This window comes from Macaca fascicularis, chromosome 11 (genome assembly GCF_037993035.2).
Source record: "Macaca fascicularis isolate 582-1 chromosome 11, T2T-MFA8v1.1".
Classification (NCBI taxonomy): Eukaryota; Metazoa; Chordata; class Mammalia; order Primates; family Cercopithecidae; genus Macaca; species Macaca fascicularis.
In genome coordinates this window covers 140111593-140252970 of record NC_088385.1, presented here as the reverse complement: position 1 = coordinate 140252970, position 141378 = coordinate 140111593, and the positions used below count along the sequence as shown (strand labels likewise).

Sequence of the window (141378 nt, the reverse complement as noted above, 5' to 3'; positions counted from 1 at the left end):
ATTGTGAGGGGAAATTAGCTTGTGCTTGAAATGCAAAATTCAAGATGATGTTAAAATTGACTATCTAACATTTTAAAATTGCTCTCTTTAAATTTTAAAAATTTCTTTTTATCTCATTATGGATATATATATATAATAAAAACTTCCATTTTAATCGTCGCTAAGCATACAATTCAATGGCATTAGTTAGATTCACAATGTTGTGTAACCATCACCACTAATTCCAAAACTCTTCCATCACTCCAAACAGAAACTCTGGTACTCATTTAGCAATAACTCCCCATTCCCCTTATTTGCCTGGAAACCTCTGATCTACTTTCTGTCTCCATGAATTTGCCTATTCTACCTAGGTCATATAAGTGGAATCACACAATCTTTGGCCTTTTGTGTCTGGCTCATCTCACTGGCATAATGTTTTTCAGGTTCACCTATGTTGTAGCATGTACCAGAGCTTTGGTTCTGTTTTATGACTAATGTCCTGTTGTATACTCCATTTTGTTAACCCATTTATCTGTTGATGGACGTTTGGATTGATCCACCTTTGGGCTATTATGAATACTTCTGCAAGGAATATTGGCATAAAAGTATCTGTTTGACTCCCTATTTTCAATGCATTGGGGTATATACACAGTAGCGGTATTATTGGGTCATAGGCAATTATGTCCTTTCCAAGAAGCCACCAAAACATTTCTCACAGTGGCTGAACCATTTTACATTCCCACCAGCAATGTACAAGGGCTCCAAGCTCCAATTTCTCCACATCCTTACCGAACATTTGAAGGAAAACAGTCTGTTGCCTGTCAAGAGTAACCCATCTTGAAATGAAACTGACATAATGACTAATGTTTGAATCATGCATACCAAGACATTGCTACGGCAAGGTCAAAAAACGATTCCCGTACCATAGACAATCCCTCATAAAGATGCTTATCTAAATTCCCATTGGTCATGAGTTTTGCAAGAGAGTCTGAAACATGGCTAGCTGAACACGTCTTAACAAAAAAGCTTGTGATATAAAGAATTCTTTCTGAAGGGTGAGTGCAGTAATCCACTGTCTCATAGTTGCCCAAGACATTGCTTCTGTTTATAAGACCCTATTAAATGTTTCTGAGAAACTGTATTTGTTAGCTTCTTTCTTTGGCTTCTCGGTTCCCTTGGCCTATAGGGGTAGGTTTGAATATACCCATTCACTGGGGAATAAGACTTAATACTTTCTGCTTTAAAAAAAATTTACACCTATCCTACAAGGTGTGGAGTGGTATCTCATTGTGGTTTTGGTTAGCGTTTCCCAAATGACTAATAACTTTGGCCATCTTTTAACATGTTTAGTGGCCATTAGCACATCCTCTTTGGAGAAACGTCTATTCATGTCTCTACTCATTTTTCAGTGGGGTTGTTTTTTGAGTTGTAGGAGTTCTTTAAATGTTCCTGATATTAAACTCTTATATGATTTGCAAATATTTTCTCTATTTCTGTAGGTTATTGTTTCACTTTCATGATAATGTCCTTTGATGCACAAAATTTCAAAATTTTGACAAAGTCCAATTTATCTATTCTTGTTATTGCTTGTGCTTTTGGTGTCATAATTGAGAATCTATTGCCAAATCTAAGGTTGTGAATATTTTTTCTTTTTTTTTTTTTAATAGAGATGGGATCTTGCTAGGTTGCCCAGGTGGGTCTCCAACTCTTGAGCTCAAGTGAACCTCCTGCCTCAGCCTCCCAAAGTTCTGGCATTACAGGTATGAGTCACCATGACCGGCCCCATGGTCATGAGGATTTCCCTTTATTTATTATTCTAAGAGTTTTACAGTTTTAAGTCATTGGTCTAGTTTGAATTAATTTTTGTATGTAGTGTGAGATGGAGGCCTACTTCATTCTTCTGCATGTGGAAATCCAGTCATTCAGTGACATTTGTTAAAGAGATTACTTTTCCTTACTTAATATACTTGGCACCCTTGTAAAAATCAATTGGACATAGATGTATAGATTTATTTTTGGACTCTAAATTCTATTCCATTGATCTAAATGTTTATAGTTATGCAAGTACCACATTGTTTTGATGATTGTAGCTTTGTGGTAAGTTTTGGAAGCAGAAATTGTGAGTCCTCCAACTTTATTCTTATTTTTCAAGATTGTTTTGGCTGTTCACAGCCCCCAGAATTCCAAATAAATTTGAGGCCAATAGTCTGAATTGATACAAAATTAACTTCAATAGTACGCAAAAACTCTGCTCTTATATAGCTCCGTTCCCTGGTTCCCTTTATGTTATTGTCAAAAGTTACATCATTATATATTGTGTGTCTGATAACATAAATTTATAGTTATTTTTATGTATTTTCTTTTACACTGACACTAGCTTCTATATGCGCCCATGTAGTCTTTTCTTATTGAAAATCTTTCTTACTCTCTATATACCATCAAGTTACTGTCTAGTATCCTTTCATTTCAAACTGAAGGATTCTCTTTAGAATTTCATGTAGTACAGTAACAAATTCCAACTCCTTTTGTTTGTCTCATTTACTGTTCTGAAAATCCTAGAGCCCTTAAGATTTATGCTAAACCTATTTTGCTGTACTCTATAAATGAAATAACAAAGCCTGGGTGACAGCACATTTGTTTATAACATAGTTTACTGAATATTTTAAGCCCACTGTTGAGACCTACTACTCAGTAAGAAAAGATTTCTTTCTAAATAGTACTGCATATTGGCAATGCACCTAGTCACCCAAGAGCTCTGGTGGAAATAAATGCTATTTAACCACCTGCTAACACAATATCCATTCTGTAGCCCATGGATGAAGGAGTAATTTTAACTTTCAAGTCTTATTTCAAAAATATATTTTGTAAGGCTACAACTGCCATAGCTAGTGATTACTCTGATGGATCTGGGCGATGTAAATGGAAAAACCTCTAGAAAGGATTCACCATTTTAGGTGCCATTAAGGACATTTGTGATTCATAGGAGGGAGTCAAAATATCAGCAATAGGACTTTAAAATAAGTTAATCCCAATGCTCATGATTTTGAGGAACTCAAAACTTCCATGGAGGAAGTAAATCCAGATGTGGTGGAAATAGCAAGGAAACTTGAAGTGGAGCCTGAAGATTTTAGTCCTTTCTCTTCCATATTTTTGTGTTTGCTCTACCAGTGGTAGGGTTTATATTTTCATATGTTTTCATGATGGTAGATATTGTTCTTTTGCTTCCAGGTGTAGGACTCCCGTACAAATTTCTTGTATAGCCAGCCAGTCTACTGGTTTTTATTTGCCTGGGAAAGGCTTTCTTTCTTCTTCAAGACTTCATTTAACTTTTCTGGGTACAGCAACCTTGTTTGCTGCAGAGTTACTGTGTTCCTTTGGAGGTGTCATTTTTTCCTCAGTTTTTTTTTCTTTTTTCATGTTTCTTGTGTTCTCAACATTGATATATACACATCTGGTGAAAAAGTCACTTTTGGCCGGGCGCGGTGGCTCAAGCCTGTAATCCCAGCACTTTGGGAGGCTGAGACGGGCGGATCATGAGGTCAGGAGATCGAGACCATCCTGGCTAACACGGTGAAACCCCGTCTCTACTAAAATACAAAAAAAATTAGCCGGGCGAGGTGGCGGGCGCCTGTACTCCCAGCTACTTGGGAGGCTGAGGCAGGAGAATGGCGTGAACCCAGGAAGCAGAGCTTGCAGTGAGCAGAGATTGCCCCACTGCACTCCAGCCTGAGCAACAGAGCGAGACTCCATCTCAAAAATAATTTAAAAAAAGATTAATTTCGGGAGGACTGCCATCTTAACAATACTGAGTTTTCCCATCCTTGACCAAGGTATATTTCTCCATTTCTTTTGTGTTATTTATTGTTATAATATGTTCCTTAACTTCTTCCAGCAATGTTTTATACTTTTCACTGTGCGGGTCTTTCATGTTTCATTAAATTTGCCTAAGTATTTCACATTTTTTCCATCATTGTAAATGGAATTCTATTTCTAATTTCATTTCCTAATTGGTCACTGTTAGTCAAAGCTGCATCATTTTATAAATCCCCAATCATTTCACAGACCCTGGTCAAGGCGAAACATTCTACAGGGTCTTGGGCCATGAGAAACATTCTATCTAACCACCTGACTACACAAACACCTTTATCAAATCCTGCCAGGCAGCAAGCCATACCACCCAGATCCCTTCCACCCAGACCTATAATTACCCTAGCCTGAAAGCAGCAGTGGGCTCCGACACTAAGCTGGTCCCCTCTCTGCAGGTTTTTGCTGGCAATAAACCTGTGTTTCTGTTGAGCCACTAACTCTCTCTCTCTTTAACCCTCACCTTTCCTTCAAAACCTAACTTTTTTCTATCATTATAAATGGAACTGTATTTCCAATTTCATTTCCTAATTGGTCACTGCTAGTATATAGAAATAAAATTGATTTTTGTAACCTCATATCCTATGACCTTGCTAAATTCCTTTATTAAGGTTCTAGTTGTTTTTTTTGTTTTTTTAAACGGAAAAAGAAGTCTCACTCTGTTACCCAGGCTGGAGTGCAGTGGTGTGATCTCAGCTCACTGCAATCTCCGCCTCCCTGGTTCAAGCGATTCTCCTGCCTGAGCCTCCCAAGTAGCTGGGATTACAGACGTGCATCACCATGCCCAGCTAATTTTTGTATTTTTAGCAGAGATGGGGTTTCACCATGTTGGCCAGGCTGGTCTCGAACACCCAACCTCAGGTGATCCACCCGCCTCAGCCTCCCAAAGTGCTGGGATTATGGGCATGAGCCACCGTGCCCAGCCTCTAGTTACACGTATGAGCCCTCACACCCCTTTTTTGGAGACAGGGTCTCACCCTGTTGCCCAGGCTGGAGTGCAGTGCTGTGATCATAACTCACTGCAACCTCAAACTCTGGTCTCAAGTGATCCTCCTGCCTCAGAGCCTTTTAAGTAGCTAGGACTATAGGTATGCACCACCACACCTAATTTTTAAACTTTCTGTAGAGACAGGGTCTCGCTATGTTGCCCAGGCTGGTCTTGAACTCAATAAATCCTCCTCCCTCAGCCTCCCAAGTTGTTGGGATTATAAGCATGAGCCAATACACCAGACCTTGGTATGAGCTTTTGAAGAAAAAAGAAATTCCATCACTGAGGAGATTATTTTCCTAATTTTAAAAGTAAGATACATTATTTCAGGAGGCTTTGGAAAGAACTGAAAAGTGTAAAAATAGAAAAGGAAACACCAATTTTCCCAATATATAGGCTACTATTAATATTTTGACAAATTTCCTTAGTTTCGGGCAACATTCATTTTTTACAATACATTTATTTTGACATATTTGAGCTTATTCCATATTAACAAGTATTTATCATGCTTTTGTTGTAACACACAATAGCATTTTTCCTGTTACCAAACTTTCTGTGTACATATTTTAATGCCTGCATAATATTCTATTACACAGTTATGCCACAGATATTATGCTAGTGTACATTTTTTCATTTTGCGAATTATGCAGTCATAAATATTTCAGTGATCCTCATACATATTTCTGTCTCCATTACAAGTTAGATCCTTAAGGTGTTAACAATAGTAATATTATTAATAGCACCTAAGTGCCAGGCACTCTTTTATGTGATTCACACATATCATCTCAATCCACATGACAACACTTTGAGGTAGATACTAGTAGTATCCTCATTATACAGTTGAGGAAATTGAGCCACAGGTTATTAGAAATGTTGAAAGTCCCAGTTAAGTGACTATTCTCCCTTAATGAAAACCATTTCTGATAGGCATGTTATATGTTGGCACGGTATGTACACAGTGAGAAGAGCAGCAGGAAACATGGAACCCAGGACCTAGTTCTGAGTCTGACTTCATTGAAAATGTGAGACCTGGGCCAACTCACTTGATCTCAATGACAAGTATGAGCTAGAGGCTGTCATGTTCCTTGTAGTTCTCAAGTCTCCTGATTCTAACCATCATTTCTAGGTTTTTCCTCAGAGAGAGATCAAGATCTCGGGTTGGCTTCAGCAATACTTCATCTATCATTCAATAATCAATCATTAAGCATCTAATATTTCTGCTAGGAAATGCAGAATCATGCATGGTCAGTCCCTATACACAACAGATTGATTTATAGAATGAAACAGAAAATTAAAAGAGATCGTCTTCCTGAATCTTTTGTGGGTTACTAACCTACCAGAGAATCTGAAGACTGTGATCCTCTCCCTAGAATGGAAAACCTTTGTGCAAACAGAATAAATGTGTATACAACATTACAAGTTGTTTATTGATCCTCAGGAATGAAACCTACATCAACTATTTGTCAGTGATTTTCCCAGGTTGTGGAGTTCTGATTCAGGCAAAAGGGAAAAACCATGTATGACTGTAAGGGAAGTGAGAACTCAGTAAATTTTTATAAGCACACAAGCAGATTTCAATTAAACAACAGACATTAGGGTGGGGCAATAATATTAATAATCACAGCCAGTAACTACAGAGAACATAATATATGTCAGGCACTATTCTAAGCTGTTTCTGTTTACTCATTTAATACTCACCATAATCCTACCAGGTAAGTACTATTATTATCACTAATTTACAGAGGAGGATATCAGTAAGTTTGGCACAGAGAAGCTAAGCAGCGTGTTCAAGATCACCCAGCTAGTGGGGTTTCAACCTGGGTAGTCTAGCTCAAGTCTATGCTCTTAATCTTTCTTTATAAAGATAAAAGACTACCTTGAAATGGAGGGCATCTTTAGGCCGTGCTCTGTTTATCACACGAGGACACTTGCTCTAAATATTGTTTAAATACTTGTTCCCAATAAAATTGGGACCCCTCCCTGATATGTCCAAATGCCCAGTGTTCCCCTAAGTCCTAACATCCAGAGAATTACTATGTTTTTAAATTATCAGGAGCTTTTGCAATGCTAAAAAGAGTGGAAAAAGTGGAACTCTGTGACCCAAAACAATTTAGAATAGGAAAGCTCATTAACAGGTGGTACTCAAAAGCTTCTTTGATGGTAGAATACAGAAACTAGATATCCTCTTACAATATTTAAAAGTTTCTTTAATTATTACAGCAACATTAAACAGACTATAAAACTCAAAGTCCCATTATCTAACAAATCAATTCTGTTCAATTATCTATATACTTTCAATTCTTGCCCACATGCAAATATACTTAAAAATGGGTTAGTACTGGTAGTGGAGATGTGTTGTTTTTAATTGTACTACATTATAAGCATTTTCCTTGCTGTTAACCAAAATACGGTTTCTACCAGACACAGAAAACATACCAAACACTACTAAATGTCCCAGAAGAGAGACAAAGTCAAGTAAACAATGACATATTGACTGAAATATTATTTTCCATCTTTTGTTGCATTAACTGTATCATTTCTTAATTCTCAGCAACAACTCTCCCTACAGTAGCATACTCATTTCTTTTCAAATGAAGGGGTTCTTGCTCAACAACTCACCTATTTAATAATTCCTTCTCAGATTCTAGCATTTAAAACTTGGTCAAGAATGCTCCCAGGCCAATTACTTCTGTAGGAATTCATGAAAAGAAGAAAATCTGATGGATTTGTGTACTGAAATAAAATCTGTGGTTTCTTTCCCTTCCAGGACCAATTCTGTAATGTGCAAAATGATAGTAACAAGACTGAAAGCATTTCCACATAGATTCAATTTGTACAGCATATATCCAGGAGTTCTCCAATGCAAAATAAAGTTATTGCTCTTTGTGAAAAATTCCCGTATTTATTAGTAAGCATTTTCCCTCATATGATTTGCCTGGTATCCAATAAGGTTAGAGGTATTAACAAGCACTGTCCCACACTGATTGCATGTTAAGAACTGCTCTCCAGTGTGAGCTATTTGATGAACTATAAATGGAGAGTTCTGGCTGAAGATAATGCCACACTGATTACATTTATAGGTCTCTTCTCCAATATGAATTCTCTGATGCTTAATGAGGTCATTCTTCCGGATGAAGGCCTTCCCACACTGACAGCATTCATATGGTTTCTCTCCAGTGTGTATCCTCTGATGCACAATAAGGGCAGAACTCTGGCTGAAAGATTTTCCACAATCATGACACTCATATGGTTTCTCTCCAGTGTGGGTTCTTTGATGTGAATAAAGGTGAGAGCTTCGACTAAAACATTTTCCACAATCCTTACACTCAAAAGGTTTTAGTCCAGTGTGAATTCTATGATGCACAACAAGGTGAGATCTCTGGCTATAAGACTTTCCACATTCATTGCATTCATAGGGTCTCACTCTAACATGGGTTCTCTGATGCAGAATGAGATGTGTGCTCTGTCTGAAAGATTTCCCACATTCAGGACATTCATAGGGTTTCTCTCCAGTATGTGTCCTCTGATGTCTAATAAGCCTAGAGCTATGAACAAAAGATTTCCCACACTGATTACACGTGTACAGTTTGTCTCCTGTATGAGTTCTCTGATGGGTAACAAGGTGAGAGAACCAGCTGAAAGATTTACCACATTCTTTACATTCATAGGGTTCCTCACCAGTATGGGTCTTTTGATGTCCAATGAGGTGAGAACTCCGGCTGAAAGATTTTCCACATTCTTTACACTCATAGGGTTTTTCTCCAGTATGAATAAGCTGATGCCTAGTAAGATTAGAGCGCCAGCTGAAGAATTTTCCACATTCCTTACATTCATAGGGTTTCTCTCTATGTATGCCCTTTGATATACCAAGAGATGAATCATGAGTAAGAGAGTTATCATTATCAGGGCATTTGTAGGATTTATCACCTGTGTGAGTTCTTGCAAACTGAATAAGGTGAATGTTTTGACAGAAGGTCTGACCACATTCATTACTGTTACTTGCACAGCTTTCCTGATGACCATTAAGAACTAAATCATGTTTTAAACTTTTAGTATGTGAGTCACGTTTATGGAAATACTCTCTCAGTACCAGCTGAGCAGGAAGAAGACAGTTTCCCCCATATTTACCACTTTCAGAGACTCTCTTCTGAGTAAGTACTTTCTTTTGGGTGAATGCCACTTGCCTCAAATGTCTCTCTGGGTTTTCCTGATACTTGTCTAACTGGTCTTTACATTTCCAGACTTCTTCTAATGACAAATACCAGAGATCATTCCTTGCCATTCCTTCCATTTTAATGTCACAGGATTGCTTATCTTTAAAAATGCTCCTGCTGGAAACTGATGATTTGAGTTCAAATGCAGTCTCTGAATCTGAAAGAAATGAAAATCTTCATGTAACTAAAGACAGTATTAAAGTGAGAATGGTAGGAAGTATATGGAGACAAAGTATGCAAGATGTACACAGTTGCTTTCAAATATGGCTTTGTAACTTTGATAGAGAATGAGAAAAGGAAGAATGGAGCAGTAAACAGTAAATGCATTGGGGTATACAGTACTCAAAAGGGGCAAAAGGAGTAAGGAGAAGCCACAGGACTCAGGATATCAATGGTGAGGGTAGAAATAAGGGAAATTACATAAAAAGGACTGCACTTCCATTTCCTAATCCAGATGTTAACAATGCAAGTTCCTCACCTGTCTACTTGTTGTCAGGACTTTCCCCTGACACACATTCTTCACATTACTATCAATTTAGTATTCTTTTTTTTTTTTTTTTTTTTTTTGAGACACAGTTTCGCTCTTTTTGTCCAGGCTGGAGTGCAATGGCGCGATCTCGGCTCAATGCAACCTCCGCCTCCCAGGTTCAAATGATTCTCCTGCCTCAGCCTCCCAAAAGTAGCTGGGATTACAGGTGCCTGCCACCATGCCTGGCTAATTTTTTATCTTTTTAGTAGAGACAGGGTTTCACCATGTTGGCCAGGCTAGTCTTGAACTCCTGACTTCAGGTGATCCACCCACCTTGGCTTCCCAAAGTGCTGGGATTAAAGGCGTGAGCCACTGCATCTGGCCCCATTTAGTATTCTTAAACCATGCATACAGACATACATCAGGCAATGCTTTTTATCCAAATCACAGAAGCACTACAGAATAACACCCAGATGACGGACACAACAGACCTGTCAGAGCGGCTGCATGACAAGGTGGAAGAGTAACTGCACAAAAGTTACCAAGATACAAGTTCTAATCTAAGTTTTATACTATTACTAGTGGTGAATTTAGACAAGTTGCTAAACTTTCAAGAATTCATTTTGCTTATCTGTAATTTAAGGATGACAGTATCTGCTATTTCAGATGATCATATTATATAAAGCATGAGCCTATTACAGTATCTGGCACATTTATGGTCAAAGCAGTAAGATTTACAATAATCATTATCATTCTTCTCATTTTCTGTTTTGATTTCTTTGTTCTGAAACATAAGGACTTAACAACCGATAGGACTACTACCACAAGATGTGAACTTAGAATCTGAGGCCTGACCCATACTCTCTTAGAATTTCTGCCATCTGCTACCTGTGTATATTACAGCAAATTATTTCCCTTGAATAAGAGCTTTATCTGTTTCTCAGTGTCTTTCAGGTAAAATGTATAATCCCAAACCTAAAAAATATACTGATAATACCACTTCATCTTACATGAATGGGGTGACATTGATAATACCACTTCATCTTACATGATAGGGTGACATTCCACTCTTACCTAGTATTATGGGTTAAACTGTATCCCCCCCAAAAAGGTATGTTGAAGTTTTAATCCTCAGATTCTCAGAATACGACCATATTTGGAAATACAGTCTTTCCAGATGTAATAAGCTACGAGGTAGTACCAGAAATAGGATGGGCCCCTAATCCAATATGATGGTGGTCCTCATTAAAAGAGACACAGAGGCACAGGGGAAGAGACCATGTGAATATGGAGACCAAGACTGGAATGATATATCCGCAAGCCGAGGAATACCTGGGGCTAGCAGAACCTGGAAGAGATAAGGAAAGACACTCTCCTAGAAGCGTAACAGAGCCCCACTGACATCTTCATTTTAGACTTACAGCCTCCAGCTGTGACATGATACATTTTGGTTGTTCTGAGCCACCTAACTTCTGGTTCTTTGCTACCGCAGCCCCAGGAAACTAATACACCTGGTAAATGATCCCTCTGCCAGGCCTGGTCCCTAAATGACTTCCTTATACAATCCCACCCCCACCAGTCCTCACTGTCACTTGGCACTTTGTTAGTTCCTAGTTTCTTTCCCATCCTGATGATTTTTAATAGGAAATACACCACCCTTTCCCCCTCTTTCCCCAATCCAGAACATCATAAAATCTTATGGAGAAGTTTTTCAAACTACAAATGCCAACTGGAAGATTTTATGAAGAATATGTATAAGCGGGGTGCTGAGCACTAATGGAGGACAATTCTGAGTGGAGAGTTTGATCATAAGAATGAGGTGCTTTATTAATATCCTAAAATCTTCCACATATTATGTAACATAGCCATGCCAGTAAGTTATTGTTGAAGTTTATTGGACCCATTAATCAACTAATCATCTGATTTTTTAAAATTATCACACATTATATTTTTTGTTTTGATAATGAATTTCACAGCCTTGTAGATTCTGTAAAACTCCATGCATTTAAGCCCATGAAGAAGTCTGAGTATTTCTTTTTTTTTTTTTTCTTTTTGAGGCGGAGTCTCTCTCTGTCGCCCAGGCTGGAGTGCAGTGGCGCGATCTCAGTTCACTGCAAGCTCCGCCTCCTGGGTTCACGCCATTCTCCTGCCTCTGCCTCCCGAGTAGCTGGCACTACAGGTGCCTGTCACTACGCCCAGCTAATTTTTTTTGTACATTTAGCAGAGACGGGGTTCACAGTGTTAGCCAGGATGGTCTCGATCTCCTGACCTCGTAATCTGCCTGCCTTCTCTCAATAAAAATATAAACTGCTGGATCCAGTTAATAATTGTTATTTTTGGATACTTGTCAATAGACATTCAGGAAAGCTTACTAGATGAACAAAAGAAAAGAAAGAAAGAAGGTAAGTAATAAAGAATATATAACAATATTTCCTTCCATGGTCCCAAGGCAGTTGAAAGACTTGCTTTGAGACAGCATTTTGATACAATCAGCTACAAGGCAAATACTAAAAAGTAAAAAAGAGCTTATGATAATATTTTAAAGTAGAGATTTAAACTAAGTGGAAGTTCAGAAGAGGAAGAGGCCAGTACTTAACGAGGAATCATAAAAGGCTTCATGGGAAAGAACTTGAGGCTAAATTACAGGACAAGTAAGACTTAGATTTAATTTACATCACACTCAAAGTCTGAGATGCAGGGAAATGCCTAGAAATAGATTTTTAAAACATTAAATACAGAACTAGATAGAGGCTGGGCATGGTAGCTCACGCCTGTAATCCCAGCACCTTGGAAAGCCGAGGTGGGCGGATCACTTGAGGTCAGGAGTTCGAGACCAGCCTGGCCAACACGGTGAAACCCTATCTCTACTAAAAACATAAAAACTAGCTGGGCATGGTGGTGCATGCCTGTAATCCCAGCTACTTGGGAGGCTGAGGCGGGAGAATCACTTGAACCTGGGAGGCGGAGGTTGCAGTAAGCTGAGATCACGCCACTGCACTCTAGTCTGGGAGACTGAGAGAAACTCCACCTCAAAAAAAAATAAAAGATCTAAAGTACAGTAAGAAAAACCGGTGTTTCTGTGAGCAGCCATTTTGGAAAGGAAGGAGAGTTGAGGCAACAGGAATTATGAGCTTTCTGCAGCAGTTTTCTACCTGACAGAAAACAAACTCTCAGAAAAGGTGGTAAGAGTCCTACTCCAGAGCTTGCACAGATAACTGAGTTGTGGGAAGGGGTCACGTGAAAGAAAGAGAGGCAAAAATGCAAGAAGTGATTCTATGACAAACAAGAGCACAAGAAGATAGGTTAGTGGTAATAACGGTAATAATCAGGAGAGCGACATGTGCAGCGCTGAAACCAAGCACGTCAACAGATGGAGAAACCTTTGCCTCTCAATGCAAATGGAATATAAAGATTGGCAGTGGGGAAATAGGGGCCAGATAAACTCAATCTTCCCATGAAGAAGGACCTGTGAGGAGGGCCAGTTACCACTATCTCTAGAAGTGCTAGCATCTCACAGCTCAACTGGGCTACTGCCTATGACAACTCTTGTCTGGTCCTCACCAGGATGGGCCTCTTGGTGAATCCCTCTCTCCACCAGCCAGGGCTCTTCTCCCTTCTCCAACCGTAGGATCACATCTGGCTTAGTAAGCTGATAACCTGTTCACAGTGAAAGACAACGGGGTAAGAGTCAGGGGAGCTCTGGGGCAGGCACAAAGAAACATCTCAGATTCAACCTGACCCCCCAACCCTCTGCAGGACTGGCAGGGACTCTAAAGTTGACAGAGGCAGGAAAACCTTTTTTATTTTATTTATTTATTTATTTTGAGATGGAGTCTCACTCTGTTGCCAGGCTGGAGTGCAGTGGTACAATCTTGGCTCACTGCAATCTCCGCTTCCCAGGTTCAAGTGATTCTCCTGCCTCAGCCTGCCAAGTAGCTGGGACTACAGGCGCGCGCGACCACGCCCAGCTAATTTTTGTATTTTTAGTAGAGACGGGGTTTCACCATGTTGGTCAGGATGGTCTCAATCTCTTGACCTTGTGATCCACTCACCTCGGCCTCTCAAAGTGCTGGGATTACAGGCGTGAGCCACCACGCCCAACCGGAAAACTTTTAAAAGAGGCATTTTTTAAAGAGGCATTTTTAAAACTTCAATACATTAAAACAAGTTTTCCACAAAAGCTGGAGTAAAAAAACCCTGTTCTATGCCTCAAAGAAATGAGGTCTCTGAATGCCAAGCCTGTACTCCAAAGATATATACTTCAGGGTCTCGTACCTTTTGATCAAAGGAGAACCACAATCTTCAAAAACAGAGCTAGTCTTACCCAAGGAAACCAAGTTCTTATAGTTCTCCAGCATCACATTTCTGTACACGATCTGCTGAGCAGTGTCCAGCAGCTTCCACTCCTCCCTGGTGAAGTCCACAGATACATCCTTGAAGGTCACCAGTGTCTACAACATCAAACACATTTGCATTGCACCAGATATGTATCTTTACTATCCCCCTTTCCTGACTGCTAACAGGAAAAGAAATTAAGCTGACAGCACTGGGGCAGGTAAAGTGGATGGACCCCAATTTATTCAAGGAGTGAGTACTATTTATTCTGGTCAGGTCGTAAAAGGAATGGCTATTAGGTACCTACTGTCTGAAAACAAGTTTTATATGATGCTTTAGGTTAAAAAAACTGTCATAAGAATTTTTATTTAAATTAAATTTTAAACAGCTATGGCAGGGTGAATCATCTATTCTCCCAAAAAGTTAACCCACTTTTACACTATGTAAGATAAAAAACCTAATTCGAGTACACCTTAATGCTTAAGAGATTTACCACCCTAGGCATATTTTATAACCTAAAATAATTATCCAAAACATTTTTCATGACCATTGGTAGGTACTAAAAAACAATGGAAGAGTTGGAAGATTATATTTTAGCAGTAGCAAAACAATTAGACAAAGAAACAGGAGATAGATGCAAGGCCCTTATCAGCCACATCAAAAATAAGTGTTGACTATATCTAGAGAAAAATCTATTTGAGTGACTGAGGGTCTCCCATCAAAGACTATAAAGGTCAGAAGACAGTGGAATAATGTTTGTTTGTTTTTAAATGCTGAAAGAACAGACAAACCAGAATTTCTACATCCAGTGAAAATATCTTTCAAAACTGATGCAAAATAAAGATATTCTCAAACGAACTAAAACTAACAGAATTTGTTGGCAGAAGATCTGCTCTAGAAAATGTGCTGAAGGAAGTTCTTCAGGCAGAAGGGAAATGATACCAGAGAGAAACCTGAAATCTCAGAAATGGAAGATAAATAATAAAAACAGTAGATATCTGGGTAAATATAATAGATTTGTTTTCTTCTCTTAAATGTTTCAAAAATATATAGAACAGCTGAAAGACCTGTAATATTTTCTGGTGCAGTTTCTCAATACACACACAACTTTAACATAAAGGGAGGGACATAAAGGGACCTATACATTGTAAGGCTTCTAGATTTTGCTTGAAGTGGTAAAAATTAACTCTAAGTGGACTGTAAAAGATTAGGTATGTATATTCTCATTCCTACAGCAGCCATTAAAAAGTACAAAAATATAAAGCTAAAAAACCAAGACATTAAGTGAAATACTAAAATATATTCAAATAATCCAAATAAAGGCAGTAAATTAAGAAGTGGGAAAAGATATACAGAGAACATATAATAAAATAACACACTGAAATTCAACTGTATCAATAATAACATTAAACAAAAATGGTCTAAACATAACAATTAAAAAACAGGTCGCCAAAATGTATTAAGAAAAAAAAAAAGCAACCGGGTGCAGTGGCTCACACTTGTAATCCCAGCACTCTGGAAGGCTGAGGCAGGTGGATCACTTGAGTTCAGGAGCTCAAGACAAGCCTAGCAATATGACAAAACCCTGTCTGTACAAAAAATACAAAAATTAGCCAGGCATGGTGGCATGTGCCTGTAGTTTCAGCTACTCGAGAGGCTAAGGTGAGAGGATCACTTGAACCCAGGAGGCAGAGGTTGCAGTGGGCTGTGATCACACCACTGTACTCTAGCTTGTGCAACAGAGTGAGAACCTGTCTCAAAAAAAAAAAAAAAAAAAAAAGGCAACAGCAAAAACTACAAGCCTTGAGCCCAGGAGTTTCAGACCAGCCTGGACAACACAGGGAGATCCTATGTCTACAAAAAATTTAAAAAGTAGCCAGATGTGGTGGCTCAAGCCTATAGTCCCAGGTACTAGGGAGACAGGTGGGAGGATCACTTGAGTCCAGGAGTTTGAGCCAGACTGCAGTGAGCTGTGATAACACCACTGCACTCCAGCCTGGGCAACAATGAGACCCTGCCTCAAAACAAACAAACAAAAAAACCACAAGCCTCGACTATCTGCTACCTAAAAAAAAAACATTGGGCCAGGCGCTGTGGCTCACACCTGTAATCCCAGAACTTTGGGAGGCCAAGGCGGGCGGATCACCTAAGGTCATGGGTTCGAGACCAGCCTGACCAATGTGGAGAAACCCTGTCTCTACTAAAAATACAAAATTAGCTGGGTGTGGTGGCACATGCCTGTAATCCCAGCTACTCGGGAGGCTGAGGCAGGAGAATTGCTTGAACACAGGAGGTGGAGGTTGCAGTGAGCTGAGATACCGCCACTGCACTCCAGCCTGGGGAACGAGAGTGAAACTCTGTCTCAAAAAACAAAAACAAAAACAAAAACAAAATATTGAATACAACCTAGAGAGGTTACAAGTAAAAGGACAGAAACAGATATATTATGGAAAACACTAATCATACGAAAGTTAGAGTGGCTGTATTAATATCAGACAACATAGAATTAACAACAAAGAATATTAGCAGAGATAAAGAGGGATATTACATACTGATAAATGTGTCAATCTGCAAAAAAATTTCAAATCCTAAATAGATCAAAATGTAACACATAAATTTATAAAATTTCTATAAGAAAACATAGGAAAAAAACATTTGTCATTTTGAGTTCTTCAGAGGGTTCTTAGCAGTAATACCAACAGCATGATCCATAAAAGAACAAATTGATAGGCCAGGCATGGTGGCTCACGCCTGTAATCCCAGCACTCTGGGAGGCCGAGGCAGGAGGATCACCTAAGGTCGGGAGTTCAAGACTAGCCTGGCTAACATGGTGAAACACCATCTCTACTAAATATACAAAAATTAGCTGGGCATGGTGGTGCATGCAAGTAATCCCAGTTACTTGGGAGGCTGAGGCATGAGAATCGCTTGAACCCTGAAGGCAGAGGTTGCAGTGAGCTGAGATTGCGCCACTGCACTCCAGCCTAGGCAAGAGAATGAGACTCTGTCTCCAAAAAAAAAAAAAAAAAAAAAAAAGAACAAATTGAAAATTGACAAAGTGAGCGCTTCACCAAAACTAAAAATGTTTTTTCTCTTCAAAAGACATTGCTAAGAGAAGGAAAAGACAAGCCAGAGACCAGGAAATAATATTTGCAAATCACATTATCTGACAAAGAACTTGTACGCGTAAGGTACATAGAACCCTCAAAACTCAATTAAGAGGCTGGGCACAGTGGTTCATGTCTGTAATCCCAGCACTTTGGGAGTCCGAGACAGGCCTCGGGATGGCCCGAGTTCAGGAGTTCGAGACCAGCCTGGGCAACACAGTGAAACCCCGTCTCTACTAAAATACAAAAAAAAAAGAAAAAAATTAGCCAGGTGTGGTGGCGAGCGCCTGCAGTCCCAGCTACTCGGCAGGCTGAGGCAGAAGAATTGCTCGAACCCGAGAGGCAGAGGTTGCAGTGAGCTGAGATCGTGCCACTGTACTCTACTCCGGCCTGGGCTACAGAGCAAGACTCCATCTCAAAAAAAAAAAAAAAACAACTCAGTAAGAAAACAGACTAGTTTGAAAACTGAGCAAAAGACTAAAATAAACATTTCACCAAAGAAGAATATAGGTAGTTGGTAATAAATAAGCACATGAGCCGGGCGCGGTGGCTCAAGCCTGTAATCCCAGCACTTTGGGAGGCCGAGGCGGGCGGATCACAAGGTCAGGAGATCGAGACCATCCTGGCTAACACAGTGAAACCCCGTCTCTACTAAAAAATACAAAAAAAACTAGCCGGGCGAGGTGGCGGGCGCCTGTAGTCCCAGCTACTCGGGAGGGTGAGGCAGGAGAATGGCATAAACCCAGGAGGCGGAGTTTGCAGTGAGCTGAGATCTGGCCACTGCACTCCAGCCTGGGTGACAGAGCAAGACTCCGTCTCAAAAAAAAAAAAAAAAAAAAAGCACATGATGCTTAGTGTCATTACTTATTAGGGAAATGAAAGTTAAAACGACAGTGAGATACCGTAAAGACACTTATTAGAAAGGGTAAACTTTTAAAGTGTGTGATACCAAGTGCTGGTGAGGATGCAGAATAACTGCCACTCTCACACATCACTGTGAGAATGCGAAAATGCTACAACCACTTTGGAAAATTTGCATATTTTTCATAAAGTTAAATGTATACTCTTGGCACACACCTATCATTCTCTTGGCTAAATACCTGAGTGTGAAAATTTATGTCCACACAAAAACCTGTATGCAAATGCATAAACCTGAGAAAGGGCTTTATCTAAAATTGGCAAAAACTGGAAGAAACTCAAATGTCCCTTAACACGAAATGCATAAACAAAGCGTCGTACAGCCACACAATGCAAATCTACTCAGCAATAAAAAGGAATATCCTACTGACTCATGCAACAACAGATGAACCTCTGACACATTATGCTTTATGAAAGGAGCTAGAGGCTACGTGCTATGTGATCCCATTTATACGACATTCTGGAAAAGGTAAAAATCAATAGATCAGTGGTCAAGGGGCTGGAGGGGGAGTAAGCATGGACTATATACAAAGGGGTTGCACATAGGGAATTCTAGGATCATGGGTTTGCCCTGTAACTTGGTGGGTTTTTTTGTTGTTTGTTTTGTTTTTTTTGAGATGGAGTTTCACTCTTTCACCCAGGCTGGAGTGCAATGGTGTAATCTTGGCTCATTGCAACCTCCATTCCCCAGGTTCAAGCAATTCTGCTGCCTCAGCCTCCCAGGTAGCTGGGTTTATAGGTGCCGGCCACCACGCCCAGCTAATTTTTGTATTTTTAGTAGAGACGGGGTTCCACCATGTTGGCCAGGCTGGTCTCGAACTCCTGACCTCAGGTGATCCACCCTCCGCCTCAGCCTCCTGAAGTGTTGGGATTACAGGCATGAGCCACTGTGCCCGGCCTGCTCTGTATCTTGAATGAAGTGGTAGCTACACAACTATATACGTTTGTCAAAAATCACAGAACTGTAAATCCAAAGGGGAAAACGTTACTGTATGTAAACTGAAACATAAATAAAAATATTTAAAATGGAATGTTCTATGAGATCTGTATGCTGGATATCTTCTCTCCTTCCCTCCAGGTTTCCTCTCCACCCTACTCTGTTCCCAGGGAGGGCGAGCTGTGTGGATTATACCAAAGATTTCTCTTGCCCTCTGCCTTTCTATTTCACCAATGGAGATCACCAGTTGGATATGGCAAGCTGCCCCAGTGCAGTGGTGGTGACGTGATGGAGGTACATTCCCTTGACAGATGGGGGAACAGCCTCTGTGAACCACAAGTCTGGTTTCCAGAACCTGTCCCTGTTCTCATCCCTTCAGGCCTAATGGTGATGACACTCTGCTCCCACCTCATTCTCATATTACTGAAGTTAAGTGTGCCTGCTACTTTCCGCTAGTCCTTGACTCATTCATTGCTGTTCATGGTTTCAAAGAAGCCTGCCCAGTTTTAACTTAAGTGGCTATCTGATTTCTGGTCTGGTGGTTTTAGCATTCCCATAAGAAATACACTGCACTTTTACTGTAAACACAGAGACAAAGCATGTCATGGTGACACTACTAAAAGGAAAGGTGCATGAGATGTTAGTTAATAACTGGATTTGAAATCAGGCGAATCCGTGGTCAAATCTGTACATCTTAAATTTTTTTTTTTTTGGCGGGGAGCAGCGCAGGGGACAGAGTTTTGCTCTAACGTCTGGGCTGGAGTGCAGTGGCATGATTTCGGCTCACTGCAACCTCCGCCTCCCGGGTTCAAGCAATTCTCCTGCCTCAGCCTCCTGAGTAGCTGGGACTACGCCACCACACGCCTGGCTTATTTTTGTATTTTTTAGTAAAGACAGGGTTTTACCATGTTGGCTGTGCTGGTCTCAAACTCCTGACTTCGGGTGATCTGCGCACCTCGGCCTCCCAAAGTGCTGGAATTACAGGTATGAGCCACCTCACCTGGTCTGCACACTTTAAATTTTGGATTGGATGATGTTTGTTTATTTAACCTCACCACGAGTCAGTTCTCTTAGCTGTAAAATACCATCTGTCTCATAGTATTATACACACTAACACACAGTGCAATACAGTGTTAAAGAAGACAGAGATGAGAAGTGCCATCCGCTGCAGTCCAGCATATGCAGACATGCCAAGAAGGTATATAGACTAAGCATGCTTTCATTCCTCCTAATACTTTTTAAATCTCATGTGCTTCTTGTTCTTTGCTAGAAGTAAGCATTATCCTGAATTGTGTTGTTTATTGTTTTTTAAATGCCTTTATTTCAATTGTAAATGAATAACTGTTTGGCCAGGTGGGGTAGCTCACACCTTTAATCCCAGAGCTTTGGGAGGCCAAGACAGGCGGATCACCTGAGTTCAGGAGATTGAGATTGGCTAACACAGTGAAACCCTGTCTACTAAAAATACAAAAAATTAGCCAGGCATGGTGTACATGCCTGCAGTCCCAGCTACTTGGGAGGCTGAGGCAGGAGAATCACTTGAACCTGGGAGGTGGAGGTTGCAGTGAGCTGAGATCGCACCACTGGACTCCAGCCTGGGTGACAGAGCAAGACTCTGTCTCAAAAAAAAAAAAAAAAGAATAACTGTTTGCAAATACCTGTTTTTGAATTTTTGATCAGCACAAATTGCTGATCTTTTTCTTGTATTAGCCTTAGCCTCCAGTCCATTTTAAATATAACACTCATCTCATTCCATTCTGTCATATTTTCTACTACTATTCTACTATTTTTATTTTGTATATATTTGAAAATTTCTATAATAACAGAAGAGAGGGAAAGACCAAAGCCCACAGTGATGTCTTCTTCCTAACTCACCTTTTAGTCAATAGAGCAGCATGTTACAGTTGAGTCATGTTCTCATTCCTGCAAAACCATCTTTCCCTATACTGTACACATTGGTTTTCATTTTAACTCGCAGAAGACTCTGGCTCAGCCTCCTTCACAAGCTCATCAGCTCAACCAGCCTCATCAGTTATCTCTTGGGTATTTGTTTCAGTTCTTGTTGGCCTTGTTATCACTGTGTATCCTTCTGTGAGGAGTCTCATTAGCCCCATGCAAACATATCTGTGTTGCAGTCAGTGCCAAACAGGCCTGGAAGGCCCACACTGCCCATATTCCCCTCTTGGTTCTGTGTTTGGGCTGCACTAAACTGCTTTTACCTCTTCAAACAGGCCATGCTCTCTCAAAAGTCTGGGCCTTCACAAACGCAGCTCTCTCATATTTCTTTGGGCAATCACAAGTCATCCTTAATGTGTTGGCATACATGTCATTTCAGCAAGTTTTCTTCTGAACCTTTAAACTATTTAAATATCCTCATGTTAAATGCATATGCCAAACACCTGCCCAGAGCACTCCAATGTGGGGCTGAGCCCTCCAGACAGGCCAGGGAACCTCGGCTCCAGTCTCACCTTCCTTCCCCAGATTACCTGTCAAGGTCTGCATGAAGGACCCTCCAGAGGAAGAAGCTGAACAGGCACCAGAACCAGTCTCTCAGCCTGGATGTCGCCAGGCCACACTGCTCACTGAGGTTCTGTTCTCCTCAGAGTTCTTTGCACCTTGTTTGCAGTTATCCTTTGATAACTATGTAACTTGTCCCTGAGTTCCTCCAAATGGGTTCCCCACGGAGGAATTAACACAGTAAGCACCACACCCAGGACAGTCAGGCCTGAGAGAAACCACAGAGAGACATCAACATTCCCAGTTCTCTCTTCTTTTTGGGAAGAAGTCTGATGTCACCTCACTTGATTCCCACCAATGTTACTGTTAAACTTGCGTTGTGTTTCTTTTGTATTAAAAGGAAATAAAACTACAACTACAAATAAAGTAAACAAAAGCCTAATCCTAGTCTGCTGGAGAAGATATAATTTCTGAAGTTCTCTGGCAAAGGGACTAAAACAAAAAGGAATTCCCAGTTGGAAACTGGGGAGAAAGCACAGCTTACCTGGGACCAGGCAGTTAGTGACTTAGCATGCATGTCCTCCTTGTTCTTGATGATACTTCCTTGAGTGATACCAGAGTGCTAAGAAGACAAAGCTAGGAAAAAGAAAGAAACATAAGTCAAGTTTGCTATGACTGGGAGGCTCCCTAAATTGACAGCCTAAACTTCCTCATACCAGCTGGGTATGACACAAACACCCACTATACAGAGGAACATCAGAGACATTCTATAAGCAAATCTACAGTGCCCGAAGCTCCCTAAGATTAGGAAGAGAAGAGCTACATAAATTGCATTTTTACCCCCTTTTTTTTTTTTTTTTTTTTGAGACGGAGTCTCGCTCTGCCGTCCAGGCTGGAGTGCAGTGGCCGGATCTCAGCTCACTGTAAGCTCCGCCTCCCGGGTTCACGCCATTCTCCTGCCTCAGCCTCCCGAGTAGCTGGGACTACAGGCGCCCGCCACCTCGCCGGGCTAGTTTTCTGTATTTTTAGTAGAGACGGGGTTTCACTGTGTCAGCCAGGATGGTCTCAATCTCCTGACCTCGTGACCCACCCGTCTCGGCCTCCCAAAGTGCTGGGATTACAGGCTTGAGCCACCGCGCCGGGCCATTTTTACCCCTTAATCGCTGGAGTTCCACACCACATTTGAAGATTTAAAACGGAATGATCCTACTTACCATTACAAATTTTTTTTTGAGGGGGAAAAAACCAAACCTGACCTAATCTAACAGTCTCACTTTACAGATTAAAAAAACAAGGTTGTCTCCAGCTGGTCACAGAACGGAAGTCAGAGATTGAAGCCCAAGAAAAATGTGATGGACCATTACTGGCTTGAAGATGGAAGGTGCAGTGTGAGGAACATGGTAGTCTCCAGCAGCAAAGAGCAGCACCAGCTGAAAGCCAGCTAGAGAGCAGGGACCTCAGTCCTGCAGCCACAAGGAACTGAATTCCGCCAAGAAGAGTGAGCTTGAAAGTGAATTTTTCCCCACAGCCTCCAGATGAGAACTCAAGTCTAGGTGACAGACCCTGATTTCAGCCTTTGGACACCCTGAGCAGAGAACCCAGCCATGCTGTGCTTGCACCGCTTCTGACCAACAGAGCTGATAATAAGGAAGTGCTGTTTGAAGCTGCCAAGTTTGTGGTAATATGCTACACAGCAACAGAAAACGAATATAGCCAATTACATTTTAAAAACAATTTAAACATTAAGGAAAAATATTGTATATTTACCTATGTAGTTACCATTTGCCAGTGCTGTTTACTCGTGTGTGTAGATCCAGATTTCCATTTGGTTTCATTTCCTTTCTCTCTGAAGCACATTCTTTAACGTTTCTTTTTTTTTTTTTTTTTTTTTTTTTGAGACGGAGTCTCGCTCTGTAGCCCAGGCTGGAGTGCAGTGGCCGGATCTCAGCTCACTGCAAGCTCCGCCTCCCGGGTTCACGCCATTCTCCGGCCTCAGCCTCCCGAGTAGCTGGGACTACAGGCGCCCGCCACCTCGCCCGGCTAGTTTTTTGTATTTCTTAGTAGAGACGGGGTTTCACCGTGTTAGCCAGGATGGTCTCGATCTCCTGACCTCGTGATCCACCCGTCTCGGCCTCCCAAAGTGCTGGGATTACAGGCTTGAGCCACTGCGCCCGGCCAACGTTTCTTGTAACAAGGGTCTCCTGGTGATAAATTCTTTCAGCTTTTTTATAGCTAACAATGTCTTTTTTGTGCCCTTTTTTTTTTTTTTTTTTAACAGCCATATGGTACAATTCAACCATTTAAACTGTGTATTCAGTGGGTTTTGGTATATTATATAATTCTTAAAATTGTAGTAACATATATATATGTATTTTTTTTTTTTTGCCATTTTAACTGTTTTTAAGTATCCAATTCAGTGTCATTAATTACATTCACAGTGTGGTGCAACCATCACCACTATGTAATTCCAAAACTTTTCCATCACTCCAGAAACTCTGGTATTCACTGATAACTCCATATTCTCCCCTATTCCTCTGGAAGCCCCTAAACTACGTTCTGTCTCTACGAATTTGCCTACTCTACTTAGGTCACATAAGTGGAATTATACAATATTTGCCCTTTTGAGTCTGGCTTATTTCACTGAGTATACATTTTTCAAGGTTCATCTATGTTTTAACATGTAATCAGAACCTCAGTCTTTTTTAACAACCAAATATTCCATTGGTTAGAGACTACATTTTGTTACCCACTCATCTGTTGATGAACACTTGCGTTGTTTCCATCTTTTGGTTATTATGAATAATACTGCCATGAACACTGGCATACAAGTATCTGTTTGAGTTCCTACATTCAATTCCTTTGGGTATACACCTAGGACTGAAACAGCTGGGTCATATGGTTTTATGTTTAACTTTTTGAGGAATCACCAAACTGTTTTCTATAGTGGCTGCATCATTTTTACATTCACACCAGGAATATATATGCATATTCTAATTTCTCTACATCCTTGCCAAATACTTGTTATTCTATTTTTTTAAATTACAAGCCATCGTAGTTGGGATGAAGTGACATCTCACTGTAGCTTTTACATTTCCCTAATGACTAATGATGTTGAGCATATTTTCATGTGCTTACTAGCCATTTGTATATCTTCTTTACAGAAATGTCAAGTCCTTTGCCCACGTTTACAATTGGGTTGTGTGTATTGTTGAGTTGTAGGCGTTCTTTGTATATTCTAGATATTAAACCCTTATCAGAGACATGATTTGCAAGTAGTGTCTCCCACCGTTTTTGAGATGGAGTCTCACTCTTTCACCCAGGCTGGAGTACAGTGGCACGCCTTTGGTTCACTGCAACCTCCACCTCCCGGGTTCAAGTAATTCTTGTGCCTCAGCCTGTAGCTGGGATTACAGGCATGCAAAGCTAATTTTTTGTATTTTTTAGTAGAGACGGGGGTTCACCATGTTGGCCAAGCTGGTCTTGAACTCCTGACTTTAGGTGATTCGCCTGCCTCGGCCTCCCAAAGTGCTGGGATTACAGGCGTGAGCCACCGCACCTGGCCTGTTTCTCCCACTCTATAGGTTGAGTTACTTTTGTTGTTGAAAGACGTTTTTTCCTGAACGTGTAATTCTATTTAATAGGTAGACAGTTGTTTTTTTCTTTCAGTACTTTATACAGTTCCACTCTTCTTAGACGTCTTATTTCTGGTAAGAAATCCAACGTAATCCCTTATTCCTCTGTATATAGCATGTATTTTCCTTCTGGCTACTTTTGAGATTTTCTCTTTTATTGATTTGAGTAATCTGATTATTATTTTCCTTGGCATACTTTTCATGTTTGTGGTGTTTAGGGTTTCTTGAGCTTCTTGAATTTGCGGGTTTATAGTTTCATTAAGTTTTGACATTTCCAGTCATTATTTCTTTTTTTTTTTTTTTTTGAGACGGAGTCTCGCTCTGTCGCCCAGGCTGGAGTGCAGTGGCGCAATCTCGGCTCGCTGCAAGCTCCGCCTCCCGGGTTCACGCCATTCTCCTGCCTCAGCCTCCCGAGTAGCTGGGACTACAGGCGCCCGCCCCTGCGCCCGGCTAATTTTTTCTATTTTTAGTAGAGACGGGGTTTCACCATGGTCTCGATCTCCTGACCTTGTGATCCGCCCACCTCGGCCTCCCAAAGTGCTGGGATTACAGGCGTGAGCCACCACACCCGGCCTCCAGTCATTATTTCTTCATATATTTCTCCATCTCTCCTTTACTCTCTTCTTCAGGGACTCCAATTACTCATACAGTAGGCTACCTGATGCTATCTACAGCTTACTCAAGTTCTTTTCATTTTTTTTCTGGTTTCTTTTTTCTCTCTGCATGTCATTTTGGATAGTTTTACATTACTATGCCTTTAAGTTCACCCAACTTTTCTTCTAGAAATGTAATCTGCTGTTAACCTGGTGTATTTTCATTTCAGACAATATGAGTTTTCTCCCTAGAATCTCAATTTTTTTTAATACTTTCTATTGCTGTATTTACCTTTTTAGCAATATGAAATACATTTATAACTATGTTTTACTGTCCTCCTCTGCTAATAGTAAGATCTATGTTAAGTCTGGATGAGTTTCAAATCATTATTATCGTCCTCACTATGGGCCATGTTTTCATCTCTTTGCATGCTTGGTGAATTTGATTGGATGCCAGATACTGTGAATGTTATCGTACTGGATGCTGGGTATTTTTGTATTACTATAAATTTCCTTAAGCTTTCTTTTAGGATGCAGTTAGGTTACCTGGAAACAGTTTGATCCTTTTGGGTCTTTCTTTTACAATTTGCTAGATAGATTTAGCAGTGCCTAGTATAGGGCTAATTATCCCCCACGCTGAAGCAAGACCTTCTTGATAGATACTGATCGGGTAGACACGACATATCCAATGCTCCAGGAATTGGAAGAGTTTTCCAGTCTGGCTGGTGGGAATAGACGCTCTTCTCAGCCCTATGTGAACAACAGATACTGTTCCCAATAATCCTTTAGAGGACTCTTTCCCTGGCTCAAGTAGTTTCCTCACATGTATGTACTGATCTGTATTCTGCTGAATACTTCAGGGAGAACTTTTGCAGATCTCCAGAATTCTCCTGCTGTAAGATGCTCTCTTACAGAAGCCATATTGCTTTTACTTTTTTTTTTTTTTTTTTGAGACGGAGTCTCGCTCTGTGGCCCAGGCTGGAGTGCAGTGGCCGGATCTCAGCTCACTGCAAGCTCCGCCTCCCGGGTCCACGCCATTCTCCTGCCTTAAGCCTCCTGAGTAGCTGGGACTACAGGCACCCACCACCTCGCCCGGCTAGTTTGTTTTGTATTTTTTAGTAGAGATGGGGTTTCACCATGTTAGCCAGGATGGTCTTGATCTCCTGACCTCGTGATCCACCCGTTTCGGCCTCCCAAAGTGCTGGGATTACAGGCTTGAGCCGCCGCGCCCGGCCCATATTGCTTTTTACTTATGTGACAGTGCATAAAACTGAAAAAGAAACCCTTAAATCTTCAAAAGACAGAGCAAACAATATACAGGAACAAAGTACAAAAGAAATGCAAATGTAAACATATAGGAAATAGTCAAATTTAGTAGTCAAAAAAATGGAAATCTAAAAAATCTAAATTTAAAATAAATTTAAAATGCAATTTTTTTTTTTTTTTTGAGACGGAGTCTCGCTCTGTCGCCCAGGCTGGAGCACAGTGACCGGATCTCAGCTCACTGCAAGCTCCGCCTCCCGGGTTCACGTCATTCTCCTGCCTCAGCCTCCCGAGTAGCTGGGACTACAGGCGCCCGCCACCTTGCCCGGCTAGTTTTTTTGTATTTTTTAGTAGAGACGGGGTTTCACTGTGTTAGCCAGGATGGTCTCGATCTCCTGACCTCGTGATCCGCCCGTCTCGGCCTCCCAAAGTGCTGGGATTACAGGCTTGAGCCACCGCGCCCGGCCTAAAATGCAATGTTTTATAAACTTCTGCTTCCAGCCGAGATGGAACACGAGAGAACAGAATTAACCTCTTGACCACAGCAAAACAGACAAAATACATTAAACAGTGGTTTTCAAGACCAAGAGGGATAAAATAGTATTGACTTCATAGGGTTACTGTGGGAATTAAATGTTAGTATTTGTAAAACATAGAATGGTGCCTGACACGGGGTAAGATTAAAAAAAAAAAAAAGACGTCTAGTGACCCAGCAACACAAGTGTCTTTCTTTTCTTTTTTTCAAAGTCGAGGCCTCATTCTTGTCACCCAGGCCGGAGTGTGGTGGCATGATCATAGTTTACCACAGCCTCAAACTCTTGGGCTCAAGTGATCCTCCCTCCTCAGCCTCCCAAGTATACAGAACTACAGGTGTGAGCCACTGCACCTGGCTTTTTTTTTTTTTTTTGAGACAGGGTCCTTACTCTGTCATCCAAGCTGGAATACAGTGGCACAAACACAGCTCACTGCAGTCTTGACCTCCTGGGCTCAAGTGATCCTCCTGCCTCAGCCTCCTGAGTATCTGGGAACACAGGCACATGCCATCACGCCCAGCTAATCTTTAAAATTTGTAGAGACAGGATCTCACTATGTTGCCCAGGCTGCTTTCAAAGTCTTGGGCTCAAGCAATCCTCCTGCCTTGGCCTCCCAAAGTGCTGGGATTACAGGTGTGAGTCACCATGCCCAGCCTGGCTAATTAAAAAAATTTCTTTTGCAGAGATAGGGGTCTCATTATGTTGCCCAGGCTAGTCTAGAACTCCTAGCCTCAACTAGTCCTCGTGCCTTGGCCTCCTAAACTGCTGGGCCTCTCAAAGTGCTCAAAGTACAGATGTAAGCCACTGTGCCCAACCAGCAAGTGTCTTTCTAGAGTTTCTTTTTAACATCCAATCAGTCACCACAATCTGTAAATTCCCCCTCTTAAGTGTCTTCCATCCATCTCTTCCAACTCCTACTGCCATGGCCCTGTTTCAGGCCCTCATAATTCTTGACCTAGAAACCTCCTACTTGACTTGTTTGCCTTTGGTCTCTCACACTCCAGTGAGTGTCTGCAGCAACATCACCTCTGTAAAACACAGAAGTTTCACTCCCTGTTTAAAATTCCCTTTTGGTCTCCCAGTACATATAGAAAAATGCACTAAGTCCTTGGCATGGCTTTAGGATCCTCTGTGATTGTGGCTTTTCTACCTCCCTAAGCCCTAAATGTTTCATCAAACTACCATACATTTCCCTATAACCATGCTGAACCACTTGAGTTGCCTGAACATCTTTATCTATGCTATTCCTATGCCAGATCCGTTCTTCCTTTTCTTGTCTCTTGGTAAAACCTTATCTATGTTGCAAGATCAAACATTATCCCTTCTTATGTCATTACCTAATTTCTCCAAGGAGTTTTAGTGTTTCTTACTCTTTGCTCCTACAGCCACCAAAAGCAGCAGCAACAATGACTGAATTACAGTACAGCAAGAGAGATCCACAATTAGCTGACCGAAGGGTCATGTCCTTATGAAGAGAGGTCTCTGACATCAGCTACAGGTCTCTGTCCTTACCCTGTTTTTAATCCTTTCACCAGCAATGTAAGTAAAGATCAGTTACAAATTTTTTTTTTTTTTGAGATGGAGTCTCGCTGTGTTACCCAGGCTGGAGTGCAGTGGCGTGATCTTGACTCACTGCAAGCTCCGCCTCCCGGGTTCACGCCATTCTCCGGCCTCAGCCTCCCGAGTAGCTGGGACTACAGGCGCCCGCCACCTCGCCCGGCTAGTTTTTTGTATTTCTTAATAGAGACGGGGTTTCACCGTGTTAGCCAGGATGGTTTCGATCTCCTGACCTCGTGATCCGCCCGTCTCGGCCTCCCAAAGTGCTGGGATTACAGGCTTGAGCCACCGCGCCCGGCCACAAATTTTTTTTTTTTTTTTGAGATGGAGTCTCGCTGTGTTACCCAGGCTGGAGTGCAGTGGCGTGATCTTGACTCACTGCAAGCTCCGCCTCCCGGGTTCACGCCATTCTCCTGCCTCAGCCTCCGAGTAGCTGGGACTATAGGCGCACACCACCACGCGCGGCTAATTTTTTTGTATTTTTAGTAGAGACGGGGTTTCACCGTGTTAGCCAGGATGGTCTCGATCTCCTGACCTCGTGATCCGCCCGCCTCGGCCTCCCAAAGTGCTGGGTTTACAGGCTTGAGCCACTGCGCCCGGCCTACAAATTTTAGCTGACAATGAAGGCAATGACATACTATTTAAGGAAATTAAGCTATACAAGTGGATGCTATATATACTTTGTATGGATGTTATCACAGGAGTACAAGGTTCCTTTTAAGAAGTCAGATAAAGAGGTGAATGAACCCAGATGGTTCCTTTATTCATCCCTTTTTACACCAGACATTAACTGAGTACTTACAATATGCCAAGTACTATTCTAGGGGCTAAGAATAGAGTAGTAGCCATTCAGACATGGGTCCTTCCCTCATACAGCTTGCTTTTCAAGATAAGCAAAGGCTGAAGTAACTGGAAATATTCAGCCTGAAAAAAATTACTTAAAGGAAGCAAGAAAATAATTTTCACACATTTGTACATCCTCTCCTCGGAGTAATATTTATTCTGAGTTGTTGCACAGGGCAGGATTAGGACATATGTGTGGAATCACAAAGAAGTCAATCACAAGTCAATATATGAGATACTGTTAATCAAATGACATATCTGGAAATAGTACTGGCATCCTAGGGAGATTACTGTGGTCTCAAACTCCTGGGCTCAAGTGATTCTCCCAAGGTGCAAGAACTACAGGTATGAGCCACTGCACCTGGCTAATTTTTTTTTTTTAGACAGGGTCTCAACATTTCTGGTCACTAATAAATTTTCAATAGGATCTCATTTTAAAAAAAACAAAACTATAGTAAGGTTGCTGGTTTAGACAGGCATATAAGCTCCACTCTGATAACTACCATAATTATGAATAACTTAGGTTAGGTCTCACTCAATTCTAATTTCCCTTAGCAACTACTTCTAGATAACTCACTCAAACCTTTATCTAACCCAGTGGTTTTAAACTCTGGTTGCACACTGGAATTGTTAAGTATGTTTGGCATTTATTGATACCTGAGTCCCACACCAAGAGATTCTGATTTAATTATCTGAGAAGGGGTTAAGGATTTTTTTTTTTAAGAGCTCCACCTGGTACAAATGAATGTCTAGCCAAGGTTGAGAAACACAGGTGTGAACCATTATTTATTTAACTCTAGGTTTCTACCATTCTCGAAGTAATCAGATCCATCACAAAGGATCCTTTTATGTGACTGGCCAAAACTGACTTCTCTAAAGTATCACAGTCATTCTCAGAGCAGGGATACTGGCAGAAGTTTTGTTTATTTTTGAGGAAACACTTGGTAAGTTAATAACTATCTTAGTGGTATAGATCTGGAACTTCTGCCATTTTAATAAATCATTACCGAACACTTATGTTTCTAGCTCTGTATCAGGCCCTGAGGATAGAAATGTGAACAAGGCATTTATCCCTTACCTCAAGCAGCTCAGGCTAGTTGAAGAAACTGAAAACACACTTTACAGTAGAGTTTGATTACTGCTATAATAATGGCAATGGACAAGGGCTCATGGGAGCATAGAAGGTGGTTTCTAACACAGCCTAATGGTTTCAGGGAGGAATGGGCTGAGTGTCAGAGCTGGTTTGGTAGGTAAGGGAGGATGGGGAACATCGTGAGCAAAGGCAGTGCCTGAGAAGATTATGTGTAAGGGGAAGAAGTTCAATACTTCTAGTGCATATAGTTTAGGCCAGGGAACAAAAAGAAACAGGGCCAGAGGTGTGCAAGGCCAGATCTAGGTCACAGCCAGCCAAGAATGCCATTCGCAAAAATGTGGACTCTTTCCTAAATGTTGTAAGCCAGGAAACAATATTAGTGTCTTCCAAGTGCTCTTCTAGGGGTACCTGTGTAATGGACTAGAGGAAGATATAATAGCAGCAAAAAAAAAAAAAAAAAAAAACAGGTAGGAGGCTAATACTTTAATCTAAAAGATTTAGGAACACAAATTAAGGCCATGATGGTAGAAATGGAGAGCAGGTAGATTTGGGAATGATCAGTATGTCCTGGAATTTGACTGAATGTGGGTGTGAGAAAGGGCTAGCGGCTTCACATGACTCTCAGGTTTCTGTGTGACTAAATGGAGAACAGTATCAGAAGGGTTAGGTATCAGAGAAATGATGTGATTGGTTTTGAACATAGTGAGTAGGCCACATGAACACAGTGAGTAAGCCACAGAGAAGTGGCATCTACAAGGCTGTATTTACATGTGAGGGTTATCCAGATGTACGTCATCTGCCTTCCACATCTGCATTCTATCTGAATCCTTTCAGGCTGCCTGGCTATATATTCAAACAGGACAAGCTTTTCGGGAGGAGGATGGTCTTTCGTCACATATTTAAGAGTAACTATATTCTCCTGCTATAAGATATAGGTTAAGTAAACACATGAATAAAGGAGTCTAAGGGGGACCATATGTTACTATCAACAACCCTGTGACATATTTCATACAAAGCTTACTAAGAAACAGTAATATTCAATAGTCCCACGTAATGGTGTTACCAGATGAAACCATGGCATAAAACCAACCAAAGAGAACTTGAAGAGTAAAATAAATGGTAGGACCAGCATTATAGAGAAAAATCAACATTTAGGAAGCAAATGAAAGAGAAGCCCAAAAAGGAGGCAGAGAACCACCAAATAGAGAGATCTAAGATATGTAAAATTTCAAGGACGGGTAGATCAAAATAGCGTTAGATAAATTAAGGATTGAAAGGTATTGGATTGGTTAGATAAGCCTTCACAATAATTTAAGGAGATCAGTTTCAATACACTGGTGGAAACAGCAGACAAATTCCACAATAGGAATGAAAAGTCTGGAAGTGGAGAAGGAAGAGAAAGGGCAGGTGGAAGAGGTGGTGGGGCCAGAGTGGAGACTAAAAACAGAGGAAGCAATTAAGACAAGGGAGTTGGAACTAGAGGAGCGAGAAGGGGGAAAGGATGGGGTCAAATCTCTGATGAAGGCATCAGGTTTGTAAAGGAAGAAGGATGCTTCATTCTCTCCTACCTCCTGGAAGTCAGGATAGGTGGGATGCTGACAATTAGCAGGCAGTTCAATAAAAATGTGAGTCAAAAAAGAAAGCAAGGCTACATGCTAACAATGAGAGGAACAACAGGAGGCCATGATCATTGAGGACAGTGATAAAGGTTTGGGCCATGCAGTGACAAACTAGCAAAAGCTGCTGACAAAAGATAAGCTGAGGTTATGGAGAGTATGTCTGTCACACTTGTCTGCCTAGCTGTGATTTCCTCAAGCAGCACTCGCTGCCTGGACAGAAGAAAAGGCACACTGTGCAGTGGTTCTGGGCTGGGATTTCTATGTGTGCAGGTAACGCAGAGCAAGGGAAGGAAGAATGCCTTATGTGAGAAATGTGTGCAATCAACAACAGGATCTAGTTTTGGTATAGACATGAGTCAAGGAAGGAGCTGACAAATTTGAGGAGAACCTCCAAGAACAGTAGTGAGAATAAGGACATAAAAGAGCCAGGAGAACAAAGGGTAAGAGTCACAAAGAGGGATACTGAAGTTTGCAGAGGCTGTGCTGTTTGGGTCATGAGTGGAAGTCTGAGACACACAGGAGTGATGACATGAGCAGTGAAGTGAAGAGCCTCCAGAGATGAGAAGGCAAGGTAGGCTCAGTTCATATAATGAAATCCTGGAACACTGCAACGCCACAGAGGAAAGCTGTTTCAAATCCTCTGCTTGATGATGTCCAGCATTATTTATTTCCTGTTTTGGCTGCAGCAGCATAATGGATCTTGGTATTCAGGGAGCAGTGAGTGCCCTTTCCCAGCTCACAGTGCAGAGTTTGGAGCCCAACTTACTACTCGGTCACTGCTGTGTAAGAACAAAAGATGAGAGGTAGTCTGGAGGCTCTGAGATCCAATAATCTTCCCAGTAAGACAAGGCAGACCCATGAAAGGCAAAAGACAATTCAATACGCACACACTAAGATCAAAAGGCATTCAAGTAGCTATCAAGAGTGACTGACTGTCCCCTACCCGAGAAGCTCTTTTTAAGATGTTATGAACGCCAACTATGAGAATAATTTCCCTCCCTCAAGCAGACTGTAACCATGGAAAGATGTTAAAAGTCTAGTACCATGGACATGAAGAGAATGGATAAAAGAATGTGGTTGCAGAAATCTGCAAAACTTCCTGGGGAAGGAGAAACTGGAACAACGATGAGAAAAGGTCCAATGTTAAGAGTCAGAAAGTACAACAGCAGCCATTCCACAATGTGAGCTTTACATTTGCAAAGAGGGGACTTTTCTTCTCACCTCCAAATGGTAAAATCTCCTAGGAGACAAAGACTATAATTCAGTTTGTGAACATGAATGTTACAATGAAGTCTGTATTTTCTACCAGATGTGGTCACAAAAAATATTTATAATCACACCATTTTTCTTCTGAGGCAAAGTCAAAATATAATGCCAAAGAAGAGTAAGGAAGACCATTTTTGCTTTGGTAAACTCTTAAGGACAGAGGGCTGTATTAGTTTTCCACCACTGCCAATTATCAAAACTTCGTGGTTTTCAACAACATACATTTATTATATAACAGTTCTGGAGGTCAGAAGTCTGATACAGGTCTCGGAGGGCTAAAATTAAGGTGTTGGCAGAGCTGTGTTCCTTCTGGAAGCTCTAGAGAAGAATCTATTTCCTTGCCCCGTCCAGTGTCTGGGCCATCTACACTCCTTGGCTCCTGACCCTTCCTCCACCTGCAAAGCCAGCAATGATACATTTCTCTGTGCCTTTCTTTCACGGTTATATTTCCCTGAATGCTCACCTTCTTCTCCCCCTCTTTTACTTTTTTTTTTTTTTTTTGAGATGGAGTCTTGCTCTGTTGCCCAGGCTGGAGTGCAATGGCATGATCTCGGCTTATTGCAATCTCTGCCTTCCAGGTTCAAGTGATTCTCCTGCCTCAGCCTCCCATGTAGCTGGGATTACAGGCGCCCACCACCACGCCCGGCTAATTTTTTTTTTTTTTTTTTGTATTTTTAGTAGTGACGAGGTTTTACCATGTAGGCCAGGCTGGTCTCAAACTCCTGACCTCAGGTGATCTCCATCCGTCTTGGCCTCCCAAAGTGCTGGGATTACAGGCGTGAGCCACCGCGCCCAGCCACCCACCTCTTTTACTTTTAAGGACCCCTGTTATTACACTAAGCCCATCGAAATAATCCAGGGTAATCTCTCCCCATCTTGAAGTCCTTCACTGAATCACATCTGCAAATTCTATTTTGCAATATAAGGTAAAATATTCCCAGGTGCCGGTGATATCTCTGGGGAGCCATTATTTTGCCTGCCACAAGAGCAGAGATGGGCTGAAAAGAAGCTTCAAGTATCAGCAAGAAGGCTATGAAAGTTACTATTTGAGGCACAAGCAGTTCCAAAGCACAGCTCCAATCAAACATTTAGCGTACAAGTTTCACAACTATTGACCCTTTTCAACTTAACTCCCACTACATTTACCCCATATTCTCTAAGGATCACTTTAATGCCATCTTTGCTGTGAGGCCTTCCCACTGTCTCAGAGAGAATCAGTGGTTCTATCCTCAGTAAACACGAAGGACTCTGCCCATGCCCTGTTCTAGCACTTCAACACTGCCTTACAGTACCAAAATTTGTCTGTCTCCCTTAGGAGATAGTGAACCACTTGAGAATTAGGACAATCTCATTCAAAATCCTGGGAAGAGGCTAGTAAAGTGCTTAGCACTTCACATTCATTCACTCTGACATCTGTCTATACTTAACCAGCACTCACAATGACAGGCACAACCTCGTCAGGCACAGCATTTCACTTGGGGACATAGAGTTCATTAATAAAGACAACAGAGTCTCTTCAAGTTCTGAAAAGGTTTACCAGTATTTGCTTCAGCAAAGGGCAAGGTATGATCAGCAAAAAGGACCCAGCAGCCACAAAGTTAAAACTCAGTAGCCAATAGACATGCCAAAGATGTATTTAAAGATACAAAAGGCAAAGACACTGCATCTGTCAAAACTCAGCAAATGTACACTTAAGATTTGCACTTTTCATGTTTTGTACATTTCACATCTAAAGAAAAACCTAAACAAATATAGAATTCTAGTTAATACACAGGCATTCTGAAATTTTTAGGGAATGTGTACCCATGTCAATTTACTTTGAAAAAAATAAAAAAATACAATGAACTGATGGATAAAAATAGGGACAGACAGGTATTTGTTAAAATTAGGTATAGTGAAATATTAATGGTAGAGTCTAGATGGGAAGGTTTATAAGTATTCACTGTAAACTTCTTATAATTTAGCCGTATGTTCAAAATTTTTCACAATAAAATATTTAACAGGAAATGTTAGGATCAGGCAGCAAGGAGACATTGTGTGGAAAGAGAAAAAAGTAATGTTCTTGGATGTTCAAAGACAAAGAGGCACATATACAGACAAAGGTGGCCTATATCATAGTCCCAACCTTGCTTCATAGCCAGAAGAATTGAAAGTCCTGGCTGACATGAGACATGCCAGAAAGAGTACTGCTGATGAAAGAGTCTCTTGTAGGCACAACAGAGATATTAACAATAAGAAATTTCTGTTTCCTTAAAATAATGTTTTGTTTTGTTTTTTTTTTTGAGACAGAGTTTCGCTCTTGTTGCTCGTTAACTTATGATGTGTATCTCAAATCTCTGCCCTTGTGACTGGCATATGCTAAGAGCTAAAATTAGCTGGGCGTTGTGGCAGGAGCCTGTAATCCCAGCTACGAGGGAGGCTGAGGCAGGAGAATTGCTTGAACCCTGGAGGCGGAGGTTGTAGTGAGCCAAGATCGCGCCATTGCACTCCAGCCTGGGCAACAAGAGCAAAACTCCATCTCAAAACAAAAACAAAACAAAATTCTCTGATTTTCTTGACAATTGAATATAATCTATAAACAAATCTGTTTTTATTCTTACTCATCCTTTATTCTTCTACATTGCGTAGTAAGGTTTTGAAGTTTTTCTCATATAGTTCACATATATTTCTAGCTAAAATTATTTTATTCCTATTGTGTAGACTTTTTAAAAATAAAAGTATGTGCTAACTTGTTGAGGACAGCAAGTCAATCTATTAGCTTATTATTTCCTTTTCAGTCACTTTACTACAAATTATTGATAGTAATTGAATCTCTTCTCATTTTGGGGACTTAGTTAATTAATAAGGATAATTCTGTAATCTCTTTTCCAGAAGGTAAGCCTCATATCTACTTAAATATTGTCCTAAGTAGAATTTCCAGACGGTGCTTACATAAAATACTGATAAGCACATATTCTCATTTAATTTACGATGTGTATCTCAAATCTCTGCCCTTGTGACTGGCATATGCTAAGAACTAAAGAAATGCATGGTGAGAGAAGTAATGAAAAAACAAATGTAATTTTCAAAAAGAGGCAGGAGTGTGTGCAACTTACCATCCAGGAGGCTTTGGAAGATGGGGAACAATTTTAATAAAACAGAAGAGATTAGTTGTGTCACAAGAGAAAAGTTAATGTGGAGGTGATTTTCAAAGTGGTAGGGAGGAGGTGAGCTATCCAGTTCTCGGAGAGCTAACTGCAGTCATCTCTAACCTAATAATATTTGTTGGCTGGCATTCTGGGTGACATCCTGCCTTCCCTTTTACTTTTTTTTTTTTTTAAATTAAGTCTCTTTCTGCAATTAATGTATAGCTAGAATTGAAATTGTTCAACTTCTGCATACACTTTGGGTGGGATCTACGTACCAAATCTTGATGTTAACCTTATCTTTGACACTCATATTATGTGTTAGATGGCCTATATACAATTTTAATTAACAAATCTAGCGTCAAGGGAAAATAAAAATATAGTAAACTTATCTGTCTCTGAAAACAAAAAAAGTAGATTAAACAAACACACCTCTAGTTAATCTATTTGATTAAAAAACAAAACAAAATTGAAGATGAGGAAGCTAGGAGCTAGAGACGCAGGATTTGTTTTCAAAAGACCACACACAAATTGGCGTCACTATTTCAATAAATGCTAGAAAGGCCATTGGTAAAATTTTAAACATCTATCCCAGCTGGGGGAAAAATGGAAGTTAGACTAGAAGAAACCTTATTTTGTATTACTCAAAATACCTGGCTCAAACTTACTACCACCGCCGCCCACTCTGCGTCAATCTCCAGGCGCAGCCGTTATTCTCCACAGAACAAGAACGTCCGCCGTGAACGCCTGGGCCGCGCGAGGGAGAGTGACTCAGGCAAGGGGTGACTATCACCGTTAGAATTTTTCATTGACAAAATTACCGTCTACCTAGAAATACGAAGCTAATACACTGCTACATTACTAAAGGGTTCAACACGCGTCTCATTACGATGCAAACACAAAATTCAGCACTTTCGTGTATACCTGCAATAAGCAACTAGAAGGTTCGATGGGAGAAAGCGATCTCGTCACAAAGGCAGCAGCAACGGCAAAACAGAGAACGCGACTCCATTCCCAGCGCAGCGCCAGCAGCGGCGTCAGAGCGGTGTCTGAGGCCGGCCCGGCACTACGGCGCCACCTCCCCGTGGCCTGACGTCACGCACGCGCACGCGCCCCGCCCCGCCCCATTAGTCCTGCGCCCGCCCCTGCCGCGCACGCACGCACACGCACCCCTCACACACACCGTGACGCACGCGCCCCAGCCTGGCGTTCAGGCCGCACCCCGCCCCCAGCCCGTCAGCCGCGCGCCCCGGGATCCTAGAATCGGCGTTTCCCCGCCGGCGCCCCAGCCGCCACTCCGTGACGGACACTTCCGTGACGGGCCTTCCGCCGAGAGCGCGCTCGTGACGCACGGACCACGCTCCTTCCGCGGGGCGGCGCACAAGCTCCTGGGAAACGTAGTTCGGCCTTACGTCCCCCTTAGGCTGGACCGCTGGCGCCTGGAGGCGGGCGCCGAGGATGGGTGAGCTTGCAGGGCGGTGGCTTGTTCAACCGGCATGCGTCCCTAGTGGGCTCAGCCTCGCCCGCTGAGTTCTCCTGCGTGCAGGCGTCGCCTCACGGAAGTTTGGGCCTCGGGGAGCCCGCCTGGGAGGCGGCGGTGGGAGAGGCCCTTGAGGGAGTAGGGGCCCCTTACCGGGTGCGAGTGGCGCGCGGGGACCAGGGGCGCGAGGGGCGGAGGGGTCCCGGGCTGGCTGTGTGTGCCACGCAGGGTGCGCCGGGGGACCGGGGGCGCGCGTTTGCCTCCTTTTCTAAGCAACACGGGAGGGCTGAGGGTGCACGCCTCCCTGTCCAGCAGCCTCTTGAATCTCCAAATCTAATAATGGGTTGAATCACAGCCATAGTTTTTTTCACCTATTGCATTATACTCTGGTGTATTCAATTGGCTGTCTCCCTTTGACTTCACTTATGCTCACAAGATTGCATTTTAATCTTTTCGTGTACTCTCCTTGCCCGTTATACTAACAAGATTTTATAAACTTCATAATAATTTGGACAGCACAGTCTCTTCTATTCTGTAAAACAGGTCACCACCCCCCACCGCCCCCCGCCCCGCCTCCAAAAGTTTGGTACAATTTGCATGCAGAACCTTTGGTCTTATTTAGTACGCGTTTAACTTCTGACTCAATTTTTGTTTGTTTTGAGACGGAGTTTCGCTCTTTGTTGCCCAGGCTAAAGTGCAATGGCGCGATCTCGGCTCACGCAAGCTCCGCCTCCCGGATTCAAGTGAATCTCCTGCCTCAGCCTCCGGAGTCGCTGCGATTACAAGCATGAGCCACCACGCCGTGGCTAATTCTGTATTTTTAGTGGAGACGGGGGTTTCTCCGTGTTGGTCAGGCTGGTCTCGAACTCCCGATCTCAGGGGATCTACCAGCCTCCCAAAGCGCTGGGATTACAAGAGTGAGCCACCGCGCCCGGTCCTGACTCAGTTTTTTAAAAGTCTCATTGATTAGGTATTTTAGTTTGTATTCTGTTTTAGATACCTTTTCCTAGATAATTGTTTTTAATGTAATTTTTCAAATTTATTGGCATAAAATTGCCCATGCTATTTTATCACTGTAAGTAATTTCTGTGGTGATTTTTAAAATCACTACTTTTTAATATTTTAAAATAACTGCTGTAATTGTTATTTTTTTCTTTTTTGAACCTAATTATCTAGGTGTTCTTTTTTTCTTGATTACTCCTATAAGGTATCAGTGTACATTAGTCTTTTCAAAAATGTAGATTTGGTTTTGTTTTTTTTTGTTGTTGTTTTGGTCTTTTTGGGGGGGGGGGTCCTGTTACAGTAAGTTTTGCTCTTAGGCCGGGCGCGGTGGCTCAAGCCTGTAATCCCAGCACTTTGGGAGGCCGAGACGGGCGGATCACGAGGTCAGGAGATCGAGACCATCCTGGCTAACACGGTGAAACCCCGTCTCTACTAAAAAATACAAAAAACTAGCCGGGCGAGGTGGCGGGCGCCTGTAGTCCCAGCTACTCGGGAGGCTGAGGCAGGAGAATGGTCTAAACCCGGGAGGCGGAGCTTGCAGTGAGCTGAGATCCGGCCACTGCACCCCAGCCTGGGCGACAGAGCAAGACTCTGTCTCAAAAAAAAAAAAAAAGTTTTGCTCTTAATTTTAAAATTTTCTTTTACTTTGTTGCTGTTTTCCTACCTTTTTTTTTTTTCCGAGACAGAGTTTCACTCTGTCTGCAGGCTGGAGGGCAGTGGCATGATCTCGGCTCACTGTAACCTCCGCCACCTGGATTCAAGCAATTCTCCTGCCTCACGCCCCATCAAGCCCGGCTGATCCAGCCAATTTTTGTGTTTGTTTTTGAGACAGAGTCTCTCTCTGTCGCCCAGGCTGGAATGCAATGGCAGGATCTCGGCTCACTGCAACTTCCGCATCCCAGGTTCAAGCCATTCTCCTGCCTCAGCCTCCGCAATAGCTGGGATCACAGGCGCACGCTGCCATGCCCGGTTAATTTTTTGTATTTTTCAGTACAGACGGGGTTTCACCGTGTTGCCCAGGCTGGTCTCGAACTCTTGAGCTCAGGCAGTCCGCCCGCTTTGGCCTCCCAAAGTGCTAGGATTACAGGCATGAGCCACCACACCTGGCCATCTGCTTCTTGATTTGGCTGGGTAATTAATTTATTTCTATTTGTGCTCCAAGAAATGTGTGTGTACATTTTTTTTTTTTTTTTTTTGAGACGGAGTCTAGCTCTGTTGCCCAGGCTGGAGTGCAATGGCCGGATCTCAGCTCACTGCAAGCCCCGCCTCCCGGGTTCACGCCATTCTCCTGCCTCAGCCTCCTGAGTAGCTGGGACTACAGGCGCCCGCCACCTCGCCCGGCTAATTTTTTTTGTATTTTAGTAGAGACGGGGTTTCACCGTGTTAGCCAGGATGGTCTCGATCTCCTGACCTCGTGATCCGCCTGTCTCGGCCTCCCAAAGTGCTGGGATTACAGGCTTGAGCCACCGCGCCCGGCCGTGTGTACATTTTTAAGAGCTGAATATGTTGAAAGACTCATAATAAAAAAAAAACACCTTAACCCCATCTCTTCCCAGTGGCAACCACTTGAAAATATTTAAGCAATTCTGGCTTCGAACTCCTCTCAGTATTTTTTTATTCACTGATTTCAGACATTATTTTTAAATAAAAACTTTGGCTGCCTTCTTTCCACATCCTTAAATCACAATGTAATTATTTTACAAATATTTCTCCCACAAATTTTGGATAAATATGTTCAGTGTTTTCATTTGATGACTAGTCTGTAGTACTGAACCATAATATGTTTCTTTCTTGTACAAGGTTTACCTTTCTTGTTTATAATGACTGCCTTTTTTATTCATTTACTTAGGTTTTCTTAAATCTATGTAAAATGTCTTTTGGTTCCATTTTCCTCAAGGGCTAATCTGTCATACAGTCTTACCACTTTTCTCCTTTTCTGGACATCCCCCTACAATGTAGATTGATCAGTTACTCTGTAGGCATGCAGCACACTGGCATACCACTGGGCTTCCCTTTTACCCTCATCAGTTTCCTCATCTCACCTCTGTGTTAGATCTCCTGTTTCCTATAAAGCACTTCTATTCCTGTTTGCTGGATTGTAATCTTACTGCCTTGAAAAAGGGTCCATATGATCTACATATATTAAAGTTGTAGAAATGAATAGAAATTACTTTGTCCTCACATTTGTGTGGTGTTTTCACCTAGTATACAAATCTCAGTGGGAAGTTACTTTCCATTAGAATTTTGAAAGCCAGTGAAGCTGGATAGGAAATGGGGCAGTGTTACCATTACTGTTGAGAAGTCCTATTTCATACCTGCTAATATTGCTTTCTGTGTAATCTGTTTATCATCTCTTGGAGCTCTTTGGTATTCAAAGATTTCATGATGATGTGTGTTCTAATATTTAAAGAAATGACTTGCTTTGATGGATAAATTCTTAGATACTGTGTTTTTTAAAGGAATAAGAAGTTTCTGGCTGGGCACTATGGCTCACGCCTGTAATCCCAGCACTTTGGGAGGCCGAAGTGGGTGGATCATGAAGTCAGGAGTTCAAGACTAGGCTGGCCGAGATGGTGAAACCTCGTCTCTACTACTAAAAATACAAAAATTAGCCAGGCGTGGTGGCCGGCACCTGTAATCCCAGCTACTTGGGAGGTTGAGGCAGAGAATTGCTTAAACCTGGGAGGCGGAGGTTTCAGTGAGCTGAGATTGCGCCTCTGCACTCCAGCTTGAGTGACTCTGTCTCAAAAAAAAAAAAGTTTTCCCATATTTGTTTCTTCCTCCCTTTTTTTCTTTCTGGAACTCTGAGTAATCTGGGGTTGGACCTTAAAATTGCTCATATAGTTGTCTTTTTTTTCACTTACTCTTGTTCTTTTAGATCAGCTTTATTCATTTATTTATTGAGACAGAGTCTCACTGTGTTGTGCAGGCTGGAGTGCAGTGGCACATCTTGGCTCACTGCAGCCTCTACCTCTTGGGTTCAAGCAGTTCTCCTGCTTCAGCCTCCCGAGTAGCTGGGATTACAGGTGTGCACCAACACATCCAGCTTTTTTTGTTGCTGTATTTTTAGCTGGGACAGAGTTTCACTATGTTGGCCAGGCTGGTCTTAGACTTCTGACCTCAAGTGATTCGCACACCTCGGCTCCCAAAGTGCTGGGATTACAGGAGTGAGCCACTGTGTTCAGCCAAGATCAGCTTTCTAGAAAAGTTCCTTAAGTTTATTTTTTTTCTTTTTTTTTTGTTTGAGACGGAGTCTCGCTTTGTTGCCCAGGCTGGAGTGCAGTGGCGCAATCTCGGCTCACTGCAAGCTCCACCTCCTGGGTTCATGCCATTCTGCCTCACACTCCCGCTTAGCTGAGACTACAGGCGCCTGCCACCACGCCTGGCTAATTTTTTATATTTTTAGTAGAGAAGGGCTTTCACAGTAGCCAGTATGGTCTCAATCTCCTGACCTCGTGATCCGCCTGCCTCGGCCTCCCAAAGTACTGTGATTACAGGCATGAGCCACTACGCCCAGCCCTAAGTTTATCTTTTAACCCTTGTACCTTTTGGGGGAGTTTTTACATTATAATTTTTAATTTCCTGGGAAATTACAAAAAAATCCATAGAGTTCTATTCTTATTTCATAGAGGAAATATCTCTGATTATTTTTCAAATTACGAAATTTTCAAACACATATACAAGTATAATAGTATAGTGTACCAATCATCCTATTTTGTTGTTTCCTGATGAGAAGACATACATATTTAGCATTAGCCAGCTGGACTCAGTTTAGATTATTCAATTTTGTTGGCAACATCCAGAGCATGGTAACCAGGAGCCAGTCAAACATACGCCTTCTTCTTTCCATCAGGCTTGATCAAGGTGTTGGCCTTGGCCACATCAGTGTCATAGAGCTTCTTCACAAGCCTGTGAGGAAGGCTTGTTGTTGGCTTTAAGATCCACAATGAGCACAAGTGTGTTACATTCTATCTTCTTCATGGCAGACACTCAGTAGGAATTTGATGATAGCACGGTGGTCAATCTTGTTTCTCCTGAGGGTGCTCTTCTGAAGATACGTGGGCTGCCTCCAGAGTCTCAGTTCTTGGGCTGCTAGAAGGTGAGTGACATGTGGATCTTCTTTTTTTGTTGTTGCTGTGGATGCCTTTCACCACTGCCTTTTTGGCCTTCAAAGCCTTTGCTTTGGTTTTAGCCTTAGGAGAGGCAGGAGTTTCCTTCTTCGCCATCAGCACCATCTTGTGAAGAAGGCCCCACTGTTCTATTTTGAAGCAAATCTTGGACATTATATATTATTTGTAAATAGCTCAAAATGTATCTCTGAATGATAAGTACTCCTTCTTAAGTAGGATATTCTCACACCTGCAAAATTTGTAATTCCTTTATATCAAATTTATAGGCAAAAGCCAGGGAGTGGGGTGGGGAGGGTATGCCTGTAGTCCCAGCCATTCCGGAGGCTAAGAGGCTAAGGTGGAGGATCACTTAAGCCAGGATTTCAAGGTCAGCCTGGCCAATATAGTGAGACTCTGCCTCTAAAAAATAAGTAAATAATAAATATATAGGCGGTGTTCAGATTTTTCTGTTTTCTCATGAATTTTTAAAATTTATTTCTTTGACTCATGGTCCAGATAACGTTTATACAATTTGAAGTCTTTATGGTTTTTCCATAGAAAAATTATGTCTCCATGTTGTTTTAATTCCAGTTTCTCTTGCTGTCTGCTCTTTTGAATATGCTGTTGTTGCTTTGAAGTTTGTTGTTTTCTGTTTCTTACATTGTTTCCTCTGAATTCCTCTTTTGCTTTTGTTTTATTCCTCCACCCCACTGCTTTCTTTTGAGTTCAGCTTACATCCTTTTAGTAGTTCCTTCAGGAACTATCTTGAGTGGTAAACACACACACCCACATAGATACCTTTTATATTGCTCTCAGTCTTTAGCATACAGTTGAATTCTAGGTTGTTGTTGTTTTCCTTTAGTACTTTGAAGATACTATTGTATTGCCTTCTTGGCCTCTATCTTTGCAACTGAGAATTCTGTAGTCAGTATAATGGATATTCCCTTGTATATAATTAGCCTTTTTTCTTCAGTAACTTTAAAGTTTTACACATTATTCTTGATATTGTAGTTTACCTTCAGTGTAGCTGGTAGCTGGTATATTTTTAAAATGTATTCTACATGGCACATGGTATACAGGCTTTCAGATCAAGGACTTATGTATCCTTCTTTCAGCTTGGAGTAAAAACAATCATTATATCTCACATTGCTTCTTTTCTATTTCCTTTTTTTTCCCTCTTCTGGAATTCCTGTTCAACACATATGCACATCTTTAATCCATCTGGAATTTGTGAATGTGAAGGGTGTGTTTTTTTCCAAACAGAAAGCCATTTGTCTTGATATCGTTTATTAAATAGTTCATCCTGGCCAGGCGCGGTGGCTCACGCCTGTAATCCCAGCACTTTGGGAGGCCGAGGCGGGCGGATCACGAGGTCAGGAGATCGAGACCATCCTGGCTAACACGGTGAAACCCCGTCTCTACTAAAAATGCAAAAAATTAGCCGGGCGAGGCGGCGGGCGCCTGTAGTCCCAGCTACTCGGGAGGCTGAGGCAGGAGAATGGCGTGAACCCGGGAGGCGGAGCTTGCAGTGAGCCGAGATCGCGCCACTGCACTCCAGCCTGGGCGACTAAGCGAGACTGTGTCTCAAAAAAATAAATAAATAAATAGTTCATCCTTCCCCCCACCGATTTAAAGTGACATCTTTGTTATGTACTAAATGTCTAGCTACACATGAATCTGTTTCTGAAGATACTGTTTTGTTTTCTATTATTGCCCTAATATCATTGTTTTACTTACTAGAGATTTATTATGTATTTTGAAATGTAATAGGGTAAGGCATTTTAAAGTATTTGCCTTTTTTATATATCTTTAATTTTCTATAGAACTTTAAAAACTACATTTCAGGAAATCCCTGTTAAATACATACATTAATCAAAATCCTACGGTGATTCACCTAGTGAATCTCAACATTTATTCAAATTTTTTTTCCTGTTGTTTAGTAAAGTTGTTTAGTGTTTGTAATTAGTCCTATAACTAGAAAAGAAATAAAACTATGAGGAATGAAGGGTTAAACCTGCAATACAATTCTTAACATCTTTTACTACAGGGCAAACATATTTTCTTTCTTGAAGAGGAAGCCTAACTTTCTTTGTTGTTATTGTTGTTGTTGTTTGTGTGTGTTTTTGTTTTTGTTTTTGTTTTCAAGCAGAGGATTTCACCCTGTTGCCCAGGCTGGAGTGTGGTAGCATGAACATGGTTTACTGCAGTCTCGACCTCCTGGACTCAAGTGATCCTCCCACCTCAGCCTCCTGAGTAGCTGCGGCTTCAGGCACATGCCACCATGGTTGGCTAATACTTAAATTTTTTGTAGAGACCTAGAGTCCCACCATGTTACCCAGTCTGGTCTCAAATCCCAGGACTCAAGCAATCATCTGTGGTGGCCTCCCAAAGTGCTGGGATTACAGGCATTAGCCCCTGTACCCAACCCAGAAGCCTGACGATTTCCTTTTCCTTCTTGAAAGAAGGGTGTGGGTATGGAAGAAATACCCCCATGTACAAAACCTTAATTATCATAGGTTCATTTGGTTTACTCAAATTGTTGAGTTCTGCCATGGACTGAGGACTCTTCTAGGTACTAGGAATACAGTAAACAAATCAGATAAAATCTATTTCTAAATGAGTTTCCCTAAAGTGACAGACCTATATACACTTCTGGTTTAGGGACAAAGAATCTACCTGTCAAAGATCTTTGTCTAAATAAAAATGTCAATTCTATAATTTTGTCCATTAAAACTGAGTTCTATTGATGTACAGTATTGACAGAGAAGACTTGCATTTGATGGTTAACTACCTAGTCTTCAAAAAGTGAGAACTTTAAAAATATTAGTGTAATAAATTGTTTCGTGCTTTGTCGTGATTCTTGAAGTCCCCAAGCATGTATCTTTTGTATTTACACTATATGTTATTTTGTTATTTATATTAAATTCATTATAAAAATTATCCAGGAGAGTACAGTATCTAATATTAATAGTTAGTGCCTCACTCCAAACTTGGGAATGCAGTTCATGGTTCTTCCTTTGTCACTTGACCCCATTCAAGTGTTAGATAGAATAAACTATCATAGATGACAATATGGACTTTAGGGAGGGAGGTTAAACTGGAAGTAATCAAATGAACATCTGTCTCTTTTAAGTTCCAGGGTACATGCACAGGATGTGCAGGTTTGTTACACAGGTAACATATGCTGTACCTATCAACCCATCACCTAAGTATTAAGCCCGGCATGCATTAGCTCTTTTTCCTAATGCTCTCCTTGCTGCCCTCCCCCGACAGGTCCCAGTGTGTGTTCCCCACTCTGTGTCCATATGTTCTCATTGAAATGAACATGTGTTTCAAAGTCACATATACACCTTTAACTTCAATAAAATTCCTTGGTAGGGTAGCAGCCAAATTGTCAGTCCTGTAAGGTTATTCTTGTAAACAAGTTACAGAAGAAATTTATATATAACAGGTGTGTTTCACAGGGAAATGATTTTTCTGTCCCAAAAAGTTAACTTAAAAAAGTAGCAAGTGGCCAGGCGCGGTGGCTCACGCCTGTAATCCCAGCACTTTGGGAGGCCGAGACGGGCGGATCACGAGGTCAGGAGATCGAGACCATCCTGACTAACACGGTGAAACCCCGTCTCTACTAAAAAATACAAAAAACTAGCCGGGCGAGGTGGCGGCGCCTGTAGTCCCAGCTACTCGGGAGGCTGAGGCAGGAGAATGGCGGGAACCCAGGAGGCGGAGCTTGCAGTGAGCTGAGATCGCACCACTGCACTCCAGCCTGGGGGACAGAGCGAGACTCTGTCTCAAAAAAAAAAAAAAAAAAAAAAGTAGCAAGTAGTACATTAAATTTAATTTGACAGCCATGTGTTTTTACTGGTTGGTTCTCTTCAGTTTTAATTTTTTAAAATAACTCATGCCCCATCCACCCAGAGCTCAAAGTGGTCTGAAGGAGAAGCCAGTACAAAGAATCAGGATGGTATTTCTTGAAGTGGGTAAGGATCATTATATTGCATGTCGGTACAAATCCCAGTAAAGATCTTAAGCTCATTAGACCTTGCTGGGATGTAATGGGGAGGGTCTACAATTTTGTATTCACCTTTCCCCAAATGGGTCCCTGTTTCCAGCTCTCTTACCTGAACCTGCTTCTTTGGCTACAGGGAGGACTTTGGGTGAAATGCATCCCTCCTGTGACTGGACTGGAGAAACAAGAACAGAAGCATCCTGATCTCTCCACTCTACTATGCAGGCTTATGTACTCATAAAAATGGCAGTTATGGACCTATCTTCCACATGGGCTTTCACTAAACAGGACTGCCCATTTCCATCTGAGAAATGCTGAAGAGGAAAGGATGATTACTATATTTCTGACAACCTGGTTACAGGAACCAATGACTTTCAAAGATGTAGCTGTGGAGTTCACTCAGGACGAGTGGATGATGCTGGATTCTGCTCAAAGAAGTCTGTACAGAGATGTGATGTTGGAAAACTATAGAAATCTCACCTCCGTGGAATATCAATTGTGCAAGCTTACTGTGATCTCCCCATTGGATCAAGAAGACATAAGGAATATGGAAAAGAGAATTCCCCAAGGCATCTGTCCAGACCAGAAGATTCTACCTAAAACCACAGAATCAACTGTGCAGAAAATTTTATGGGAGGAGCCATCCAGTGCAGTGAAAATGATAAAATTCACAATGCATAATTGGTCCTCCACATTAAAAGAAGACTGGGAATTCCATAAGATCAGAAAACAGTGTAAGATTCCAGGGGAACATTGGAGGCAAGTGACATATGCCCCAAAGAAAACAGTATCTCAGGAGCTATTCTGTGACGATCATGAATTAGAGGAAACCTCTAAACTTAGATCAAAACTTATTTTTTCACAGAGCATTTTCGCCAGTAAACATTGCCAAAAATGTTACTCAGAGATTGGATGTTTGAAACACAATTCAATCATAAACAATTATGTGAAAAACTCTGTAAGTGAGAAGCTCTATGAAAGTCATGAATGTGATACAACTCTGTGGCATCTTCAGAGAAATCAAACAGTACAAAAAGAGTACACATATTCTAAACATGGAATGCACTTCACACATAATATGTTTCACATACCTAACAATTTGCATATGGCACAGAATTCCTGTGAATGTAATAAAAATGAAACCCTGTGTCATCAATCATCCCTTAAGAAACAAGGACAAACTCATACTGAAAAGAAACATGAATGTAATCAATGTGGAAAAGCCTTCAAAAGGATTTCTAATCTTGCTTTACACAAGAAAAGTCACATGGGTGAGAAACAATATGAATGTAAAGAATGTGGTAAAGTGTTCAATGATTCCTCAACCTTAAGGAGACATATAAGAACTCACACTGGAGAGAAACCCTATGAATGTAATCAGTGTGGAAAAGCTTTCAGTCAAAAAACATCCCTTAAGGCTCACATGAGAACTCACACTGGAGAGAAACCTTATGAATGTAATCAGTGTGGAAAATCTTTTGGCACAAGCTCTTACCTTATAGTGCACAAGAGAATACACACTGGAGAAAAACTCTATGAATGCGGTGAGTGTGGAAAAGCCTTCAACACGAGCTCTCACCTTAAAGTTCATAAGAAAATTCACACCGGAGAGAATCTTTATGAATGCAGTGACTGTGGGAAAGTTTTCAGTGGGCTCTCATCCCTTAGAATGCATGTAAGAACTCACACTGGAGAGAAACCCTATGAATGTAAGGAATGTAGGAAAGCCTTCAGTGTTTCCTCTTCCCTTAGGAGGCATGTGAGAATTCACACTGGAGAGAAACCCTATGAATGCATTCAATGTGGAAAAGCCTTCAGTCAGAGCTCTTCACTTATTATACACAAGAGAATTCATACTGAGAGAGAAACTGTGTAAGTGTTAACGAATGTAGAATTGCTGTTTTCATTGTCTTAAGGTGGATTGCAAGCTCCTTGTCTCAGTCTTTGTTCTCTAAAATAACCATTTAAGGTTATAAATGGCTCTTTCGTAATACAACATTTTGTTCTATAAATACTAATTACAACTGTTTTTGATCCATGGCTGTTTGGAATTAGGTATTTTTAATATGTGAGGTATGTATATTTTCAGTTATCTTTTTATTGTTGGTTCCTGGGTTAATTCCATTGTGTTCAAAGAATCCGGACTATATTTTACTGCTTTGTTGGTGTTTTTATGAAAGTTGTTTTCTGGCCCAGTGAGGCTGCTATTGCTAGCAGCCAACCAAACATTGAGCTCATCTTTCCTTACTAATGAATTCCATCTGGCCAAGAACAATAAGGTATGTGGTTATAGAACTCTTTGACTTCTTGTAGCTAAGGGTAGCCATATCATTCATTCCTGCTGATTAAAAAATAGACATATCACTGAGAACAAAACTATCTGTCTTGTCCTCTACTTTTTGCACTTCATCTTTGTCCCTGTGACTTGGCCGTTCCTGGAGCTGCTGAAAGAGCTATCTTGTGACCATGAAAATGACAACTGTGGCCAAGGGATGAAATAGAAGAGAGAGATCCCTGTTCCTCAAAGAAATCTTTAAATAGTTGTAGCAGCCCTGCACTGCTTGTATTTGGACATGTTTCTCTGTGAGAAAAATAAAGTTTTTTGTTTGTTCGTTTGTTTGTTTGAGATGGAGTCTCACTCTGTTGCCCAGGCTGGAGTGCAGTGGCACAATCTCAGCTCACTGCAGCCCCCACCTCCCAGATTCAAGTGATTCTCCTGCCTCAGCCTCCTGAGTACCTGGGATTACAGGTGCCCACCACCACGCCTGGCTAATTTTAGCATTTTTAATAGAGACGGGGTTTAACCATGTTGGCCAGGATGGTCTCAAACTGCTGACCTCAGGTGTTCCACCCACCTCAGCCTCCCACAGTGTTAGCATTACAGGCATGAGCCACCTTGCCAGGCTGAGAAAAATATGTTAGTTGATTTTTTTTTTTTTAAGTTTTTCAGACAGAGTCTCTGTCTCTCAGGCTAGAGTGCAGTGGTGTGGTCATGGCTCATTGCAGCCTCGACCTCCTGGGCTCAGGTGATCCACCACAGTCTCCTCAGTAGTTGGGATCACAAATGCATGCGACCATGCCTGGCTAATTTTAAAAATATATATTTTGTAGAGACAGGCTCTTCCTACATTGCTCAGGCTGTTCTTAAACTCTTGGGCTGAAGCAGTCCTCCTGCCTTTGCCTCCCAAAGTACTAGGATTACAGGCATGAGTCACCATGCCTGGCTTTTACTGATATATTTTTAAAGCACTACATAAATACAGTCAACGCAGTCACGATATTGTAGAAAAACAGGTATATAGAGTTAAATGTTTTATGTTGGATGTACACATTTGAAGAGGAACATATAAAAAAAATATGGAAAAGGAATGTTGACAGAACTTTTATGCTTAAGCAGCAGATGAAGATAGAGCCAAGATCACTGAAAGCAAGTGTTTAGAGCAGCAAAAAGAGTATCCCAACATTTCAGTGTTGGAACTACAGAAAGTTTTCAGATCGAGGGGAAGTTACAAATTTTAAATGCTAAATCATGAGATTTTGTTGCTTGGTCTTGCAGATACCAGATTAGTTCTAACAAAATACAGGAGCGGCATATGGTGGAAGAAAGAAGGCAGTGGCTGCTGTTGTAGCTATTCATGTTAGCTTCAGGATGGTGAGACATCCAGATGAAGAGGTTGGTATGCAATTCTAGAACTGAGGAGGTGTCTAGATAGAGATACAAATTTTAGTGACATCAGTAAAGAGACTATAACAAGTTTTGTGAAGGTGAATAAGAATGAAAAGAGAATGTCTGCCACCTACCCTGAAGATGTACATTTAAAGGAACCATAGTAGAGAGAGAAGAAAACAAGAAGAGTGGAGTTTCACTGAACCAAGACAAACGAGTTTCAAAAAGGAAAGTGAAGTTGGCCAGGCGTGATGGTTCACACATGTAATCTTGGCACTTTGAGAGGCTGAGGCGGGCAGATCACAAGATCAGGAGATCAAGACCATCCTGGCCAACATGGTGAAACCCTGTTTCTACTAAAATACAAAAATTGGCTGGGTGTGGTGGCGTACATCTGTAGTCCCAGCTACTCAGGAGGCTGAGAGGCAGGAGAATCACTTGAACCCGGGAGGCTGAGATTGCAGTGAGATGAGATCTCACCACTGCATTCCAGCATGGTGACAGAGCAGGACTTCGTCTCAAAAAAAAAAAAAAAAAAAAAAAAGGTGAAGGTAACTTTTTAGTGTTAGGGATCAAATTAAATGAAGTCTAAAAAGGTAAACACATACAGCCATGTGAAGATCATTCGTGATTGCAGTTCAAAATAACTGGTACATTGAAGATGGTTGCTAGATTGGGCTGACTTTAGGAATCAATGAAGGGCAAAGAAGTAAAGACTGGATGTAGACAAGTTTGAATAATAGGAGAAAGGGTAGTAGCTGGAGAGAGATTTGGAGTAAAGATAATATGTTTAAAATATGAAAAACTAGAACATGTTTGAATTCTAATGTGATGAATGTAGTATGGTGAGGTTTAATATGCAGCTTAGTAAAGTTTAATATAAGCTTCTGAGAATGGGGTGTCGCTGTTTAGAGCACAAACAAAAGGATTGGTGTTTGCCATGAGGCAGAGGGGTACTTCCACCATTCTCTCAGGACTAGAAAAATGGGTGGGTTGGTTTAAATTACCTGTTTGTTTCCTTACACCTAAGTTCACTGAGCAGTGGTCAGAATATGTGAACTATATAATGCTATTTTGTGTTTTCTAAGAACTACTGTGTGGCAGCCACTGCTAAGTACTAACTAAATATATATATTTTTTATTCTTTATGAATAGATCCTCAGTTTTGCTAACAGTAGTATTGTGTTTAGCTACAAAACTACTTATCCCAACCCCTTTGTAGCCAAGAGATGCCATTTCTACTGTTCCTGGCCAATAAAATATAGATAGATGATTATAGGTTTCATAAGCAAGTAGCAAAGTCTTACATGAATGAGGAGAGGTCATTTAAATAAAAGATAGGACCAGGCGCGGTGGCTCACGCCTGTAATCCTACCACTTTGGGAGGCCGAGGCGGGTGGATCATGAGGTCAGGAGATCGAGACCATCCTGGCTAACACGGTGAAACCCCATCTCTACTAAAAATACAAAAAATTAGCCAGGTGTGGTGGCGGGCACTGGTAATCCCAGCTACTCAGGAGGCTGAGGCAGGAGAATGGCATGAACCCAGGAGGTGGAGCTTGCAGTTAGCCAAGATTGCGCCACTGCACTCCAGCCTGGGCGACAGAGCGAGACTATCTCAAATAAATAAATAAATAAAAATAAAAGATAGCCAGGAAGAGAGGTAGAATGTGGTATAATTAGATGGTATGAGCCTGAAAGGAAGGACTGGTTTTTACCAGGCTGCAATGGTTAGAAGCAGTGTTAGGGAGCAAGGAAGATACTGGTCCCACTTCCAGCCTGTGGATATGTGGAATACATGGGAATAAGCCCCCTTGTGATGTGATTGTTGTCAGGGGTTTTTTGCTCCCCAGGGAACAGCCAAGTTTAATGAAAGGAAATGTTCAGGGAAATAGTTGAGGATATTAAGGGAGTTTATTAGGTGATTCTCAGAGGGCACCATGAAAGAATCTCCAGAAGGGCAGGGGTTTAGGGTTTCTGGCTTTGGCCTGAGAAATACAGAAGATTGTTATGACAGTATTGATAGGAAAAAAGATCAGACCAGGGCCATGACCAGTGAAAACAAAATTCAGAGGGAGTATAGGTTAGATCCCAGCAGTCTATAAGAAGATGATGGGTACTTAGCTTGCGGTGAGCCGAGATCGCGCCACTGCACTCCAGCCTGGGCGATAGAGCAAGACTCTGTCTCGAGAAAATGGTCCCAACTGCATGCGGTTCTTGGGTAATATCATCTTGAGGAATACTCAGCAAGGGATTGTACTTTGTTTGGTTGGGACTGGAATTTCACTCTAATTTTGGCCCAGTGATCTTGGAACAGATTGAGCATCTAAATCTGAACATCTGAAATTCAGCATGCTCCAAAACTTGAAACTATTTGTGCGCTGATGTGACTTTCAAAAGAAATGCCCGTTGGAGCATTTAAAATTTTGGATTTTCAGATTTGCGATGCTCAACTGGTAGGTATAATGCAAATATTTCAAAATTCAGAACACTTCTGGTCCCAGCATTTTGGATAAGGAATACTCATCCTGGACACCAGCAGGTAGACTCAGGCATGGTCTCGCCCGGCATCTCACCTGGATTTTATTGCAATAGCCTCCTAACTGGTTTCTCTGACTTGAATCGTACTTTGCTTTAGTATGTTTTTTATGCAGGTGCCATGGTATCCTATTAAAAAAAAAAAAAAACTTTGTGTTTTTAATTATAAAACTAATACATGCATAGAAGAAAACAGTGTAAATAACTTCTGCCCTACACAGAAGGGAAACCCCAGATTCTGGTGCCTTAAAAATTAATATTGTAGGTGAATGTGCATTCCGTCAGACTGTGTACATACAAACTTTTTCATTTTATAAAAATTGAGTTATACCTTTTATCCCACATCCTTTTTTTTTTTTTTTTTTTTTGAGAAGGAGTTTCACTCTTGTTTCCCTGCTGGAGTGCAATGGCACGGTCTCTCGGCTCACGGCAACCTCTGCCTCCCGGGTTCAAGCGATTCTTCTGCCTCAGCTTCCCAAGTAGCTGGGATTACAGGTATGTGCCATCACTCCTGGCTAATTTTGTATTTGTAGTAGAGACGGGGTTTCTCGATGTTGGTCAAGCTGGTCTCAAACTCCCGACCTCAGGTGATCCGCCCATCTCACGCTTGCAAGTTGCTGGGATTACAAACATGAGGCCATCATCCCCAGCCTATCTGACATCTTTTTAAACATCTTTCTGTGTCAGTGCATGTAGTTCTATTTCATTTGTAATAACTGCTTAGCATTTGATTATATGCTTGTACCATAATATAATCCATTTGCCTCCAGAGTTTTTATAACAATACTGCAATCAATAATATTGTTTATATCAGCTGTTCTCGACACTTCCCAGGGTGATCCATCTAACGTACTAACCTGATCATACAACATTTCACTTTTAATCATCATCTGGCATTTTTCTCCAATTAAGATAAATCTTTTTACAAGACCTTCCTCAAACTCTTACTTGCCTTTTCAGGCCTCATCTCTTATTATTCCCTTTATCTTCACCATCTCCCTAACTTAACGTGTCCTGTTTATCCTTTAGGTATTGTATCCTTCATCTGCTTTAACAATACTTCTCACACTTTCACACTGTATTGCCTGTTTGTGTATTGTGCCCTCTACACTGTAAGTTTTTGTAAGGTGGGAACTTTGTCCAAATTTTTCATTGTTTTACTCTTACTACATGGCCCAGTGTAGGTGTTCAGTTAAACATTTACGGTTTTTCAACAAATTTTGTGCCTTTTCTTTTACTTAGCATTCTAGTGGAAGTTTAACTTAAAAGCTATTTAAGTGATTGTGAGGTAAAAGTTGCAAGGAGCTGGGTGCAGTGGGTTGTGCCTGTAGTCCTATCTACTCTGGAGGCTGAGGTGGGAGGATTGTTTGAGCCCAGGAGTTTGAGACCAGCCTGAGTAACATGAGACTCCATTACAGTAAAAATGCATGGAATTAATTTTTCTTCTAGGTATAGGAAAATGTTCCACCATAACAGGTGTGCAGAAACTAAGACTTAGGACAACAGCAGTTTAATGTTATTTATATTATGTCCCTCTCCTAGTCCCTCTCCTCTCTTCCCTCATCCCACTCACCACCACCCCATTCACTACACAAGCTTAGTTTATTTTTTGTAGAGCTAGTGTTCATATTTTGTTCCATTATATATTATAATATGAAAAGGGATGAGTTGACCAAGTATTGGTGAGTGTGTGGTATACTTGCTTTAGACTACCAATGGAAGCATAAATTAGTACAAACTTACTGGGTGGATATGCTGGCTCACATCTGTAATCCAAGCACTTTAGGAGGCTGAGATGAGTAGATTGCTTGAGCCCAGGAGTTTGAAACCAGCCTAGGCAACATGGCAAAACCCCATCTCTACCAAAAAAAAAAATTGCCCATGGTAGCATGAATCTGTCCCAGCCACTAGAGATGCTGGGGTAGGAGGATCACTTGAGCTGCAGTGGGGTTGAGGCTGCAGTGAGCCGTGATTGCAACACTGCACTCCAGCCTGGGTGACAGAGTAAGACCCTGTCTAAAAACAAAAACCAAAAAAAAAACTTGGGAAAGTTAAGCAATAAATGTCCAAAGCTGGAATATTTATAACCTTTAAATATTTAAAACCTAACAATTTTAAACTGAGATATTATAAAAGGATTTTTCATATAAGCATGCATAAGTAACAATATTCACCTCAGTTTCATGCCCTAGTGAAAAACTGGAAAATTCCTAAATTCCCAGTAACAGTATAATAAAATGGAATATAATTCAGTCATTAAAATGTAATTCTGTGTGGATTGACATGTGGTGATATATTTGATACATTATGAATTTTAAATAGTCACAAAATATTATGGTATGACTTTTTAATGCATGTTATAAATATGTGTGTGTGCATTTAAAATATGGAGACATAACACCAAAGTTTTATCAATGGTTACTTATAATTTTTTTATTTTGTCTTTTTTTAAGATGCCTAGTTTAGTGAACAGAGCTGTGGTCTATTTTTTAAAAATAATTCTATCATTCTTAATACTTTTTAAAGCATGATTTTAATATCTTCAAAGTTGTAATTTGCTTAGGATATTTTTGGACAAATAAATTCTTTTCATTTTTTTAAATACCAGATTTTAAAAATTGAAATATATATATATATATATATGTATTTTTCTTTTTGAGATGGAGTCTCGCTCTGTCACCCAGGCTGGAGTGCAGTGGCGCTATCTCGGCTCACTGCAAGCTCCGCCTCCCAGGTTCCCACCATTCTCCTACCTCAGCCTCCCAGGTAGCTGGGACTACAGGCACTCGCCACCACGCCCGGCTAATTTTTTGTATTTTTAGTAGAGACGGGGTTTTACCGTGTTAGCCAGGGTGGTCTCGATCTCCTGACCTCATGATCCGCCCACCTCGGCCTCCCCAAGTGCTGGGGAAAATATATTTTTTAACTTACCATTTCTATTTACTACCTTTTAAAGGCAAACTTTTTGAAAGTGTTGATAAAGGGTGTGGATACTTTTTAGACTTCCTCTTACTCTAGGCAGAATTCAAAATATGAAGGATACAAATAAGATTCTCTGATTAGAACAGGGAATTGTGTTAGAAAAAGCAGTCAGGGCTAGGCACGGTGACTCACGCCTGTAATCCCAACATTTTGGGAGGCCAAGGTGGGTGGATTGCCTGAGCTCAGGAGTTCGAGACCAGGCTAGGCAACATGGTGAGACCCCCAGCTCTACTAAAAATACAAAAACTAGCTGGGCGTGATGGCGCGCGCCTGTAGTCCCAGCTACTGGGAGGCTGAGGCAGGAGAATCACTTGAACCCAAGAGGCAGAGGTTGCAGTGAGCCGAGATAGTGCCACTGCACTCCAGCCTGGGTAACAGAGCAAGACTCTGTCTCCAAAAATAAAAAAATGAGAAAGAGCAGACAGGAAAGGTCTACGTGAGAAAGTTAACATTTAACTTGAAATACGAAGGTAAAGGAGGAGTAGGGAGCTCCTTAGTCCGGCTCCGTGGGCAGGAGGCGGAGGGACAGAGGAAGAGCTTTCTAAATAGAACAGCAAGAGCAAAAGGACTCATCAGGATTTGACATATTTGTGGAAAAGAAAGTAAATCCAGTAATTGGAAAACGGTTAGGCAAAAGGGTAAGGAGAAGAGTATATGAAACCAGATTGAAAGGAGGCAGGGGCCAGATAATAAAAGACCTTGCCAGCTATGACATGAGTTTATACTTTATTTGAAGAGTTATGAGGAACTATTTACATTTTTCAAAGATTGAAATTATGTGTTTTAAAAAGATCACACTTTTGTATAAAAAAATCTTGAGCGACTAGGAAGCTTTTTATTTGCAATAGTTCATGTATGAAATTTGCCAAAAACTAATTTCCTTAGTATTCACTTTTTAATTTTTTTAATTTTTTTATTGTTAAATTTTCTATAGTTATTGGGTTTCCTTTTTAATCTTTTCATAAGTTGCATTCACTTTTTAAAAGACAATGAGATTTGTTTTAGCATAAACAGGAAATTCATGGCTAATACATGTCACGACTTAAATTCACCTCTAACTTAAAAAATGCATGTCAAACACATAAAATTATATTTTCCACCTATGAGCACAGTTTCATGGGAGTTTTGATTTTTCTAAAATATTTTTTGATGCAATATCCATTTTTTCTGTGTAATTTTGTCCTTTGTGATATTGTGGGTATTCATGATGCAGAATTTATTTTAAAAACTTATTTCTGTAATATTTATTTCTCCCTTTTTTTGAGACAGTGTCTCACTCTTGCCCAGACTGGAGTGTAGTGGCACAGTCTCAACTCACTGCCACCTCAACCTTCTGGGCTCATGTGATCCTCCTACCTCAGCCTCCTCAGTTGCTGGGACCACAGGCATGTGTTATCATACCTGGATAATTTTTTTATTTATATTTTTTGTAGAGATGGGGTCTCACTCTATTGCCTAGGCTGGTATCAAACTCCTGGGCTCAAGCAATCTTTCTGCCTTTTTTTTTCTTAAAAGAATTGTTAACATACCAGATAATTTTTTTACAGTTTTTGCCACTTTTTCTGTGTCCTGCCTTTTAAAGGCAGACTTTTTAAACTATTGCTAAGGACTTGGACTCTTTCTTCCAAATCACTGGTACCCAATATGCAGGTTTTGGTACCTCTTTTTGCTCTGAAATTTCTTGGATCTCTTCAGAGGGATTTAACAAATTTCCTGTCCTTTTTCTTTTTCTGGTTTTGTTTTGTTGAGATGGAATATTGCTTTGTCGCCCAGGCTGGAGTACAGTGGTGCAATCTCAGCTCACTACAACCTCCACCTCCTGGGTTCAAGCAATTCTCCATGCCTCAGCCTCCACAAGTAGCTTGGATTACAGGCATGCACGGCCACACCCAGCAAATTTTTTGTATTTTTAGTAGCGATAGGGTTTCACCATGTTGGCCAGGCTGATCTCAAACTCCTGACCTCAAGTGATCTGCTTGCCTCAGCCTCCCAAAGTACTGGGATTACAGGCATGAATCACTTAGCCCCCCGTCCTTAGAAACATTGAGGTATCATAGAAAATTCTTTTGGGCACATCACAGCAACAAAAGTTAACCCAGCTTTACCTATTTGTGAGTATCTTAAGTCTCCCAAAGCATTTGATTGTTGCTTTCCAAAAAAAGTACAGAATTGTGGTCATTCTCCCACGACTGTTCTTTACTAATATTGATTGCATCTGCTGCTCTATCCCCTTTCTGCATTCATAGTAACTTCTTTTTCCAATACTGAAGATTAATCTTCTGGGAGAGTTCTTTTAAAAAAACTTTTTTTTTCTGAAGCATAATACATAATAATACATAAAGGCATGCAGCTTTACGAATTTCCCCAAATAGAACACACTTAACCAGCCCCCAGATTATGAGAGCCAAATTAATACTTTTACTACTTTCACAATGTTCCCAGACTCATCTTTTAACCATCTTCCTCCTTTCTTGTGCTATTGTTGTGCTATTTAGTCTGATGTGTATTTTATAATCCACCAGATACTCTTACGTAAAGTCAGTATTTCTATCAGAGTTGACAAACTTTGAAGGTCCAGAGAGTAAATATTCTAGGTTTTGCAGGCCATATATGGTCACTGTTGCATATTCTTATTTTTCTAAGCAGCTTTTTAAAGATGTTAAAATCATTCTTAGCTTAAAGGCCTTGATTTGGTCCATAGACCAGAATTTCCTAACACCTGACTTGTATTTATAAACATATTTACCCCTCCAGTGTTACTTCTTTATTTCTGCATTTCCAAGTTTCTCAGATTTCATACTACATGAAAAACTAGTATTTCTTTCAGCATAAGCATGCTGCCATGTTTCCTCCATTGTTTTTATTCCGAAACACTTTTATTTCTGAAGGATATTTTAGCTCAGTATGAAAATAGAAGTTAGCAGTTTTTCACAGTGTAGATATGAGCCCCCTGCCCCCCACTGCAATAGTCTTTCTTTTTTTTTTTTTTTTTTTTTTTTGAGACGGAGTCTTGCTCTGTCGCCCAGGCTGGAGTGCAGTGGCCGGATCTCAGTTCACTGCAAGCTCCACCTCCCGGGTTCACGCCATTCTCCTGGCTCAGCCTCCCGAGTAGCTGGGACTACAGACGCCCGCCACCTCGCCCGGCTAGTTTTTTGTATTTTTAGTAGAGACGGGGTTTCACCGTGTTAGCCAGGATGGTCTCGATCTCCTGACCTCGTGATCCGCCCGTCTCGGCCTCCCAAAGTGCTGGGATTACAGGCTTGAGTCACCGCGCCCGGCCTACAATAGTCTTTCTTAAAGGGACCTGCCTCTCCCTCAGTTGAGAATATTTAAGACTGTGAACTGGCTTCAACCATATGTCAGATAGTATATTTGTGGCCTATCCATTTATTTCTAGGAACCCCATAATCATTTAGCCATTGCCACCTATATGGTTAAAATTCTCATTACCAGTGCATCCCCTGGACTCTGGTGCAAATTTTACCCAACCCCTCCCATGCCAAGATCCCATGATCTCTACTGAAATTGGGATCTTACTTTCATTATAGAAGTTCTGCGTCATCTACAGTCTAGAGAGGGTAGGTACCACACAGTTGTCCAAGGATAGTGGTACAATGTATTTCTTAATACCCTAATGGGAGCGTTGTTTGGCCTTTCTCTCGCTAAGGGAACAAAATGAACATAGTAATTCATTCTAATATTTACATCTCCTTCTAAATCAGGGGTATCTAATCTTTTGGCTTCCCTGGGCTACACCAGAAGAATTTTCTTGAGCCACAATAACTGATAGCTGTCATTAGTGTTCATGTATTTTATATGTGGCCCAAGTCAGTTCTTCCAGTGTGGCCCAGGGTTGCCAAAAGATTGGACACTGGATTCCATCCAGTATGACTTTTCAGATACCTAAGAAGATTTTGCTACACTCATTACAATGGTAGTTTTCCCACAGTGTAATTCTCTGAAGTAGGTTCAAAATGCTGCAGAAAGTCACTCTACATTCATTTATACAGTTGCTTTTTCTCCTACAAGAGTATTAAAATGTAAGCATTGCATTGTAAATGAAGGCATTCCAAAATCATTGTTTGTATCACTTTGCTTAATTGGAGATTGCTCCAAAATAAATGTTCTCAATGTTGGCTGCACTAAACAAAAACTAGAGCGCAAAGATTTGATGTAGTAAGGGGTTGGCCAAGTTTTTCTGTAAAGGGCAAGATAGTAAATGTTTAGCCTTTATGGCAGTATATTAAACTCTTCAGTTGTAGAGGTAAGGAGCCATAGACTATGTAAATGAAATACCTGGCCCATGGGCTGTAGCTTGATGACCTCTAATATAGTTCATGAGGTGCATCCCCACAGAGTAAACAGTAGGAAGGAGAGTAGATGTGGAGCAGATAATGGGAGAAATCCAGTATACCCTTAAATAAATAAATAAATGAGTTTTTCATATCCTAATATTGCTGACAGTGTAACTTGATTTTTACCCTGATACAAACCATTGCTGCCTGAGAAAACCAAATCAGGTATTACATACCCATATGTAATAAGGCATGCTGCTTGTATTTGACTGTACACTATTGTAAGATAAATCAGCCCCTCCTAAACAACTCTTATGGAAAGTTGAGAAGCTTCTAAATGTATGTACCAATATGGCATGCCAATGGCAGGTTTGAAGAAATGTACTTCCAATAATGTATTTAGAACTCTAGTTCATGTAAATAAGGTGTTTTTGGGCTAAAACTTTTATAAATTTCAGATCTTACAAAACTACTTGTATTTAATAACACCTTCTACAAATGTGCCCTCAATGCAGCCATTAATGCTAAATTCATTCCTATTCATATTCTCTACTTCTCTTTCTACAAAATAAAATTGCTTACCTTCCTCATTAAAGCAAACTCACCCTGATGGTGTGAGCTTTGCCAGCTGGGCAGCTGATAATGCCAGAACAGTTTTAAATACATGCTTACAAAAGAATGGTTTTACTGTACATGGAACAAAACAGGAAGAGCACCTTGGTAATTTTCTGTGATGTATCTTATTTATACTTATTTCACACTGAATAACAACTGTCTATAGTCAGATTCAAGGATAACTGTCAGTTAGCATTACCTTAAATCCAAACTCGGTCTGAAAGTTAAAACCATAAAACACCTAAAAACACTTATAGTTATGTTTGTATGTTTCAACAAAAAAAAACACGACTCTTTTTTTTTTATGTCAATATTGTAGTTACACTTTTGGAATCACATGCTGTGGGAAAAAAATCAGCAAGTAGAAGGTTTATAATAAACCAAAAGATTTATTTATAACATTTTCTGAATTCACTTAAAAAACAAAAAGCAATCCCCCTTCCCTCAAAATAGAACCCTTTCTCACAGATTCCATCCAGTATGATTTTTCAGATATCTAAGATGATTTTGCTACACTCGTTACAATGGTAGTTTTCCCACAGTGTAGTTCTCTGATATAGGTTTAAAATATTGCAGAAAGTTACTCTACATTCTTTTATACAGTTGCTTTTTCTCTTACGAGAGTATTAAAATTTAAGTATTGCATTGTAAATGAAGGCATTCCCGAATCACTGTGTTTGTATCACTTTACTTAAACATGAATATCCTGATCTCCAAAGTACATCTTTGTAAAGCTCATCCCTTGCCCATGCATTCTGTCCTGGTTGACGGTTGCAGAATGAGGGCTAATAATCTCTGGCTTTCTCCAATCTATTGGATATGTATTCTTTATTGGTAGGAATTTACACATGTAGAGTAAGGGAATCCTACCAAATGAAGTCTTCTCAATATTTCCAGATGGAAGAAGAATCTTCTCAACAATATCAATTTCACCTTGTTATTGGGGGAAAAAAAAAAAGGAGTGGTTATTAATGGCTTTTCCACATATTTCTGGGTTTTTTTCCTCCAGGATGTTGAATAAATTGTGGGCCATATTACTTCACATTCGTCACTCTCACATAAGGCTTCTTTCCAAGAGTTCTTCGAAGTAAAAGTAAGGCATTATACTTCTATAAAAAAAATTTCATACATTCGTAGTTTTTCTTTGCAGTGTAAATTCACTGGTGTTCAGTAAGGAATGAGTGGTAATTAAATGAATTTTCATATTCATAGGGGTTGTCAAGAGTGTGTGTTCTCTGATGTTTAGCGAGATTTGAGCTCCAGCTGAAGGATTTGTTGCATACCTTACATACATAGGGTTTCTCTCCAGTATGAGTTCTCTGATGTAGAATGAGGGAAAAGCTCCGGCTGAAGGCTTTATCACATTCGGCACATGCATAGGGTTTCTCTCCAGTATGAATCTTCGTATGTTGAATAAGGGATGCATGCCAAGTGAAAACTTTGCCACATTCATCACATTCATAGAGCTTTTCTCCAGCATGAATTCTCTGATGTTTAGTAAGGAATGAATGACAACGGAAAGCTTTCCTACATTCATTACATTCATATGGGGTTTTGGTTGTATGGATGCTTTGATGTCGAGTAAGGTGTGAGAAACGGCGAAATGCCTTCCCACATTCAATGCATTCATAAGGTTTCTCTCCAGTATGTGTAATCTGGTGGCGAATGAGTTCTGAGCCACTGCTAAATGCTTTCCCACATTTCCTACATATATATTGTTTCTTTCCTATGTGAATTCTCTGATGTCGAGTGAGGTTGGAGGCACGGCTAAAGGCCTTTCCACACTCAGTACATTCATAAGGTTTCTCCCCAGTGTGCGTTCTCTGGTGTTCAATAAGAAATGAAAGGTAACTGAATGTTTTATTACAATCCTTACACTCATGGGGTTTCTTTCCAGTATGTATCATTTGATGTTTCACAAGGTTTGAAATCTGGCTAAAGGTTTTGCCACATTCCTTACATGCATATGGTTTCTCTCCAGTATGAGTCCTCTGGTGTAACACCAGGGAAAAGCGTCGACCAAAAGTTTTTCCACACTCATGGCATCCATAGGGCCTCTCCACAGTACTGATATTCATATGTTGAGCCAGGGCTTCTTGATGAGAGACTGTTACTTTCCTAATACATCCCTTATTTTCTTGCAGCATCTCTGTATGATCCTTGCATTTCCAGCCTCCTTTAAAATTGGAATACACAGGGCCTTGACTTAGAATTCTTTCCATGATCAAATACTGGGATGAGTCATCATAAATGACATTTTTTGGTGAAAAGTCTTTGATGTCACCACTTGACTCTGAAACTGAAAGATACCAAAAAGAAGTGAATGTTCATTTTTCCTGTATTGAATAAAATAAGGCCATTTCTCCCTTCTTTAGCAACAGAATGAAGTTTTTAAAAATCATATCAGTAACAGCTTTCACAGCTGTGACTGAAATCTTGAGTAGTATGCCCAGAACTTAAGATCAAATAGAGATAGAGATATAGGTAAATAAGGAGAAAGAGTAAATATAAGTAATTGAAAGAGCGGGGAAAATAGAGCTATCAGAAAGATAAGTATTTGTGAAGAACAGGTTGCTAGTCTTCTTCACTACCATTTAAATGGTCTGACTGCCAGAATTATCTAAAAATGGCAGTTTCATAATGCTGCCACTGAACACTGCAAGTGTCCATCAGATCGTACAAAGACATGAGATTCTGTTCATTTAGTGCCTTTGGAACCTTTTACAATAACTTACTCTAAATGAAAAAAAAAAAGCAGTTTCTCTGAAAACTAGCCTGTGATCCTCACTCCAGCTCTACCCTCTGAACTATTATGAAGCTCATATTTGATACAATTATGTCTTTTCTGGGACCTATTTGAGGGTGGGAGGTGGGAGGAGGGTAAGGATTAAAAACCTATCGGGCATTATGCTGATTACCTGGGTGACAAAATTATCTGTACGCCAAACCCCCATGACACACAATTTACTCATGTAACATGAGTAACCTTTAACCTAAAATGAAAGTTGGAAAGAAAAATACGGTGTCTTAATATCAAATGTGTTTGGCAAACATAAGCCCTAATTTTCTCCATGCTAAATTTTAACAGTGGACTTCATCATTTTTAAATGGGAACAGATTTTTGAAATAATATGAAATGTCTCCTTAAAAATACATTCATACTCTTGGCCAGGCGCAGTGGTTCACACCTGTAATCTCAGTACTTTGGGAGGCCAAGGCAGGCGGATCACGAGGTCAGGAGATTGAGATCAGCCTGGCTAACACGGAGAAACCCTGTCTCTACTAAGAATACCGGGCACGGCGACTCACGCCTGCAATCCCAGTACTTTGGGAGGCCGAGACAGGCGGATCACGAGGTCAGGAGATCAAGACCATCCTGGCTAACACAGTGAAACCCTGTCTCTATGAAAAATACAAAAAAATTAGATAGGAGTAGTGGCAGGCGCCTATAGTCCCAACTACTCAGGAGGCTGAGGCAGGAGAATGGCGTGAACCCAGGAGGCGGAGCTTGCAGTGAGCCAAGATCGCGCCACTGCACTCCAGCCTGGGCGACTGAGTGAGACTCTGTCTCAAAAAAAAAAAAAAATACAAAAAATTAGCCGGGCATGGTGGCATGCACCTGTAGTCCCAGGTACTCAGGAGGCTGAGGCAGGAGAATCACTTGAGCCTTGGAGGTAGAGGTTGCGGTGACCAAGACTGTGCCACTGCACTCCAGCCTGAGTGACAGAGCGAGACTCCGTCTCAAAAAAAAAATTCATATCTTTAGGAAACCTACACTTAAGTGTATAGCGGTAAAAAGCCATAATATATAAAACTTATTCTCAAATGTTTCAGAAAAAAAAATCATACGTCAAATGATAAGGCAAATGGGTATAAGCAAAGATGAATGTGGGCATTCTTTGTACTAACAACTTTTACATAAGTTTAAAATTCCCAGTAATATCTAAAAATATATTTTTCATTTCAGTCAAATGTACATTGACACTTTGGAAAAAATGTTATCTGTTATCACTCTCACTGCAAGCTTTTAAGAAAAAGTAGAATGTACATTTCTTTGATGAAGTATTTAATACATATCTCAACAATGGATCAAGATCTGTACCTATACAGTAGGTACACAAGATACATGAAAGATTAAGATAGGGGAGGCAGTGAGACAGCTATTAAAATAATTATGTCAATACAGATAAAACTTTAAATTCCTTTCTTGCCTCTTCTTTAAACCAACTCTGTATCTACTGAGTACCTAAATAAGAGCCCTGTAGATGTAAAGTGAGGAACTGAGGATAGAAATAGGGAAAGAGAACACAGAAGAAAATATTGATATAAGACACAAGAACAAGTTCATTATACTTAGGGTAAACATTGTATCAAAGACCAGAGATCAGATATAAAAATCCACTGCAGTAGATAAAGGCTTCATCTAGCAGTGCTTCAAGGAAATTTGTTGGGAACTGAAATACACCAAGTGAACCTGGACATTTAAAAAAAAAAAAAATAGAAAAAGCTGTTGGGGCCGGGTGTGGCTCATGCCTGTAATCTGAACACTTTGGGAGGCTGAGGCTGGAGGATCACTTGTGTCCTGGAGTTTGAGACCAGCCTGAACAACATAGTGACAAAGTGAGACCTGTGTCTTTACCAAAAAAAAAAAAAAAAAAAAAATTTAAACATAGTAGTGTGCATCTGTACTTCTAGCTCCTTGGCAGAGTAACGTGGAAGGACTGCTTGAACCCAGGAATTCAGGCAACAGAATGTCACCCTGTCTTTAAAAAAAAGGGGGGGGTTGTTGGACAAGTACGATGTTATCATTAGATATGAAGAATAAGCTCAAGTGTTCTCTTGCATGGTAGGGTGATTATAGTTAATAAGTATCTTTCAAAATAGAAGAGAGAAGTTTTTAATGCTCTTGTCACATAGAAATGATACACATTTGAGATAATGGATTTGCTAATTAACTTTATATGATCATTATACAATGTATACATGTATTGAAACATCACATTGTACTTCATAAACATGTACAGTGATTGTGTCAATTAAAAAGAAAAAAGAAAAAATGGGGTTAATTCCACAGATTATTTGCCATATGATTTCTCACAACAATGAGAGTAAAAAAACACAATCAAGAAAACAATGTTGAAGATATAAAAGTAGAATGCTAATTACATGTCCCTTCACCCACTTCCCTTCCTCAATCACCTCACCTCTTCCCATCTCCTACTATACCTCCATACTCTTTAATAGATGCCAAATGGATTTGAGGAAATTCAGTGCTTATTAAAAGCCTATAGATACAAGGTTTCTTTTTATCATTTTTTTTAAGAAACGGAGTCTCAGCCGGGCGCAGTGGCTCACGCCTGTAATCCCAGCACTTTGGGAGGCCGAGGTGGGCAGATCACTGGCTAACATGGTGAAACATGTTTAGTAGAGACGGTGAAACCCGTCTCTACTAAAAAATATAGAAAGTTAGCTGGGCGTGGTGGCGGGCGCCTGTAGTCCCAGCTACTCAGGAGGCTGAGGCAGGAGAATGGCGTGAACCCGGGAGGCGGAGCTTGCAGTGAGCCAAGATCGTGCCACTGCCCTCCAGCCTGGGGGACAGAGGGAGACTCCGTCTCGGAAAAAAAAAAAAAAAAAGAAACAGAGTCTCGCTCTGTCACCCATACTGGAGTCCAGTGACACAATCTTGGCTCACTGCAGCTGCTGCCTCCCAGGTTCAAGGAATTCTCCTGCCTCAGCCTCCCGAGTAGCTGGGACTACAGGCACACACTGCTACGCCTGGCTAATGGTTTGATTGATTCATTGATTTTTGTATCTTAGTAGAGACAGGGTTTCACCGTGTTGCCCAGGCTGGTCTCGAACTGCTAAGCTCAGGCAATCTGCCCGCCTCAGCCTCCCAAAGGGCTAGGATTACAGGCATGAGCCACCAAGGTTTCGTTCTTGATGTAATAAAGGATTCATTTGATAAACCAGCAAGTAATATACTCAAAGGAAATTTTTTAGATGTATTCACTCTTTTCTTGGGAAAACGGCCCAATATCTTCTGTCGCCAACGTTATTTAAGATCAATACAGGAAGAAGGAAATTATGGAAAATGATGGCAGGGAGACTTGCAGTTTCCAGTCTGACTTACAAGGATCTTAGAAGTCACTACTCTGTCCTAACAACAAGTGAAAAGTTGAACAAACTAAACTCTTGTAAGATCCCTCAGAGAAGTGCAGTAACAGGGCAAACAACTGCCCCCAAAATGAGACAGGAAGATACGGTGAGTGACAACTCACCAGAAGAGAAACCCACAAGCAGAAGCCTCTGCAGGAACCAGTGCTGGGATAGGAGAACTTGTAATTGGTGAATAGCTGGAAGCTCAGTGGGACAAGTCTGTGGCTCAAAACTCTAGTCTTGGGTGTCCCTAGGGTTCTGTGAGTGTCACCTTCAGGAGCTCTATCCTGTTTTCAGAGTGACTATTGGAGAAAACTTCCCCTGTGTTTTTGGAAGGGCTAAGATAAAAATAGCCATTTTTAAAAATAGACCAGAGTATTCCATTCTTAACAAGGCCTGCCCTCAGGAGAAAATATTTTACCAGAGCCTAACCTACCCTTGGGAAAGGAAATACCAAACTCTAGCCAGCTCTAGCCTTCCACTAAGGGAAAGGGAAATATCCTACTCTGGCCCCTTCTAGCCATCCTGTCCCACATAAGGTGGAAAAAAAAAAAGAACTAATTAAGTTCTTAGTCCAGAAGCACAGGCTTACCATAATTTTAAGATTACAAAATGCTTCTCTTCCCCCAACACCTTACCACTACATTACGAAAGGCAGTTTCTTTTACTCAGTACATCATGTCCACCCTTCAACATAAAATTATGAGGTATATTAAATGGCAAAAAAAAAAAAATGTTTGAACAGACTGAATAAGCATCAGAATCTGAGACAGATATGGTAGGGATGTTGGAATTATCAGTCCAGGAATTTAAGAAACTATGATTAATACGCTAACAGTTTTATTGAGAAAAAGTACACAAGATGCAAGACAAGATGGATAATGTAAGAAATGAAAATTTTAAGAAAGAATCAAAAAGAAATACTAGAAATAAAAATTCCTGTAATGAAAATAAAGAATGCTTTCAATAGGCTCATGAGTATTGTGTGTGGATATCTCAATATAAACATCCAAAACTGAAAAAGAGAGAAAATATTGAGGGAAAAAAAATTATCCAAGAACTGTGACATCTACAAATGGTGTAACATATGCATAATAGAAACACTAAAAGAGAAGGAAGAATAGAAGCAGTATTTGAGGATATGATGATGGAGAATTTCCCCAAATTAATGTCATAAACCAAACCACAGATCCAGGAAACACAGAGGACACCAAGCAAGATAAGTGCCCCCTCGCCCCCCACAAAAAAAAAACCACCTGCAATTAGGCATATCATATTCCAATTTCAGAAAATCAAATATAAAGAAGTAAAAGGAAAAAAAAAACCTTACCTATAAAGGAACAAGGCTGGGAATTACAGTAGTCCTCTCATCTGTAGTTTTTCATCATTTCAGTTACCTTTGTTCAATATTTAAAAGTGTTAAATAGAAAATTCCAGAAATCATTCATGTTTAAACTACACCATTCTGAGTAGTGTGATGTCTCGCACCATCCTGCTCCATCCCACCCCGGATGTGAATCATCCCTTTGCCTGGCATATCTACGCTGCGGATGCTACCCACCTGTTAGTCACTTAGTTGCTGTCAGATCCCCTGATGCAGTATCGTAGTGCTTGTGTTCAACTGACCCTTATTTTACTTAATCATGGCTCCAAAGCATGAGAGTAGCGACGCTGGCAATTCAGACATGCCAAACAGAAGCTACAAAGTGCTTAATGTGAAAATGTGAAATTTCTTCTCCACTTAATAAGGAAAAACCCTCTCATATGCTGATGTTGCTAAGATTATAGCAGAATGAGTCTTCTATTCATATGAGGAAGAAAAAAAGCAATTCAGCTAGTTTTGCTGTTGCACCTCAAACTGCAAAAGTTACAACCACAGTGCAGAAGTACTTAGTTAAGGTGTAAAAGGACCAGGGAAGGTGGCTCATCCCTGTCATCCCAGAACTTTGGGAGGCCAAGACAAGGGGATTGCCTAAGTGCTTGAGGCCAGAAGTTTGCAACCAGCTGGGCAAGATTTGAGTACCCATCTCTAAAACAATTTTTTTTTTAATTAGCCAAGTGTGGTGGCATGCACCTGTGGTCCCAGCTACTAAGGAGGTTGAGGTGAAAGGATCACTTGAGCCCAGGAGCTTAAGGTTGCAGTGAGCTATGATAACACCACTGCACTCCAGCCTGGGTGACAAAGTGAGACCCTGTCAAAAAAGGGAAAAAAAAGGAAAACGGAAAAGGCATTACATTTTTGGGTGGAAGACATGAACAGAAACATGTTCTAACCAATGGCAATGAGGTTCAATACTACCTGCAGTTTCAGGCATACATCGGAGGTTTTTGAAAATATCCCCTGAAGATAGGGGAGGACTACCGTACATCAGATCTTCTCAGAAACCATGAAAAATAACAGAGTGGAGTAAAATATTTAAAGTGCTGAGAGGAAAAAAAAAAAAAACTCTCCAGCCCACAATTCTGTAGCCTGTAAGATTGTCCTTCAAAAGTGGAGAAATTACTCTCTTACAAAAAATAAAAGTTTTTTAAAGAAATCTGTTGCCAGTAGACCTGCCCTGAAAGAAATGTTGAAAGAAGTTCAGAGAGATGGAAAATGATACACGTCAGAAACTCAGACCTACATAAAGAAAGGAATACCATTTAAGAAGAAATAAGTAAAAGTAAAATAAATTTTTTTTTTTTTTGAGACGGAGTCTCACTCTGTCGCCCAGGCTGGAGTGCAGTGGCGCGATCTCGGCTCACTGCAAGCTCCGCCTCCCGGGTTCACGCCATTCTCCTGCCTCAGCCTCCCGAGTAGCTGGGACTACAGGCGCCCACAACCGCGCCCGGCTAATTTTTTGTATTTTTAGTAGAGACAGGGTTTCACCGTGGTCTCGATCTCCTGACCTTGTGATCCGCCCGCCTCGGCCTCCCAAAGTGCTGGGATTACAGGCGTGAGCCACCGCGCCCGGCCCCAATATTTTATTTTTTAAAAAGACAGGGTCTTGAGTGTCTTGCTGTATTGCCCAGGCTAGAGAACAGTGTTGGGATTATATCTCACCACAGCCTCAAATTCCTGGGCTTAAGCACCTCCCACCTAAGCCTCCCAAAGTACTGAGATTACAAGTGTGAGCCACTGCACCCAGCCTTATTTTTCTTATTTTTAATTAACCTCACAGACAATAGTTTGTTCAAAATAATAACAATGTATTGGCCGGGCACAGTGGCTCACGCCTGTAATCCTAGCACTTTGGGAGGCCAAGGTGGGTGGATTGCCTGACCTCAGGAGTTTGAGACCAGCCTGGAAAACATGGTGAAACCCCATCTGTACTAAAATACAAACAATTGGCCAGGCATGGTGGCTCATACCTGTAATCCCAGCACTTTGGGAGGCCCAGGTGGGCAGATCACCTGAGGTCAGGAGTTTGAGACCAGCCTGGCCAACATAATGAAACCCCACCTCTACTAAAAATACAAAAATTAGGCCGTGTGCAATGGCTCACGCCTGTAATCCCAGCACTTTGGGAGGCCGAGGCAGGCGGATCACGAGGTCAGGAGATCGAGACCACGGTGAAACCCTGTCTCTATAAAAAATACAAAAAATTAGCCAGGCATGGTGGCAGGCGCCTGTAGTCCCAGCTACTCGGAAGGCTGAGGCAGGAGAATGACGTGAACCCGGGAGGCAGAGCTTGCAGTGAGCCAAGATCACGCTACTGCACTCCAGCCTGGGCGACAGCGAGATTCCATCTCTCAAAAAAAAAAAAAAAAAAAAAAGCCAGGCGTGATGGCGTGCACCTGTAATCCCAGTTACCCAGGAAGCTGAGGCAGGAGAATCTCTGGAACCCAGGAGGCAGAGGCTGCAGTGAGCCATTGCACTCCAGCCTGGGTGACAGAGCAAGACTCACACCTCAAAAAATAAATAAAATATAAGGCCAAGTGCAGTGGCTCACACCTGTAATCCCAGCCCTTTGGAAGGCCGAGGCGGGTGGATGATGAGGTCTAGGAGTTCGAGACCAACCTGGCCAATATGGTGACACCCTGTCTCTACTACAAACACAAAAATTACCTGAGCGTGGTGGCTCGCACCTGTAGTCCCAGCTACTCGGGAGGCTGAGGCAGAAGAATCACTTGAACCCAGGAGGCGGAGGTTGAAGTGAGCTGAGATGGTGCCACTGCGCTCCAGCCTGGGTGACAGAGCGAGACTCTTGTCTCAGAACTATATAAATAAAATAAAATAAAATACAAAAAATTAGCTGGATGTGGTGGCACACACCTGTAGTCCCAGCTACTCTGGAGGCTGAGGCAGAAGAATGGCATGAACCCAGAAGGCAGAGGTTGCAGTGAGCTGAGAAGGTGCCACTGCATTCCAGCCTGGGTGACAGTGCGAGACTCTGTCTCAAAAATATATAAATAAAATAAAATAAAATACAAAAAATTAGCCGGGCGTGGTGGCACACACCTGTAGTCCCAGCTACTCGGGAGGCTGAGGCAGAAGAATCGCTTGAACCCAGAAGGCGGAGGTTGCAGTGAGCCGAGATGGTGCCACTGCACTCCAGCCTGGGTGACAGAGCGAGACTTTGTCTCAAAAATAAATAAATAAATAAAATAAAATAAAATACAAAAAATTAGCTGGGCGTGGTGGCACACACCTGTAGTCCCAGCTACTCAGGAGGCGGAGATAGGAGAATCACTTGGACCTGGGAGGCAGAGGTTGCAGTGAGCCAAGATCGTGCCACTACACTCCAGCCTGGGCAACACAGCAAGACTCTGTCTCCAAAATAATAATAATAATAACGTATTTTATGATTATAGCTTACATATAAGTGAAATGAATGATAACAGTGATACTAAGGACTGGAGGAAATAATAAGAAATATTTTATTATAAGGTACCTGCACTACATATGAAGTGGCATAGTATTATTTGAAAGTAGGGTTGGATTATTTATAAATGTAGGCTGGGTGTGGTGGCTCATGCCTGTAATCCCAGCACTTTGAGAGGCCAAGGCAGGTGGATTACTTAAGGTCAGGAGTTTGAGACCAGCCTGGCCAACATGGCAAAACCCTATCTCTACTAAAAATGCAAACCATTAGCCAGGCATGGTAGCATGCGCGCCTGTAATCCCAGCTACTCTGGAGGCTGAGGCAGGAGGATCCTTTGAACTCAGGAGGTGGAGGTTGCAGTGAGGAAAGATCATGCCACTTCACTCCAGCCTGGGCGACAGAACAAGACTCCATCTCAAAAAAAAAAATGTATATTGCAAACTTTAGGACAACCACAAGAAAAAGAAGTATGATCAATATGCTAAGAGAAGAAGAGAAAATAAAATCATGTAAAATGCTTAATAAAAAAACACAAAAGAGGGCCGGGCACGGAGGCTCGTGCCTGTAATCCCAGCACTTTGGAAGGCCGAGGTGGGCAGATCACCTGAGGTCAGGAGTTCGAGACCAGCCTGGCCAACATGGTGAAACCCCGTCTCTACTAAAAATACAAAAATTAGCCAAGTGTGGTGTTGGGCACCTGTAGTCTCAGCTACACGGGAAGCTGAAGCAGAAGAATCACTTGAACCCAAGAGGTGGAGGTTGCAGTGAGCCAAGATTGTGCCACTGCACTCCAGTCTGGGCTACAGAGTGAGACTCCACCTCAAAAAAAAAAAAAAAAACCACACACACACACACGAGGTTAGATGTGGTGCCTCATGCCTATAATTTACCCAGCACATTGGGAGACTGAGGCAAAAGGATCTCTTGAGCCCAGGAATTTGAGACAGCAGTGTGCTATAACCGTATCATTGCAATCTATCCTGAGAAACGGGGGGAGACCCTGTCTCTAAAAAAAATAAATACTTTTTTTTTTTTTTTTGAGACAGAGTCTCGCTGTCGCCCAGGCTGGAGTGCAGTGGCGCAATCTCAGCTCACTGCAACCTCCACCTCCCGGGTTCACGCTATTCTCCTGCCTCAGCCTCCCAAGTAGATGGGACTATAGGCATCTGCCACCACGCCTGGCTAATTTTTTATACTTTTAGTATAGATGGGGTTTCACCATGTTAGCCAGAATGGTCTCGCTCTCCTGACCTCATGATCCGCCCATCTCGCCCTCCCATAGTGCCAGGATGACAGGCATGAGCCACCGCACCCAGCCACAAAATAAATAAATTTTAAAAATAAATAAAGGTCAACAGTCTAAATACACTAACTTAAGACACTGTCAGAGTGCAGCACAAAACAAGACCCAACTATATGTTGTGTACAAGAAACCTAGTTTAAATATGAAGATGCATATAGATTTAGAATAAGTGAGTAGAGAAAGGTATACTATACTAACACTTACCAAAAGAAAGCAGGAGTAGCTAAATTAATTTCAGACACAGTAGACTTCAGAGCAAGGAAATTTCAGACACAGCAGACTTCAGAGCAAGGAAAATATCACCTTCAGAGCAAGGTTAAAGGAGAGCATTGCATAATGATAAAGGGGTCAATACTCCAAGAAAGAATCATAAAAATCCTTAGTGTGCATGTGCCTAACAACAGAGCATCAAAATACATTAGGCAAAGCCTGATAAAACAGTAAGGAGAAGCAGATGAAAGCGCTATTATAGTTGGGGACTTCAACACCCCTCTTTCAGAACTGGACAGATCCAGCAGGCAGAAAATCAGCAAGAACATAGCTGAACTTAACGCCATCAATCAACTGATATCAGTAGACTACTTCATGCAACAACAGATTACACATTCGTCTCCAATTCACAAGACATTCACCAAGATTCTTAGTCATAACACACATCTTAACAAATTTCAAAGAATAGAAATCATATAATGTGTGCTGTCAGACCACAATGGAATGAAACCAGAAATCAATAACAGAAAGATTAAAAGGAAAATCTCAAAACACATGGACATTGAACACTACACTTCTAAGTAACATGAACAAGAAATCTAAAAAGAAATTTTAAAATATTTTGAACTAAATGAAAACGAAAATATAGTGTACTTCAGTGGGATAATCTGGGATGCAGTGAAAGCAGTGCTTAAAGAAAAATTTACAGCATTGAATTAATGTATTAGAAAAAATGTAAATCAATCATCTACATTCTATGTTAGGAAATTTTTAAAAGAGCAAATTAAATTCAAAGGAAGAAGAAAAGAAAAATCAAAGGGCCCAGGTGCAGTGGCTCACACCTGTAATCCCAGCACTTTGGGAGGCCAAGGTGGGAAGATCATCTGAGGACAGGAGTTCAAGACCAGACTGGATAACATAGCAAGACTCTGTCTTTACAAATAAAAAATAAAATATTTAGTCAGGAGTGTTGGCATGTGTCTGTACTCATAGCTATTTGGAATCTAAGGGAGGAGGAAGGCTTGAGCCCAGGAAATTTAGGTTACAGTGAGCTATGATTGTGGCACTGCTTTCCAGCTTAGGTGACAGAGCAAGATCCTGACTCAAAAAAAATAGGCTGGGCGCAGTGGCTCACGTCTATAATCCCAACACTTTGGGAGGCTGAGGTGGGTGGATTACGGGAGGTCAGGAGTTCAAGACCAGCCTGGCCAACATGGTGAAACCCCGTCTCTACTAAAAATACAAAATTAGCTGGGCGTGGTGGCGTGCAACTGGAATCCCAGCTACTCGGGAGGCTAAGGCAGGAGAATCACTGCCGGGAGGCAGAGGTTGCAGTGAGTGAGATCGTGCCACTGAACTCCAGCCTGGGCAAAAAGAAACTCTGTCTCAAAAAAAAAAAAAAAGCACAAATATTGATGAAATTAAAAATAGGGTATTAATAGAGAAAAGCAACCACATCAAGCTAGTTCTCTGAAAAGATAATTAAAATCAAGCCTCTAGCCAGGCTAATTAAGAAAAAAAGATGTCACACATTATTAATATCAGCAATGAAAGGGGGCCTCAGTATAAATTTCATGGATATAAAAAGGATAATAAAGGAATACCATGAATAACTCTATGCCCACAAATTTGATAACAAAGATAAAATGGACCAATTCCTTGAAAGACATACATTGCCAAAGCTCACACAATAAGGAGAAAACTATCTGAATAGCAAAGAAATCAAACGAGGCTGCGTGCGGTGGCTCACACTTATAACCCCAGCAATTTGGGAGGCCAAGGTGGGCAGAATTGCTTGAACCTAGATATTCAAGACTAGCCTGGGCAACATGGTGAAACGCCGTTTCTGCAAAAAATGCACAATGAGCTGGGCATGGTGGAGTGTGCCTGTAGTCCCAGCTACTTGGGAGGCTGAGGTGGGAGGATCACCTGGGCCCAGGGAAGTTGAGGCTGCAGTGAGCCATGATTGCACCACTGCACTACAGCCTGGACAACAGTGTGTGAGACCCTGTCTCAAAAAAAAAAAAAAAAAAAAAAAATTCAAATGAATAATTAATAACTTTCAAAAACAAAAGCATCAAGGTTCACTGGTAAGTTCTACCAAACATTTAAGGAAGAAATTATACCAAACCCCAGATGATAGAAGCAGAGGGAATAATCCTCACTCATTCTATAAGGCCAGCACTGCCCTAATATCAAAACCAAAGGAATTATAAGAAAATAAAAATGACAGACCAGTATCTCTCATGAACATAAATGTAAAAACTCTCAACAAAATATTAGTCAATTTAATCCAACAATGTATAAAGGGAATTATACTCCATGACCAAGTGGAATTTATCCCAGGTATACAGGGCTGGTTCAACATTTGAAAATCAATTAATGTAAATTGTAATCCATTACATCAACAAGCTAAAGAAGTAAAATCACACAATATCAACAGAAGCAATAAAAGCATCAGCAAAATCCAACAACCAACCGTGATAAAAAAATAAAATCACATGATAATATCAATCATTCATTGCTGGTGGGAACACAAAATGGTACAATCACTTTGGAAGATATTTTGGCAGTTTCTTACAAAACTAAATATATTCTTACCATAGGACCCAGCAGTCACACTCCTTGGTATTTACCCAAATGAAATGAAAACTTATGCCCATACAAAAACCTGCACACAGATGTGCTTTATTCAAAATTGTCAAAACTTCGGAAGCAACCACGATGTCCTTAAGTAGGTGAACAGATAAAAGTCAACTGCAGTACATGCAGACAGTGGAATATTATTCAGTGCTAAAAAGAAATGAGCTATCAAGCCATGAAAAGACATGCAAGTAACCAAAATGCATATTACTATGCATTATTATGTGAAATAAGCCATTTTGAAAAGGTTAATTCCAACTCTCCGACGTTCTGGAAAAGGCAAAACTATGGAGACAGTAACAAAAATCAGTGGATACCAAGGGTTAGGAATGGATGATTAGGCAGAACACAGAGAATTTTTAGTGCAGTGAAACTATTCTATATACTACCATGGTATCTGCAGGAAAAAAATCTAGAAAGATTTAGAGCCTTCCTTCCTTCTTCCCTTCCTCCTTCCCTTCTTTCTTCCTTCCTTTTTCTTTTTTTCTTTTAGACAGAGTCTTGCTGTCGCCCAGGCTGGAGTGCAATGGCATGATCTCGACTTACTGCAACCTCTGCCTCCCAGGTTCCAGCGATTCTTCCGCCTCAGCCTCCCGAGTAGCTAGGATTACAAGCGCACACCACCACACCCTGCTCATTTTTGTATTTTAGTAGAGACGGGTTTCACCATGTTAGCCAAGCTGGTCTTGAACTCCTAACCTCAGGTGATCTGCCCACCTTGGCCTCCCAAAGTGCTGGGATTACAGGCGTGAGCCACTGCACCCAACCGTATTTTTATTTCTATAATAAAGATAAAGACATATAAATATACAAATTCACTAACATTCCTATAGAGAAGCAATCTAGAAAAGAAACTGAGGAAAGTTGCTTAAGAATAAACAACAGAATGCAACGATTTTACAAAGAAAATTCAAAATTTTAAGAAGCTGTGCAGGTAACTCCTAAATGTCTACTTTAGTTCAGCATCAGCATCATCTGGTCATTTGTTGGAAATGCAAATTCTGGCTGGTCGGAATGCAGTGGAGTTTACAAGTCATTGATCACAACTAGTTACAGATTTGTTTCTCCTCCACTCCCACTGCTTTTTTTTTTTTTTGGACTAGCCAAAAAAAGAAAGAAATGCAAATTATTTGGTTCCACCCCAAACCTACCAATTTAGAATTTCCAGGGTGGGGCTTAGGCATATGCATTTGAAACCTCTTGAATATGATACTCAATTGCCTACTGGATTTATATATTCATATCCCACAGAAACCCAAAACTCAACAAGTCTCAATATAATCTTCTCCTCCCCTACCAACTTGCTGATCCTTTTTTTACTAAGGAAACAATCATACCACCAAAAAGACTAATGTCAACCACAACTTCTCAGTCTTCTTCATGTCTGCCATCTAGCCAATTGCCAGGTCCTTTTGAGTCTACTTCTTCACTTTATTTCCAATCTGTCTACCTCCCTCAGCTCCCTGGATACCTACATAGTTCAGGTAATGATTAGATCTACACTAGGTTGCAGCAACAACTCTTAAATGGTAGCCCTGTTTACTTAAAATAATTCAGAGAAAAAAAGGGGCAGGGGTAAGACAAATACAATAAAATGTTAATCATTAAATCTATAACTAAGGCTGTATAGATTTGAGCAAAGAGAAAAATGAAAGAGAATTGAGAACCTAGAAACATACAAACACAAAAATTGACATTTAATTTCAAAACAGTGAGGAAAAGGGTTGATGTATCAATAAATGGTACTGTGATAACTGGATCTCCATACAGAAGATAGCAAAGTTGACTACTAACTCACATGACAAAATAAAGTGAACAATGGATCTAAATGTGAATCGCAAAACAAGTAGGCTTTTTAAAAAGAAAATATAGGAAGATGTCTTCATCACAATCCCTTCGTAGGGAAATATTTCTTAAACAGGCTAAAAAAATACTAAACATAAAGGAAAAGATTGATACATCTGACTACACTAAAATTAAGAATTTCTGTTCATCAAAATAAGCTATGAAGGTAAAACAAAATAAGCCACATGTGAAAGATTTTGAAGTACATATAATTAGCAAAGGATTTCTATCTAAAATATATAACTTCAGGCCGGGCGCGGTGGCTCAAGCCTGTAATCCCAGCACTTTGGGAGGCCGAGACAGGCGGATCACGAGGTCAGGATATCGAGACCATCCTGGCTAACACGGTGAAACCCCGTCTCTACTAAAAATACAAAAAAACTAGCCGGGCGTGGTGGCGGGCGCCTGTAGTCCCAGCTACTCCGGAGGCTGAGGCAGGAGAATGGCGTGAACCCGGGAGGCGGAGCTTGCAGTGAGCTGAGATTCGGCCACTGCACTCCAGCCTGGGCCACAGAGCAAGACTCCGTCTCAAAAAAAAAAAAAAAAAAAATATATATATATATATATATATATATATATAACTTCTACAAATCAATAAAAGAATCCAGTAGATAAATGAGCAAAAATCTTCAAGATGTACTTCGCAGATGGGGATACCTACATGTTCAATAAACATGTGAAAAGGTGCTCAACTTCATTAACAGCCTGATAAATGCAAGTTTAAACCACGAGCTACCACTGCATACCCTTCTGATAGGTGAAAATTATGATGCCCAGAGGCATTCACTTATTGTGTTTGTGGGAGTATAAGTCAGTTAAGGGTCTTTGGAAAACATTTTGGCATTATCTAATGACTTAAAGAGGTGCATTATCCTCCAACCTGGCAATTCCAGTCCTATATATAAACCACAGAGAAACGTGCCAATATGTATCAGGATACAAGCACAGTAACAACATTGCTTGCAGTATCTCTAAATGTGCAAAAAAGAAGCCCTCAATAGTAGAAAGAATAAATTGTAGTATACTTACTTGTACAACGAAAAAAAAATTTTAACTTTTAAAAAAAATAGGGTCTTGCTCTGTTGCCCAGGCTAGAGTGCAGTGGCACAATCACAGTTCACTGCAGCCTGAAACTCCTAGGCTCAAGTGGTTCTCTTGCCTCAGCCTCTCAGGTAGCTAGAACTATGGGCACATGCCACCATGCCTAGCTAGCTTTTAAAAATTTTTTGTAGAGACAGGGTCTCTCTAGGTTGCCCAGGCTTGTCTTAAACTCCTGGCCTCAAGTGATTCTCCCAACTCAGTCTCCCAAAGTATTGGAATTATAGGCATGAGTCACCATGCACAGCCAAAAACATTTTTAAAATAATTTGGAGAAGCAAATCAATAAATACATTATAAATCTTTCTATATAAAGTTCACAAACACACAAATCTAAACTATAATGAACACAAATGCAAACAGCTGATTAAACTATAAAGAAAACCAAGGAAGCTACTTTACCATAAGAGCAAGAGATGATTGGCTTTATTGGAGGATGAGGATGAGCACACGGAAGGCTTGCAAGAAACCTAGCAGTGTTGTGCTTATTGACCTTGGTCACATGGGTGTTTGCCTTATAGTAATTTATTAAGTATACATGTATGTTCATGCATTACTTCTGTCTGTGTGTGATATTTCACAATGAAAAGAATTTTCAAAATAAGATACTGGAAGGAACACATAAAAACTTCAAGAACTGTGTTAAAGTAGTAGAATCAGGCTGGGCGCAGTGGCTCACGCCTTTAATCCCAGCACTTTGGGAAGCCTAGGTGGGCGGATCACAAGGTCAGGAGTTTGAGACCAGCCTGGCCAACATGGTGAAACCCCATCTCTACTAAAACTACAAAAATTAGCCAGGCGTGGTAGCAGGCGCCTGCAATCCCAGTTACTCGGGAGGCTAAGGCAGGAGAAGCGCTTGAACCTGGACAGCGGAGGTTGCAGTGAGCTGAGATTGTGCCATCACACTCTAGCCTGGGGTACAAGAGCGAGACTTTGTCTCAAAAGAAAAAAAAAAAAGTAGTAGAATTAGAGGCAACTTCCATGTTTTCCTTTTTCCTCACTTCCTTCGTACATACTTTTATCGGTTTTGTTATTTTTTAATTCAAAAAGGATATTTTTCCTCATTTGCTCCCACTAAACGAAGTTTCCCTGCACCTGTTCCACCTCATGGCTTCAGCCCACATTAGTACCTCCTTTGCAAATCCTTCTGGACATTCTCCTAACGAACTCTGCAGCATTTCATATTAACAACCACTACTCTCCTTAAAGCTACAGCTCAGTTTTCATGGCACCTGTTTCATCAGTCCTAAGCTGCTGCCTCATAAAATGTATGCATTCCTCCTTTTTTCTCTAAAAATCAGTGTACCTCCATTAAACATCTGCTGTAGGCCAGGCGCGGTGGCTCAAGCCTGTAATCCCAGCACTTTGGGAGGCCGAGACGGGTGGATCACGAGGTCAGGAGATCGAGACCATCCTGGCTAACACGGTGAAACCCCGTCTCTACTAAAAAATACAAAAAACTAGCCGGGCAAGGTGGCGGGCGCCTGTAGTCCCAGCTACTCGGGAGGCTGAGGCAGGAGAATGGCGTGAACCCGGGAGGCAGAGCTTGCAGTGAGCTGAGATCCGGCCACTGCACTCCAGCCCGGGCGACAGAGCGAGACTCCGTCTCAAAAAAAAAAAAAAAAAAAATGCTGTAGAATCAACTATAGAACTTACAGAACTTACAAAATTCAGAACTTACAGAATTCATCACCTTTTCTCCAAAAATGACCCTTTTCTGTCTGTTTCTCTACTAAAATCTGTATCCAAATTATCCAAGCCTAAAACGCCAACTGGAAATTCCTTTTTTCACTGCTGAACTGCTAATTTGAGGATATCTAATGCAAGTTATTTAGACACATCACTAGGCCATGAATTCCTTGATAGTTATTACACTTTTATACACCCTCTAGTCTCTGTAGCATTTAATAGAGAGTCTTAAGATTGACAAGATTAAAATTTCTGTAAATATTAAGAGTGTATGTGAAGGAATAAATATCAGTTAATTAAAGAGTAATGAGCTAATCCTTTCCAGGTGATTAAACAGAACAGCAATATATGTACTTTTTAATTTTTCTTTCTTTCTCAGGTTGGATTTAGGCAATAGAAATATATGTCCATTTGAAGAAAGAAAGGGAGGAAAAAACAAAAAGAAATGAAATTCACAGACCAGACAGAACGAACAATGACAACAAAAAAGATACCTGTGAGAAAGTAGAGGAAGTATAAAGTGAGAACTGGTTCAGTATGTTAGCTGTTACGTAATATAGAAAAAACAAAGAGAACTGGGTATGAAGTAGTCCTTTATGGAGTTGTAAGTGAAACTTCAGTCTTTATATCTCTGGTATTTTTTTTTTTTGAGACACAGTCTCGCTCTGTCGCCCAGGCTGGAGTCAGTGGCGCAATCTCGGCTCACCACAAGCTCTGTCTCCCGGGTTCACACCATTCTCCTGCCTCAGCCTCCCAAGTAGCTGGGACTACAAGCGCCGCCACCACACCCGGCTAATTTTTTGTATTTTTAGTAGAGACGGGGTTTCACCGTGTTAGCCAGGATGGTCTCGATCTCCTGACCTTGTGATCCACCTGCCCTGGCCTCCCAAAGTGCTGGGATTACAGGTGTGAGCCACCACGCCCGGCCTATCTCTGGTATCTTTAAGGGAAAATTTTCCAATCAACATATTAAAAAGTATTCCTTTCTCATTGACTAATTGAGTGGTTTTAAAAAATTTTCCCATCAGCTTCCAACTCACTCACCTGAAAACAGGTCTCTGTTCACATTCCTTTTCCCCAGCCAGGGTTCTTTCCCTTGCTCCAATAAGGAAACCACATCTGGCTTAGAAATGGAAAGACCTGCTTGCAGAAAATGAAATAAATTCAAAATCAGTTGTTGAATCCTAACAAGGGCCACAAAAGAAATGTCAGATGGAAGTTTTTAAAATGTCTAAAAATAAGGTACACTTACGTCCCCATCTTACTAATTTTAAGAAACCCCATACCTATCTTGGGAATATTCAGCCAGATAATTATAACAGCCACCCTAAAGGTCAAATTTTGACTTGAGGGAGATGAAGAGGAATAATTACCCAGTGAGACCAGATGGCCATAGTTCTCCAACATTACACATCGGTACAGATCTCTCTGAGCAGGCTGAAGCCATTTCCACTCCTCCTGGGAGAAGTCTATGGCCACATCTCTGAATGTCACTGACCCCTGAAATGACATACAGATATCTGCATGACCAGTACCCATGCTCCCAAACTCCCTGCAAGTATAAAATGAGTCTCACTGTGGAGGTTAGGCAATGTGTCTAAGTAGCAACAATGGGAGTTTTCAGAATTCTGAGTAATTATATAATGAAGAGCCTAGCTTTTGTGTTTTGTTGCATAACTGGAGAAAAGGAGAAAAAACATAAATTATCTGTCCTGAGACAATTTACAGTTTTGTTCAAAATAAAGGATTATACATATGAACAATATGGATTTTTGGCATTGGTTGTAAAAATTCTTAAGATTTTACAGTATTCCTTTATGTTAATAAACAATGTATATTTTCCTTAATATCAGCCTTTTTTTTTTTTTTTTTTTTTTTTTTTTGAGACGGAGTCTCGCTCTGTCGCCCAGCCCAGGCTGGAGTGCAGTGGCGCGATCTCTGCTCACTGCAAGCTCCGCCTCCCGGGTTCACGCCATTCTCCTGCCTCAGCCTCCCGAGTAGCTGGGACTACAGGCGCCCACAACCGCGCCCGGCTAATTTTTTGTATTTTTAGTAGAGACGGGGTTTCACCGTGGTCTCGATCTCCTGACCTTGTGATCCGCCCGCCTCGGCCTCCCAAAGTGCTGGGATTACAGGCGTGAGCCACCGCGCCCGGCCAATATCAGCCTATTTTAATATAATTCAGCCAGAATTTATTCAGGGTAATAATTGGCTATAGCAGATAATAGCAGCACCCTTCAAATGGGGCATATAGTCTCAAGTTTGTTCCAGTCACCCCTAATCCTAAATAAATACCTGTGAAACTTGGTGGTAATTTTGTCAATGTCACAGAACAAGGAGGATAGGCAGTAAAGAATCTTGATTCTGCAAGAAGAGAATGTAACACCTCCCAGGATAGAACCTAAAGCACTTTCCCTCGGAGTTAGGGAGAAAAATATAGAAGCCCTTGCTTTGCAGCCTGGTTTTGCACCACTTGAGTGATCCACATAGATCTATAAGGCATGAATGGGAATTTAAAAGGTCTCAAAGTAGTAGCAGCCCCAGATGGATGGCAGTTATATTTTACAGTTTTGAAGTTTAATAAAAAAGTGATTAAAGACTGTTGACTAATAAAGCAGCTGTTTCCTACACAGCAAGATCTGCAGCAGAGGTGAAAATTGGATTCCCTAGAAAAACTCAGAAAGCCTCTGAATTTGGAGAGAAGTATGACAAAAAGTAGGACAAAGAAGTGGAACTGAAAATGAGGGACTCATTTTGAATAGTTGACCCTGTTATCCCCACTGCTGTGAAGCACAATTACCAGCCAAACTCTTAGCCCCAATCAAAATAAAAATGTGTTCCTTATGTCATGTCAGAAAAATGAGCTCTATGGGTTCAGAGATTTTGTTTTGGTCACTTCTGCATCCTCCAGACATAGAATGAGCTGAGCGTTAGAAGCACTTGGAAGGACTGTTAGATTGCTGGGCCAAATTCCCAGTTTCTGATTCAGAAGGTCTGGGGTAGGACTCAAGAATATTCATTTCTAACAAGTTCTCAGATGATGCTGATACTGCTGGTCCAAGGATCACACTGTGGGAACCACTGAAAGTAGAGGTTCAGTAAGAACATATTCAATAAATGAATGAAGGGGCGCTGCAGTAACGCAAAGCACTCCTCGTTCTAATACTGTGGGAAGAAGAGGCAATGTAACAGCTGGCACCCTACCCTCCCACCCTAAAACATACCAGCCAGGTCAGAAATCCCGCCCACATCTGGAGAGCTTCCTGTCACTCTCTTCATGTATACTTAAGTATAAGCACCTGAAAAGGAGGAACAGGGGACAGGGTCCTGGGGTTCCGCCAGGCAGGTGGTTGTAAGAGAAAGCCACGTCCCAAGTCCTGAAAAATACGGCTGCACTTCACAAAGAAAAGAGGAGACAGGCTCAATGGGTTGGCTCACTTGAGGCCAAGAGTTTGAGGTTACAGGATGCTATGATCGCCCCACTGCACTCCAGCCTGGGCGACAGGAGGAGACCCTGTCTCTGTCTTTCAAAGAAAAAAAAAAAAAAAAAAAAAAAATATATATATATATATATATATATATATCATCAGCTTACCTGAGACATAGCTCACAGAAGGGACCGAGGAGATCAGAAAGTGTAAAATGGCAGACCTGGCAGAGAGAGGCGCCCTGAGCGAACGGGCCAGCTAGGCCGCGCCCAAGTCACTAGATCCCGCACTGGGGATTCCCGTGGTCCCCGCTCCGCGCCTCCCACGTAGAGAGCGGGGCCCCGAGAGAGGGCGCTTGGACCACCGGCGCCGGCTTTCTCCTCCTGCCACGGCGCGCCTCCCCAGAACCCGGCCACCTAACAGTGGCCACAGGACGGCGCGTTTCCGTTGTGCTTCCGGCCAGGTGGGTGTCGCGTTCCGGGGCTCCGGACCGAGTCACCGCCCGGGGCCATCCGGCGCAGACCGGGGTACTCCTTTCCTTGCCTACACAGGCCAGACGCTCGGAGCCGCCCCCGAGGGCCCCACCGCGGGCGTCGCAGGAATGCGTCTTCAGGAGCCTCGCGGACGTCACCCCACCAGGCCGCCTGCCTCAAAAACTACAATTCCCAGAAACCAATGCGGCCCTGCGCGCAAGGGCATACGGTTTTCGTTCCTACTGGATCTCCCAGAGCGCCGCGCTCCCGCGCGAGGAAACAAAGAACGAGGGCCTGGGACAACTACAATTCCCAGAAGGCCCCGCGGCCCCGCGCTCCATCGCATAGGGCTATCCTCCCACCCCAGAGCCTAGGAACAAAGAACTCGGGACCTAGGCAACCACACTTCCCAGAAACAACCGCGGCCCCCCGCGGGAGACTACACAGGGCTTTCGGTTCTTATAACTCCCCGCGTGCCTCTCGGCAACACGCACAACCAGCCGAGAAACGAAGAACGCGGGACTCAGGCAACCACACTTCCCAGAAACAACCGCGACCCCGCTGGAGAAAGCAAATGACTTTCCCCGCCCCACTACAACTCCCAGGGTGCCTTGAGGCCACGCGCACATCACCGAAAGACAAAGAACACGAGCTTCAGGCAACTACACTTCCCAGAACCTCCTGCGACCCTGCGCAAAAGGGCAGAGGACTGTATTCCCCTACTACGACTCCCAGAGTGCATCGCGGCCACGCCCAAAGCCGGAAGACTATGTAGGGCTTTAGCGACTAGATTCCCCCAAACTCCTGCGGCCCACGAGAGAGGGTATAGGGTTTTCCTCCCGTACTACGACTCCCACAGTGCCTCGCTGGCGTGCACACACCGCCCAGAGACAAGGAACTGGAGACTCAGGCGAACTACACTTCCCAGAACCCACCGCGACCCAACAAGAGCCCGAGACCGCAACTATTAAATAACTAGGATACTTAAAGACTGTGGAGTCAGTACTTCAGTCCAAGACCTTTTGTTACTGGAAAGGGGTCTGGATCTCAGACTCTAAGAGAGGGTTCTTGGATCTCGCACAAGAAAGAATTCGAGGCGAATGCATAAAGTGAAAGCAAGTTTATTAGGAAAGTAAAGGAATAAAGAATGGCTAATCCATAGGCAGGGCAGCCCCGAGGGTGCTGGTTGCGCATTTTTATGGTTATTTCTTTATTATATGCTAAACAAGGGGTGGATTATTCATGCCTCCTCTTTCTAGACCATATAGGGTAACTTCCTGATGTTGCCATGGCCACTGGTGGGCAGTGAGGACAATCAGAGGTCGCTCTCATCACACATCTTGGTTTTGGTGGGTTTAGTCGGCTTGTTTACTGCAACCTGTTTTATCAGCAAGGTGTTTATGACACGTATTTTGTGCCAACCTCATATCTCATCCTGTGACTAAGAATGCCTTAACCTCCAGGGAATGAAGGCCAGCAGGTCTCAGCCTTATTTTACCCAACTCTATCTACTCCTACTAAAGATAGAGTTGCCCTAGTTCAACCACCTCTGACAGTGGAAGTTGTAGCACTGAGGACAGCCAGAAGTCACTCTCATTGCCATCTTGGTTTTGGTGGGTTTTAGGCGGCTTCCTTACTGTAAACTTTTATCAGCAAGGTCTTTATGACCTGTATCTCATGCTGACCTCCTGTCTCATACTGTGACTTAGAATGCCTAACGGTCTTGGAACGCAGCCCAGTATGCCTCAGCCTTATTTTACCCAGCTCTTGTTTAAGATGGAGTTGCTGGGAGCAGTGGCTCATGCCTGTAATCCCAGCACTTTGGGAGGCCAAGGCGGGCAGATTACCCAAGGTCAGGAGTTTGAGATCAGCCTGGCCAACATGGTGAAACCTCATCTCTACTAAAAATACAAAAATTAGCCGGGTGTGGTAGCAGGCGCCTGTAATCCCAGCTACTCGGGAGGCTGAGGCAGGAGAATCACTTGAACCCGGGAAGTGGAGGTTGCTGTGAGCCAAGATCTTGGCATTGCACTCCAGCCTGGGCAACATAGTGAAACTGTGTCTCAAAAAAACAAAACAAGGCCAAGCGTGGTGGCTCACGCCTGTAATCCCACCACTTTGGGAGGCTGTGGCTGGCGGATCATGAGGTCAGGAGTTTGAGACCAGCCTGACCAACATGATGAAACCCCATCACTAAAAATAGAAAAATTAGCCGGGCATGGTGGTGCGCACCTGTAATCCCAGCTACTCAGGAGGCTGAGACAGGAGAATTGCTTGAACCTGGGAGGTGAAGGTTGCAGTGAGCTGAGATGGTGCCATTGCACTCCAGCCTGGGCGACAGAGCGAGACTGTTCAAAAAACAACAACAACAACAGCAAATAATGATAATAAAAACACAAGATGGAGTTGCTCTGGTTCAAACACCTCTGACACTTTGGCTTCGTATAACTGTAATAACCAGAATCGTTGCAACACTCCCTGGCCACCTTGAAACAGTGGTCTCAGAGGATGCGACCCCGAGTCCCTTGTGGCCTTATGGACGACCCCAACTGTACCTGGTACTGGCACAGCCACGGCTTCTCCCTTTGGGAACCCCACCCACCCACCCTTGAGCAGTCTCATGTTACCTGAGAAGGAAGGCAGACGCTGGAGCGGCCCTGGTTTTTCATGTGCTCCAGCTCGAGCCCTCCCCCAGAAGCCTTCTGGAAAGAGGCACTGGATCTACAGGGGCTGGACGCCCAGTGACCTGGGAGCGCCTTTACTCCCAGCGTTGTGTGGGGCACTGTCCTGGGCATGTAGGAGAGGTTTGGGGAAGCAAGCCAGTCACATCCCTGTCCTTGAAGAACACCAACTGAAATACAAGGTAAGGGAAAACTCAACCCACTGAGTCAAAGGAGTATTGTTCCAGATCAAGGGAACAGTTTATGAAAAAGAGAGACAAAAAAGAAAAAGCCCATTATACAAAATGGAAGAGGGCAAAAAAAGAGGAAATTCACTGACCTGGTGAAAAGACAGGAGACTGAAAAAAAAAGTCCTTGTGAAGGCGCTTGGATGTCGCTCAGTAAGCTGGGAAGGCCCATTAAAATTCTAAGGAGGATGTGTATAATCATATTTGCATTCCACTGCCCGTGTTCATGGTGAACTGAAGGGAAGAAGGCCACTAGGGGCAATAGTTAAATATTCTGGAAACTAATCTGAACTGGTGCAGAGAATGGATTGAGGGGATTTATTTGAGAAACAATTTAAAGGGAGAATCTAAAGGACTGGGTGATGAATTGGATATCATCCAATTAAATAGAAGGGAAGGAAGAACTAAGTTTCTTGTTAGGGTGATATGCTCAGAGAATTTCCTTCTTTAAAGACTTACGCCATGGCCGTCCACTCTTATGGCTTCAGCTTCCAGTTACCCTACAGATGACGCACCCAGATCTCATAGCTATTTTGTTTCACTGAGATGATGAACCCAGGAAAAGAAACAAGTTCAGAAGAGAAGAAAATTAATTTGGGGACATATAGAGAATGATGTGTGCATGTTTAACTTTATTAATATTGGCCGGGTGCGGTGGCTCAAGCCTGTAATCCCAGCACTTTGGGAGGCTGAGATGGGCGGATCATGAGGTCAGGAAATCGAGACCATCCTGGCTAACACGGTGAAAACCCGTGTCTACTAAAAATAATACAAAAAATTAGCCGGGCGAGGTGGCGGCGCCTGTAGTCCCAGCTACTCGGGAGGCTGAGGCAGGAGAATGGCATGAACCCGTGAGGCAGAGCTTGCAGTGAGCCGAGATCTGGCCATTGCACTCCAGCCTGGGTGACAGAGCGAGACTCCATCTCAAAAAAAAAAAACAAAAACAAAAACAAAAAACAAACTTTATTAATATTGTCCAAATTATCCTTTCTAACCTGGAATCTTGCCGAAGATTTCACTTCATCCGTTTCCCCATATCTTTTCTTCACACCGAAGTCAGCCTGATTTTTACAAAGCAATTCTGCTCATATTCTTCTGCTTAACATAACTTGATGATTTTAATTGTTCTTAAGTAAAGGCAGAAGTCCTTAATGTGGTCCACAGGCTGCAGGATCTTACTCCCATCTTTTCAAGCTTTTCTTACTGACTTTCCTCCTCTCTAACTGCACTTTGTTTCCTCAAATGTCATGTGCCTAAGGATCTTTGAGCACGTTAATTCCGTCTGAAAAAAAAAGGTGACTATCCCTTCACACCATAACCTCATTAGTTCATTTCAGGTCATCCTTTACACTTCAGCCCAGCAAGTCTTGCTTAGAGAAGTGCTCTTTGATCCCATTGTAATCAGTAAGGTCCCAATGATTATGCCCTAGACTTACTCTCTTTAGCATTTACTTAATTTGCAATTATGTTTGTAATTTTGTACTTATGTTCGTGTGATTATTTTGTTAGTGATTACATCACTAGACTGTAAGCACCATGAATCTAGACACCATTTTGTTCATCACTGTACCCATGATGACTACTATGCTACTTGGTGCTCAGTGAATATTTATTGACTGAAGGAATGATACATATTATCAAATTTTAACTTTTGTCGTATTGTGAGGTAAAGTGATATCGTGTTTTAATTTACTTTTTATGATAATATGAAACTGATTATTGACTAGTGTCTATCTTCTGTGAAGATAGCAAAGGCTATGAACCATTATTTTGCTATGAATCACTTTTCTATTAGGAGCCCTATGTTTTTATAATTAATTTGTAGAAGCTCTTTGCATAGTGGGATTTTATGCCTTTTGTATATATGTTGCAAATATAGCATATTCTCACAAGTCGTTACTTATATTTTCCCTTGTATATAGTAAGGTTGTGTGCTATAAGCTTTTTTTTTTAATTTTATTTTTCTAGACAGAGTCTCATTCCATCACTCAGGCTGCAGTACAGTGGCACGATCTCAGTTCACTGCAACCTCCACCTTCCTGGGTTCAAGTGAGTCGCATGCCTCAGCCTCCCAAATAGCTGAGAATACCGGCACACGCCACCGCGCCTGGCTAATTTTTTTTTCGTTTTTTAGATGGAGTTTCACTCTTGTTGCCCAGGCTGGAGTGCAATAGCACAATCTCAGCTTACTGCAACCCCTCCTCCTGGGTTTCAGCTATTTTCCTGCCTCAGCCTCCCAAGTAGCTAAGATTACAGGCACCTGCCCAGCTAATTTTTTGTATTTACAGTAGAGACGGGCTTTCACCATGTTGGCCAGGCTGGTCTTGAACTCCTGACCTAAGCTGATCTGCCGGCCTTGACCTCCCAAAGTGCTGGGACTACAGGTGTGAGCCACTGCGCCCAACCTGTGCTGTAAGTATTTACGTAGTCAAATCTAAAAGTCTTTTCCTTTCTGGCTTTTGAATTTCTCTTGTTTAAAAAGGGTATCCATATACCAATGTTTAAAATATTTCCTACACTCTTAATTTTCCTTATATTTGGGTCTCTTTCTGAATCTTCTATTTTGTTACATGGATCTCATGGCCTATTTCTGTGCCAATATTATATGGTCTTAATTACTGTAGCTTTCTGGTAAGGCACATCCTCTCTTACTCTTTCTTTTCTCATTTTCTAGACTATCTTATGTGTTTTACCCTGTAGATAAATTTTATTATTTATTATTTATTTATTTATTTGAGATAGAGTCTCATTCTGTTGCCAGGCTGGAGTGCAGTGCCGCGATCTTGGCTCACTGCAATCTCTGCCTCCTGGATTCAAGCGATTCTCTTGCCTCAGCCTCCTGAGTAGCTGGGAGTACAAGCGCCCACCACCACACCCAGCTAATGTTTGTATTTTTATTAGAGACAGGGTTTCACCATGTTGGCCAGCATGGTCTCGATCTCCTGAAAATTTTATTTATTTATTTATTTTAAGACCGGTCACACCATCACCTAGGCTGGAGTGCAGTGGTGCAATAATGGTTCACTGTAACCTCAACCTCCTGGGCTCAAGTGATCCTCCAGCCTCAGCCTCCCAAAGTGCTGGAATTACTGGCGTGAGCTATCACACCTGGCTGCAGATAAATTTTAAAATAATCTTGCCAAACTCCTTTTGCAAAATTTATTAGAAATTCCATTGTGATTATATTCAGTTTTTTTGTTTGTTTGTTTTGTTTTGTTTTGTTTTGAGACTGAGTTTCACTCTTGTTGCCCAGGCTGGAGTGCAATGGCACAATCTTGGCTTGCTGCAACCTCTGCCTCCCGGGTTCAAGTGATTCTCCTGCCTCAGCCTCCCAAGTAGCTGGGATTACAGGCATGCGCCACCACCCAGGCTAATTTTGTATTTTTAGTGGAGATGGAGTTTCTCCATGTTGGTCAGGCTGGTCTTGAACTCCCGACCTCAGGTGATCCACCTGCCTCAGCCTCCCAAAGTGCTGGGATTACAGGTGTGAGTCACCGCGCCCGGCTATATTCAGTTTTAAGAGAAAAAAATGCATTCCCTGTGGGGTAACAACAATTTGAATGACAGTAGCTTTGTCATCTGAAACCATGGAAGCTGGAGGGAAGTGGCAGATTTTTCAAGTGCTTGAAAGATTTGTCAACCTCTAATTCTATATCTACCAAAAATACCTATCAGGAATTAAGAAAAAATAAAAGCATTTCAGATGAAGGAAAATAATAATTGGTTGACTGCCATTCAAGACTGACTCGCAGAGCATCTCTGACTGGAAAGGTAACAGGATGGAACTTCAAAAAGACAGAAAAAACTGTGGAGTGGGTTAAACTTGGGGTAAATGTAACAACCTACCTTTCTCACGAGTTTCTAAAATCACGCTCAATAGTTGAAGCAAAAATTTTAACATCATCTGACGTAAGACTTCACTGTATATAGAGGAAAGATTTAAGACAATTATAGTAAAGAGTGAAAGGGCCAGGTGCAGTGGCTCACACCTGCAATCCCAGCACTTTGGGAGGCTGAGGTGGAAAGATTGCTTGGGGCCAGGAGTTTGAGACCAGACTGGGTAACATAGTGAGACCCTGTCTCTAACAGCAAGAAGAAGAGTAAAGGGACCTGAATCTAAAATAAAATTAAATTTAAAATTTAAAAATTAAGGCCAGGCACGGTGGCTCACGCCTGTAATCCCAGCACTTTGGGAGGCTGAGACGGGTGGATCACTTGAAGTCAGGAGCTGGAGAGCAGTTTGGCCAATGTGATGAAACCCCGTCTCTACTAAAAATACAAAAATTGGCTGGGCGTGGTGGCGGAAACCTGTAGTCCCAGCTACTCGGGAAGCTGAGGTGGGAGAATTGCTTGAATCTGGGAGGTGAAGGTTGCAGTGAGCTAAGATCACGCCATTGCACTTCAGCCTGGGCGACAGAGCCAGACTCCGTCTCAAAAAAAAAAAAAAAAAAAAGAAACTGTCAAACTGTTTTCCAAAGTGGTTTTATTTTTTTAATTCCCACTAGCAACGTCTAAGACTTCTGGTTCCTCCACATTATTGTCAGCACATCGTATTGGCAGTGTTTTGTTTAGCCATTATGATGGGTGTAATGTGGTATCTCAGCTTTATTCTTCATAGCCAAAAATCTGAACCCAAATGTCCACCAGCAGGTGCACAGACAGACAACTGGGTATATTCATACAAAGGAATATTCAGCAATAAAAAGAAACAAACCACTGATGCACACACAACACGCACAAATCCCAAAAACATCAGAGTGGAAGTAGCCAGACAAAAACAAATACTTTTTGCATAATTTCCATTTATATAAAATTATAGAAAAGACAAAAATAATCTATAGTGTTAGAAGGGAGATTAGCGGTTACCTGGGGTCAGTGATGGAGTGAGATTTGACTGGGAAGAGAAACAAGGGAATATTTTGGAGTAATGGAAGTGTCCTACATCTTGACAGGAGCTGTGGTTGCACAGCCACAGACATTTTTCTTTTCTTTTTTTTTTTTTTGAGATGGAGTCTCCCTGTGTGGCCCGGGCTGGAGTGCAGTGGCCGGATCTCAGCTCACTGCAAGCTCCGCCTCCCGGATTCACGCCATTCTCCTGCCTCAGCCTCCCGAGTAGCTGGGACTACAGGCGCCCGCCACCTCGCCCGGCTAGTTTTTTTGTATTTTTAGTAGAGACGGGGTTTCACCGTGTTAGCCAGGATGGTCTCGATCTCCTGACCTCGTGATCCGCCCATCTCGGCCTCCCAAAGTGCTGGGATTACAGGCTTGAGCCACCGCGCCCGGCCCAGACATTTTAAGCTCATAGAATTTGAATTATACATTAGAAATACGTACACTTAGCCAGATGTGGTGGTATGCACCTTAGTTCCGACTACTAGGCAGGCTGAGGCAGGACAATCACTTCAGCATAGGAGTTCAAGTCCAACCTAGGAAACATAGTGAGACCCAATCTCTAAAGAAAAAAAAAAGAAGGCCGGGCGTGGTGGCTCAGGCCTGTAATCCCAGCACTTTGGGAGGCCGAGACGGGCGGATCACGAGGTCAGGAGATCGAGACCATCCTGGCTAACACGGTGAAACCCCGTCTCTACTAAAAAATACAAAAAACTAGCCGGGCGAGGCGGCGGGCGCCTGTAGTCCCAGCTACTCGGGAGGCTGAGGCAGGAGAATGGCGTGAACCCGGGAGGCGGAGCTTGCAGTGAGCTGAGATCCGGCCACTGCACTCCAGCCCGGGCGGCAGAGCCAGACTCCGTCTCAAAAAAAAAAAAAGAAAAGTAAGTACATTTATTTATACGCAATTTTTTTGAGACAGAGTCTCACTCTGTCACCCAGGCTGGAGTGCAGTGGCACGATCTCAGCTCACTGCAACCTCTACTTCCTGGGTTCAAGTGATTCTCCTGCCTCAGCCTCTTGAGTAGCTGGGATTACTCAATCCCAGCTACTTTTTTGTATTTATAGTAGAGACGGGGTTTCACCATGTTGGCCAGGCTGGTCTTGAATTCCTGGCCTCAAGTGATCCATCTGCCTCAGCCTTGTAAAGTGCTGGGATTACAGGCATGAGCCACCATGCCTGGCTATATGCAAATTATATCAATAACAATTTTAGGGCCGGGCGCGGTGGCTGAAGCCTGTAATCCCAGCACTTTGGGAGGCCGAGACGGGCGGATCACGAGGTCAGGAGATCGAGACCATGCTGGCTAACACGGTGAAACTCCGTCTCTACTAAAAAATACAAAAACTAGCCGGACGAGGTGGCGGGCGCCTGTAGTCCCAGCTACTCGGGAGGCTGAGGCAGGAGAATGGTGTGAACCCGGGAGGCGGAGCTTGCAGTGAGCTGAGATCCGGCCACTGCACTCCAGCCTGGGCGCGAGACTCCATCTCAAAAAAAAAAAAAAAAAAAAACAATTTTAGATGTTTTGAAGAAATAATAAGAATTCATAGCAGTGGCTCAAGCCTGTAATCCCAGCACTTTGGGAAGCCAAGGCAGGCAGATTGCTTGCACCCAAGAGTTAGAGACCAGCCTGGAAAACATCGCGATACTCATCTCTACTAAAAGTTATTCAGGCATGGTGGTGCGCACCTGTAACCCAGCTATTTGGGAGGCTGAGGTGGGAGGATCACTTCAGCCTGGGAGGTCAAGGCTGCAGTGAACCAGAGTGCCAGTGCACTCCAGACTAGATGACAGAGTGAGACTATGTCTGAGAAAAAAAAAAAAAAAAAAAAGCAAAGCAAAGCAAATAAATAGACTAAAATTTGTTAAAGGAATATTTAAAACATATCGTATCTGACCCCACAGAAAGCAACAGTTGAACCAGAGACCAGAGATGGTGGCCTGGGCCCTGTGGAGAACAGATCTGTAATTTTTTTTTTTTTTGAGACGGAGTCTGGCTGTGTGGCCCAGGCTGGAGTGCAGTGGCCGGATCTCAGCTCACTGCAAGCTCCACCTCCCAGGTTCACGCCATTCTCCTGCCTCAGCCTCCAGAGTAGCTGGGACCACAGGCGCCCGCCACCTCGCCAGGCTAGTTTTTTGTATTTTTTAGTAGAGACGGGGTTTCACTGTGTTAGCCAGGATGGTCTCGATCTCCTGACCTCGTGATCCGCCCGTCTCGGCCTCCCAAAGTGCTGGGATTACAGGCTTGAGCCACCGCGCCCGGCCCAGATCTGTAATTTTTGTTTTTTGTTTTTTTCTTGAGATGGAGTCTTGCTCTGTCACCCAGGCTGGAGTGCAGGGTCGCCATCTCGGCTCGCTGCAACCTCCACCTCCTGGGTTCAAGCGATCCTCCTGCCTCAGTCTCCCGAGTAGCTGGGACTACAGGCCCCCACAACGCCTGGCTAATTTTTGGTGTTTTTAGTAGAGATGGGGTTTCACCGTGTTAGCCAGGATGGTCTCAATCTCCTGACCTCGTGATCCACCCGCTTCGGCCTCCCAAAGTGCTGGGATTACAGGAGTGAGCCACCGTGCCTGGCTCAGATCTGTAATTTTTATGTAAGAAGTAGCAAGTACCGAAAGTGGCCTAATAATACATATATGTGCTAGAAGATTTAAGGGCCTGACATTTATGAAATTTTTAGTTCAGTGAATGGAGGAATGCTAAGACATCCCTTTAAGGGAAAAGGCAAGTTATTGCAATTTGTACTCCACCCATGCAGAGGTAAAATGCTTGGTAGACCTCTTTGGATTTGGAAAGCAGCATAGAACACATTTGGAAATTCTATTCTAACAAATAGGCCTCTTGATGGATCCCAAGTTGTATAGCGTATGCTTGTGATGCAATTGAAGCTCCATTTTCAAAGATACCTCATTTCTTCTGTATTTTTGGTTCTCAAAATAAGGTAAGACCTTGACAAGTTTTTCATCTATTTTGGCCTTTTTTTTCTTTTCTTTTCTTTTTTTTTTTTTCTTTTTGGAGACACAGTATCGCTCTGTCGCCCAGGCTGGAGTGCAGTGGCTCAATCTCGGCCCACTGCAACCTCCACCTCCCAGATTCAAGCAATTCTCCTGCCTCAGCCTCCTGAGTAGCTGGGACTACAGGCGCGCGCCACCACGCCTGGCCTATTTTGGCCTTTAAGATCTCTGATCAGTTAACCACTTCCAAAGGTTTACGTAGGTTTAACAATTCTCATTACCATTATGATCATGACCCTCCCGCACTAACCATGCCTATCTTGCTGCTTGTGAGTAAATTCTGCTGTGAGAACTGTTCCATTCCAGAACCTATCATCCCTTTTGACATCAGGAATCTCATTTTACTGTCAGTATCTATAACACACAACTATATCCATATTTTTACATGAGGCTGGTTCGCCCTTTACCAAGTAATTTCTCATGGTGAAAGAACTGTCCTCTGGGCCGGGCGCGGTGGCTCAAGCCTGTAATCCCAGCACTTTGGGAGGCCGAGACGGGTGGATCACGAGGTCAGGAGATCGAGACCATCCTGGCTAGCATGGTGAAACCCCGTCTCTACTAAAAAATACAAAAAACTAGCCAGGCGAGGTGGCGGGCGCCTGTAGTCCCAGCTACTCGGGAGGCTGAGGCAGGAGAATGGCGGGAACCCGGGAGGCGGAGCTTGCAGTGAGCTGAGATCCGGCCACAGCACTCCAGCCTGGGCGACAGAGCGAGACTCCGTCTCAAAAAAAAAAAAAAAAAAAAAAAAAGAACTGTCCTCTGGCCCCTGTTGGGGGTCAAAATCAGAGGAATTAGTGAGTGTAGTACTTATGACAAATCTATATTAATAATATTTCCTTAAATCCCTATATTTATGCCAATAAATTTTTGACATCTCTACTTTACCTTAATATTGGCCTCTGTCAAGTTCAGCTTTCAGCTAATCAGCTAAGTAGAAACAAAGATACAAATAGATCAATAAAACCAAAGTCTTGTTTATTGTAAAAGCTAATAAATACACAAATTTTGCCAAGTTAAAACAAGAATAAAAGTAAAAAATAAATATTATTAATAAAAAAGCAATATAACGACAAATACAGAAGAGCTTCCAAATTTGGGGTTTTTTTGAGATGGGGTCTCACTCTGTCACCCAACTAAAGTTCAGTGGTGTGTTCATGGCTCACTGCAACCTCGAACTCTCAGGCTGAAGCAATCCTCCCACCTCAGCCTCCCAAGCAGCTGGGACTACAGGCAAGCACCACCACGCCCAGCTAATTTTTAAAATTTTTTGTAGAGATGGAGTCTCACTTGCTATGTTGCCCAGGCTGGTCTCGAACTCCTGGACTCAAGCGATCCTCCCACCTTGGCCTCTCAAAGAGCTAGAATTTTTTTTTTTTTTTTTTTTTTTTTTGAGACAGAGTCTCGCTTAGTCGCCCAGGCTGGAGTGCAGTGGCGTGATCTCGGCTCACTGCAAGCTCCGCCTCCCGGGTTCACGCCATTCTCCTGCCTCAGCCTCCCGAGTAGCTGGGACTACAGGCGCCCGCCGCCTCGCCCAGCTAATTTTTTGCATTTTTAGTAGAGACGGGGTTTCACCGTGTTAGCCAGGATGGTCTCGATCTCCTGACCTTGTGATCCGCCCGCCTCGGCCTCCCAAAGTGCTGGGATTACAGGCGTGAGCCACCGCGCCTGGCCTCAAAGAGCTAGAATTATAGGCATGAGCCAGCACGCCCGTCTGAGATTTTAAAATCAGTAGGAACATATCTGTAATTTCATATCAATAAATATATAAAATTAGTAGGAAAAAATCGACAAAAACTTCCTCAAGAATTGATAAAGCAGTGTGGAAAAACTGAATTATATGCTATCTTTTGTGGTAACTTGCTAGATTTTTAAACGGTTTGTCACCAATCCTCTAGAATGCATGTGGTGTCTCCAACCTGCTGGCCACTTCCTATTTATCCTGCCTGACTGGCATGATTTTGCTGCCGTATTGTATTACTGTGATGTTCTATAAAATGTTCAGTCTACTTCTATTCAGATTATATTATGACAGGCCTGGGGTAAAACTGCGAATGCACAGTATTGTCTGTCCCATGTTAATGCATACATTTTCTGATTCTTTTTCCTGAATAGAATAAAAAGAATTGATTTCCCAACCCAAGACCACTGAAATCTGCTTTAGAAACAATGTCCTGTCTGCAAGCGGGACTTGGACCTGGCTAAGCTCACTTGTAGTCAATCTCTAGGATTTGTCAGGTCACTACGAGGTCTCTGTTATCGAATTAAATAATAGTATCACAGGGGCACTACTACCACATTCTTTAGGTCTTTACGAGTCGCACTCACCTCCGTCACTCCCTCCAACTCTTCTCCCCAAAATGCAATATTGTTTTTAATTTGCGATCTTACCTTTGGGGTGGGATTCAGAGGTTTTCACCTGGCCTTTCCCACTATAGTGGCTTTTAACCAAAGACCAAGAATCCAATGTAGAAAGTACTCCAACTGCCGGCCAGGCGCGGTAGCTCAAGCCTGTAATCCTAGCACTTTGGGAGGCTGAGACGGGCGGATCACGAGGTCAGAGATCGAGACCATCCTGGCTAACATCGTGAAACCCCGTCTCTACTAAAAAAATACAAAAAAAAAACTAGCCGGGCGAGGTGGCGGGCACCTGTAGTCCCAGCTACTTGGGAGGCTGAGGCAGGAGAATGGCATGAACCCGGGAGGTGGAGCTTGCAGAGATCTGGCCACTGCACTCCAGCCTGGGCGACAGAGCAAGACTCTGTCTCAAAAAAAAAAAAACAAAAAATAAAAAACAAACAAACAAAAAATGGATATCACAGCTTACGTGTTTCTCATCACATTGAGAAGTCTTACAAACCATCTCAGACACCAAATGCAGCCATCCTGGTTTGTGAAGCTCAGTTGATCCGGAAATTTTATACATCATCATTTGAAATATCCTCCTGGGCCGGGCGCGGTGGCTCAAGCCTGTAATCCCAGCACTTTGGGAGGCCGAGGCGGGTGGATCACGAGGTCAGGAGATCGAGACTATCCTGGCTAACATGGTGAAACCCCGTCTCTACTAAAAATACAAAAAACTAGCCGGGCGTGGTGGCGGGTGCCTGTAGTCTCAGCTACTTGGGAGGCTGAGGCGGGAGAATGGCGTGAACCCGGGAGGCGGAGCTTGCAGTGAGCCGAGATCACGCCACTGCACTCCAGCCTGGGAGACACAGCGAGACTCCGTCTCAAAAAAAAAAAAAAAAAAAAAAAGAAATATCCTCCTGCATGCAAGTCACATCAGCAACTTCAGAGAATGTCTTTATGTTTTTTTAAAAACATACAATTTTATGCCATGTAATTTTGCCCTTATTCCCATAATGTGGCCATTTCTTTCACACAGACCTATCCTACACTGGATGGTTATTGTAGGAATCCTTAGTTCAGTGCTCTTTTCACCTGAATTTCCTCTAGAGAGAATTTGGAGGTTAGCCTTTACTTTTAAAATGTTGACTTAGTCAATGAAATAAGATTTTCTAGTGTAAGGGAGGATTGTATTTGAGACCATCAAATTTGGGGCAGTGTGCCTTAGTAGGCATGAGGATGTGCTGTTTCTATCTCCCTTCAAGGAAAGGCTTGTAGTACAAGTGTGGGAAGTTCAGTTAGCAGACAGCCCTCACCTGTCAAGCCCTTCGTGGTCAGCCTTTGCTGCAGAAGAGCTTTGTCCAAAGTCACCCCCTTCCCAGGTCAGGCTGTATTCAGTGACTGAAAGAGGTATGAACGCAGACTAGACCATGCTTGCCTGACACCTGAACCCTGTCAGGCAACACTCACCACAGAGATCCATTCTGAGTTGGGAGCAGTTTTGTAGGATCTGCATTGCAGTTTAACCTTTTCTTTTGCTTAATCCTACTTCTTTCTCTTTCCTTTCACAGATACTGATGTACAGTGAATACCTCCAAAGTATATCTCAGAGTCGACTTTCAGAAAACCCAATGGATTGCAGCTTGTACCATTATTGAGGCGCTCCAAAATAGCAAAGCATGGGCCAAAGTTTTGGAACTGGATTACTCATTATCCAGCTTACATACGAACCCCACCACTGTGGCAGGTGGAGCACAAAGAGGCCCTGGCATAAGGAGGTGGTTCAATCATTAAATAGTTCACCAATAGTAAATTAAGAGGCAGCACCTGTGTTATGTAACAGATGTTTGAACTTAGGAGATAGATTATTATTAAATAACAGATTTGAGTGGCTGATATGGTTTGGCTGTGTCCCCACCCAAACCTCATCTTGAGTTGTAGCCCCCATCATCTCCTTGTGTCATGGGAGGGACCCAGGGAAGGTAATTGAATCATGCAGATGGGTTTTTCCCATGCTGTTCTTGTGATAGTGAATAAATCTCATGAGGTCTGATGGTTTTATAAAGGGCAGTTCCTCTGTACACGCTCTCCTTCCTGTCACCATGTAAGATGTGTCTTTGCTCCTCCTTCACCTTCCGTCATGATTGTCAGGCCTTCCCAGTCATGTGAAACTGTGAGTTCATTAAACCTCCTTTTCTTTATAAATTACCCAATCTGGGGTATTTCTTTATAGCAGTATGAGAATGGACTAATACAGTGGCTACTGCTAAAAGCCACTGATGCTCTACATAAAGGTAACGAACAGTTGAGGCCAAATAATAGACAATTGATTGCAGCTGTGAAAGTTAGAGGGCATTTGGTTGCACAAAAAGCAGCTCACACCTGCTGTATCACAAGTGGCATTAGGTCCTTGGCTTGCAGGAAAAAAAACTATTGTGGCAGGAAAGGCCACGTGGAAGCCTCAAACTACAATCCACCCAAGATAGTAAATAAGAACAATCTCTGGGGGAGTAGTAGAGATTAGAGTCACATTTCAGGATATAAAAGATTTAGGAGTGATGGTTCCCATCCTCTCTCTAGTAAAAACTACTCACAACTGCAATTCAACTTCAAGCTCAAGGGAGTAGTAGTCCTGATTACAGCCATTAGGCCAGATGTGATATTTCCACTAGAAGAGATTAATACAGCCTCAGATACATGGTATATGGCTACTGATCCAGTAAATGCATTTTTTAATATCCTGATTCAGAAAAAAGGATAAATGTTTGCATTCATATCAAGTGAAATGAAGTGGGCAATGAAATGAACAATATACAAGGCTGGGCGCGGTGGCTCAGGCCTGTAATCCGCACTTTAGGAGGTTGAGGCGGGTGGATCATGAAGTCAGGAGATCGAGCCCATTCTGGCTAACGCGGTGACACTTTAGGAGGTTGAGGCGGGTGGATCATGAAGTCAGGAGATCGAGCCCATTCTGGCTAACGCGGTGAAACCCCGTCTCTATTAAAAATACAAAAAATTAGCTAGGCGTGGTGGTGGGCACCTGTAGTCCCAGTTACTCGGGAGGCGGAGGCAGGAGAATGGCATGAACCCGGGAGGTGGAGCTTGCAGTGAGCTGAGATCGCGCCACTGCACTCCAGGCTGGGTGACAGAGCAAGACTCCATCTCAAAACAAAAACAAAAACAAAAACCAAACAATATACATGAAATGGACAATGGTATAACTACAGTTTTGCTCCCAGGGCAATATTAACTCTCTCAACCCCAGAGTTGTGGTTATGGGAAGCACAAGGTCCCCCCAGAGGATCATCTGTAATCTTCCTGCTTCCACACTGTGGTCCCCAAACCCATGTGTCCTCTTTGAAAACACAGCACTGTATAAAGGTCAAACATGAAGGATTAGTCCCAAAGGGGGCACTTTCCACCAGAGGACAGAGTGAGTGTTCTAAATTACAAACTACAGATACAGCATGGAACTTTGTACCCTTGTGTCCAGGGACCAGCATGCCAGAAAAGCCACTCTTTGCTGGGGCATTGACACTGATCATCAGAAGGTATGGCTGCTTACACAACAGGGCAGGAGAAAAAAGGAGTGGCACTCAGGTGGTCCACCTAGGTGCCTCTTTGAACTTCCTTGCCCTATTGTGATGTAAATGGACAAATACAGCAACTTGGATCTGAAAAGGACATGGTGAACAGGGCTCTGACCCCCTCAGGAATAAGGGTCTGGGACAAGCTACCACGAAAGTCACTTATGTCCACAGAGGTGCTAACAGTGTGATGAGAATCTACAGCGAATAATACAGACAGCAACTGCAACATTAGGGGCTGTGGTTTGTCCTACAAATATTCCTTCTCTTAGTCTCTCCTCAGAGAGCCCCACCAGAATCCTAGAGCAGCAGCTTCCCAAATGTAACACAGACAAGGGGATCTAAGCGGTGGGAAGGATGGACTGTGTGATCACAAACATGCATCATGACTCAGATCTCTCCTCAAGGTGGGACTTGCCCAGGGCAGGGAGAGTCATCAGCAGAGAGCCTCCACTTGTGAAGCTGGCCTCAGCTGAAATGAGCTGCTTCACCTAAGAAAAGAGCAACATCACCTAAGAAAAGAGCTGCTTCACCTAAGGTTGCTTCCTTCCCAGGGCAGCCTGAGTCTGGGTGATGGGGTGAGCAACACAGGGTTATAAAGGCCTGGCCATCTTGGTTCAACACGAGGCACTCCAATGGGCAGTACATGTTCCAGAGTTCCCTGCTCGCTCCAATGCAGTGCAATTTGAATTCTTCCTCAGCTCAATGTTTTCTTACTTCTTCGATCATTTCACAGCTGTTGATCCTCAATAGACATCTTGCACCCAAACTTCTTAGTAACCACATCCAGAGAACAAGTTACGACATAGCCTGATTTCCTGTTAGAAATATTTGGGTTGTAACAAACACAACTTGAGCCAGATGAAGCAAACATGAGAATTTATTAGGATATTTGGAGTATCTCACAGAAGAATTCAACAATCAAGGCATGAAAAGGGCAGAGGTGGACCTGGACACGAAGACCAGAAGAACCAGGTACTGGAACACAATCAGGACGCTTTCTTGATTTTGCTTCTATGATGGCTTCGTTCTTCTCTCTCACTGCAGACCATGTTTCTCCATGTGGCAGAAAACAGCCACTCACTGCACCCACATTTAAATATACCTTGTGATGCTAAAATTACACAGACAGAAAGATAGTCCTAGCTTTCTAGAAACTTTCTAGTGGAAAAGATAAAACATGCAATGGTTATATTATCACAGTGAGAAACACACGTACAGGTTCATATAGATTCAATAGGCATTAACAAGGAACAAGGGCATTTCAATTGCAGATTTGCAAAAACGTAATGCAATAATAGAAATCTCAAGGAACTACAAGTTGTTCACAGAGGCCAGAAAATATTGCATAGGAGGAAAAGTTTTCAGAAATGACAGTGGATAGATAGGCATTGGTTTGTACAAAAGTCCTTGTATACCGTAAGGAGAATATTACACTTTAAGTCCACAATAAGCCACACGATATTTCGAGGCATGTGTAATCAGGGTTGCATTTAAAAATAATCACTATGTATACATGTGAAAAATGGGCCAAAAAATGATAGCAAGGTGCAGAAAACATGCATGCATCTGCAAGGGTTGATTGGTTAAGTTTATCAGCAGCTAGGCCAGGGGTAGGTGTTGAGCATCTGAAAGCTTATTGGTACCTGTATAGCCATTAATAAGACCTCTGAAATTGACAACCTGGACATAGACTGCTGGAATGACTGAGGTGGTCTCAAATGTAGATTCCAAATGCCACTGCTGTAGATTTTGCTAGAAAATTACTTTTGATAAATCTGGCATTCTGTGGGTGCATTTTATGTCAACATTCTAAAAGAGATGTTCCTGAAACCAAAGTATCACAAATATATGGACCCATAGATAATGATGCCAGATCCTGCAAGGAAAAGCTACACAGAAGGCAATCCTGGTACAGGCCTCAAAATTCAGTCTGGACCTTAAGGAAAACCCACTACTTAGTAAAAGGAAAACAATGTAAATTATCCTTTGTAGAACTGTGCGCAATTCCAGGTCAGTGGGAAAATCTGGGCAGTAAGAAAACAAGAAAAGGGGATGCTTCCTGTATTTGGCCTCCCTTAGTATGCTATCTCAAGGTACCTTATTGTGCTCCATAAAATCAAAAATAAATCCACTCTAAAACTTTCTTCTTGATGTAGAATCTGTGGTAGGAACCAATAAGGGACAATGCAGAGACATAATTTTGTGGTTTACAAAGTAATTTCAAAAACACACTAAAAAATCTCTAATTTCAGAATCAGAGCTCTCATGACACTTTAGAAGGTGAGTTCTAGTGACTACTGCACAATGTATTTGAACCTCTGCATCAGTTCTTAACTAGACCTCTATTGTCAGCGTCAATCCTCCCCATAACACCTGATGTTTAGAAAAAATCTTTGTTCTTGGGCATTCAATCAATAGGTTAATGTTGAAGTTCCGTTATCGAGTGTAGGAAGTATCAGGTTTAACTGCTTAACAGTTAATAGAATAATCTAGAATTTCCAAGACCTAATGAATCAGTCTCTGGGATTGGACAGAGAATGATAATAGATGGAAAGAAAAAAATAGGGCAAAAATCACAAAGCACAACATCACCTTCTAACTGTTCATTTGCATTAGTTGGTCTCCCATATCTAGTAAAATGACTTTGAGATATTAAAAAGTAGGAAGTTTTTTTTTTTTTTTTTTTTTTTTTTTTTTTTTTTTTGAGACACAGTCTAGCTCTGTTGCCCAGGCTGGAGTGCAGTGGTGCCATCTTGGCTCACTGCAACCTCCACCTCTCGGGTTCAAGTGATTCTCCTGCCTCAGCCTCCCAAGTAACTGGGATTACAGGCACATGCCACCACACCCAGCTAATTTTTTTTTTTTTGAGATGGAGTCTTGCTCTGTCACCCAGGTTGGAGTGCAGTGGCACGATCTCGGCTCACTGCAAACTCTGCTTCCCGGGTTCACACCATTCTCCTGCCTCAGCCTCCCGAGTAGCTGGGACTACAGGCGCCTGCCACCATGCCTGGCTAATTTTTTGTATTTTTAGTAGAGATGGGGTATCGCCATGTTAGCCAGGATGGTCTCGATCTCCTGACCTCTAGATCCACCTGCCTTGGCCTCCCAAAGTGCTTGGACTACAGGCATGAGCCACCACGCCCAGCCAATTTTTAGTAAAGACAGGGTTTCACCATGTTGGCCATGAACATGTTGGTCTTGAATTCCTGACCTCAAGTGATCCACCCTCCTCAGCCTCCCAAAGTGCTGGGATTACAGGCGTGAGCCACCATGCCCAGCCAGGAAGTTCATACACTTGAGTATGAATAAAAAGTTGGAAAATTAGATGCTTTAAAATTACAGCACAGAAAGACAGAATTATTTGGCTGTTGAACTGGTATGCTGGTTTAGAAAATTATTTAAAATTCCAACTTTCCCAAAATGTTGCAAAATCAATAATTAAAGAAGAAAATACTGTTCATGGTAAAGGTGCAAAATACCATACTGATACAACAATTTGAACATAAAAGGTGAAGCCTTGATTTTTTGTAAGTTTGCAATCAAGCTCAATATTGGACTTTTCTAAATTTCATCAGCATACAAAAAAATATTAACTTTGTCAAGCAACATTGAGAGAACATTACAAAATCCTTACTTAGCTAAGGGATGGTTCATGCATTTTTATGGAAGTATACTTAAATAATGTTAAGTTCTCAATGTGAAGTTTTCCATGGGGATAATGCAACTAGGGAAAGAGTCAAATACGTTTCAAATGATAAAATGGAAATCTTGTTTCCTAATACAGATAGTTCCTGACTTAAGAGGATGTGACTTACAGTTTCTCAACATTACAATGGTATCCATACAACTACTATTTTTCACTTTCAGTATTCAATAATTACATCAGATATTCAACACCTTTTGATAAAATAGATGATGCATTAGAATGTGTTCTGAGAATGTTTAAGGTAGGCTAGGCTAAGCTATGATGTTTGGTAGGTTGGGTGTATTAAATGCATTTTCGACTTACAATAATTTCAACTTACAATGGGTTTATTGGGATGTAACCCCATTGTAAGTTCAGGATCATATGTACTTTTCCAGTGACCACAGAAATTTGCTAGAAAATAGGCTTCCTTGAATGTCAGAAATGTTTTTCCAGCATAAAATTCCCTAATACTTTACATCTTCAGAAATGTGATTTTTTAATAATTCATTTATTCATCTAAATTTTACAAGATATTTTATGCAACACAAAAAGCATAATAGCAGCACAAAATATCCATGATACTTTATCACAGTAAATTAAAATAGTGGTATTTGGGTTACATATCACTTAAGATACATATATATATATATAAAATACATGGAGACATCTCACTAAATGAGAAAAAGATTTGATACAGCACTACTTTATTTCATTTAGTTTGGGTGTTGTAATGTAGTTCAAATATCTTTATTTTGCTAATTCAGTTATATATTACTATGGTTATTCTGTGGTTCCTGCCTTTGCATATTTATTTTATATAAACTGTTACTCAGACTCTGAGGATGCAGAAGACTTACATAATGTTGGCTTCAGTTACTGAATAGAAAGGTCAGTAAAAACAAAAGACCCCTTATGTATGTCTATAATAAGGAAAAAGAAATGGGTTATCACTCAAGGTACTTATTAATGTAGCCATGTTACATGACTTTCCATTCTCTATATTATTGTTAAAAAATAAAAACCAGTGGTGTGTAGTGTGTCTTCACAGACATCAGAGGCACTATAAGGCATATGCATTTCATAATCCCAATTACATTAAATTATATGTCAGTTCAAAACGCAAAACATATGTGACACTAGAAGATAAGCCACAAATACCACTAAGAAATTTCTTAGATGTTTCAATGGCCAATTTATTCACATAATTTTATTCACATATTTTTAAAACTTCACACTTCAAAGTGAACAACTGTCAACCACTTAGAATTGGGTATTTTTGGTACCCACGTCTACAAAAAGTGTATGGCTTCCCTTGCCAGTACTATACTGAGGGGCAAGTGTTCCCAGTGTCTTTAAATTGTTAGATTCTCCATAATATGAATTCTCCAAAATACAAAATAGTTTGGTTACTTGTTGCACTATCCCATATTTAGTAGTTTCATAGAACTTCATTCCTAAGGGCATTTCCTTATGTACAATGAACTGTCATTTCTTAAAAATATTGCCTCATTTCCTGCATTCATGGGGTTTTCCCTCATCTCCAGTGGGAATATGTCTAATAGCTTAGGAGACTTGACTTCTGGAAGGCTTTTTGATATTCACACAATTCTTCTTTGCTGTGAATGTTCTACTCTGTAAGGCTTCACTATGGTTTGAAAAGTTGTTGAGATGCACTGCATTCATAGGTTCACTCTGAATTAAGATCAGCTTTCCATACACCATCTCATTTAGAGTTCTCACCCTCAAGGAGTGCAGACACATAACACAATGTGACTGTCTAAAAATGTTATCATAATTGCATTTTCTGAAGTCCAAGATGATCTGTCAAAGACTACTATTAACTGTATTTCTAGGATTTTTTTACTGTATGAGTTCTCTGATGATTGATGAGCTGTGACTTCTGTGAAAAAGCTTTCCCACATTCAATGCATTGATAAGGCTTCTCTCCTGTATGAATTCTCTGATGATTAACCAGCTGTGATTTCTGAGAGAAGGCCTTCCTACATTCACTGCATCCGTAGGGTTTCTCACCTGTATGTGTCCTTTGATGTGGTATAAGGTGGGACTTCCGAGAGAAAGCTTTGCCACACTCACTGCATTCAAAAGGCTTCTCTCCTGTATGTATTCTCTGATGATTGATGAGACTTGACTTCTCCCTGAAGGCTTTTCTACATTCATTGCATTCGTAAGGTTTTTCTCCTGTATGAGTTCTCAGATGTCTAATTAGCTCCGACTTCTCAAAAAAAGCTTTCCTACAAAGACTGCATTCATAGGGTTTCTCTCCAGTGTGAATTCTCTGATGGGTATTTAGCTGTGATTTCTGGGAGAAAGCTTTTTCACAGTCCCTGCATTCATACGGTTTTTCTCCAGTATGAGTTCTCTGATGAGTTGCAAGACTTGACTTCTCACCAAAGGCCTTCCCACATTCAGTGCATTCATAGGGTTTCTCCCCTGTATGTGTCCTCTGATGTGATATGAGATGTGACTTCTGACAAAAGGCTTTCCCACATTCACTGCATACATATGGTTTCTCTCCTGTATGAATTCTCTGATGATTAGTGAGACTTAATTTTTCACTGAAAGCTTTCCCACACTCACTGCATTCATACGGTTTTTCTCCCGTATGAGTTCTCTGATGTCTAACGAGCTGTGATTTCCTGCTGAAGGCTTTCCCACATTTACTGCATATAAAGGGTTTTTCTCCTGTGTGTGTCATCTGATGCGATATGAGATGTGACTTCTGGGAGAAGGCCTTCCCACACTGAATGCATCCATGAGGTTTCTCTCCTGTGTGGGTTCTCTGATGATTAATGAGACTGGACCTCTCTCTAAATGCTTTCCTACACTCGCTGCATTCATAGGGTTTCTCTCCAGTATGAATTGTCTGATGTCTAATAAGCTCTGACTTCTCAAAGAAAGCTTTTCTACAATCACTACATCCAAAGGGTTTTGTTCCTGTGTGAGTTCTGTGATGTGTAACGAGTTGTGACTTCCTGCTGAAGGCTTTCCCACACTCCCTGCATTCAAAAGGTTTCTCACCGGTATGAATTCTCTGATGGTTAATGAGATTGGACTTTTCACTAAAGGCCCTCCCACATTCACTGCATCCATAGGGTTTCTCTCCTGTGTGTGTTCTCCAATGCGATATGAGATGTGACTTCCGGGAGAAGGCTTTCCCACATTCGCCACACTCATACGGTTTCTCTCCTGTATGTGTCCGCTGATGGGATGTGAGCTGTGACTTTTGGGAGAAGGCTTTACCACACTGGCTACAATTATAAGGTTTTTCTCCTGTATGAGTTCTGTGATGTGTAATAAACTGAGACTTCTGGGGAAAGGTTTTGCCACAATTACCACAGCCAAAGGCTATGTCTCTTATATGTCTGCTTTGATGTTTAATGAGACTTGGTTTCTTACTGAAGCGCTTCCTACATTCACTGCATTCATAGAGTTTCTCCCCTAAACGATTTCTATGATATATGATAATCTGTGACTTTTTATAGCTCTCTTTATATTTATCACAGTCATAGTACTTTAACCAGGTATTAGTATCCTCAGGCTTGGAATGGAGAAAAAAATTATCAAACACATTAAAGTCATCTGATTCTGCTTTTCCATAATCTCCTTTTGGAATAAGCAAATCTAAATGATGTTTTAAAATCAATCCATCTAAGTCACCTTCGTTGTTTGATTTCCTTAAAGGAACAAAGTTCATGTTCAGATTGAAATTTTTTCCAAATGCATCACATTCATGACCTCTTTTTATAATTTTAAGCTTGTCTTGGTTATCCTGGTGCCACATCATGTTACCATTTACATTCCAGACTTCTATAAAGGAAAAAAAAAAATGTTTGGTTGTGCTTTCTAAAAAAAAAAAAAAAAAAAAAACTAGAAATGCTATGTTGAGGGGTTGGCTGCTCTTAAGGCTTAGTTTCCTAGTCTGAAGTAAGTCCCAAGTATAATTAACAATCTTCTAGGTATTGCAAGGAACTACTCAAAACAGAAACAGGAAACTGACTGGAGATTAAGTCACCTTTGGTTGTTGACAAATATGTTTATTAAATGGAGAATGTAAAAAACACATGAAAAGCAATGAAAAGCAAAGAAAAAAGGTTGGAAGAAGCTTTGACCCAATGTTTTGAGTAATTAATTCACTCAATACTTTCTGAGTATATACTATGCCCAGGTAGTGTGTGAGGTATAGAGACACAAAAGAAAAAATAAGCTCTTGTTATTATAAAATTTACATTGTAATGGAAAAGATAAAGAAATAATATTTTTAAAACAAAACTGTACACTGTAGTAAATACTAAGAAGAAAATGAACATATTTGAAAGAAAAATTAGGTAGTCATTTCAAGCTTAAAGAATGAGAAATATTTTGCATATTGGTTCTCATTCTAAAGTTTTATTTAAGCTTGCCATATGCATCTTCACGTTGCTATTAAGAAAGCCACTTATGCAACACATTTTCCAAACCATATCATCTTTCATCTAAACTATTCAGGCACAGAACTTTAAAATCCACGTGTACTTTCACTAAAACCATCCCAAGACCCAAGTTCCCATTCTAAAAATAATCTGACAGTTTGACAGTCAGTTGTTATATAGCTCTATTTCCATTATCCTCATGATATAACCATTTATACTATTATAAGTGAACTTCAAAATATGTATTTTTTGAGACAGGGTCTTGCTCTGTTGACCAGATTGAAGCGTAGTGTTGTGATGCAGCCTCAACCTCGAGGCTCAAGAGATCCTCCTACATAAGCCTCCCAAGTAGCCAGAATACACAGGTGTACAACCACTATGGCTGGCTAATTTTGTTGTTCTTGTAGAGATGGGGTCTCCCTATGTTGTTCAGGCTGCTCTTGAACTCCTGGGCTCGAGCAATTCTCCCACTTTAGCCTCCCAAACCAGTAAGAGACTTGGTCTCTCCCAGAGTGTTGGGGTTTCAGGCATGAGTCAACATGCTGGGCCCATTTTTCAACAAAAATCTATATTTCAAATTTTTTGTGAGGTTGTACCTAGAGGTAAGAAAGATAATCAGTAATGTGAAAACATTCTACAAATTTAAATGTCAACTGAAGGTAATATATTTGTAGAATTATATGGTGGAGGTAGAATCAATAAGATTTGCTGATGTATTTGGTATGGAGAAAATAAAGGAAAAAAGAGAATCTAGAATTACCCTTAGGTTTGGAGTTTGAACAATTTGGTAGATTATGGTGTTAATGCATTAAGGAAAACTGAGGGAGAAATACATGGGTTCAAATCAAGACTCCACTATAAACATATTAATTCTGTTTTCTGAGACAGGGTCTTGCCCTGTCACTCAGGCTGGAGTTTAGTGGTGCAATTATAGCTCACTGCAGCCTTGAACTCCTGGGCTCAACTGATCCTCCCAACTAAGCCTCCTGAGTAGCTGGGACTACAGGTGCATGCCACCATGCTCAAGATAATTTTTAGAATTTTTTGTAGAGATGGGATCTCACCATGTTGCTCAGGCTGGTTTCAAACTCCTAGGCTCAAGTAGTCCTTCCACTTCAGCTTCCCAAGTTGCTGGGATTACAGGTGCAGGCCCCCACAATTGACACTGTGTTAGGCCTAACATATTAATTTTGAGATGTATGTGAAGTTTCGACAAAATGGTATCAGAAAATATGGGTGCAGAAAATGAAACATTTATAAATTAAACTTACATTCATGTTATTTTAAATGTTATCAAATTATTGAACTATTAATACTTAAGTATGTGTTTTAAATTTACATCTGCCTTCCCCCATCTTTATTTTTTTTCCTATTAGAAAAATGTAATTGCCTTATATTTGGTCATTTGTGGTATATCCCAAATAGTCCCACTCTCTCCATCACTTTCTCTGCTGTATTCTAAACTATCACATTATCTCAATCAAATACCCTGCTAATTGGTTTCCCTGCTTCCAATTACATTTTCTACTTGGCAGTGAGAATAAACTTTCACAATTCTAAATCAGATTTTACTTTTCAAAATTTCTTGACTCACTTATAACTCCATTGTGTTGCCTACAAGTTGAGATATGATCTAGTTCCCATACTCTCTCCAACTTATCTGCATCTCTCGGGCATACTGACCTCAGCCACATGGGCTTCCATTCTGTTTCTAAAAGTAACTAAACCATTTTCTGACTTAACATATTCTTATTTGTCATTCCTTTTGGAGACACTCTTTCCCATGCTCATTTCACATCTTTCATGTCTACAATTAGTTTTCCCATGTCTTTCTCTGTTATGGACTAAATGTATCTCCTCAAAAATTGTACACTGAAGAACTTCCAGAACGGCTGTATTTGGAGATAGGACCTCTAAGGAAGTAAGATTAAATGAGGTCATAAGGGTAGGACCCTGATCAAACAGGGTTATCATCTTTACAAAAATAGATATGAGGCCAGGCAGTGGCCCACCTCTGTAATCTCAGCACTTTGGGAGGCTGAGGCAGACAGATTACTTGAGCCCCCGAGTTTGAGAGCAGCCTGGGCAACACAGTGAAACTGTGTCTGCACACACACAAAAAAAAACCTGTTTTTAATTAGCTAGGTGTGGTGATGCACACCTGTAGTCCCAGATGCTTGGGAGGCTCACTTGAGCCCAGGAGGTCAAGGCTGCAGTGACCCATGATTGTGCCACTGCACTCCAGGCTGGGTGAGTGAGACCTTGTCTCGAAAAAGGAAAAAGAAAAAAGAAACCCCACAAGAGATCCATCTATATCTATCTCTCTCTTTCTCTCTCTCCATGTACACACTGGGGAAAGGCCATGTGAACACATAGTGAGAGGTGGCTCTTTACAAGGCAGGAAGAGAGCCCTCCCCAGAAAACAACCATGCTGGTACCTTGACCTTGGACTTTCCATCTCCAAAACTGGAAAACCAATTTCTGTTGTTTAAGCTCCCCAGAATATGATATTTTGTTATGGCAGACTGAGCAGACTAACCCATTCTCTCACCTAACTTATTTCTGTAATAACACTTAGCAGGATCTGAATTTTTTCCTGCTTACTTACTACCCTGTTCTTTTTTTGTCCTCTAGCAAGTAAACACTATGTCAGCAGGAAATATATATCTCTAATGCTCTATTATACCCACAGTACCTAGCACAGTAACTTAAAAATAAAAGAAGTCAATAAATACTCTATTTTCTCTGAAGTAGTCTGTGTAGAAAAGAGCTTCAGGCCCGAAACTACCATCCATAGAAAGTCCTGTTTGCAAGACTGGCCCTCGGCTGGCATCTGAGAACATGGGTTTCAGGAATGTCCCTACTATTTCCTAACTGATAATTACTATGCTAAGACTGTATACAAACAGTATGATCAGCACCTGTTAGGCAGAGAATACCTATAGGACCAGCTCCCAGTAAAGACCTTGGGCACTTATCTCTAATGGTCTTTCCTGGGCAGAAACATCAAACACACGTGTTACTATATTTTTGCTGCAGGGGGATAGTAAACTTTGACCCTTACGGGAAGGAGGGAGCTTAGGACACCTGCAAATGGGTTCTTTCAGACTCTGCCTGTGCCTTTTTCACTTGTGATCCAGCTGTGTCCTTATAGTGCCACTGTAATAAATCTTAGTCATAAGTACAAATATGCTGAGTCCAGTGAGTCCTTCTAGTGACTCTGAACATGGGGGGATCTTGGAGACCCTGACACACAGTCCCCATTTGTGTAATCTTGATAATTAGCTCTCCACTGCCTTGCAATAAAACAAATGTTCAGTGTTTACGTGCTGAATTTTTTTTAAAAAAGAACACAAATGTCTCATCTTCTTAACTCCTATGTTTCTGGAACTTATTTTCTGGTCTGTCTTTGTAATCCTTTTCAGTAAAGGATTAACCCCACTGGGTGAGTGGATCTCAACTAAAAAGGGCACATAAAAACGACAAGAAGTTTCTCAAATTACAAATCCCAGTCTTACCACATAAAACAAAACAAAAAAACAAAAAACAAAACAAAACAAAACAAAAACCAGGCATGGTGGCACACACCTGTAGTCCCATCTACTTAGGAGGCTGAAGCAAGAGGATCACTTTAGCCCAGGAATTTGAGGCAGTGACCTATGATCATGCCACCACACTGCAACCTGGGCAACAGACCAAGACCCTGTCTATAAAAACAAACACAAGGCTTTTGGAAAGAAATTTATCAAATATTACACGTTCTATAACTAAAGTGAAGACATTTAATTATAAGCCCCTGCATCCATGTGTGCAAACAAAGCTCAGGGACCAACGTTCTAAAAAATATTATACATACTATGATCAGGTCACAGATGGGACTTCAGCAAAAGCTGAGAAAAATTTAGGCTGGGGTAGTCAAGGAACATTTCATAAATATGAATGCAGTGAAAACCAAGTTCCTATGTAAAGGATTAAGAATTTCTAGGTCACTAGTATAATACCCTCAAAAGTTCAAGACATTACATATCTGAAAACACTTGAGAAATGTTTAAATGGAACTGACCATGAATGGGGGGAAGCAAGAAATAACTGAACAGGCAGCAATAGTGTCATACTATGGAGGTCCTTGAAAGCAAAGATTACAAGTCTGTAGCAGATGCTGCCACCGCCCCACCCATACACTGACCAGATTCCTACCGGAGGCACTCACGACTCTCTACCCAAGAACCTTCTCGAGCTGAAAGCACAAGACTAGTCTGTATGAAGGGACCCTGGACATTCTGGATACTTACTGTGGCAGAGGAAACCTCAAGATGAGAGATGGGAGTTAGTACATAAATACCTGGGTTTCCTGGTACCTCAGAGTGTCAAGACTGAGGAATATTCTCACAGTGCCTCAGAGGCACTCAGCAGAACTGAGCATCCACCACCCACAGCAGTAGTCAGAGCGTCAGCCCACCCTTCACTGGCATTAATGCCCCCAGCACTTCCATGGTCTGACTTGTCCATTCTCTCACTACATTTGTGGGGACCACGTCCCCAATAAGTTCTTACACTCACATAAGTATCTGAGGGTCTGCTTTGGAGGGAACCTGAAGTAAGTCAATGTCACAAAGCAGATAATGAGTAAAGAGGTTCAACTGATTAGAGTAGTGTGGGAAGCTTTAGGAAATAAAATATGGTGGCATCATTAAGGTAGCTTGTAAAATATTAAAAACTGGATCTATCTAGCAATTTGACAACTTCAAAAATGGGATATCACGGACCTGGTTTTAAGTGGAAGTTGAGGAAGGAAGGCTTTAAAAAGATACTTTCCCAACAGAAAAAAAATTTAAAACAACATGAAAGGATGGTTGAAAGGCGTTATTCGGCCATGTGCAGTGTTTACACCTGTAATCCCAGCACTTTGGAGGCCGAAGCAGGCGAATCACGAGGTCAGGAGTTTGAGACCAGCCTGGCCAACATGGTGAAACCCCGTCTCCACTAAAAATAAAAAAAAATTGGCCAGGCATGGTGGCATCTGCCTGTAGTCCCAGCCGCTGGGAAGGCTGAGGCAGGAGAATCGCTTGAACCCAGGAGGTGGAGTAGTGAGCTGAGATCGCACCATTGCACTCCAGTCTGGGTGACCTCAACGAGACTCCGTCTCAAAAAAAAAAAAAAAAAAAAAGGAAAGGGATTATTCATATACTTCATGGTGTCTAATCTGCAGGAAAAAAACACAAAGGAACCTAATTTAAAAGGGAGGATAAGGATAAATTGGGAGAAATAATGGCTCCATTTTCTAATATAATGAGACTGAACAGACTGGGGCTTTGGAGGGTGGTCTTTTGGGCATCAGAGATACCCAAATTGAAGACAAAATCGAGATGCTTCAATGGACAAACGGAGGTGTCTTTGACCACAGGGGAAGCAGGGACTGAAAGGGATTAAACACGTGAGGACAGAATACCAAACAAGAAGTCAAGGTCCTAGATGTCACAGAGAATAACGTCATGGCCAAGATAAGCAGGACACATTTCATTTTAAGCTATAAAGAAGCTACGTCTAAATGTGACTTACTTGAGTAGCTAATGTCAGTTGTTCTGAGGTACCACCGAAGGTTTAGAGATTTTGGAAAGAGATCCCTAAAGCACATTTCAGAGAGGCCAACCCATCAGTGACCAGATGACACGGGACTTCCGCTTTCTCCCATCTGCCTGGTTCTCACACACTCACCTGGAGAATCTGAACTTGGAATTTCTCCATCTCCTACCCATGGCTCTTCTCCTTGCTCCAATTTGAAGATGACATCTGGTTTCATAACTTCATACCCTGTTAAGGGAAAAATTACAAAGGCCTTGGGCCCAAATGCTTGGGGTTTAGGGCCTCTGAAGATGAGCAAGGTTTCACATCACAGTTGGCCTGATAAAGCTGTACCTCAACAGAGTAAGTAATTCTCAAAGTTACAGTAACAGTCTCCCTGGTGGCTAATAGGGTCTAGTACAAAGCGCCACAGAACACTTTAGAGGCTCTGGAGCCAGCAAGCCTGGGTTTACATCCAGGCTCTTTAATTTAATAGTTGTTAGTTCTTGGGAAAGTTACTTAACCTCTCTTGGCCTTGATTTTCTCATCAGGAAAAATGGATAACGGTACTAGCCACATAATCTCTGATGATTAAATGAGTTGATATATGTAAAGCACGTGGTATAAGATGTGGTATACAGTAAGTTACATGCATTAGGTGCTACCACTACTGCTCAAACTATTACTCAAACTATTACTACTTAAGTTTCAGAGGCTGCATAACAAACTTACGACTTCATTATTGAAAGGTGAGACCCAAATACTTTCTTGGTGTCATAGTCCAAGCAACTGTGATCTAAATTTCAGGTCTAAAATCATTAAAAATTTCAGAAGCCTAACTACAGGCTTCTGAAACTTCCCAGCAACTAAAAATAAAAGGCAATGCATTTGGCATGGTCCGAGATACTCAAGAAAGCTTTTATTACCCAGTGACACTAGGCTGCTATAGTTCTCCAACATCACATCCTTGTATAAATTCTTCTGAGAGGGATCCAGGAGCTGCCACTCTTTTTGGGTGAAGTCCACAGATAAATCATCAAATGAGAATGACTCCTGTAAGAGTACAATGCTAGTAAACCTGAAGCAGTTAACACTGTATGATGTGAGAAAAAAATATTGGAGTTTGAGCACTTTATTCTCATAACAAGTTATACAAAATGCCATGTCCCTACCTTTGCATATTTTGTGTGATAAAATGTCATTGTGCATTCTTCCATCCTTCCATTTATACAACTGTTAACCTGAAGAATAAAGAGAGAGGCTCTCCAGAAGAAAATTATGTTTATTTGGGAACAGAGTACTGCCATGGGAAGACACGTGCCACAGTAAACTACATGTGTATTCAGGGAAGTAAAGAAAGACAAAGGTGTCTACAGTCATACCACCCTCAATGCGCCCGGTCTCGGAAACTAAGCAGGGTCGGGCCTGGTTATTACTTGGATGGGAAGAAAGACGAAAGTTTTTAAACGAAAAAAATGAGGTGTGGCCGGGCGCGGTGGCTCAAGCCTGTAATCCCAGCACTTTGGGAGGCCGAGATGGGCGGATCACGAGGTCAGGAGATCAAGACCATCCTGGCTAACATGGTGAAACCCCGTCTCTACTAAAAAAAATACAAAAAATTAGCCGGGCGTGGTAGCGGGCGCCTGTAGTCCCACCTACTCGGGAGGCTGAGGCAGGAGAATGGCGTAAACCCGGGAGGCGGAGCTTGCAGTGAGCTGAGATCCGGCCACTGCACTCCAGCCTGGGCGACAGAGCTAGCCGTCTCAAAAAAAAAAAAGAGGTGCATCACGTAATTGTTCTGAAACAGTTCTCCCTGGCTACAAAGATCAATAATAAGGGTGACACCAGTCCAAAGCTGGACAGGCAGCTGCTGGGCAGATGTCCCAATAAAAGTATTTTTGTGTAAGGCTTCAATGGCCTTTGTACAAGGCTGTGGCTTTTGCAGTCTTTTGTGATAATTTTTATCAGGCCTGCAAGTGTGAGAACACTCTTTTCACAGGCTTCCCCACCTCTACCTGTCGGGGTTAAAAAAAAAAAAAATTCACACTAGTGACTCCATTTTGATTCTGACGACTTCACAGAAGACACACAAACTGGAATAGGTGACTTTAAACCCCCTGAACCACCAATAAAATATTTACTGAACCTCAAATTTGGCACTGGAAGAGGAAGTAGCAAAAGAAAGAAAATAGGATAGGCAAGGGGGCTCACAACTATAATCCCAGCACTTTGGGAGGCCAACACGGGAGGATCACTTGAGCCCAAAAGTTTGAGACCAAACTGAGTAATATAGTGAGATCTTGTATCCACAAAAAATATATATATAAATATTAGCTGGATATGGTGGTACATGCCAGTAGTCCCAGTTACTTGGGAGGCTGAGGTGGGAAGACTGCTTGACCTGGGAGGTCGGGGCTTCAGTGAGCTGTGATTGCACCACTGCACTGCAACTTGGGTGACAGAGTGAGACCCCATCTCAAAAACAAACCAATACACAAAAATGCCAAGAAGGAAGATAACAAAATAATACTTTCAAAAGTCACATTGTCTTACAGAGGGCTGCAAACATGCACTTACAAATAAAATAAATTTATAATAACTAAGAAATAAAGGAGAGTACAGTGTGGATAAAAAGCAGGGAGCGCTTCACTCTATTTGAGTGTAAATTTAGGCTCTATGCAAAAGGTAAAATTGAAATGGGTTTTAGAAAATTAGTTGTTTTCCACAAAAAAAGAGGAGGCAAAGGCGTTCTGGGAGAAGCAGCTTTGATTTAAAAAACAAAAACAAAAAACTGTGAGGACTGAGGAGATAAAAAACATCAGTCTGACAGGATAATAGGGAATGGGATAGTGATGAGATTAAAGGCCACAGTGGGGGCTGGGGCAGAAAGTGGTTAGTTTAGCTAGGACACTTTCTTGTTGCCAAGTTAGCCATGAAACACCTTACAAGAAAGGGGATGATAGAACCAAACAGATTTTAGAGAGGTGACTAGATTTTGGATCAAGATGGATTTCTGTGTCAAAGTCTCCTAAGATAAAAAGAAAACACAAGCACACATCTTTTAAAAATCTAGAATGCCACCGGAAAATCAAAAAATAAATTTGACCCTAATAGCACACGATACGCTTTTTTTTTTTTTTTTTTTTTTTTTTTTTTGAGACGGAGTCTCACTGTGTCTCCCAGGCTGGAGTGCAGTGGCCTGATCTCGGTTCACTGCAAGCTCCGCCTCCCGGGTTCACGCCATTCTCCCGCCTCAGCCTCCCAAGTAGCTGAGACTACAGGCGCCCGCCACCACGCCCGGCTAGTTTTTTGTATTTTTAGTAGAGACGGGGTTTCACCATGTTAGCCAGGATAGTCTCGATCTCCTGACCTCGTGATCCACCCGCCTCGGCCTCCCAAAGTGCTGGGATTACAGGCTTGAGCCACCGCGCCCGGCCACGATACGCTTTAAAAGCAGTCAAAGAATTTGAAGACAGATCTACAGAAACTGTCAGTTTTGAACAGAGAGAAAATGACTTAAAAATGAACAGAGCTCAGGACACTATCAAATAATACCAAAGAATCTAACGTGAGTGTCATAGAGTCCCAGAAAGAGAAAAGAAAGAGCATGGTGAAAATAAAGTCTCAAGAAATGATAGCTGAATATTCTGTAAAACTGGCAAAAGATATAAACCAAAACATTCAAGAAGTTCAGTCAATGCCAGACAATAAACATGAGGAAATCCACTCCCAAACACATCATACATGGCTAGTGAGGAAATCCACTCCCAGACACATCATACATGGCTAGAAGGAAAAAAAAAATCACATCACTTAAAGGGAACAGCAATTCAGATAACTGCAAATTTCTTTCTTTCTTTTTTGAGACAGAGTTTTGCTCTGTCACCCAGGCTGGAGTGCAGTGGCACAATTATAGCTCGCTGTAACCTCTGCCTCCTAGGCTCAGGTGATTCTCCCACCTCAGCTTTCTGAGAAACTGGGACTACAGGTGCATGCCACCACACCCAGTTAATTTCTGTTTGTTTGTTTTTCAGACACAGTCTTATTCTGTCACCCAGGCTGGAGTGCAGTGGCCTGATCTTGGCTCACTACAACCTCCACCTCTCAGGTTCAAGCAATTCTCCTGCCTCAGCCTCCTCAGTAGCTGGGATTACAGGCACCTGCCACCATGCCTGACTAATTTTTGTATTTTTAGTAGAGACGAGGTTTCACGATGTTGGCCAGGCTGGTCTCGAACTCCTGACATCAGGTGATCCACCCACCTCGGCTTCCCAAAGTGCTGGGATTACAGGTGTGAGCCACTGCACCTGGCTGAGAGTAAGCAAATTATTGTCTTAGGCTGGCGTGGGAAAAGGAATTGACCAAAAATGTCACAAAGATTGTTTTGGGGTGACGAAAATCTTCTAAAACTAGACTGTGATGATGGTTATACAGTATAAGTTTACTTAAAAATCACTGAATTATACATTAAAATGGAGAATCTTATTGAGGTCATACCTCAATAAGGCTGTTAAAAGATATTATAGGCTGGGCACAGTGGCTCAAGCCTGTAATCCCAGCACTTTGGGAGGCCGAGACGGGCGGATCACGAGGTCAGGAGATCGAGACTATCCTGGCTAACACGGTGAAACCCCGTCTCTACTAAAAAATACAAAAAACTAGCCGGGCGAGGTGGTGGGCTCCTGTAGTCCCAGCTACTTGGGAGGCTGAGGCAGCAGAATGGCGTAAACCCAGGAGGCGGAGCTTGCAGTGAGCTGAGATCCGGCCACTGCACCCCAGCCTGGGCGACACAGCGAGACTCTGTCTCCAAAAAAAAAAAAAAAAAGATATTATAAACTTGTGCCAACATACTTGACAACTTAGATGAAATAGCTATATTCCTTTTTTTTTTTTTTTTTTTTTTGGAGACGGAGTCTCGCTATGTTGCCCAGGCTGGAGTGCAGTGTGGCACAATCTCGGCTCATTGCAAGCTCTGCCTCCCGGGTTCATTCTCCTGCCTCAGCCTCCCGAGTAGCTGGGATTACAGGCGCCCGCCACCATGCCCAGCTAACTTTTTGTATTATTAGTAGACATGGTCTTTCACCATGTTGGCCAGGATGGTCTCAATCTCTTGACCTCATGATCCACTCTACTCAGCCTCCCAAAGTGCTGGGATTACAGGTGTGAGCCACCGCACCCGGCCAATAGCTATATTCTTTGAAAAACAATGAACCCAAAGTGACAAGAAGAAACAAAATCTGAATTAATCCTGTAACAGTTAAAGAAACTGACCCCACAATTTAAAACTTTCCCTCAAAGAAAATGCAAGATCTATGTAGTTTTAGTGGTGATTCTTCCAAACATTTAAATAAAATGATCTGGCCAGGTGTGCTGGCTCATGCCTATAATTTCAACTATTTGATAGGGTGAGGCAGGAGAACTGTTTGAGGCCAAGAGTTCCAGACCAGCCTGGGCAATATAGTGAGAACCTGTCACTACCAAAAAAAAAAAAAAAAAAAAAAAAAAATTAAACTAGCTGGACTTAGTAGTATGTGTCTGCAGTCCCATCTCCTTGGGAGGCTGAGGTGAGAGGCATGTTCGAGTCCAGGAGTTCAAGGTTGCAGTGAACTATGACTGTGCCACTGCACTCTATCCTGGGTGACAGAGTGAGACCATACCTCTTAAAATAAAAAGAAAAAAAAGTTATTGCTGATGTTTTTGTTAATATGAAAAATCTAATCAAATCTAAAGAAAAATCATTAGAACTAATAATTGAGCTTAAGAAGTTCCTGGACGGGTGTGGTGGCACACGCCTTTAATCCCAGCATTTTGGGAGCCCGAGGTGGGTGGATCACAAGGTCAGGAGTTTGAGACCAGACTGCCAATATGGTGAAACCCCATCTCTACTAAAAAAAAAAAAAAAAAAAAAAAAATTAGCTGGGTGCAGTGGCACACCTGTAGTCCCAGTTACTTAGGAGGCTGAGGCAGGAGAATCGCTTGAACTCGGGAGGCAGAGGTTGCAGTGAGCCGAGACTGTGCCACTGCACTCCAGCCTGGGCGACAGAGTGAGACTCTGCCTAAAAAAAAAAAAAAAGATAAAAATAAAAAAGAAGTTCCTGTATACAAAGTCAATATGCCAAAATATAGCGTACTTCCATGTTTTGGCAAGAAAAGTCTTTCAAATAACAAAATTTCAGATACCATTTACTGTAGAAATGACTAATGGCAGGTTTGGGACAAAAAGATGAAACCTGTGCCTTATTGATCAAGAAGAAATGATCAAAGTAACGCCACCATTTTGCAACTCCCAATGAAATAATCCATCTATGCCATGATCATTTAAAAAATGCTGGCCGGGTGCAGTGGCTCACACCTGTAATCCCAGTACTTTGGGAGCCCGAGGCAGGAGGATTGTCTGAGCTCAGGAGTTTGCAACCAGCCTGGGCAACACAGTGAAACCCCGTCTCCACTAAAATACAAAAAATTAGCTGGGCATGGGAGCGTGCATCTGTAGTCCCAACTATTCGGGAAGATGAGGCAGGAGAATCACTTGAATCCAGGAGGCAGAGGTTGCAGTGAGCCAAAATTGCGCCACTGCACTCGGCCTGGTGACAGAGTGAGACTCCGTTTCAAAAAAATAAATGTTACCACAAGCAAACTTCTTTCAGAAGACAAGCAAACATGTGTCTTCTGAAAGAAGTACATACTACAACCTCTGAAGCATTCTTGCCCAAAAAAGCTAAACTTGAATGTGACCAACCCTCTAGATCAGATCTGTCCAACATAACTTTCTGTGATGACGGAAATATTCTTTAACTACGCTATCCAATTCATGGATATCTAACTTGTGGCTACTGAGCATTTTGAAATGTGGCGAGCGTGACTGTGGGATTTAATTTTAATTAATTTAAATTTAAATAGTCCTGTGTGGCCAGTGGCTTCTGTATTGGACAGCACAACTCTAAATTTACCTATTTATAGCAAATACAGATGACAAACATATTAACACCACCAAATACAGGTAACAAACATTAACAACACTGTTGCAAGTGGCAAAATCCACACAGTAGGAAACTATACAGAAAAATGACCTGGCTTCTTTAACGAATAATTTGGCTAGAAAAAAGTAAGAACCAACGGATTAAAGGAGATTGAAGAGACAGATGAACCAACTGCATTGTATGAACCTTCCTGGGATTCTGATTCAAACAAACAACCACCAACCTCTGAACGTTACGAGAGACCTGGAAATGTGAACACTGACTAGACATCAAGAAGCCACCTAGCCGGGCGCGGTGGCTCCCGCCTGTAATCCCAGCACTTTGGGAGGCCGAGGCGGGCAGATCACGAGGTCAGGAGATCAAGATCATCCTGGCAAACACGGTGAAACCCTGTCTCTGCTAAAAACAGAAAAAGTTACCAGGGTGTGGTGGCGGGTGCCTGTAGTCCCAGCTACTCGGGAGGCTGAGGCAGGAGAATCACTTGAACCCGGGAGGCAGAGGTTGCGGTGAGCCAAGACTGCACCATTGCACTCCAGCCTGGCGAAAGAGTGAGACTCTGTCTCAAACAAAATAAAAAATAAAGAAGCCACCTCAATTGGAGGAAGGACTGCAGTTGCAATTGTAGTGAATGTCACAAAATGTGAAGTGAAAGAAGACAGAAGTGAGCATATCCTACAGCAGACAAAATCAAATATAGTGTTTAAGAATGCGCAGAGAGGAGCAGAACTATAAAGTCAGGAAATGGTTACCAAAAAGGATCCTGGTTACCTCTGTCAGGAGGAAGAGGCCGTGATAATTGGGAGAGGGCAATGAAGGGACTCATCTGGGCTAAGAATATTCTATTTCTTGACCTGAGTGGTGGTTTCATGCATATTCCACTGACAATAATTCATCAAACTGTATTTTTTAAAACGTACTTTTCTGCATGTAAATTAGGCCTTACAGTTTAAAAAGGTAAAAAGTAAATAATTATGGTCACGAAGTCCTGCTCTGGCATTCTATCCTTGGGACATACTCTGAAGAATGCTATGAAAAATGCCATAAGGTTCATGCATTTATTAGCGTTTCTCTTGAGAGCATTTACCCACCACAGTAGCCCCCACCTATCCACAAAGGAGATGTTCCAAGACCCCGGTGGATGCCTGAAACCAGACAGTACCAAACCCTATAAAGACTATGCTCTTTTCCTACACATACATACCTATGGTGAAGTTCAGTTTATGAATTAGGTACAGTAAAAAATAAATAACAACAATAATAAAATAGAACAATTATAACAACATAGTGTAATAAAAGTTACCACACACTGAGACTATAACTTCTGCAGTGTGAGGTGTGACAGCAGAATTAGCATGTATTTATTTTTCCTTCTTCATAATTTCATGAATAAATTTGTTCTTACCATAGACCTTAGCAACCTCAGCCTACCTTTTTCGTTATGTTTAGAATTTTCACCTTTTCACTTAGAGCTTCTCTTTGATATATCCGAATTACTAGCATCACTACTTTTATGTATGGAAGCCATTTTAAGTAAAATAAGGGCTACAAAAATACAAGCACCGTATTACCATGAGCTGATCTGACAACTCAGATGGCTCCCAAGTGACTGACAGGTAAGCAACATATACAGCATGCATCTGCTGGACCAAGGGATGAGGCAGGTCCTGGGTGGAACGGTGCAAGAGTTCATCATGCTTCTCAGAACAGGAAGCAATTCAAAACTTACAAATTGCTTATTTCTGAAATTTTCTATTTAATATTTTCAAACCATGGGAAATTAGGAAATTAAAACTGCAAAAATCAAAACTGCAGATAAGGAGGAACTACTGCATATCTCTTATTCATAAGACTTCATCAAGGAAAAATAAACGAACACCTGATAACCAAGAAATATTTACTTCCTATGGGCAATTACCTTTAAACCATGCAAAGCATATAAAAGCTCACATTTCTCTATTACGACTGCCAAAAATTTGAAAACAAAGTTTGCAGCTCAAATGCAGTAATTATGTAAGATGTTATGGCTTTAAATATGCTATAAATACTCAACCCTAAGAATCTGTCCAATAGTTAATGTATCACTGTGCCAATTTTGTTCCAATCCTGATCATCTATTCTGAGGCTATTTTCCTCTGATTTCTTAACTATTTAAACTTTTCTTTTTCACTAGAAGGCTTACACATCTCTTTTAATTCCCTGGGAAAAAATAAGAACTAAACAATCAACTCACCTGTAACATGGTCATTTTCTGCTGCTGTACGAGATGATCAGCAAGGCTGAGACGGGTTCTACTGTGCGTCTCTTCTGCTTCTGCCCCAAAACTGTGGAGAGAGGGCTTGGCTAGGTCTTCTACACTGAGAATGAATTCCTGGTTCCAGCAACTCCTTTTTTATCTCACATGAGCACGCTTATTTGTAGGGACCAGGATCTGTGGACTTTGGGAGAAATGTACTTCAACTGGTATATTCACATTGCACATGAAATCTTTTTCTGTCTTGCTAGGAACTTGGAATTAATGATCATCTAAGGCCAGAGGTATGCTTGCTATATAACTGAAACAGGTTCTCAGGGAAACAGAATATAGTAAAATGGAACAGTGGAAGCCTAGGTCTCTGCAAACAGATAAGGAAATATCAGAAATAAAGTAACTGTGAGATTCACTCAATATTCACTGTGAACGCCGAAATGCAAGTCAGTCTAACAGGTGCTGTTAGGAAAATACAGTTTATACGATTTGTATGAAAACAGATTTGAGTTTCGATCAACTTTTTTCCTTTACCAGTTAGATGACTTTTGGCAAAAACAAATTTCACCATTCTGAGCCTAGTTTCCTATTAAAATCTTCTATTAATATATCCTTAACTTATGTCTGTCAATTCTATCCATTTCAGAAGGAAATGGGTTAAAATCTCACAATATGACTAGATTAGTCAGTTTTTCCTTATAATTCTGCTGATGTTTGGATTATATGCTTATGGCTATATTGTTTGATGCGTCATGGTTAAATAGAGGGTTTTAAAACATCATTGTGTAACAATGCTTCATACCCCAAATAATGCTTTTTGCCTTAAAATCTATTTTATCTTAGACGAAGTCTGCAACATCAGCATTCTTTCTTTTTTTTTCTTTGGTAGGGTCTTGCTCCCTCACCCAGGCTGGCATGCAGTGGCACAATCATAGCTCACTGCAACCTTGAACTCCGGGCTCAAGGGATCCTCCTGCCTCAGCCTCCCAAGTAGCTGGGACTACAGGTTTGTGTGCCTCCATGCCCAGTTAACTGTTTTTGTATTTTTTTTTTTTTTTTTGGTAGAGACAGGATCTCACTATGCTGCCCAGGATAGTCTCGAATTCCTAGGCTCAAGTGACCCTCCCACCTCAGCCCCGCAAAGTGCTGGGATTATAGGCATAAAACACCACAACTGGCTTCAGCATTCTTTTGGTATTTACCTGGTATGTTATCATCTGTTCAACTACACTTAAAATCTCAGCATCATTATCTTTGTCCCTTATAAGCAGCTCAGAGCTCAAATGTATGGGTGTTTAAAAAAAAAAAAAAAAAAAAAATCCAAATTGGCCAGGCGTGGTGGCTCACACCTGTAATCCCAGCACTTTGGGAGGCCAAGGCGGATGGATCACCTGAGGTCAGGAGTTCGAAACCAGCCTGACCAACATGATGAAACCCCGTCTCTATTAAAAATACAAAAATAAACCGGGCGTGGTGGCACGCATCTATCTGTAAACTCAGCTACTTGGGAGGCTGAGGCAGGAGAGTTGCTTGAACCTGGGAGGTGGAGGTTGCAGCGAGTGGAGATTGTGCCACTGGACTCCAGCCTGGGACAACAAAAGTGAAACTTCATCTCAAAAAAAAAAAAAATCCAAACCAACAGTCTGTCTTTTAACTGACAAATTGAATACATTTAATGCTTATTGCGGTTATTGTTTTTTCCCCCTCCTTTCTTGCCTTCAAAGCCTCAATTTCTGTATTTGCTACAATGGTGAGGATAAAGTGGGCCTCACAATGGGAGTCTAAGAAACAAAAGAGGTATTAAAAGGAAAGCGACTTGGGCCTTGTAATAACTGTTACAGCTAACGTTCCAGTGCTTTCTATATGTGAGACAATATACTAAGCATTTTAAATGTAACTCTTATGCACAACCCTATGCACAACCCTATGAGGCGTTTAACATAATCTCCGTTTTACAAAGAGAAAACTGGGACAATGAGTGATCGTAAAATGTGCCTGTGATTGTACATTTAGTAAGTAGCAAAATTCAAATGTTAATTCTCTATCCTGCAACATTGAAAGCATGTACTACTAAAGTCATATCGTCATTTGTGCGTATCTACATGTACAAACACACAACATAAATCCTGGAGTCAGCTCCTATTCCCATGCACACATTCAGTCACTAATTCCCACAAAAACACAAATGAAGGACGGCCTGCCTCAACCCTGTACCACACTAACAAGCAGCACTTTAACTTGTTTTTTGTGGTTCAAACTTCAGTGCCAACTCAGAAACACACAGCAGTTTCTCCCAGTTATACAAGAAATGACTCCTTTATACCTTAAATTGTGATAATACATAAATCTTAGAACGGAAGCTGGCACCCAGGCACACTAAACATATATTAGCTATAATTATTATTATAAAAGTAAAATATGATGGCAAAACATAAAAAATGTACACAAGCTAAATAAGAACTGTTATCTATGATCTCACCACAGGTAACCATTCTTGAGATGATGGAAACTATTGTGACATTTTTCATAAAATGGAAGCATAGGGGCCGGGCGCGGTGGCTCAAGCCTGTAATCCCAGCACTTTGGGAGGCCGAGACGGGCGGATCACGAGGTCAGGAGATCGAGACCATCCTGGCTAACCCGGTGAAACCCCGTCTCTACTAAAAAATACAAAAAACTAGCCGGGCGAGGTGGCGGGCGCCTGTAGTCCCAGCTACTGGGGAGGCTGAGGCAGGAGAATGGTCTAAACCCGGGAGGCGGAGCTTGCAGTGAGCTGAGATCCGGCCACTGCACCCCAGCCTGGGCGACAGAGCAAGACTCTCTCTCAAAAAAAAAAAAAAAAAAAAAAAAGGAAGCATAGGGTCATATTTAAAAACTGTTTTTGTTTTTTTCCCATTATGTGAAGAACATCTTTCCAGGTCAATAACCTTATTTCTGTAAGATATCAACAACTTATATAAAATAATGAAAAAATAAAATCCTACTCATAATTGAAAAAAAGTCATAAAATATGTAGGAATATCAAGATCCATATGAAGCATACTAAAAACACCAATGAAAACTATAAAAATAGAATTAAAGAAATTTATAATTCGATTTTATTTTGGGATAGGAAGACTTCATATTGTGAAGATAATTTGACCTCAAATGATTTATATAACTCGTTCAACTCCACTCAGAATCTCAAAATTCTGAAGTTTACGTGTAAGGAAAAAGGTTCAAGAACAGTTTGAACACTTTTTTTTTTTTTGAGACAGGGTCTTACTGTGTTGTCCAGGCTGAAGCGCAATGGCATAACCATAGCTCACTGCAGCCCTGAACTCCTGGGCTCAAGTGATCCTCCCACCTCCGCCTACAGAGTAGCTGGGGCTACAGGCATACCCTACCACACCTGGCCTGGACGCTTTTGGAAATACAAAATAATGAATGTGAACAGGCCTACTGTAATACATATAAATTATAATAATTATAACATCTGACAGTGGCTTCAGAGAGGTTACACAGATGAAAAAAGCAGAACTGTCTATGCCAGAGTCAGCATGTAATAGATGTAGCACTTCAAAGCCATGAGTAAAACTAAATTATTTAATGAATACGAGAATATTTGAAAGAAAATAAAGGTAGCTATTTCATACAACTACTTCCAGATGGATTAAATTTTAAAATAATGGAAACCCTAAGAATGCCTAAAAAAAAAAAAAAAAAAACCACAGGTGAATTATATGCATAATTTGAGGGGAGATGTCGCCACACGATACAAAAGACAAAAGTCATTTAAAAAACTGTAAAACAGTCAATAAACGTAACCATTAAAAAATACAGGGCCAGGCATGGTGGCTCACACCTGTAAGCCCAGCGCTTTAAAAGACTCTTTCGACACCGGCAGAGCCAGGCTGCGGGCGGATGCGGTCCAGCAGGGCAGCCGCGCCCCAGGGCCACGGCTCGGCAACGGGGCTGGCCCGCTGTCGAGGCCGAACGCACGCGAGGCCCACGCCGGCGCCTCCACGCCCGCCTGAAAGGACGCCCAGCAGCGGCGCCTCCGGAAAGGCCGTGCCCGCCCCACAGCCCAGAACCCGCGCGGCTCCGCGGCCCACGGCATCTTCACGAGCCGGCCCAGCCCCACCCCGCCCCAGCCCCGAGTCCGCGCGCGGACGTCCAGGACCTTGAAGCCGAAGCCCTCCGCGGCCACTCCCGCGCGCCCTCCCCGCCATCCCTGGAGCCCCCAGCGCCGGCCCCGCATTAAACGCACTAAACTCACAAAAGACGCCGCCGCCGAGTCGCGCTCGAGCACGCGCGCCCGCGGCCCCGCGATCACGTGATGCCGCCCGGTCCCGCGCCTCGCGCACGCGCCGGAGCCGCCGGCCTTTGTGCGCTCCCGCGGCTCCGAACGGGCCGGGACGAGTAGGGGACTGCAGACGAGCACACTCGCACGCGCGCACACGCGCACACTCCCCTCTCACGTGGCAGCGAAGGACAAAGAGGAAGAAAGGGCCGCCAGCAAGCTTTGCCACGAGTGCATATGCGCATGCGCGAAGGACGGAGCCTCCGCGAACTCAACTTCCCAGGGTGCCCCGCATCCGGAAGTGCCTGTCGCCTGGAGACGCAGTGACGCCAAACTGGCTCACACGGTTTTCTGAGAAACATGAAGGGAAACCGAATCCACCAATACTCTTTTTTTTTTTTTTTTTTTTTTTTTTCTTTTTGAGACGGAGTCTCGCTCTGTCGCCCAGGCTGGAGTGCAGTGGCGCGATCTCGGCCCACTGCAACCTCCTCCTCCCGGGTTCAAGCAATTCTGCTGCCTCAGCCTCTCGAGTAGCTGGGACTACAGGCTCCCGCCGCCACGCCCGGCTAATTTTTTGTATTTTAGTAGAGACGGGGTTTCACCGTGTTGCCCAGGCTGGTCTCGAACTTTTGAGCTCAGGCAATCCGCCCGCCTCGGCCTCCCAAAGTGCTAAGATTACAGGCGTGAGCCACCGCGCCCGGCCCACCAATACTTTAAAAAGACAATTGGTTTGACTTCAGTTGAGGAAACCAGAAAAGACATAAATATATTTACGGAAAGAAGCTAAGAATTAACAGAAAAAAAGTAAAGCTGATCCATAACTCGAGTGGTAGGGAGAATTATAGGTAAGTCACGATGCTTATGAAAGAGAGATGGCGCCGGGGAGATGGAGGAGAGGAGAGAGATGAAAAAAGAGAAATAACTACAAACATAGGAAATTGAACGTGGAATCTTAAAAAGGCAAACTCATAGAAACAGTGGAAGTGTGGTCACCAGAGGTCAGGTGGCGAGAGTGGGAAATGAGATGTTGGTCAGATGTTTTAAAAAGAGAACAAACTTGCAGTTATAACATGAATAAGTTCTGGAGACCTAATGGACAGCATGGTGACTACAGTTTATAATGTATTGTATATTTGAAATTCACTTAGAGTAAAAGAAATACTCTCATCACACATACCCAAAGGGTAACTATGTGAGGTGATGGATACATTCATTAGCTGGATTGTGTCAGTCTCTTCACAATGATATATCAAAAGATCCTGTTGTCACCTTGAATAGATACAATTTTATTTAATTTTTTCTTAAACATTTTATTGATGTTATAGAGGGATTTCTTTTTTTTTTTTTTTTTTTATTTATTTTTTTTTTTTGAGACGGAGTCTCACGCTGTTGCCCAGGCTGGAGTGCAGTGGCGCGATCTCGGCTCACTGCAAGCTCCGCCTCCCGGGTTGAGGGATTTCTTTTGTTTGCATTTTTCCAGCCACTGGGAGAGTGGCTGAGTACTGAGCCTATCACTACTTGGATCATACAGGTAAGACTCCAGATTCACGCTTCCAAGTACCAAGAGTTCCTCTAAAGTGCCACAATCAAGCCGGCCTTCATTTACATTCCTACTGAACATGGCAATGCCCACCGGCATCTCTGAAGTGTAATTGCATCTTAGGTTGGCATTTCTCCAAGTAAAGCAGCTGTTTGGAATTGAATGCTCCCCTTCTTTTTTGTCTTATAAACTGAACTGCATCTTCATGCTTAATTCCATATTCAGTCAAAGCAAGTGCCACCAGCACAGGTGCCCTTCCCAATCCCACAACACAATGCACTGCCATGCAGCAATCTGGCTTTTCATGCCATTTGGTGTTTAACAGGTTTAGCCAATCATCTGCTATCTGATTAGGTGGTGGAGCTTCATCGTCAAATGACCAATCTAAAATGTGGATTCCTTGTTTTTCAACTGGAGCTTTACCAAATGTAGCATCACAAACTCAAACCAAAAGTGTCACTCCACACTTCTCACATTCCTCTGTGAACCTGTTGCAGTGGCACTGGTAGACTTGTGGGTTATGAGAAAATGCATGTTCCTGTAGATCTCCACAGGGGCTGGACCGTCAGTCCATTTTGGCAAAGAAAAAGTGTGAGCATGTGTGTGAGTAATGGGGAAAGTGAAAAGAAATTAATAAATCTTGAAATGTTTCACAGCAGAAAACTTTTTAATCTTTTATTTTTAGATCACTAGACTGCCTATTATTGATCAGTGTTTTTTTCGACTTAACTTGTCTATTCCTTATGAAGCTACTATCTTCAAGATAAGCAGAATTATTCAGAACCCACTGGAATCCAACCTCAATTTAGGCCTCAATTTCTGCAAATGGACACCTCCGGACTCCAAAAAATCCAACGACATACAAAGCTTAAGCAGCCCTTATTACCTTCAGTTCAAGTTAAAAGTGTAGGTCACTTTCCACTTGTGCTTACTTGATGCTTAATTTTACTGGAATCGCTGAAAGAAATATACTTGCGGCCAGACCCGGTGGCTCAAGCCTGTAATCCCAGCACTTTGGGAGGCCGAGACGGGTGGATCATGAGATCAGGAGATTGAGACCATCCTGGCTAACATGGTGAAACCCCGTCTCTACTAAAAAATACAAAAAACTAGCTGGGCGAGGTGGCGGGCGCCTGTAGTCCCAGTTACTCAGGAGGCTGAGGCAGGAGAATGGCATGAACCCGGGAGGGGGAGCTTGCAGTGAGCTGAGATCTGGCCACTGCACTCCAGCCTGGGCGACAGAGCGAGACTCCGTCGCAAAAAAAAAAAAAAAAAAAAAGAAAAAGAAAAAGAAATACACTTGCAATTTTTTTAAAAGGTATCTATTTCTGAGGCCAGTCTTGGTATCTCGAGTTTTCAAGGCAGTGTTGATGACAGCACGTAGAACCTCAAAGCTCATTTGTCGGTGAAAATGCTGTGCTCAGCCTGGCAGAAATCTGCTACCACACTCAGAGTCACCATAAATGTGCAACATCACAAAACAGTGCTGGTGTGCTGAGGACTGGGCATTGGAGTTGGGGATGGCTGCCCCAGCCTCTGTACACAACACCTGGCCTGGTGGATCCAGAGTTAGTCTTGCTGCCCAGCTGCCACTCTAGCCACTCCCTAGACACAATTTTAAATTGTCAGATATACCTTTAGTAAAGCTGAAAACACAATTCCAGAGGAATTAAAAGAAGGAAAATTTTCTATTTATTAAACAGCATAAAGATAACAAAATTGATGAATGTATGGTTTGAAAAGAAACCTCAGACAAAACTTAAGATTATGCAAGCATAAATATTGAGAAGTTATTAACAGACAGAAGCTGGCAGTGCATTGCAAAAATATCACAACCCTGAGGACCAAATACAGCCCAAATGGAATGGACCCTTCTGAAGTTCTCCTGGTAACCCATTCATTCATAAAGTTAAAAGGAGTCAAGCCCTGGGTTCATCAATCACCAGTAAAGATTGTTCCTGTCCACTGCACTCCAGCCTGGGTGACAGAGCAAGACCCTATCTCCAATAAAAAAGTAGTATCTGATAATATTTAAAACTCTCCTCAGCCCCTCATTACACAGGTCACACTTACCACAGACAACAGGAAGCAGTAGGGCCAAGTCATCCAAACCCCAAATGGCTGTAGAAGCCCACAACTAATTTCTCCACCCAGGAATACACTTGTGAACCCCTAACTGATCTTCAGGTACTTTTCAGGTAAAAAAAAAAAAAAAAAAAAAGTGCAAGGGCTCTTGGATCTCCAGATAAAGGAAAAGCCATTTATCCATATTTTCATTCCTTTTAGAGTCTAAAACCAGCCTCTGCCTGATCAAACTAGAGGGCCAGAAGCAGATGGCAGCCGAAGGAAACAGCTCACTCAAGATGCCAACCAGGCCCCTGTTAATGCCATCACGGATAAGATCTATTTCTGAGGGTCTCATTAAGTTAGGAACTATAGTTGTATGTATGTTGGGATTCGTTTTCCTTCTTGTCAAGGTGCAGATGGAGCAGAGCTATCTTGTACGTCAGGAGCCCCACTCATGCATTCTTGGTACTCAGACCTGCGCGCCTTGGAAGCATGAAGTAGCTACAATGGTCATCACCCCACTTCCCTCAAGATTGAGGAGTGCACAAAAAGGGGGGTACCTGTAACTGTGGGACCAGCTCAAACAAATTAACCATTTCTTAAGTTGTTGCAGGTAAATACAGAGCCAAAATTGCCTTGGCACATGCAATGCAAAAAGCTTTAAATTCTGATTGTTACCATCACCAGCCTGGCAGGCCAGCTGCATTGGCATCATCTGGGTCTAGCTGGAAATGCCATAAAAACTTGACCCACCTCGGCCAGGCGCAGTGGCTCACACCTGTAATCCCAGCACTTTGGGAGGCCAAGGCGGGTGAATCACGAAGTCAGGAGCTCGAGACCATCCTGGCTAACACAGTGAAACCCCGTCTCTACTAAAAAATACAAAAAACTAGCCGGGTGAGGTGGCGGGCGCCTGTAGTCCCAGCTACTCGGGAGGCTGAGGCAGGAGAGTGTGAACCCGGGAGGCGGAGCTTGCAGTGAGCCGAGATCGCGCCACCGCACTCCAGGCTGGGCGACAGAGTGAGACTCCGTCTCAAAAAAAAAAAAAAAAAGAAAAAAAAAGTAAAAGGAAAAACTAAAAAATGGAAAGATATGTTTGTTACTGAGCAATAGGCTTACTTTATGACACCCGCAGAAGCCAACATTATGGTTCCCTCTTTGGAGGAAAAAAAAAAGCTTTATACCAAGTCAACTGGCAAGGAGACAGGAGGCAATGCTCAGATCTGTGCTAGAATGGCCTAGCACGTTGTGCTGAGCTCACACTACCAGCCCAGATCCCACACCTCTAAGGGAGACTGTGAGGCAGGCGTGGAGCAGCAAGGGGTGTGTGAGCAAGCATGGGATTCAGCCACTGCATAGACATGCTGGCTGCTGCTGTGGGGCAGGCAGCTCCAGGTGCTGGCATGAGTGTCAGCTCTCTGTGGGGCTGTGGCTGGACTCGGCACACCACAAGCAGCTTCCATGGCTGGCACTGGAGAATGCGGTGTTGTCCCGCGGTGTTTAGCTCCTAGCACAGAGGGTAGCTCCTCTCTGCAGCTGGTTGTCCTGACGAGGGCTCAGCTCTCAGCGGAGAGGAGGCCCTAAAGTGAGTGGCCCCTCTCTGCAGGCAGATGGTCCCACTGTCTGTTCACCTCTGGCTGAGCCTGGGGCTTGTACGGGTCTGAGAGAGAAGGAAGTGCTTGCCGATTGGTTCATGGGCGGCCATGGGCGGCCAGGAAAAGGAACCGTAAGTTCCCACCCCGGGTTCGTGGGACTGGCATCCTGGCCCCCCAGTCTTCAGGCCTTCCTTGGACTGCAGCTGGGGCCTCACCAGGCACCCGCCCCCTCCCTCCCAGAAGCCTGTCTCCTGTCACTGTGCGCTCAGGCTGCTTGCACCAAGGGGCACCTGTAGGCCAGCGCCGAGCTGCCCTCAGGCCCGCCTTGGCCTCCCCGTTGCAATCTTTGGCACCCGAAGTCTGGCGGGTCTGAGGCGGCAGGAGGCTGGTGTGTCAGTTCCGCCCTGAGCATGTGCAAACCCGGCTGGGCTGTGTCTGTGCCTGAGCTCAACTCCAACCGCGCTCCAAGATTGGGCTGGGTGCTGGGAGCAGGAAGAGGCCAGGCAAGGCCAGGCAGCAGGAGATACCCCCGAGCCTGTCGGGGGAGGGGTCCTACCCGGGCCTAAGGGTGCAGAGTTCAGAGATGCCCGGGTCCTGCGCCTGGAGAGCAGGGCTCCGGCCTGCTTTGTGCAATGGGCGGGCAGCCCTGGCCGCAGCCTCCTGGCAGCCTGGGGTGGGGGCTCCAGGTCCTCATTGGGCCCCTCTCTGCCTGCCCCTCTCTGCCCGATCACAGGTGGCCCAGCCTGGCCCTATCGCAGTGGCTTCCAGGGCAGCAGGCTCTGGAGGGCTCCTGCTTGTCCCTGGCTCCTGCCAGCTCCGTGCAGCATCCTCTCGGGTCCAGCTCTGCCTCCTCCCCGTGCCCTCCCTGCAGTGGCGGCGGGTGAGAGCAGCCACGGGGGACCAGGGGCCGGGAGCGGGTACCACGCAGCCACACAAGGGTGAAGGCAGCGCATCAGCTGCCTCTGGGACACAGGGCGGGAGACCCACTGCTGCCCCCACAGCCGCTCCTGCCGCTGCTGCCGGCCCGATGGCAGTGGCCACTCTGGATAGCCTGCCGCTGCCATCAGAGAACACACACTCGCTCTCTGAGCTCCCACTGAGGAAAGGCCGTGTGAAGACAGTGAGAAGGTAGCCATCTGTAAGTTAGGGAGACAGCCCCAACCAGAAACCCATCATGCTAAGCCTGGGCGACATAGCAAGACCTGTCTTAAAACATAAAAATACATTGGCCAGGTGTGATGGTGGTTGCCTATAGTCCCAACTACTTGGGAGGCTGAGGCAGGAGGATCACCTGAGTCCAGGAGTTCGAGGCTGCAGTGAGCTATGATTGCAGCGTTGCTCTCCAGCCTAGGAAACGGGGTGAAACCCCATCTCTTAAAACACTAATGAATTAAATACAAACTTTTTAAAAGAAACGTATCTTGCTGACACACTGATTGCAAACTTGTAGCCTCCAGAATTGTGAGAAAATAAATTGTTGTTTAAGCCACCCAGTCTGTAATAGTTTCTTCTAGCAGGCTGCGTAGACTAAGACGAACAGTAAACAGCAACAGTATTAATACGTACCTTGGAACAATGCTGAAGTCACTTCTTAGATCTGTATTAGTCAGACAGACAGAACCAATAGGCTAGAGAGGTAGACGAACAGATGTGTGGGAGGGGATTCACCATGGAAATTGGCTCGTGGGATTACAGAAGGTGATTAGTGTCCTTATAAGAAGTCCCACAAATGTGCAATTGCAAGCTGGAAAATCTGAGAAGCTGGTAGAGTGGCTCAGTCCAAGTACCAAGGCCTCAAAACCGGGGAAGCCAGGGGCTTAACTCTCAGCTGGAGGCTGAAGGCCCGGGGACCCCGGGTTCTGATGTTGAAGGGCAGAAGAAGATGGTGTCTCCGCTCCAGGAGACAGTGAAATCACCTCTTATCAGCCTTTTTCTTCTGTCTGGGCCCTCAACAGATTGGACAGTGCCCGTTCTCACTGGGTGAGGGTGGATCTTCCTTACTCTACTGATTCAAATGCCAGAGTCTCCTCTGGAAAAGCCCCACAGGCATACCCAGAAATAATATTTTGCCAGCTATCTGGGTATCCTTTAATCCAGTCAAACTGACACCTAACATTAATCATCACAAGATCTTGCTTGCAAACAACCAAAAATATTTCTTTCTTTCCAGTCCAATATACCTCTTAATCTTCATTCCTTGTCTTACCACTAACATGAGACCACCACTTCTGTTGTCCTTCCCAGCATCTCCCCAACCTCCCCTTTTCCCTAGTTTATGACAAGAGAGAAGGGGAAAAGCAGAAAGTTGGAAAGAAACAGAAGATAAATAGCTAGACAACCTTGGCACCACCACCTGGCCCTGGTGGTTAAAATAATAATAATATTAACCCCTGACCAAAACTACTTGTGTTATCTGTAAATTCCAGATATTGTAGGAGAAAGCACCGTAAAACTTTTTGTTGTTAGCTGATGCATGTAGCCCCCAGTCACGTTCCTCACACTTGATTTATCACGACCCTTTCACGTAGACCCCTTAAAGTTGTAAGCTCTTAAAAGGGCTAGAAATTTCTTTTTTGGGGAGCTCAGCTCTTAAGACGTGAGTCTGCCAGCGCTCCCAGCCAAATAAAAAACCTCTTCCTTCTTTAATCTGGTGTCTGAGAAGTTTTGTCTGTGGCTCGTCCTGCTGTACCACATTGGTTAGGACTCCAGCTCAATGCCAGGGAGAAATAATGAGAAAGAGCGATGATCTCAGTGGTTCCTCATTTTAATTATACTGTTCGTAAGGTTCTGCTTGAAGTATGTTTGCTGAGAGGTTTATCATGAGAAAAGGGTGTTGCATTTTATTCTGAGTTTCTTAAGAATTTTATAACAAAGAATTGCTCCAATTTATTGAACATAAACAATTTACTTATATAGTTTATTTTTCTTAAACTATATAAGTACTTATGTTTCATATCACCCTATTTCTACATTATCTGGTTAAAATGGTAAATAAACTTTAATATTGAATTATCTTTGACATTTATTTATAAAGTTGAACTAGCCAGGTGCAGTGGCTCACACCTGTAATCCCAGCACTTTGGGAGGCCAAGGCGGGCAATCATTTGAGGTCAAGAGTTCAAGTCCAGCCTGGTCAACAGAGTGAAACCCCGTCTCTACTAAAAATACAAAAATTAGCCAGGCTGGTGGCAGGTGCCTGTAATCTCAGCTACTTGGGAGGCTGAGGCACAATAATCACTTGACCCTTGAAGGTGGAGGTTGCTGTGAGCTGAAATGATGCCACTGCACTCCAGCTGGGGTGGCAGAGTGAGACTCTGTACCAAAAAAAAAAAAAAAAAAAGTTGAACTGTATGAAGTTGTCCTTTTTGTGGCTTGGTCCAGTCACTCTTCTACGTAACAGAACACCTCAAAATTTAGTGACTTATTATTTTAACTTGATTACCTAAAAAAAGAGTGACTTATTGGCCGGGCACGGTGGCTCACGCCTCTAATCCCAGCTCTTTGGGAGGCCAAGGCAGGTGGATCATGAAGTCAGGAGTTCAAGACCAGCCTGCCCAAGATGGTGAAACCCCATGTCTACTAAAAGTACAAAAATTAGCCAAGTATGGTGGCAGGCACCTGTAATCCCAGCTACTCAGGAGGCTGAGAACTGCTTGAACCTGGGAGGAGGTTGCAGTGAGCCAGAATCGTGCCACTGCACTCCAGCCTGGGCAACAGAGTGAGACTCCATCTCAAAAAAAAAAAAAAAAAAATAGTGACTTATGATATCTAATAGTTTCCTGGGTCAGGAATTCAAGACAGGCTCAGCTAGGCAGCTTTTTCTAAGGCTAGATCTAGAAGAGAAGGGGCTGGAATGCCTGGGGGTGCTTTACGCATCCCTCACTCTTGATGTAGTCTGTGTGTGACCTAGTTTGGGCTTTCTTACCACAGGGCAGCTCAGGGTCATTGGCTGCCAAGGGGTGCAAGAGTGTGAATTCCAGTGACAAGGTGGAAGCTGCATCACCTTTTACGACCTAGCTCTGGAAGTTACACAGCTTCACCTCTGCTGCATTCTTTTTTGCTTTTTAAAATAGAAACGGGGTTTCACGGTGTTTCCCAGGCTGGTCTCAAACTCCTGGGCTCAAGCAATTTTCCCGCCCTGGCATCCTGAAGCTCTAGGATTACAGGTGTGAGCCACTGCACCGGGCCTATTGCGGCTGCATTCTCTTGGCTACAGGCAAATTACAAGTCAACCCAGGTTCAAGGAGCTGGTGTCGACCTCAACTCTCATGGGAGAAACAGCAGTCACAGTGTAGAAGAGAATGTGCGATAAGAGATACTGTTTTTGCCATGTTTGGAATTACCACGGTCGGCCCTCTCGCTGTAACAATTCACATCCCCCCCACCCCCCGGCAAAGTATAGCCATCTCCTCCCCAAGATCCCAATGTCTCATCTCACTATAATATCAGATTGAAGACCAGGATCTCATCGTCAGACTCTGCTACAGGTGCAGATGGGGCTCTTGAGGATGCAGTTCCTGAGGTGCTATTTCTCCCAATCTGAATGCCTGTGAAATACGAGACAAGTTATTTTCATCTTACACACCCAGGACATAACAGTGGGGCAGACATAGAAAAACTGTTATCAATACTCCTATTCAAAAGTGGGGACAAGGCTGGGCGCGGTGGCTCATGCCTGTAATTCCAGCACTTTGGGAGGCCGAGGCAGGCGGATCACGAGGTCAGGAGATCGAGACCATCCTGGCTAACACGGTGAAACCCCGTCTCTACTAAAAACACAAAAAATTAGCCAGGTGTGGTGGCGGGCGCCTGTAGTCCCAGCTACTTGAGAGGCTGAGGCAAAATAATGGCGTGAACCTGGGAGACGGAGCTTGCAGTGAGCCAAGATTCCGCCACTGCACTCCAGCCTGGGCAACAGAGCCAGACTTCCGTCTCAAAAAACAAACAAACAAAACAAAACAAAACAAAAAGTGGGGACAAGAGGAGGCACACAGTAGTCACTGTTCCATAGAAATTCTTAAATCCTACTGGGTACCCATTACCAGTTCGGTGGTTAGGGTTTGGTTCTGCTTTCTTGGACTTCTCCTCCATGGCTCTTTGCTCTACCCTCTGGATCTTAGTTCTGCTGTCTTGAGTCATCCATGGTTTTTCATAAAATGTGACCATGTTTGCAACTGAGTATCCTTCTCAACCTCCTTCCTGAGCAAAAAGGTTGAGAGTTCAAATCTCTTTTTTGTAGTTTGTCCATACCTGTCAAGTTAGCATCACTGTTTTTAAAAACGTGTGGGATTTTTATCTATCTATGTACAATCCATCCCATTAGACAAAAGCCATACCCCAAAATCTCTTAATAAGACTTTCTCTACCATGGGCTCTCTGTGGGCCTTGTGTGGGACCTCACCTTTAAAATTCTTGGCAGTTCTGTTGCTTATGAGAGAGGGTTCACAGAAGCATTCCCTCGAGTCCTTAGAAGTTCTTTTTGTTTATTCATTGAAGGGGGTAAGGAGATACCACATTAGACATTTCTGGAATCTTACACAAGGGTACTATAGCCAGTCTTGGATTGTGTCTTTTCCCTGAGGAGCTTTCTTACTTTGAGAATGCTTTACAAGCTGAAAAGACTGTTCTGGGCCATTTATTTCCCCCATGGAATGGTTCATTTCTTAGTTCTCTTTCCTCTCTCATTTTATTATAAGCAATGAAAAACCAGGTAGCATCCTGAACCCTGGGTCTAGAGAACACTTAGCTCTATCACTGAAGTGATGAGGTACACTTTCTATTTTCAATTTACATTAAGTGACAGTGTTGATAAACATCGTCACTACATTAAAAAGTCTCATTTTCTCCATGTTTCAATAATGCTTTCCTGTGTTCCTTCAAGCCCTCACCAGCAACCTCCTTGATGATTTTTAGACTCTGCTAATACCATCCCCAAAGCTCACTGAGTTTTACTGACATTTTACTCAACAGATTCTGCTCATAATCCAGTGCCCAGGCCAGTGATGCATGTGAGTAGCACCCCACTTCCAAAACGATATTCCAATCCCTGCTGTGGTCTAAAACGTCACCTCAAAACATTATAGCACAAATGGCAACAAAGACGTTATTATCTCTGATGGTGTCTGTTTGTCAGGGATTCAGGAGAGGTTTGACTGAGCACTTCTGGGTCAGGATCTCTCATGGAGCCGGAAAGGCATGGAACGGGAGCATAAGGGGCTGGACAAGCATCTCTTTCTTTTTATGTCATCTCAGAGCCTCTCTGTGTGGTTTCTCTATATGGACTATTTGAGATTTCCTCCTAGCACTGCAGCTTCAAGGACTGCTTACGTGGCAAATGAAGGATCTCTGAAATCAAGGCAGAAGCCGTATTCCTTTTTATATCCTGCAAAGTCTTACATGATCACTTCCTCCACACTCTTTTGGCTACAAGTGAGTCACAAGCCAACAAAACTCAAAGGATGGGGCAAGACTATCAGTGGGAGGAGCGGCAAGATGACACTGTAGGAGAGGAGACAAGATGGCAGCTACTGTCATAGCCCATCAGTGGGAGGAGCGGCAAGATGACACTGTAGGAAAGGAGATGAGATGGCAGCTACTGTCATAGCCTGCCTCAGAAAACAAAATCTGCCACATATGTAAAACATGGTTGATTATTGTAATTTCCTATGGGTCAACCTTATATACAAATGTATGGAGAAAGAGACCTGGATTTCATTTACTCAGAAAATTTTCATGTATTAGATTGACCTGTATTTCTTTCTTCTACTGTCTCTATCCTGATTTGGTGTAAAGGTTATAAAAGAATTTCTAGGTGAATTTGGAAGACATATATATTTATCTCTTCTAAATTTATATATATAATATAAAATATGTAAATTTATATATATTATAATATATATTATACATAAAAAGTTTTGTTTTTGGTTTTTGAGACGGAGGCTCACTCTGTCGCCCACACTGGAGTGCAATGGGGCGATCTTGGCTCACTGCAAGCTCCGCCACCTGGGTTCACGCCATTCCCCTGCCTCAGCCTCTCGAGTAGCTGGGACTACAGGCGCCCGCCACCTCGCCCAGCTAATTTTTTGTATTTTTAGTAGAGACAGGGTTTC

At 42.2% G+C, this 141378-nt stretch overlaps 4 protein-coding genes and 1 pseudogene across 18 annotated transcripts; 1 reads left to right on the top strand and 4 right to left on the bottom strand.

Annotated features, from left to right (window-relative positions):
* Nucleotides 1-7017: 7017 nt before the first annotated feature.
* ZNF10 (zinc finger protein 10) lies at nucleotides 7018-37843 on the bottom strand. 2 transcript variants are annotated; one of them, XM_005572713.5, is made up of 5 exons: nucleotides 37717-37843; nucleotides 21813-21904; nucleotides 13839-13965; nucleotides 13076-13171; nucleotides 7018-9202 (listed from the first exon to the last, which is right to left on the bottom strand). In XM_005572713.5, the coding sequence occupies exons 2-5, from the start codon at nucleotides 21843-21845 to the stop codon at nucleotides 7737-7739; spliced, it is 1722 nt and encodes a 573-aa protein (XP_005572770.2). In that variant the 5' UTR covers nucleotides 21846-21904; nucleotides 37717-37843; the 3' UTR covers nucleotides 7018-7736. The 2 variants fall into 2 exon arrangements, with proteins under 2 accessions (XP_005572770.2, XP_045222154.1); XM_045366219.3 differs by lacking the exons at nucleotides 13076-13171; nucleotides 13839-13965.
* A 370-nt stretch (nucleotides 37844-38213) lies between these two features.
* Nucleotides 38214-50007, top strand: ZNF891 (zinc finger protein 891). The gene is given in 6 exon segments (XM_074008542.1): nucleotides 38214-38254; nucleotides 38961-39242; nucleotides 40266-40405; nucleotides 43261-43373; nucleotides 47529-47682; nucleotides 47684-50007. Coding segments are annotated over 2 exon segments (1656 nt in total). The 5' UTR covers nucleotides 38214-38254; nucleotides 38961-39242; nucleotides 40266-40405; nucleotides 43261-43373; nucleotides 47529-47611; the 3' UTR covers nucleotides 49269-50007.
* An 11851-nt stretch (nucleotides 50008-61858) lies between these two features.
* ZNF140 (zinc finger protein 140) lies at nucleotides 61859-85326 on the bottom strand. 11 transcript variants are annotated; one of them, XM_074008543.1, is made up of 5 exons: nucleotides 84834-85326; nucleotides 82612-82738; nucleotides 82283-82381; nucleotides 68976-69042; nucleotides 61859-63788 (listed from the first exon to the last, which is right to left on the bottom strand). In XM_074008543.1, exon 5 carries the CDS (start codon nucleotides 63709-63711, stop codon nucleotides 62647-62649), a length of 1065 nt encoding a protein of 354 aa, XP_073864644.1. In that variant the 5' UTR covers nucleotides 63712-63788; nucleotides 68976-69042; nucleotides 82283-82381; nucleotides 82612-82738; nucleotides 84834-85326; the 3' UTR covers nucleotides 61859-62646. The 11 variants fall into 11 exon arrangements, with proteins under 11 accessions (XP_073864644.1, XP_065381212.1, XP_005572760.1 ...); XM_065525140.1 differs by having other exon boundaries at nucleotides 82283-82378; XM_005572703.4 differs by lacking the exon at nucleotides 68976-69042.
* A 21410-nt stretch (nucleotides 85327-106736) lies between these two features.
* Nucleotides 106737-129076, bottom strand: ZNF84 (zinc finger protein 84). Of its 4 annotated transcripts, none has more exons than XM_015431872.4 (6): nucleotides 128948-129076; nucleotides 124771-124975; nucleotides 116733-116801; nucleotides 116487-116613; nucleotides 115714-115809; nucleotides 106737-109396 (listed from the first exon to the last, which is right to left on the bottom strand). In XM_015431872.4, exons 2-6 carry the CDS (start codon nucleotides 124783-124785, stop codon nucleotides 107418-107420), a joined length of 2286 nt encoding a protein of 761 aa, XP_015287358.3. In that variant the 5' UTR covers nucleotides 124786-124975; nucleotides 128948-129076; the 3' UTR covers nucleotides 106737-107417. The 4 variants fall into 4 exon arrangements, with proteins under 4 accessions (XP_015287358.3, XP_015287357.3, XP_073864619.1 ...); XM_015431871.4 differs by having other exon boundaries at nucleotides 129044-129076; XM_074008518.1 differs by lacking the exon at nucleotides 116733-116801.
* A 1464-nt stretch (nucleotides 129077-130540) lies between these two features.
* LOC135966128 (protein tyrosine phosphatase type IVA 2 pseudogene) lies at nucleotides 130541-132061 on the bottom strand (annotated as a pseudogene).
* Between the last annotated feature and the right edge of the window lie 9317 nt (nucleotides 132062-141378).

Bases quoted from the DNA above. Each gene is read 5' to 3' on its own strand.
- ZNF10 (XM_005572713.5), bottom strand. From the start codon at position 21,845: ATGCATGCTAAGTCACTAACTGCCTGGTCCCAG. The intron at 13,966-21,812 runs GTAAGCTGTGCT...TTGATGTTGTAG, and splicing joins CACTAACTGCCTGGTCCCAG to ACACTGGTGACCTTCAAGGA. The intron at 13,172-13,838 runs GTAAGACTAGCT...CACTGTGAACAG, and splicing joins TAAGAACTTGGTTTCCTTGG to GTTATCAGCTTACTAAGCCA.
- ZNF140 (XM_005572703.4), bottom strand. The intron at 82,382-82,611 runs GTAATTATTCCT...ATTTTCTGCAAG, and splicing joins TGGCCATCTGGTCTCACTGG to CAGGTCTTTCCATTTCTAAG. The intron at 63,789-82,282 runs GTGAGTGAGTTG...GGTATCTTTCAG, and splicing joins GAACAGAGACCTGTTTTCAG to TTTCAGAGTCAAGTGGTGAC.
- ZNF84 (XM_015431872.4), bottom strand. The intron at 115,810-116,486 runs GTAATAAAAGCT...TTCCCTTAACAG, and splicing joins TAGCAGCCTAGTGTCACTGG to GGTATGAAGTTATGAAACCA. The intron at 109,397-115,713 runs GTGAGTGTGTGA...TTTCCTTTATAG, and splicing joins TCCAAGTTCAGATTCTCCAG to AAGTCTGGAATGTAAATGGT.